General features: G+C 48.8%; 6 protein-coding genes across 12 annotated transcripts in view; 4 read left to right on the top strand and 2 right to left on the bottom strand.

Moving 5' to 3' along the window:
• Positions 1-3,616, top strand: part of LOC132807121 (zinc finger protein 835-like) — a 4,443-nt gene extending 827 nt beyond the window's left edge. Inside the window, exons 2-3 of one of the 4 annotated variants that reach the window (XM_060821429.1) lie at positions 705-866; positions 2,424-3,616. In XM_060821429.1, the coding sequence (XP_060677412.1) occupies positions 2,485-3,528 (1,044 nt within the window). In that variant the 5' untranslated portion in view covers positions 705-866; positions 2,424-2,484 and the 3' untranslated portion in view covers positions 3,529-3,616. Of the gene's footprint in view, positions 1-704; positions 867-2,380 lie in introns of all 4 variants that reach the window. The other 3 variants (XM_060821427.1, XM_060821428.1, XM_060821426.1) reach the window with 3 other exon arrangements.
• Positions 3,617-28,447: 24,831 nt separating this feature from the next.
• Positions 28,448-44,404, bottom strand: LOC132807126 (gastrula zinc finger protein XlCGF7.1-like). 2 transcript variants are annotated; one of them, XM_060821434.1, is made up of 3 exons: positions 44,288-44,404; positions 42,075-42,548; positions 28,448-30,285 (listed from the first exon to the last, which is right to left on the bottom strand). In XM_060821434.1, the coding sequence occupies exon 3, from the start codon at positions 29,954-29,956 to the stop codon at positions 29,282-29,284; it is 675 nt and encodes a 224-aa protein (XP_060677417.1). In that variant the 5' UTR covers positions 29,957-30,285; positions 42,075-42,548; positions 44,288-44,404; the 3' UTR covers positions 28,448-29,281. The 2 variants fall into 2 exon arrangements, with proteins under 2 accessions (XP_060677417.1, XP_060677418.1); XM_060821435.1 differs by lacking the exons at positions 42,075-42,548; positions 44,288-44,404 and adding an exon at positions 31,539-31,568.
• Positions 44,405-47,559: 3,155 nt separating this feature from the next.
• LOC132807131 (zinc finger protein 239-like) lies at positions 47,560-75,411 on the top strand. Of its 2 annotated transcripts, XM_060821445.1 has the most exons (3): positions 47,560-47,667; positions 47,796-47,908; positions 74,010-75,411. In XM_060821445.1, exon 3 carries the CDS (start codon positions 74,617-74,619, stop codon positions 75,319-75,321), a length of 705 nt encoding a protein of 234 aa, XP_060677428.1. In that variant the 5' UTR covers positions 47,560-47,667; positions 47,796-47,908; positions 74,010-74,616; the 3' UTR covers positions 75,322-75,411. The 2 variants fall into 2 exon arrangements, with proteins under 2 accessions (XP_060677428.1, XP_060677427.1); XM_060821444.1 differs by lacking the exons at positions 47,560-47,667; positions 47,796-47,908 and adding an exon at positions 55,965-56,059.
• Positions 75,412-80,248: 4,837 nt separating this feature from the next.
• LOC132807050 (zinc finger protein 271-like) lies at positions 80,249-105,217 on the top strand. The gene is made up of 4 exons (XM_060821353.1): positions 80,249-80,293; positions 88,082-89,206; positions 96,463-96,519; positions 99,122-105,217. Exons 2-4 carry the CDS (start codon positions 88,283-88,285, stop codon positions 100,010-100,012), a joined length of 1,872 nt encoding a protein of 623 aa, XP_060677336.1. The 5' UTR covers positions 80,249-80,293; positions 88,082-88,282; the 3' UTR covers positions 100,013-105,217.
• Positions 105,218-113,088: 7,871 nt separating this feature from the next.
• On the bottom strand, positions 113,089-120,626 carry LOC132807034 (zinc finger protein 501-like). Its single transcript, XM_060821341.1, has 2 exons — positions 120,547-120,626; positions 113,089-115,676 (listed from the first exon to the last, which is right to left on the bottom strand). Exons 1-2 carry the CDS (start codon positions 120,580-120,582, stop codon positions 114,402-114,404), a joined length of 1,311 nt encoding a protein of 436 aa, XP_060677324.1. The 5' UTR covers positions 120,583-120,626; the 3' UTR covers positions 113,089-114,401.
• An 8,994-nt stretch (positions 120,627-129,620) lies between these two features.
• On the top strand, positions 129,621-134,791 carry LOC132807011 (gastrula zinc finger protein XlCGF7.1-like). 2 transcript variants are annotated; one of them, XR_009641910.1, is made up of 2 exons: positions 129,621-132,372; positions 134,706-134,791. XR_009641910.1 is itself a non-coding variant. In XM_060821291.1 (2 exons), the coding sequence occupies exon 1, from the start codon at positions 130,356-130,358 to the stop codon at positions 131,115-131,117; it is 762 nt and encodes a 253-aa protein (XP_060677274.1). In that variant the 5' UTR covers positions 129,621-130,355; the 3' UTR covers positions 131,118-131,124; positions 132,126-133,924. The 2 variants fall into 2 exon arrangements, 1 of the variants encoding a protein (XP_060677274.1); XM_060821291.1 differs by lacking the exon at positions 134,706-134,791 and having other exon boundaries at positions 129,621-131,124; positions 132,126-133,924.
• The last annotated feature ends 7,034 nt before the right edge of the window (positions 134,792-141,825 follow it).

Below are 141,825 nucleotides of genomic sequence, written 5' to 3'. Positions count from 1 at the left end.
AGGAATATGGGGGGAATATTGGGGGAGAGGAATATTGGGGGAGAAGAATATTTGGGGGGGAGAGGAATATGGGGGGAATATTGGGGGAGAGGAATATTGGGGGAGAAGAATATTTGGGGGGGAGAGGAATATGGGGGGAATATTGGGGGAGAGGAATATGGGGGGAATATTGGGGGAGAGGAATATGGGGGAATATTGGGGGAGAGGAATATGGGGGAATATTGGGGGAGAGGAATATGGGGGAATATTGGGGGAGAAGAATATTTGGGGGGGAGAGGAATATGGGGGGAATATTGGGGGAGGGGGATATGGGGGATGGTGAAGAGGAGGGGAGGTGTGGGGGAAGGGGAGGGGAGAGGGGAAAAAGAGGGGGGAAGGGGAGGGGGGTGTGGGGGGGAAGGAGAGGGGGGAGGGGGGAAGGGGGGAGGGATGAGGAAGAACATTAGTCATTGGCGACTCCATAGTTAGGGGGAACGGGTGGGTGATTCTGTGGGCCCATGGTTGGTGTGTTGCCTCCCAGGTGCTGTGGTATCTCGGATTGCGTTTTCAGCGCAGAAGTTATATCTGGGGGGGAAAGCAATTATGATGCCTTTAGGTGGGATTTTAGGATGGGGAAACTGCAGGGGGCGAGCCCAAATGAAATGCGGAGCTTGTTCGAGGAACAGCTACTGCGTGTCCTTGCTAAGTAGGTACCTGTTCGGCAGGGAGGAAAGGGCCAAGCAAGGGAACGCTGGCTTACGAAAGAAGTTGAACCTCTCGTCAGGAGGAAGGAGGAGGCTTCGGTGACGATAAGACATGACGGCTCAGTTAGGGGGCTAGGAAGGACCTAAGAGCAGCCAGGAGGGGACATGAGACATCTTTGGCAGGTAGGTTCAAGGAAAACCCTCAAGCTTTGTACAGGGATGTCAGGAATAAAAGAATGATGAGAGTAAGATTAGGGCCAGTCAGGGAAAGTAGTGGGAAGTTGTGCGTGGAGTCCAAAGAGACAGGAGAGGTGCTAAATGAATTATTTTTTGTCAGTTTTAACAGTGGAAAAAGATAATGTTGTTGCGGAGAATACTGAGGTACAGGCTATTAGACGAGACTAGGGATTGAGGTCCATAAGGAGGGGGGTGTTGACAATTCTAGAAAGTGTGAAAATAGATAAATCCCTTGGCCCAGGTGGGATTTAGGAGGAAGTGAGGACTGCAAATGATGGAGGTACAAGTCACAAAGCGTGGGGCTCTCCTGCTCTTCGGATGCTGCCTGACCGGCTGAGCTTTTCCAGCTAATTTCTGCTTTGGTTTGCGCACACACGCATTGCTATCCTTCCCTCCTGACAGCACCTCCACCCCCGACGACTGGGGCGAAAAACAAGGGAGCCCAGCCACCACCGTCCCCAGGGGCGTGCGACAAATCTTGGAAGACTCAAGACCAGTCTCCTCCAGTGGAGGATCGGGAATGGTCAGACCTTCCGCATCTGGAGAGAAACCTCTCTTCCCACATCCGCGCTGGCCACGTGACCGCTGGAAGGGACCACCTCGTGACCTTCCAGATGTATGGCTCCCCCTCCCAGCCGAAGCTGCTCCTTAGAAAGATGGGGCTGGCGCGCACGCGCTTTGTTGGAACTTCACCCCCTTAGGAAGATGGCGTCGGCAGAGGAAAGCCGGGATGGATTCGGATGCACGTAAACAAAGAGTGGTCAGTGGTAACTGTCGGTCGGTAGGAAGAGCAGGCGACACGGGGGATGGGCGCCGCAGGTCCTTCAACCAGTCGGAGGTCGGCGCGGCTGGAGGACAGTGTGGGAGGAGCCTCATCCTCCAGCCAATCGGAGTGAACGGATCAGAGAACATTACGCCCTGACTACTCCTGAGTACAGAAACCTTTTGGAGGATCTGAGCTACAGGGAAGAGGCTGAACAGGCTGGGGCTGTTTTCCCCTGGAGCGTCAGAGGCTGAGGGGAGGCCTCATAGGGGTTTACGAAATTATGAGGGACATGGATAAGAAATAGACCAAGGTCTTTTCCCTGGGATGAGGGGGTCCAGAACTAGAGGGTGTAGGTTTAGGGTGAGAGGAGAAAGATATAAAAGGGACCTAAGGGGCAACGTTTTCACGCAGAGGGTGGTACGTGTATGGAATGAGCTGCCAGAGGATGGGGTGGGGGCTGGTACAATTGCAATTTAAGAGGCATTTGGATGGGTTTGGAGGGATATGGGCCGGGTGCTGGCAGGTGGGACTAAACTGGGTTGGGATATCTGGGTCGGCATGGACGGGTTGGGCCGAAGGGTCTGTTTCCGTGCTGTACATCTCCGTGACTGGGTCTCTGTGTGACGCCGTGAAATCGGATCGGGATTACCGACTCGTTTCGACTGAATTTCACAACCCGGCCTTTCTGTCGCAGGTTTTCTGCCTCGTCCATTTTTTGTTTTGCTTTGGTTTTGAAGTAACGCTCGAACCAGCCGGCACCAAGTCTGGATCTACTGCCCACTGAACGTGCTGCGTGACATGGAAGGAGGGAAATCCCACACCTGCCTGGAGTGCGGCCGCAGCTACAAGCACTCCTCCGGCCTACGGAAACACAGGCGCACCCACAGCGGGGAGAGCGCCTGGAAGTGCGGCGACTGCGGGAAGGCCTTCCCCCACCAGTTCCGGCTGGAGATCCACCGTTCCGTGCACACCGGGGAGCGGCCGTTCGTCTGCTCCGACTGCGGGAAGGGCTTCGTTGTGTCAGCCCAGCTCCTGAGGCACCAGCAGGTGCACACCGGGGAGCGGCCGTTCGTCTGCTCCGAGTGCGGCAAGGCCTTCACCCAGCGCTCCTGCCTGCAGAAGCACGGGCGGCTGCACGCCCGGGGCGCCCCGTTCGAGTGCCCCGACTGCGGGCGGCGCTTCGCCAGCCCCGGCAAGCTGGCGCGGCACCGGCCCGTCCACAGCCGGGAGAGGGCGTACGGCTGCCCCGACTGCAGGGCGCGGTTCAAGACGGCGTCGGGCTTCGCCGCCCACCGGCGCCTCCACGCTGGGCAGAGCCCGTTCACCTGCGCCGTCTGCGGGAAGGCATACAGTGCGTCGACCTACCTGCTGAAACATCAGCGCCGTCACAGAGCCACTCAGTCCCTGCCCGGCGAGCTGCGGAGCGGCCCTTCGCCCGAGAGCGAGGAGCGGCCCTTCGCCTGCTCCCAGTGCGGCCTGGCGTTCCGGAAGTCCTCCCACCTCGCCGTGCACCGGCGCCTGCACACCGGCGAGCGGCCCTTCAGCTGCCCGGAGTGCCGGAGCGCCTTCAAGTGCTCCGGGGAGCTGCTGTCCCACCAGCGGGTGCACACCGACGAGTGGCCCTTCCCCTGTCCCCAGTGCGGCCTGCGGTTCAGGCGGGAGTCCAACCTGGCCGCCCACCACCGGGTGCACACAGGCGAGCGGCCCTTCGCCTGCCCCCAGTGCGGGAAGGCCTTCACCAGCTCGTCCAACCTGCACACCCACCGGCGGGTCCACGCCAGGGAGAGCCCTTCCCCTGCCCTGAGTGCGGGAGGGCACTCTCCCAGACTGCCCACCTGCTGAGACACCCAGCGAGCTGGGACAACTCGGGACTGAAAGCGTCCCTTGCAGTGGACCAGGCCAGAGTCCTTCGAAACATTTCGAGAAGGTAGCCAGAACTTTCTAAGATCAGCAGCTTCTTGGAGGGGGGGGGTGGCTAAAACACTGAAATCAAACTCTAACAAGTCCTGAATTTGCTGTTCCCCTTTCACTGTACACGTGATTGTTGTAAAAGAAAAGCTACAAACCCTTTTCCCTGATTGCAGCCTAATGCAGTAAATGTTAACCATTAACCAAGTCTCTCAGTCAGACAAATTGGAGCCTCTGCTTTTGTAACCCCTCTGGGGGGGAAAACAAGGACAACTTAAACTTGCTAAAGGAGCAGCCGGATTTTATTTTGTTGTCATGAACTCGACATCCCTTTTGTTTACTCGTCGTAGCTTCATTTTACTTGAATCTCCTCTCGTACAGTTTAAAGATAACGTTACCTATATTTTGGGCTTTCTTGTGAATTGTCCAGATGGTAAGATTAACAAGATAAAAGACTACATAACAAGGTTTGACAAAAAGTGTCTTTATTTTCAGCACAACCTGAGTTCTGTCCTACCTAACAACTATGAATAAAGCGTAGAACGACTGATTAAACTATGCTATTACTGAAAGACACTGACTCATACTGTAGACACTTTCATGTTGCAATAAACCTTACTTAAAACATGTCTTATCCCAATGCAAGGAATATAATTAATCTCAATTGATACAATTAATGTCCAGAAGGCGCTATTGGAGCAGTGGTAGTGTCCCTATCTCTGAGACCGATTCAATTCCCATCTGCTCCTGAGCTGTGCATTAACCTACCTGAACAAGCTACAGAGGAACCTCGATTATCCGAAAACCAATTATCTGAAAATCGGATTATCCGAAGGAGATCTCAAGGTCCCGATAGAAACATTACATCGAAGACGTGTTTCCATCAGTGATCGCATCTTTTGTTTACAGCGATTAAGCAGGCAAAGTCTCCAAATGTCTCTCTCTCTCTCCACACTTGCCGTGGAGTTCTACAGAAAGGTGTACCCTAAACCCTGCCCCCCCCCCCAACAATTTCTCCAACGTTGTCCTGTACAGGGTGGAATCTGTCAAAAAGTTGCAGTAAAAAGTGGGTGCGCGCTATTTGGAGACTTACCCCACAAAGGCACCTGCATCAGCAGCAATCTACCCTGGGAGAGGGGGTGGGAGCGGTGCTGGACAGGGGTGGGTGGGCGGAGACCATGCTGGATGGGGTCGGGAGGCGATGTTGGACGGGGCTGGGGGTGGTCTCACGCTGTGTGCTGGGACGGGGGGAGGGTGGTGGTGGTGGTGGAACTGGTTTGGGAGGCCGGGGGGGTGGTGGGCTGTGTTGGAGGCAGGGTCCCGCACGCTGTGTGCTGCTGCTCGTCTCCTGAACGAGGAGCAGACTTTAAAGACTTCGAGCCCCAGAGGAAAGGCGTTTAGTCGATTATCCGAAGGAAATAGTGCCCGGCCATCTTGTTCGGACAACCGAGGTTTCCCTGTAATTGGAAAACATCTACGGGTAACGTCAGGGCTGCTCCCGCGGTGGTAACGTAAGTCCCTCTGGACCAGGGTAGCTGGGTCCAAGTCCACAGGTGTGTCATATGGCAACTTCCTGCGCTCACAAGAAACTCCAGAAAGTCAGGAATCATAGCCCAGTCCATCACACAAACCAGTTTTCCATCCACCGACCCCCATCTATATGTCCCACTGCCTCGAGAAAGTAAATAGGCCCATCCCAGAGTACTTACGGACGTGGCTCTAGAAATGGCGGATACATTGGTGGTCATCTTCCAGGAGTCTATGGACTCTGGAACAGTCCCTGCCGATTGGAGGGTAGCTAATGTCACTCCGATATTCAAAAAGGGAGGTGGGGAGTAAGCAGGGAATTGTGGATCAGTAAGGAAAATTCCCGAATCAGTTATCAACAATTTTACAGTGCAGCATTTCGAAAGCAGTGGCAGAATTAGAGTCAGAGAGATGTACAGCACGGAAACAGATCCTTGGGTCCAACCCGTCCGTGCCGACCAGATATCCCAACCCAATCTAGGCCCACCTTCCAACACCCGGCCCATATCCCTCCAAACCCTTCCTATTCATATACCCACCCAAATGCCTCTTAAATGTTGCAATTGTACCAGTCTCCACCACTTCCTCTGGCAGCTCATTCCATACACATACCACCCTCTGCGTGAAAAAGTTCTCCCTTAGCTCCCTTTTATATTTTTCCCCTCTCACCCTAAACTTATGCCCCTCTAGTTCTGGATTCCCCAACCCCAGGGAAAAGACTTTGTCTATTTATCCTATCCATGCCCCTCATAATTTTGTACACCTCTATCAGGTCACCCCTCTCAGCCTCCGACGCTCCAGGGAAAACAGCCCCAGCCTGTGCAGCCTCTCCCTGCAGCTCAAATCCTCCAACCCTGGCAACATCCTTGTAAATCTTTTCTGAACCCTTTCAAGTTTCACAACATCTTTCCAATAGGAGGGAGACCAGAATTGCACGCAATATCCCAACAGTGGCCCTAACCAATGTCCTGTCCAGCCGCAACATGACCTCCCAACTCCTGTACTCAATACTCTGACCAATAAAGGAAAGCATACCAAACGCCTCCTTCACTATCCTGTCTACCTGCAGAGTCAGCATGGATTAATAAAGGGGAAGTCATGTTTGACAAATCTGTTGGGAATTCTATGAAAACGTAACTAGTTGAGTTGACAAGGGGAAGCCAGTCGATGTGGTGTATTTGGACTTTCAGAAAGCATTTGACAGAATCCCACCGAAGAGTTTATTGTGTAAGTTTAAAGCACATGGGACTGGGGGAAGTGTATTGAGATGGGATAGAAAACTGGTAGGCAGAGAGCAAACAAAGAGTAGGAATTAATAAGTCCTTTTCAAATTGGCGGGCAGTAACTAGTGGGGTGCCACAGGGATCAGTGCTGGGACCCCCCCAGCTATTCACAATACATATTAATGGTTTGATTGAGGGAACAAAATGTAACACCTCAAATTTGCAGATGATACCGAGTTGGGTGGTATCTGTCGAAAGCAAGGACTGCAGATGCTGGGGATCATCGTCAAGAGTGCGGGGCGGGAAACCGAAGCACCCGGAGGAAACCCACGCCGACGCGGGGGAAAACATGCAAACTCCGTGTAGCCAGTTGCCCGAGGCGGGAATCACACCCGGGTCCCCGGCGCTGTGAGACAGCAGTGCTAACCCACTGAGTCACCGCCAGGTTGGCCGAGTGGGCACCTCGATGGCAGGTGCAGGAGAATTTGGATAAAAGCGAGGCTTGGAGACAAAAACAAGGCGGCAGATGGCTGTAAATTGGGAGAGAGGTGGGTTAATGCAAATTTCGCTCTTTGCAGCTGTAAAGCTGTATTCTGTTCTGCCCCACCCCCTCCTCCCCCTCACCTCCTCCCCTCCTCCTTCCCCCTTCACCCCCTCTCCTCCCCCTCCCCTTCCCCCTTCATCCCCTCCCATTCCCCTCCCCTTCACCCCCTCCACTTCACCCCCTCCCCTTCACCCCTCCCCTTCCCCCCTAACCACCCCCCTTTTCCCCCTCCCTTCTCTCCCCTCCCCCTCCCCTTTCCCCTTCTCTCCCCTCCCCCTCCCCCTTCCCCTCCCTCCCCTTCACCGCTTCACCCCCTTCTCCCCCTTCCCCTCCCTCCCCTTCACTCCCATCCCCTTCCCCCCTCCCCTTCACCCCTTGCTGGGACCTTATCTGGTCCGATCTTCCTGTATAAGTATAGCTTGCAAAACAACACTTTTCACTGTATCTCGGGACAACAGTAACTCGAATCAAATCACGACGTGACTGAACCCGTTGATAAAAATAATTACGAAATGAGGCCGGAGCAGCTAAAAGCGCTTAAATTCCGACTGCCTGCCCCTCTTCCGCGGTTACGTTAGGGCCCGGGTGTCTTTGGACAAGGAGCAGGTGGTGTCCACCAACACCCTGGAGTTGTTCAGGGAGAGGTGGGCGCCGCAGGGAGTGGAGTGCATCATTTTCCCCCTCCAACTCTATTTGGATTTAGTCCCTGCCCACCCCTTCACTGTTTTGATCACACAGCATTGGCCCTTTGATGTGAAGGGCCCTGCTTGTCACAGGCCACCCGGGTGTTTTCCTATTTTCCTGGTGGTGGAAATTGAATAAAGATTTGTGCACTTTGTGTCTCACACACACACACCATGGGTGCTGGGGGGGAAAATAAGCACTGCCCGCAGTTAGGCGGTAGTGTGGGGGTTAAATTAAAGAAAATAAAGCGCTTAAATTGTTGAACTTGCAATGGCTCAGTTGAGCTCTTCTGGTGTGCAGAGCAGAACCAACGGTGTCTCTCTCTCTCTCTCTCTCCCTTGTGGGGCCTTTCTTCAGGCTGCATGAAGCGACAGATTCCTTTCCCGGGCTCAGCTCCTTGGAGTAGACCCGCTGGTGCAGTTGCAGCTGTTTCCAAGACTTGGGTGGACATTGAACCTTTTGCCCAGGACAACATTACAACACAGGGTGCGTCAAAAGGAGGAGTGGGAGGGTCAAAACACCAGAGTGAGAAAATGTAAGAGATTGGACACACATTTGAGGAAATAAAATGGGAAGATGGAGTTGACATCAATTTTGAAAGTGTTCACAGCAGCTAAAAGCTAAAACAAACCTTGAAGGTGCTTGTATCGAGGAGTAAAGGGATATCGGTGTAACGTTGAAGAACGAGATGTCATGGCGTTGGAAAGAGGAAGACTAGACCAATGATGAACACCCAGTGAGTGACTGAGTGAGGTGGACTGTGATTGAGAACAGGCGTTAACCAGATAAAGGGCCAAAAGTAAAGAGATCCTCCCGAGGAACAGCAAAGAAGAAGCAGAATCCATATCTGACCATTCAGGATATCATTCCAGACTGGGAATTGCTGAGGGTATATGCCCTGGGTAGACCAGACCTGGAGAAGTGTCTTCAGTCTAGCTACCACACCCTGGGGGAGGGGCAGGGCTTAGAAAGTGGACAGCGCGGGCTGACCCGAATGATACCTGCGCTCCAAGGACTAAGGTCCGTGGAGAGGTGAATCAGTGAGTAAAATCGTCACTGTAGTTGGGCATAGGTAGAGGATAGATTCACAGGTCGGGAACAGCGAGCGGGCACAATATCCGTTAATAACTTTGGGAGGAAGAAAGCGAACTTGCTGTTACCAGCTTTTCAGATATGAAGGTAGGTGTGAGAGAGAGAGAGAGAGAGAGGAGCAGTTGACAGAGAGATGTTGCTAGGTTAAATGGAGTGGACATACGTGAAAATGTGAAGTTGTTGATTTTGGAAGGGAGAGCGGCCTGTCATGTAACTGCAGAAAGCTGCGACACAAAAAGGGACTTGCTCAGCAAACCAGCACACAGGGGTGGCAGGTACTATCGAAGGCTCATGGGACGCTGGCCCATATTCCAGGGGAGTTAGAGTATAAGGGTAGGTGGGTCTTCATGCAACTGGATAAGGTGCTGGGGTCACCATAGGTGGAATACCATGCGCAGTTTTAGTTCCTTTTTATTTAAGGAAAGGTAGCACTTCATTGGAGGCGTTTCAGGGAAGTTTCGCTCGGACGATCCCTGGTCTGGAGGGACTGTCTTCTGAGCAAAGGCTAGACGGGGTTGGGACTGTGTCCTCACGGGAGGTGATCTCCCTGAAACGTATACAACTCTTTATGGGCTTGACAGGGTAAACGTTTCCCCTCCTCATGGGAGAGTCTAAGGATGAAACAGCATAATTTCACAATGAAAGAGCGCTTTAAGATTAAGATGAAGAAGACTTTATTCCGAGGGTTGAGCGTCTTTGGAGCTCCCTTGTCACAGGACTAGATTCCTTGCGCATATTTAAGGCTGAGGTATACACTTGATCGGTCAGTATCAAAGGTTATGGGGGGAGAAATGCTGCAGAATGGATGTGAGGATTTTCAGATCCTACCCTACAGAGTGGCAGTGCAGGCTGACATTCCTGTCCCTATTACTTACCGTCCTGTGGTCAGAGCCACAGAAGGAGGCTGTTCAGCCCAGCAAGTCTGTGCTGGCTCTGTGTAGATCAACCCAGTCTTTTTTTTTACTTTGTCCTCAAAGTGACCATTCCGATTCCCTTCGGCTGTTCCTCCTCCCGACCAGACCGCGTCTGCTGATCAGTTGCTGGAGAGCAGAGCACAGTTTTTGGAGAGAGAGAGATAGGGGGAGGGTGTGTGTGTGTGTGTGTGTCTGTCTCTCCTCGGATTTCACCATGAGGGTCCAACGAGCCCAGGACTGTGGGTTTTCAGGCAAGTCATGGTCGGGAAATCCGACCAGCCGGGGAGGCGGTGGCGTGTGCGCCGAATGGGTTTTCCGCTAATGTAGTGGGGGCTTGTTACTCAGGAAGGTGGGGAGGGGGCTTTTGAGTCTCATACTGGATTAAAAGCCCCAGAGAGATTTTTAGAAACGCAATCAGACATTGCTGGAGGAACCCGACTGGTCTGGCAGAGAAATCCGAGTGAAAAGTTTCGGGACGGGTCAACCCTTTGTCAGAACTGCTTTCCCTGCAAGTGCTGTTTTTATTTTTGCTTTATTTTTGAGCATCTCTCGGCGTGCGGGGTGGACAGACAGAGGTATGTGAGTTAGAAGCGTGGGCAGGATCAGTGGGGATCACAACAGGCCAGCAATGGGGATTGACCCGTTACAAGACGTGCACTGGACGTTAGACGGTAATTTTGGACTTTCTAGGATTTAACCAGAGGACGTTTTGATTTGTTAAGGTCCAGTTGGTAGAAAGATCAGAGACTCTGAGGGGAACTCAGTGATAATTTCCATGTACACTGCCTCCCCAGTCCCTGTCTCTCTCTCTTTCTGTCTCCATACTGTTCCCAAAGTGACCAGATTCCCTTCAGCTCAGCATCAGAACCTCTGTTGACATGGCTTCTCTCTCGCCTTATTCCCCTCCACCCACCCACCCCTTTTTTATATTTTTCTCTGTTTCTAAATCAGTTTCCCGGAGTATTAATAAGACTCAGGAAACACACACACACACACACAACGCCACATCAGGATCGGAAAGGGGGTCTCTCTGGGCACTTGGAGATGGCGCTGACCGTGGTGAGGAGCAACGCTACCTGTGCTCGGTGTGTTGGCAGGTCTAAGGACAAATAAACCTCTGCAACATCCCCCACCCTCTACAACATCACATCTAGACTCTTCATTGCTGACTGGGTTCAGGGAATCAGTCCCAACTTGCTGTCCATCACCAAATTCACACGGGGGAGGAGAGTGAGCCTGTGGGCGGAGGAAGTTACCAATCTCTCCAACCTGTTATGAGACACCCACAAATTTGCCAGAACCTATTCCGAGAGGATTCTGCTGTCAATCACAAATAGGACCGAGCCGTGTTTTTTTCTTCTATTTGTCGACTTGTTTCTGCGGATGGTTTGTGGTGCAGAATCATGATTTAAAAGTCAAATAAGTCAGCTCTGTTTTAAACTGGGCGGTGGGTCTTTGAAATGTTTGCCAAGGTCCGTTTCCTTTCCAAGGGCTCCCCATCCCTGTGCCATCCTCCCCTCCGACTAAAGGGACAAGTCAGGGAATACTCCCCACTTGCTCCAGGTGGGGGGGGTCAGCTCTGACAACACTTGAGAAGCTCTACACCCTCCAGGGGCAAAGCAGCGCCCCCCCCCACTCTATTGGCACCGCATCCACAAGTATCCATCCCTCCACCAGCTACGCTCAGTTGCAGCAGTGTGTACCGTCTACAAGATGCACTGTAAAAAGCTTAGACAGCACCTTCCCAAACCCACTCCCTTTACCATCGCAGCAGAGACATAGGAAGAGTGCCACCTGAAACTCCCCCACCCCACCCACCCCAACACCACCCCCCTCCAAGCCCCTCTCCATCCTGACTTGGAAATAGATCCCTGTTCCTTCATGGTTGCTGTGCCAGAATCCTGGAATTTCCTCCCTCAGGGCATTGTGGGTGAAACCACAGCAGGTGGACTGCAGTCGTTCAAGGACACAGCTCACCCTCACCTTCTCTGGGACAAGTAGGGACGGGCGATAAACGCTGGGCAGCCAGCAACACCCACATCCCACAAATGAATAAATGTTTTTTTTAAAAAAAACAAGCATTAAGAGGTCATGGAGCCTGTTTCTGAATGAGTTTGAGATGATTTGATTATCTACCTGTGCTGCTTCCCACTCCTTCTGCTAGCTTACCTAGTGGGACTACCTGTAGCATTTTACCTTGCTCCTTGCCCTGAGCTCTTCATTTTCTTCAGTTTGCCTCCCCGTCCTGTCCCATGCCCTTCCACAGCTCCCTTTTCGTCCACTCGGTGCACACTCTCTGCTGCCTCAGCCCCCCGTTCGCATTACACGTCTGACCAACTGACTTCCTGTGGGAGCTGATGTTACTCAGGTCATTTTCTGTCAGTTCTTGACACCGGGAGGAGGTTGTCAACCAGAGAGTGGGGGTGAGACTGGGGGGGCGGGGGGGGGGGTTGGGATTCTCTACCCACGCACAGCGGTCGAGCCAGAATGTTGGATGTTTTCAAGGAGGATGTTTTCAAGGTCCTGGGCCTCCTCCACCGCCCGCTCCCTCACCACCCGACGCCTGGATGAAGAACGCCTCATCTTCCGCCTTGGAACACTTTAACCCCAGGGCATCAATGTGGATTTCACTAGTTTCCTCATTTCCCCCTTCCCCCACCTCACCCCAGCTCCAGCCTTCCAGCTCAGCACCACCCTCATGACCTATCCTACCTGCCTATCTTCCTTTCCACCTATCCACTCCACCCTCCTGTCTGACCTACCACCTCCACCCCCACCCCCACTCACCCACTGTACTCTATGCTAATTTCTCCCCACCCCCCTCTCATTTATCTCTCCACTCTGCAGGCATCCTGCCTCTATTCCTGATGAAGGGCTTTTGCCCGAAACGTCGATTTTCCTGCTCCTCGGATGCTGCCTGACCTGCTGTGCTTTTCCAGCACCACTCTAATCTAGACTCTGGTTTCCAGCATCTGCAGCCCTTCTGTTTACCTAGATAAGAATCTGGCCTGCAAGGGAGAGAGGGGAAGAGTTAAAGGAGGAGGAGTTTTTACATTTCTACAGCCCATAATGGAACCTCCCGAACCCGCAGCCTGCACTTTACAGACGGACCGGGGCCGTGTGTGTATGTGAATGTCATCCCCATCAAACGCCATCCTACCTTATCCAACATCCACGAGTGAACAATGCACAATCTCCTTCATATTGGGAAGACTAAAGTCCATTGTAGGAACCCCCAAGTGAAAGCATCTTCGCGAGAATTAGCTTTAAGATGTAGTTAGAAATGGATAGTTCCAATTTTCTCCATGTTTCAGTGGAGGACATTTCTGCTCATCCAGTAGCAGACAAGCCTGGACAGTGTATGGCGTGGCAGGGTACTTGGAGGGGATGGGTATGGATCTGGTCCTTCTAGGCTGTGGAGATTAAGGATTTTGAAGATTCTTTCAAAGTTCTGATCGAGTTGCAGGTAAAGTAAAATCATTTACCTTCCCTCTTGTCTATCCTACCAGCCTCTCTCTTGCACAGTCACACTCACTCCCTTCCTAGGTCTGGGTGCAGCAGAGCTGCCCTATTTGCTGCTATTAACACTTCATCTTTACATCTCTGTCGCTCCTCACTACTTTTAGCGCTACCTTTGCCTATTGCTCGGGACACCTTCACCATGTGTTCCGCTCACTTCTCCTCTCTCTTTGCCTAGAGCGTAAAAAAAAATCAACATTTTCCCAGTTCTGAGGAAGGGCCACTCCACCCAAATTCTGATTTCTCTTCGCGGATACTGCAGGACGCACTGAGCTTTTCCAGCAACTTCTGTTCCTGATTTACAGCATCCGCAGTTTGTTTGGGTTTCTGTTTTCCCAGAGACTCCAGTTCAGCCGGACTTGAAACGTTAACTCAGTTTCTCTCTCCTCGGACGCTGACAGACCTGCTGAGTTTCTCCAGCATGTTCCTATTTCAGATTTCCAGCAGCTGCACTGTCTCGTTTTTATCAGGACGTTCTTAAACACAGCTGCCAATTCAAATACAACAAACATGCCGTCTTCACATTGGACAGTTGGAAAAGTAGAGGCTCCATCAAAAAAGTATTTTTCATGGCACCACCATCGAATCCCTGCAACCTGATGGGAAGCCATTCACTCCTCATTGTAGCAACTTGAGAGCTGTCAGCCGTTTTGAATCTAGATATTATGTTGAGATTGTATGGAAAAGTGGAGAGGCCTTTTCTGGAATCCCGCATGCAGTTCTGGTCACTCTTTGATAGGAAGGATATTATTAGACTGAAGAGGGGTTCAGAAAATATTACCAGGATGTTGCCGGGAATGGAGTTGTTAAAAGTGGGCTCGGACTTTTTTCACTGGAGTGTAGGAGGTTTATAACATAAATGACAAGGGTATTTTCCCCTCAGGTGGGGAGTTCTGAGCTAGGTGGCATATTTTTAAGGTGAGAGGAGAAAGGTTTAAAAAGAACAGGAAGGGCAACTTGTTTTACACACGAGAGTGACTTGTGTGTGGAATGACCTGCCAGAGGAAGTGGTGGATGTGGGTACAGTTACAGCGTTTAAAAGATATTTGGAGAGGTACATGAATGAGAAATGTTTGGAGGGATATGGGCCAAGCCCAGGCAGGTGGGAGCAGCTCAGTTTGGGATTACGGTCTACATGGACTGGTTGGACTGAAAGGTCTGTTTCCATGCTATATGACTCTATGACTGGATAACTGTGATCAGCTCGTCTGCCCATCACACAAGTGGGTGATGTAGTATTGCATTTTCAGTGCTGGGTTTGAAGGCCGCCCATCCAAAGTCTGGTCAAATCATATCAAAGACCGCTGGCTGGGAACTGGCCAGACATAAGCAGACTGTGCTTGCAGAACTCAAAACAACGCCTCTCCTCCCTCGAGACTCTTAAAGAGATTCAGGATGTCCATAAAGAGTCTCACTAACTTTTACAGATGCACCACAGAAAGCATTCTGTCCAGATGCATCATGGCTTGGTGTGGCAACTGCTGTGCCCAGGACTGTAAGAAACCGCAGCGCGTTGTGAACACAGCCCAGTCCATCATGCTGACCAACTTTCCATCCATTGACTCCATCTACATGTCTCATTGCTGCAGAGGCAGCCAACATCATCAAAGACCCCTCCCACCCCGGTTATCATCTCTTCTGACCTCTCCCATTGAGGAGAAGACACCAACGCTTAAACCCGAATACGGACGGATTCAAAAACATCTTCCCCGCTTCTGAACGGACCTCGCAAATTTCAAATCTAATGTTGATTTACCTCCTTTTTGCAGCTGTAACTTTGTATCCTTCGTTCTGTTCAAACCCCGTTATGATCTTTGTGACTCGGTATGTTATGATCTGCTGACTGCAAGCAAAACAAAACTTTTCACTGTTCTTTGGTACTTGTGGCATTAATAAATCAAATCAAATCAGTGTCCAGCAAGAGGTGTAATCCTGCAAGTTGACCTCATTTGCTAACTAAAGTATTGTTAAGAATTACGCACACAACAATTTAGAATTGTCCGTCCAGTTTGCAAATAGTGTAGCATATGTTCTGGAAGTGACATATATGAACATACTGGGGCCAATTCTTTGCATGTACATGTAGAATGCCAACTTCAACTCAACAAAATAGCAGCCAGTTGCTGGTTCATTTCTCACTAACCAATGAGAGAGAGAAAGAGAGAGAGTGAGTGTATGTGTACAGTATCATAGGGTCATTGAGATGCACAGCATGGAAACAGACCCTTTAGTCCAACTCATCCATGCCGACATAATCCTCACCTAATCTAGTCCCATGTGCCAGCACTTGGCCCCTATCCTTCTAAACTCTTCCTATTCATATACCCATCCAGATGCCTTTTAAATGTTGTAATTGTACCAGCCTCCACCACTTCCTCTGGCAGCTCATTCCATACACGCATCACCCTCTGTGTGAAAAAGTTGCCCCTTAGGTCCCTTTTAAATTTTTCCGCTTCCAGTCTAAACCTATACCCTCGACTTCTGAACGCCCCCACCCCAGGGAAAAACTACCTTGTCTATTAACCCTCTCCATGCCTCTCATGGGTTTATACATCTCTATAAGGTCACCCCTCAGTCTCTTCACTCCAGGGTAAACAGCCCCAGCCAATTCAGCCTCTCCTTGGAGCTCAAATTCTCCAACCCTGGCAACATCCTTGTAAATCTTTTCTGAACCCTTTCAGGTTTTACAACATCCTTCTGATAGAAAAGAGACCAGGATTCCATACAATATTCCAAAAATGGCCTAATCAATGTAGCCGCAACATGACCGTACACTCAATACTCTGTCCAATACTGAAAGCATACCAAATGCCTTCTTCACCATCGTATCTAGCTACGACTCCACTTTCAATGAACGATGCACCTGAAATCCAAGGTCTTTTTGTCCAGCAACACTCCCCAGGACTTTACCTTTAAGTGTATAAGTCCTGTTCTGATTTGCCTCTCCAAAATGCAGCAGCTCACATTTATCTGACTTGAACTCCATCTGCCACTCCTCAGCCCATATGATCAAGATCCTGTCGTACTCTGAGCTAATCTTCTTTGCCGTCCACTATGCCCCAATTTTGGTGTCATCTGCAAACGCGCTAACTGCTCCTCCTGTGTTCACATCCAGATCATTTATTATAAATGACGAAAGGTAGTGGACCCAGCACTGACCACACCACTGGTCACAGGGGTCCAGTCTGAAAAGCAACCTTCCACCACCACCCTCCACCTTCATGGAGTCATAGAACCCCTAAAGTGTGGAAGCAGGTCATTTGGCCCATTGAGTCCATGCTGACCCTGCAAATAGCATCCTACCCATACCCAGCCACCCCCAACACTATGCACTCTCCATGACTAGCCTGCACATCCCTGGACGTTATGGGTGAGTTAGCAAGACCAATCCACCCTAACCTGCATGTCTTTGGATGATGGGACTGCCTGGGGTTAAACCTTAACCAGTGCTGTTGAAAGGTTTGCTGCAGCCCTGCAGCCCTCCAACTGTTTGAAGCTACAGCAGGGAAAGGCTCGAAAGTTGCATACAACCCAGGTATGCAAATGAGACCGAGTTTCAGCCCGTCCCGTCATTCGGTCGGATTGGCTGGAGAACCTGCTGTGCCCACTTGGTCCTCCAGTTCCGCCCAATCACACACGTCGGCTGTGATTGGTTGAAGTACCAACCCACCGCCTGGTCCTCCAGCACCGCCCCCTGCTCCTATTGGTTCAATGCTGCCATCAATCTGCAGCCGCCAACTTTGAGATCTGGAGCATGAGTAGAGTGGGTCAGTGCAGGGAAGGTTGTGTCTGGATTGAATTTTCTGTCTTGCAATTGGCAGCTCCCATTTAGACTTGAACAATTAATCCAGTGTCCATTGTCATTTGTGAAACCTCTGCTACTCTGTGTGTAGATGTGCCTCCTAATGTTTGAACAGTTTGGACCGAATTCTGCAACCCCAACCAAGGGAAATAGTTTATCTTTTCCAGGTAAGCATGCAGGTACAGCAGGTAGTGAAGAAGGCTAATAGCATGCTGGCCTTCATAACAAGAGGGATTGAGTATAGAAGCAAAGAGGTGCTTCTGCAGCTGTACAGGGCCCTGGTGAGACCACACCTGGAGTACTGTGTGCAGTTCTGGTCTCCAAATTTGAGGAAAGACATTCTGGCTATTGAGGGAGTGCAGCGTAGGTTCACAAGGTCAATTCCTGGAATGCCGGGATTACCTTACACTGAAAGACTGGAGCGACCCGGCTTGTATACCCTTGAGTTTAGAAGACTGAGAGGGGATCTGATTGAGACATATAAGAGTATTAAAGGATTGGACATCCTGGAGGCAGGAAACATGTTTCCGCTGATGGGTGAGTGCCGAACCAGAGGACGCAGCTTTAAAATACGGGGTAGACCACTTAGGACAGAGATGTGGAGAAACCTCTTCACCCAGAGAGTGGTGGCTGTGTGGAATGCTTTGCCCCAGAGGGCAGTGGAGGCCCATTCTCTGGATTCATTTCAGAAAGAGTTGGATAGAGCTCTGAAGGATCAAGGGTTATGGAGACAAGGCAGGAACAGGATACTGATTAGGATGATCAGCCATGATCATATTGAATGGTGGTGCAGGCTCGAAGGGCAGAATGGCCTACTCCTGCACCTATTGTCTATTGTTAATATCTTAAAGACTTTAGTCAGACCACCCCTTCACCTTCTAAATTCTAGGAAAAAAAGGCCTCATTTGTTGCACTGAATGGATTCTCAGAACGGGAGCTGGAGACAGGCAGAGGCAAGAGAGGAAGAAAACTGGGATGGGGGGAGGGGGGACACTTTGACCTGCCCGAAACCTGTTGGTCTTCCAGAGCAAGGAGTTGACATTGACCGAGTGCTGCAGACTGGCACATTCCAAGGTCCAGGACTACCTGCTGAGAGATGCACTCAAGCTCGGGGTAGCTGCTGCCAAGGTGCAGTAGGGAAAGGCCACCATCTGAGATCTTTCTGACAAAGTTAAATGGGGGCCCTTTCGGATATTGGATCCTCCCCGTGCCTCAAGTACGTGTCAATAATATCTTGCACAAGTCAGAAATTCCTGATGAATAGTTTTTGCCCGAAACATTGATTCTCCTGCTCCTCGAATGCTGCCTGACCCGCTGTGCCACACTCTTCGACTAAGAAATGCCTTGGGCTGTTTGGAACTATTAGGAATTCCAATATTTGTTTAATCTTGGTGTGCTACTGCTGTACAGTACTGCTCCAGTGATTATGTATGCAAAGAGTTTGATGAATGAAATATATTTTTGAAATGGATCAAAAGAAGGAAAGAGACATGAGAGTGGTGTAATTTCCCAGATCAGCAAGGGTTTCAGAGGCAGTTTGTTCCAGGGGGAGGGAGAGAAAGCGGAGTAGGCAATTCGACTGGATTGTTTTGATCTTAGTGTCAAAACTGTTCTGTGAGCCCCTCGCACGTGCTTTTGGCGGGAAGGATGGATGCGACAGGACGGAAAAGGAGTGCTGTGCTAGGCTAGTGACATTGCATTGGACACAAATCTGATTTGTTTTCACTTTTATCTAAAAGAGTAAACACCAATGAGTGGGCCGGACCTTACTCACATCCATTGAATGTGGCTGCATCCTGGATGGAAATAACAGAACAATCCAACGCCTGCAGTCACTTGAAAGTGGCGTCACAGGTCAATAGGGAGGTGAAGAAGACACTTGGCACACTTGCCTTCATCATTGAGCACAGGAGATGGTATGTCAGTGTTGTGGCTGTGCAAGACATTGGTAAGGCCACATATGGAACACTGTGAATCATTCTGGATGCCCTGTTAGAGGAAGGATCTTACTAAACTGGAAATGTTGCAAAAAACAATATGTTTCCGAGACTGGAAGGTTTGAGCTACAAGGAGAGGCTGGGGCTGTGTTCCCTGGAGCGTCGAAAAGCTGAGGGGTGACCTCATCGAGGTTTATAAAGTCCTGAGGGACATGAATCGGGTGAATGACCAAGGTCCTTTCCTCCAGGGCGGGTGAGGCCAAAGCGAGAGGGCATAGGTTCAAGGGGGCAAAGATTTAAAAGGGAACTCGAGGGGTGACCTTTTCAGGCAGAGGGTGTGTGGAACGAGCTGCCAGAGAAAGTGGTGGAGGCGGGTACAATTACAACATTTAAAAGGCCAGCTACGTGGATAGGAAGGCTTTAGAGGGATATGGGCCAAGTGCTGGCAAATGGGACCAGGTCAGTTTAGGATGTCTGGTTGGCATGGACGAGTTGGGCCGAAGGGTCTGTTTCCGCGTTATGACTCGTGATTTTGCCGGTGACTTGGAACCGAGTGAATCCTTCCCCCACACACACGCAACATGGGGAGCGGCCTCTCCCTGGTGTGGACCCGCTGGTGGGCAGTGAGGGTGAGGTGACCACATCGAGTGGGCCCTGCGGCGAGAGCACCGGAAGCAGGCCCCGATGGCTGGCACACTCCCCGCAGCCTTAAAGCCCTTCCCGCGACGTGGGCGTTGAAAGGCCTCTCCCTCGGCGTGAACCAGCCCCGTGGGCTTCCAGCTCCCTGGGGACGTTTGAAACATTTCCCACAGTCCGAGCGTCCGTGCGGTCTCACCGCGTTGTGGACCCCATTGGTGCCTCGGGTGGTGTGAGGGCTGAGCGAAGCCCTTCCCGCAATTGGAGCAGGCGAACGGCCTCTCCCCGGTGCGGGCGTGCCTCTGGACCTGAGCTCGGACGGGTAGTCGAAGCCGTCCACACAGTTCCACCGTCTCTCACGGTGTTTGCGTTCCAACAGGCCGGACGGATGGTCAAAGCCCCCGCCAAATGATGATTATATCACTTACAGTGTGGAAACGGGCCCTTCGGCCCATCAAGTCCACACCGACCCGCCGAAGCGTACACCACCCAGACCCATACCCCTACATTTACCCCTTACCTAACACTACGGGCAATTTAGCATGGCCAATTCACCCTGACCTGCACATTTTTGGATTGTGGGAGGAAACCGGAGCACCCGGAGGGAACCCACGCAGACACAGGGAGAATGTGCAAACTCCACACAGAGAGTCGCCTGAGTCGGGAATTGAACCCGGGTCTCTGGCGCTGTGAGGCAGCAGTGCTAACCACTGGGCCAGCGTGCCGCCCATCAAAAACAGAATGAGCGATTGGGAAAGACAGAGAGCCCATTAACACCCAAAGGCGGATTGGGGGACTGGGTTCGCCTCAGTTTGGCCCTTGAGGAAGCGAACCCCCGGAAAAAGTGACCAGGGTGGTGGGTGTTTGGAACGCGTTGCCGGCAGAGGTGGTAGAAGCAGGCACGGTCGATTCATTTAAGATGGGTCTGGACAGATGCAGAGTAGGTGGGGAGCAGAGGGATACAGATGCTTAGGGATTGACACGTTTAGACAATACAGTTGGATCGGCTCGGGCTTGGAGCGCCGAGGGAGAAAGTGAGGACTGCAGATGCTGGAGACCAGAGTTGAAAAACGTGTTGCTGGAAAAACACAGCAGGCCAGGCAGCATCTGAGGAGCAGGAGCATCAGCCCTTCTTCAGGAATGAGCGGGCTGAGATAAAAGGTGGGGTGGGGGGGGGAGGGAATTTGGGGGAGGGGCGCAGGGAATACGATAGGTGGAACGAGGTGAGGGTGATAGGCCAGAGAGGGGGGGGGGGCGGAGAGGTCGGGAAGAAGATTGCAGGTCAAGAGGGCGGTGCTGAATCCAGGGGGGGTTGGGGCTGAGATAAAGTGGGGGGAGGGGGAGGGGGAGGGCCTGTTCCTGGACTGTCAATTTTCTTGGTTCTCTTCGTTCATTATTCTGTCACAGTCCTCCAACTGAGAAGGAAACTTGCCATCCAGCCTGGCCTCTTGAGGAGGAGAAGGAAGAGAGAGGGAGAGGGGGCAAGAGAGAGAGAGAGAGAGAGAGAGAGATTGGAGAACGTGACGATGGGACAGGGCGAAAGATGAGAGCGGCTGGGATGGAAGAAGAGGCTTTTCTAAAGAAAAATACAGAAATTATCTTTTAGTAGTACAGAATTTGTTGAAAAAGATTAAGTAGAAACTAAGGCTTGCACAGTGGCTCAGTAGTTAGCACTGCTGCCTCACACCATGTAGGTTAGGTGAATTGGCTATGGGAAATGCAGGGTTATAGGGTGGGAGTGGTTGTGTCTGTGTGAGATGCTCTTCAGAGGGTCGGTGTGGGCCGAATGGCCCACTTTCACCATGTCCCCGGACTCTATAAGTGTCTTCACCCAGAGGGCTGACAGTATTGAGAATTCTCTGTCCGTCGTGGCGATCAGCTGAAGGAAATCTGCTATCCTAACCCTGCTGACCTGTGCATCACTCCAGGCCTATAGAAAGGTGGTTGACCCTTGACCTTCCCTCTGTAAGCATGCAGGAAGGCACTCACTTGTACCAGACAGAGATGGGCTGTGGTGGTTCAAGATGGTGGGCTCACCAACCACCTGAACCAGAACAGAGGTGGATAACGCTGGTATCCTCTGGAAAAGTTGCCTTAAAAACCCTTATTCTGATTGGCAGCCATTCTCTCAACCTCTGTGACTAAACCAAATCCTGAATGTGCAACATTGTCCCCTTTTGTAACATGATCATGCACTTGCTCAGTTTCCAAGATGGTGGCAGTGGAGTAGTTAGCATCCTGAGGCTGAGACTTGTCCACTCTGTGGCTCTTTTCTTCCTCTTTTCTCCTTCTCCTTTTTTCGTTTAGATCATAAGACATAGGAGTGGAAGTAAGGCCATTCGGCCCATCGAGTCCACTCTGCCATTCAATCATGGCTGATAGGCATTTCAACTCCACTTACCCGTGTTCTCCCCGTAGCCCTTAATTCCTCGTGACATCGGGAATCTATCAATCTCTGCCTTGAAGACATTTAGTGTCCCGGCCTCCACTGCACTCTGCGGCAATGAATTCCACAGGCCCACCACTCTCTGGCTGAAGAAATGTCTCCGCATTTCTGTTTAGCTTAGATTACTTACAGTGTGGAAACAGGCCCTTCAGCCCAACAAGTCCACACCGACCCGCCGAAGCGCAACCCACCCATACCCCTACATTTACCCCTTACCTAACACTACGGGCAATTTAGCATGGCCAATTCACCCTAACCTGCACATCCCTGGGCACTATGGGTAATTTAGCACAGCCAATTCACCTGACCCGCACATCTTTGGACTGTGGGAGGAAACCGGAGCACGTGGAGAACGTGCAAACTCCACACAGTCAGTCGCCTGAGTCGGGAATTGACCCGGGTCTCTGGCGCTGTGAGGTCAATGTTCTGAACTGACCCCCTCTAATTCTAAGGCTGTGTCCATGGGTCCTAGTCTCTTTGCCTAACGGAAACAATTTCTTAGCGTCCACCCTTTCCAAGCCATGTATTGTCTTGTAAGTTTCTATTAATTCTCCCCTTAATCTTCTAAACTCCAATGAATACAATCCCAGGATCCTCAGCCGTTCCTCGTATGTTAGACCTACCATTCCAGGGATCATCCGTGTGAATCTCCGCTGGACACGCTCCAGCGCCAGTATGTCCCTTCCTGAGGTGTAAGTTTTGGCCCTACTTACCATCTGAGGAGAGCTCGATCGATAGGAAGGCCATTTCGACGGGGGCCTGGAGCAGTGGCAGCTCCAGAGAAGGCTGTAACGTGTGTAGGCCCAATCCTGGCAACAACATGGCTGCAGAGTTGGCCAGCTAGTGAGCCAGGATCGTGACTCTGGCGGCAATATGAGGGAGGTGGCTATCGACAACGTTGGACTCCCTTGAAGTTTGCCGTGTGGGGAGACTCACACTGACCGACTTTGGACAACTTTCTTAGCAATCTAAAATATTACAATAGCGGAAGGGAAAGTTAACAATTAAAGAGTATTCTGAACATTGTATAAATCTGAAAGAACTATGCCATAACAAACTTTATTATGTATACAAAAATAAGAAACACGATACACACTACAGCCTTAACATTACAGAATATATATCTAGATCAGTACCTACAGTGTGGAAACAGGCCATTCGGCCCAACAAGTCCACACTGACCCTCTGAAGGGTAACCCACCCAGACCCATTTCCCTCTAACTAATGCACCTAACGCTACAGGCAATTTAGCATGGCCACCTGACCTGCGCATCTTTGTGACTGTGGGAGGAAACCCACACAGACACGGGGAGAATACGCAAACTCCACACAGATAATCGAACCCGGGACTCCTGGTGCTGTGAGGCAGCAGTGCTAACCACTGAGCCACCCAGTGCCGCCCCGACATATGGTCTGAATCCAGTTTCACATGTCTCCCCACCCCAGGAGTTCATCCTTACAAAATCTTGAAGGTTTATCCACCTTTTTCTTTTAGGATTCAGGCAAAGTTACGCCACAGCCCTCTGGAATTCATCCTGATTTTGCCTCTGTTTTCAACTTAAGACATCCAGAGCTCCTCCCTCTGTGAAGATTTCACTATCTTTATAGATTCACACAGCACAGAAACAGACAAACTGAACTAGTCCCACCTGCCTGCGCTTGGCCCATATCCCTCCAAATATTTCTCATTCAAGTACTTATCCAAATGTCTTTTAAACATTACAAAATGTACCAGCTGAAAATGTGTTGCTGGTTAAAGCACAGCAGGTTAGGCAGCATCCAAGGGATAGGAAATTCGACGTTTCGGGCATAAGCCCTTCATCAGGAATGAGGAGAGTGTGCCAGGCAGGCTAAGATAAAAGGTAGGGAGGAGGGACTTGGGGGAGGGGCGATGGAGATGTGATAGGTGGAAGGAGGTCAAGGTGAGGGTGATAGGCCGGAGTGGGGTGGGGGCGGAGAGGTCAGGAAGAAGATTGCAGGTTAGGAGGGCGGTGCTGAGTTGAGGGAACCGACTGAGACAAGGTGGGGGGAGGGGAAATGACGAAACTAGAGAAATCTGAGTTCATCCCTTGTGGTTGGAGGGTTCCCAGGCGGAAGATGAGGCGCTCTTCCTCCAACCGTCGTGTTGTTATGTTTTGCTGGTGGAGGAGTCCAAGGACCTGCATGTCCTCGGTGGAGTGGGAGGGAGAGTTAAAGTGTTGAGCCACGGGGTGGTTGGGTTGGTTGGTCCGGGCGTCCCTGAGGTGTTCTCTGAAGCATTCCGCAAGTAAGCGGCCCGTCTCCCCAATGTAGAGGAGGCCACATCGGGTGCAGCGGATGCAATAGATGATGTGTGTGGAGGTACAGGTGAACTTGTGGCGGATATGGAAGGATCCCTTGGGGCCTTGGAGGGAAGTGAGGGAGGAGGTGTGGGCGCAAGTTTTACATTTCCTGCGGTTGCAGGGGAAGGTGCCGGGAGTGGAAGTTGGGTTGGTGGGGGGTGTGGACCTGACGAGGGAGTCACGAAGTGAGTGGTCTTTGCGGAACGCTGATAGGGGAGGGGAGGGAAATACATCCCTGGTGGTGGGGTCCGTTTGGAGGTGGCGGAAATGACGGCGGATGATACGCTGTATACGGAGGTTGGTGGGGTGGTAGGTGAGAACCAGTGGGGTTCTGTCCTGGTGGCGGTTGGAGGGGCGGGGCTCAAGGGCGGAGGAGCGGGAAGTGGAGGAGATGCGGTGGAGTTGGTGGCGGTTGGAGATTCATTCCACACACAAACCACTCTCTGTGTAAAAAAAAATGCCCCTCTTGCCTGTTTTAAATCTTTCTCCTCTCACCTTAAAAATGCCCCCTAGACTTGAGATCCCCAACCTTACTGAAAAGACATCTCATTTACCCTTCAAGGTTTTATAAACTTTGATAAGGTCACCCCTCAACTTCCTAAGCTCCAGTGAAAAAAGGTCCAGCCTCTCTCTTTGTAACTCAAACCCTCCATTCCTGGTAACATCCCAGTAAATCTTTTCTGAACCCTCCTCCAGCTTATGAATATCCTTCCGATAACAGGGTGACCAGAACTGGACACAGTACTGCCGAAGAGGCCTTAGCAACATCCTGTACAACCTGAACATTACGTCCCAACTCCGATACTCAAAGGTGAGAGTAATGAAAGCAAGTGTATTAAATGCCTTTTCCTCTGGGAAGCTAGGGAGGAGATAGCGGAGCCATTGGCCTTGATTTTTATGTCGTCGTTGTCTACGGGAATAGTGCCAGAAGACTGGAGGATAGCGAACGTGGTCCCCTTGTTCAAGAAGGGGAGTAGGGATAACCCTAGTAACTATAGGCCAGTGAGTCTCACTTCTGTTGTGGGCAAAGTCTTAGAGAGAATTGTAAGGGATAGGATTTATGAACATCTGGATAGGAATAATGTGATCAAGGATAGTCAGCGTGGTTTTGTGAAGGGCAGGTCATGCCTCACAAACCTTATTGAGTTCTTTGAGAAGGTGACCAAGGAAGTGGACGAGGGTAAAGCAGTAGATGTGGTGTATATGGATTTTAGCAAGGCGTTCGATAAGGTTCCCCATGGTAGGCTAATGCAAAAACTACGGAGGTATGGCATTGAGGGTGCATTAGAGGTTTGGATTAGGAATTGGCTGGCTGGAAGGAGACAGAGGGTAGTAGTTGATGGTATAGGTTCATCTTGGAGTGCAGTTACTAGCGGTGTTCCACAAGGATCTGTTTTGGGACCATTGCTGTTTGTCATTTTTATAAATGACCTAGAGGAGGGGCTTGAAAGCTGGGTGAGCAAGTTTGCAGATGACACGAAAGTCGGTGGAGTTGTGGACAGCAAAGGATGTGGCAGGTTTCAGAGGGATATAGATAAGTTGCAGAGCTGGGCAGAAAGGTGGCAAATGGAGTTCAATGTAGCTAAGTGTGAAGTCATTCACTTTGGTAGGAGTAACAAGAAGATGGATTACTGGGCAAATGGTAGGCTACTTGGTAGTGTGGATGAGCAGAGGGATCTTGGTGTCCATGTACACAGATCTCTGAAAGTTGCCACCCAGGTAAATAGTGCTGTGAAGAAGGCATATGGTGTACTGGGCTTTATTGGTAGAGGAATTGAGTTCCGGAGTCCTGAGGTCATGTTGCAGTTGTATAAGACTCTGGTGCGGCCCCATCTGGAGTATTGTGTGCAGTTTTGGTTGCCATACTATAGGAAGGATGTGGAGGCACTGGAACGGGTGCAGAGGAGGTTTACCAGGATGTTGCCTGGAATGGTAGGAAGATCGTATGAGGAAAGGCCGAGGCAATTGGGGCTGTTCTCATTGGAAAAAAGAAGGTTTAGGGGAGATTTGATAGAGGTGTACAAGATGGTTAGGGGTTTAGATAGGGTTGACAGTGAGAACCTTTTTCTGTTAATGGAGTCAGCTGTTACTAGGGGACACAGCTTTAAATTAAGGGGTGGTAGGTATAGGACAGATGTTAGGGGTAGATTCTTTACTCAGCGGGTTGTGATTCATGGAATGCCCTGCCAGTAGCAGTGGTGGACTCTCCCTCTTTATGGGCATTTAAGCGGGCATTGGATAAGCATATGGAGGTTATTGGGCTAGTGTAGGTTAGGTAGGGCTTCGGTCGGCGCAACATCGAGGGCCGAAGGGCCTGTACTGCGCTGTATTTTTCTATGTTCTATGTTAATCACCCTATCTACATGCAATGCAAACTTTAAAACATTACCATATATACTCGAGTAATACTCACACTTTTTTGGCTAATTTTTAAGGATAAATTTATGGGGTCGACTATTACACGGATACAATTTTCGAGGGGCTGAAATTCATGCCCATCAAAATGCATCCAGCATCATTAGCAGAAGCCCACGAACTGTGGTCATTCTGAAAACCCGGGGTGGAGCGGAACAGCCAGCAGACTGGAAGACCGAGGGCGGAGCGGAACAACCGGCAGACTGGAATACTGGAGTGGGACGTGAAGACTGGCACACTGACACATAAACGTTGATCTGTCATCCGTGAAGAACCAGGGTCGACTTTTACATGAGAGGTATGGAAAATTCTGGATTATTTGGCCAAAAATAGGGGGTTGACTTTTACATGAGATCGACTATTACTCGAGTAAATACGATTTGGGGACGCCGGTGTTGGACTGGAGTGTACAAAGTTAAAAAAAAATCACACAACACCAGGTTATAGTCCAACAGGTTTAATTGGAAGCACACTAGCTTTCGGAGCGACGCTCCTTCATCAGGTGACAGTCACCTGATGAAGGAGCGTTGCTCCGAAAGCTAGTGTGCTTCCAATTAAACCTGTTGGACTATAACCTGGTGTTGTGTGATTTTTAACTCATGTAAATACAGTATGTCCCTGAACCGCTAGGTCTCTCTCTGTTCTACAACACTAACCAAGGCCCTGCTTTTAGTTGTATAAGTCCTGCCCTTGTTGGTTTTGGCGAAGTTCAATATCCCCCATTTACCCAAATTAAACTCCATCTGCCACTCTTGAGCCTATTGACTCTATCGATCAAGATGTCTTTGTCAATCTTGTCTTACAATTGTCTACTCCACAGCCACCTGATGGAGGAGCGTCGCTCCGAAAGCTAGTGCTTCCAATTCAACCTGTTGGACTATAACCTGGTGTTGTGTGATTTTTAACTTTGTCCAAAATCGGCATCTCCAAATCACTTGTAATCTTTGATAACCTTGATTTGGAGATGTTGGTGTTGGACTGGGGTGGACAAAGTTTTAAAAAAAAATCACACAACACCAGGTTTTAGCCCACCTGATTGAAGGAGCAGTACTTGGAAAACTAGTGATTCCAAATAAACCCCTTGGACTATAACCTGGTGTCATGTGATTTTTAACTTTGATAACTTTCTTCACTGTCCACTATACTGCCAATCCTGGTGTCATCTACAAACTTAGATTCGATTAAATTCCTTACGGTGTGGAAACAGGCCCTTCGGCCCAACCAGTCCACACCGACCCTCCGAAAAGTAACCCACCCGGAACCCATTTCCCTCCTAACACTAACACTAGTGGGCCATTGAGCATGGCTAACCATGCTTTCTGTATTCAGAAATGGCGAACAGAAGTGGACCCCGCACCAATCCCTGAGGAACACCGCTGGTCACGGGTCTCCAGTCCGAAAAACAACCCTCCGCTCTCTGTCTCCTGCAGTCAAGCCAATTATGCATCCAATTGGTAAGCTCAACTCTGAATCCCATGTGATCTAACTTTACTAAACAGTCTTGTGCTAACTGTGAACACAGCATTTTGTTCCAGTGACTGGCAACAGCAGCTCTTTCCAAACTGACTGCCTTCTTCCACATGGCTCCTTGGGGACTGCTCGAGATTTCTTCCTGTAAACTCAGGCTTGGCAGACGTCGTAGAAATTTGCCCAATAGGTTAGAGATCACAAAGCACAGTTTGAAGTGAAATTGACAAACAGTTTATTGCAAGCAATATCACTGGAAGAGAAATTGACCCAGGCTGACACAGAGCTGACAGTCTGCACAGACAGATCAGATTTCTCTCCCTGGAGCTGAGGACGAGACCAGTTTTATAGTAATGCTGCACAATGACACACTGATTAAGAAATGGGAAACTCCAATGTTTCTGGACATGGAGTAATTTAGTTGCAAGGATGCTAATTGGAAAACGATTTATTGGATGAATGTCCTGTCCCTCCACACAGTGCAATATCCGGACATTGTCATGGTATAATTCATCTTCACAGGAAAGTGTTAAAGTCTTTTCTGAAATGGTGAGGTGCTTCCATCTGTCTTCTGTCTGTCCTGCTCTTTGTGTGGCTTTGGTATTGCTGGGTTGTGAAACTGCCCACAGGGCTTTGAGATCTCTGTCGTGTCCATAGGAGCTTAAAGCATAGTCCGTTGTCCGCGTTGCTGTCTGACCCGGTTTGTGAGCTGCTCGGGAATTCCGGGGGTCCCGGTCCAATTTGGCCAATTTGCTTTTGTGAGTCTATCGTGGGTTAGCAAATCTTTTCCCACAGCAGGTCATCTCCCTGACATATAGTCGCCACGCAAGGTATGGAGCTGACTTCTGGGAGAGAGATGAAGCTTCTAAACCCCCGCAGCCCATCTCCATGGCAGTGCAGCATGCTTTGGGACGATTCAAATAGAAATACATACCGAATATTACTTTACTTTCCAAACACACAATGATTTTTAAACCAAGTGAAGTACAAAACTTATATTTTTACCGCAAGACTCAAACATCACTGGAAGCAAAGTCATGATTCTGGGCAGTCCGGTTGCAAGGAAGTCTTCCACTTTTCCATTTCACCATTCTCAGAAAAAAAACATGGTTCCTGAACACGGTTAGGGGTGGTAATAATATCAGAATCCAACCCCGTGATCACTTGTGAATGCGCTGGTGCTTCTGCAGGCTGCACAACTGAGTGAAGCCCTTCCCGCACGCAGAGCAGGTGAACGGCCTCTCCCCTGTGTGAACCCGCCGGTGGGTCAGCAAGTTGGATAACTGGGTGAAGTCCTTCCCGCAGACAGAGCAGGGGAACGGCCTCTCGCCAGTGTGGACCCGCTGGTGCGTCAGCAGATGGGATGAGTCACCGAATCCCTTGCCGCACCTGGAGCAGGTGAAGGGCCGCTCCCCGGTGTGAATTCGCCGGTGCTTCCACAGGTTGGAGGAGTCGGTGAAGCCCTGCCCGCACTCCGAGCAAACAAACAGCCTCTCCCCGGTGTGCACCCGCTGGTGGGTCTGCAGGCTGCACAAGCGACTGAAGGCTTTCCCGCACTCGCAGCAGGTGAACGGCCTCTCCCCGCTGTGGACCCGCCGGTGGGTCTGTAAGTTCCACGAGTGAGTGAAGCCCCTCCCGCACTCGGAGCAGACGAAAGGCCGCTCTCCGGTGTGGACCCGCTGGTGGGTCTGCAGGGTGGATGACTTGCTGAATCCCTTCCCACACACGGAGCAGGTGAAGGGTCTCTCCCCGGTGTGACTGCGCCGATGGGCTTCCAGTTCAGACGGGGAACGGAATTCCTTCGCACAGTCCCCGCATTTCCACGGCTTCACCATGGTGCCTTTACAGTTATCTTGGGTGAATAGACAAAGAGTACAGTCCCCCTCCACCGTCAATGGTGTGACGTTTATTCGAACTGTGAAATAAAGTAAAGCTATGGAACACACTCACCTGGATAGGGGGAGGTATGTGAGTGTCTTGGTGCTGATCCCCTCACATTGGTATTGAAATTCTTTCAAAGATGACTGACAGACAAATATTTCTCCTTCAAAAGTCAAAGGCCAAAGGCATTCAGGTCCCCATGAAGCAAGTGGCTCTTTCAAATCTGGAAAGGATGTCCAATTTGAGATTTCTTTCTGCAATTTCGTCCCCAAATTCCAATATCCTGTAGACGGAGATTACAAAAGTTGTTACTGTCAGTACAGTATCGAAATTCAGAATTCTAGTTTCTGTGGAACATGCTTTCCTCTCTCTTTCTCCAAGATGTGTCAATCTCCATCCCACAGATTCACCTTCCAATCTCTCACTCTGCTGTCCCTAGTGTACCTCCTCCCCATTCTCGTAAAATTGTTGATTTACAGTGATTAACTAATTCAAACTCACCTCTTCCTGTCCTGGACACACAGATATCACATGATCATCAGAAATAGGAGCAGGATTAGTTCATGCAATAAAGAGAATATACCCAGATTTCTCCCTCAGACCCAGAGCCCCACAAATCTCTGTAATTCTGAGAAGTAAGTGTTTTCGCTGACACATGTTGCACGAATGAGAATTTAGTAAATGTGGAACTAGAAAGAAACCCTGTGCTGTTTCGGATAAGATTGTGCGACTTGGAAGAACGGGAGTAGGCCAATCAGCTTGTCAAGCCTGCTCTGACATTTAATACAGAGGTGTAGAGCACGGAAACAAACCCAACTCACTCACGCTGAGCAGATATCCTAATCTGATTTATTACCATTTGCCAGCATTTGGCCCATATCCCTCTAAACCCTTCCTATTCATGTACCCAGCCTATTAAATGCTGTAATTGTACCAGTCTCCACCACCTCCATCGCCCCTCCCCCTAGTCCCTCCTCCCTACCTTTTATCTTAGCCTGCTTGGCTCTCTCTCTCTTATTCCTGATGAAGGGCTTATGCTCGAAACGTCGAATTCTCTATTCCTGAGATGCTGCCTGGCCTGCTGTGCTTTGACCAGCAACACATTTGCAGCTTGTTCCATACATGCACTACATTGTTGCCCTGTTAAATCTTTTCCTTCTCCTTTAGTTTTGGACTCCCCTACCATGGGGAGGGGAAAGACCTTGGCTATGCACCCTATTCGCGCCTCTCATGATTCTATGCACCTCTAAGAGCACAACCGATTGAATAATTCAATGATTTTGTTTTAAATCCACATATCTGATTTGCAGCATTGCTAATCAGATACCTGTCAATATCTACTCAATGCACTGTGCAACCATAGCCCCCTGTCATTGAAAACTTCAAAGATTTAGAGGAGAAAAAAAGATCTGCATCTTTCTTTTTCTACCTACATCTACATACCTACCTACCCACACCTACTCTGTCTACCCTTCAAGTGGTTTTAATGAGATCATCTCTGCATACAAGGGAAGAAGATTTTGCAAGGTGCCATACCCCCTCCAATCCGGTAGGTGGGGATAATCAGCGCGCAGCCGCAGTCGCGGGTCCAGCGGTCCGGAGCAGGCGCAGTGCCGCCAGCCCGACCTTTTGGAGCGCGGCAGTCCCTGAAGTGAAGGGGGCGGGGGGGTGGGGCTTCTCGCGCCCGGCCTGAGCCGGTTGCCCTGGAAACCCAGGGCACCAATGGGGGTGGGCGCGGGACGAGAGGGAGGGTGGAGCCCGTGCGTCTGCGAGCTCTGGAACCCGCCGCCGCGCGCCTTCTGGCTGCTTCTCACCCCGCCCACTCATGGCGACTGGCCCAATGAGAGGTCTCGGAGGACCGGAGGCGCCCCGGTCCTCCAACCAATCAGGACCGCCCTGTGGCCTTGCAGGCAGCCCTTGGACCTTCTGCAAGCTGCTCATCTCTCTCTTTGAATGAAGGGTTGAGTTTCAGTCCAGACTGAAGCCTCCTCCTCTGCCCCCCATCTGAGAGCACAACTGTTCTTCTTCTCTCCACTCTCTGTTTTCATTCTGTGATTAAGTTGTTGACTGAAAGGGAAAGAAGAGGGTGCAAATTCTGGGAACATTAATGTCAGAAACAAAGCCCACTCACTTCAATAATTTCAGTCCGAGACAAGATCTGAATCAGTCGTGCCCTTTATTTCACACTTACAAGTGGGTGAGGTCCACAAGGCAGGGACAAAACACACTGAATTCAACAAATACTCGATATTTATATAATTTGGTTCCTACATATTTTTTTATTTCATTGTTTCCCCCCCTGTTTACATCCTCCCCTTCCCTAAGACCGGTACCCATTACTCCTGTTTATCTCGTGTCTTATCCGGTCTTGTCTGTGACAAAATGCTTATTCCTGTTCTCAAGGACATTTGACCTCATCCTGCGGTGGGCACATCCTTGCCTTACCATTATTTACTCCCTCCATCTGTGCTGCCCCTTCACAGCATCTTATCATTAAGACTCTTTTAATTGGGGTTTGTTCCTGTGTTTCTGTAAAAGTGGGAAACAGATGTTTATACCTATTGTTTATACAGGCATATTTAGTTTAACTGCCTGTCTTCACTGCATCTTATCATTGTTTTACAGTCCCATTTGTTTCTTGCATACATTTTTAGCTAATAAAAAATCATGCATCTCCTCCACACAGCCCCCACCCCTGCCGAAACAACCACACACCGATGTGAGTTCATTCACCTTGTACCAGAAACTTTAATTGCAGAATTGCAGAAGTAACACCAATCCACCTGTATCCCACATTAACTCAGGACGTTGGCATCCTTTCCTTCCTTAAGTAGTCCTGAGCAAAGAGCAAGATCTGGGCTAGTTCAAAAGCAAAACACTGTGGATGCTAGAAAGCTGACAGAGAACAGTGCTGGAGAACCCGTTGTGTCTGTCAGAAGTTATGGAGACCCCAGACGAACCCCAAACGAACATTGCACCTGCATGTGGAGCGCCACTTTCTTGCATGGTCGAAACTAGGGCTCTGTTTCTGGTTCAACACCCCCCCCGATACTCATCTCCCTAGTCTGACACTCTGGCCGTGCTGCCCAACCCCCACCCTCATCAGCACTCCGGCCCTGTCCAGCAGAGAGTCAGACCGAGTGCTGCTGGCCTGTCTGCAGCTCCTGGTTGGGGCCACAACCAGCCAGAGCACTCTTCCAGCTTATCGAGATAGAGGTTTGCTCTCTCTAACACATTCTATCTCGAGACAAATGAAGGGGGGGGGGATCTGGTTGGCATGGACGGGTTGGACCGAAGGGTCTGTTTCCTTGCTGTAAACCTCTATGACTCTAGGAATGTTCCAAGAGTTGGCCGATCACTCAGCTTGAAGCAAGCCAGAATTTATCTTGCCCCACCCCCACCCCACAAACCAAAGAGGCCAGAGTATGACTCTATCTTCTTCTGACAAGACTGCAAGAGAGGGAACTCAAGATTAGTGAAGCTGGCATAGCAGGAGAGACAATCTATGTGATTTAGGGAGGGCTTATGCCCGAAATGTCAATTCTCCTGCTCCTCGGATACAGCCTGTCCTGCTGTGCTTTTCCAGCGTCACACATTTCAGCCATGAGATGTATGGAGCAAGAGAAAGAGAGCCTATGATTGGTGGATAAGGAAAACAGGGATAAATGTATATTAGGGACAGCAGAGAGAGACTCTATGGGATGGGGGTTTACAACATTTGATTCTAGAAAATCCTCCTCGCTCAGTCATCTCAATCGCAATGAGTGTAGTCCCAGTCTACTCAATCTCTCCTCATAGGGCAAACCTTCTCAAGTCTGGAATCATCGTAGTATGCATCCCCAGTGCCAAAACCGCCTTTCTCAAGTAAGGAGACCGAAACTGAACACAGTACTCCAGGTGTGGCCTCACCAGCCCTCTGTACAGTTGCAGCCTAACCTCCCTACTTTTAAAACTCCATCCCTGTTTCAATGAAGGGCAGTATTCCACTTGCCTTCCCAATTGCCTGCAACTCAACTTTTTGTGATTCCTACATGGTACGTGTGGGATGGAGAGAGTAACATAAGGTTCAGAAGGCCAAGTGCAGGAAAATGGGACTAGTTTAGTTTGGGAAACCTGGAGGGGTTGGACTAACGGGTCTGTTTCCTGGCAGCGGTTCTAGAAGGCAGCTCACCAGCACTTTCTCAAAGGGAATTTAATGCTCAAAACCCGTGAATAAATGAATAATTTCCGTTTGTGTATGACTCCATGGTGTGCATTAAATGTATGTTTCTTTTTCACTGTTCAGTAATAACGTACATGTAGTGGTTAGCACTGCTGCCTCACAGCGCTGGGGACTTGGGTTCGTTTCCACTCTCGGGCAACTGTGTAGAGTTTGCATGTTCTCTGTCATGACTTGGAGATGCCGGTGTTGGACTGGGGTGTACAAAGTTAAAAAAATCACACAACCCCCCTCAAACTGTCACATCTATCAAGGAAAAGTACGGGTATTTTGACTCATGATCATAAAAGGATTAACGCAATCTCTAGAAAATTTTATTCTGATTTATATAAATCGCAGGTTTGTGAAGGCAGGAGTAGGAGGATGCAATCGGTTTTTTAAAAAATTTGACCTTTCCGGACCTAACTCTGGAACAGGTATCGGTCTTAAATGCTCCTCTAACAGTCCAAGAAATACTTGACGCAACTTCAGAGTGGTAAGGCACCTGGCCCAGATGGCTTTCAAGCTGAATTCTACAAAGAATTTACAGGAATATTGGCTGGTCCACTTATGGACATGTATAACTTAGCATACAGTCAGGGCTGTCTCCCACCTTCGCTGAAAGAGGCAAATATCTCTCTTATCCTTAAAAAAGGAAAGGACCCAGAAGACTGTACATCATACAGACCAATATCCTTGCTAAATGTAGATTTTACAATCCTTTCTAAAACGTTAGCATGGAGACTAGAAAGGGTACTGCCACATATTATAAAGGAGGATCAGACAGGGTTTATTAAGGGCCATAGATCATCCAATAATATTAGAAGGGTTTTGAACATGATCCAAGCCTGCCATCAGGGAAAGATACCAGGAGTAGTAGTCTCATTAGACGCGGAAAAGGCGTCGAAAGGGTTGAATGGTCATATTTATGTTACACATTGGAAAGGTTTGGTGTTGGAAAGGTGTTTACCAAATGGGTCTCAACATTGTATAGTGATCCCAAAGCAGTTGTGGTTACCAATGGATTAGGCTCGGATAGCTTCAGTGTGGATAGGGGCTGCCATCAAGGATGTCCTCTCTCGCCATTGCTATTTACGCTAATAATTGAACTACTAACAGAAGCTATACGGGCTGACCCTAATATAACGGCCCCGAGGATTGGTACAGGTAAACATAAAATTACCCTGTATGCAGATGATGTTCTTCTATTCCTCAGTAATCCTCTGATGTCCGTGCCTCGCTTAATCCAAGTTATTAATACATTTAGTGCATTCTCAGGCTATAAAATTAATTATGTCCAGGTGGATTGGCTGTGCTACATTACCCATAGTGCACACGGATGTGTAATTTAGGGTGGATTGGCTATGCTAAATTACCCCATTGTGCCCAGGGATGTGCAGGTTAGGGTGGATTGACCATGCTAAATTACCCATAGTGCTAAGGGATTTGCAGGTTAGGGTGGATTGGCTGTGCTAAATTACCCATAGTGCCCAAGGATGTGCAGGTTAGGGTGGATTGGCTGTGCTAAATTACCCATAGTGCCCAGGGATGTGCAGGTTAGGGTAGACTGGCTATGCTAATTTACACATAGTGCCCAGGGATATGCAGGTTAGGGTGGATTGGCTATGCTAAATTACCCCATAGTGTCCAGGGATGTGCAGGTTTGAGTAATTTAGCACGGCCAATCCACTCTAACCTGCACATCCCTGGGCACTATGGGGTAATTTAGCACGGCTAATCCACCCTTAGTGCCCAGGGATGTGCAGGTTAGGGTGGATTGGCCGTGCTAAATTACCCCAGATGCCCAGGGATGTGGAGGTTAGGGTGGATTGGCCATGCTAAATTACCCCAGATGCCGAGGGATGTGCAGTTTAGGGTGGATTTGGGGCGCTAAATTGACCCATAGTGCCCAGGGATGTGTAGGTTAGGGTGGATTGACTGTGCTAAATTCCCCATAGTGCCCAGGGATGTGCAGGTTAGGGTGGATTTGGGGTGCTAAATTGAGCCAAAGTGTTCAGGGATGTGCAGGTTGGGGTGGATTGGCCATATTAAATTACCTATAGTGCCCAGGGATGTGCAGGTTAGGGTGGATTGACCACGGTAAATTACCATTAGTGCCCAGGGATGTGCAGGTTTGGGTGGATGAGCCATGCTAAATTTCCCAGACTGCCCAGGGACGTGCAGGTTAGGGTGGATTGGCCATACAAAATTAACACTCGTACCCAGGGATGTGCAGGTTAGGGTGGATTGGCCGTGCTAAATTACCCATAGTGCCCAGGGACATGCAGGTTAGGGTGGATTGGCCGTGCTAAATTACCCATAGTGACCAGGGACGTGCAGGTTAGAGTGGATGAGCCATGCTAAATTACCCATAGTGACCAGGGATGTGCAGTTTAGGGTGGAATGGCCATGCTAAATTTCCCATAGTGACCAGGGATGTGCAGTTTAGGGTGGATTGGCCATGTTAAATTACCCATAGTGCCCAGGGATGTGCAAGTAAGGAGATTGGCCATGCTAAATTACCCATAGTGCTCAGAGATGTGCAGGTTAGGGTGGATTGGCCATGCGAAATTACCCCATAGTGCCCACAGGATGTGCAGGTTTGGATAATTTAGCATGGCCAATCCACCCTAACCTGCACATCTCTGAGCACTATGGGTAATTTAGCATGGCCAATCCACCCTTAGTGTTCAGGGATGTGCAGGTTAGGGTGGATTGATCACGGTAAATTACCCATAGTGCCCAGGGATGTGTAGGTTAGGGTGGATTTGGGGTGCTAAATTGACCCATAATTGCCATGGGATGTGGGGGTTAGGGCTGATTGACTGTGCTAAATTATCCTTTAGTGCCCAGGGATGTGCAGGTGAGGGTGGACAGGCCATGGTAAATTTCCCATAGTGCCCAGGGATGTGCAGGTTAGGGTGGATTGGCCGTGCTAAATTACCCATAGTGCCCAGGGATATGCAGGTAAGGGTGGATTGACCATGGTAAATTACCCATAGTGCCCAGGGATGTGCAGGTGAGGGTGGATTTGGGGTGCTAAATTGACCCATATTGCCCAGGGATGTGTAGGTTAGGGCGGATTGGCCATGCTAAATTACCCATAGTGTTCAGGGATGTGCAGGTTAGGGTGGATTAGCCATGCTAAATTACGAAAAGTGAGGTCTGCAGATGCTGGAGATGAGAGCTGAAAATGTGTTGCTGGTTAAAGCGCAGCAGGTCAGGCAGCATCCAAGGAACAGGAAATTCAACGTTTCGGGCACAAGCCCTTCACATTCCTGATGAAGGGCTTGTGCCCGAAACGTCAAATTTCCTGTTCCTTGGATGCTGCCTGACCTGCTGCGCTTTAACCAGCAACACATTTTCAGCCATGCTAAATTACCCCATAGTGTCCAGCGATGTGCAGGTTAGGGTGAATTGGCCGTGCTAAATTACCCATAGTGCCCAGGGATGTGCAGGTTAAGGTGGATTTGGGGTGCTAAATTACCCCATAGTGCCCAGGGATGTGCAAGTGAGGGTGGATTGGCCGTGCTAAATTACCCCATAGTGTCCAGGGATGTGCAGGTTAGGGTGGATTTGGGGTGCTAAATTGACCCATATTGCCCAGTGATGTGCAGGTTGGGGGAGGGATTGGCCGTGCTAAATTACCCCATAGTGCCCAGGGATGTGCAGGTTGGGGGAGGGATTGGCCGTGCTAAATTACCCCATAGTGCCGAGGGATGTGCAGTTTAGGGTGGATTGGCCATGCTAAATTACCCATAGTGCCCAGGGACGTGCAGGTTAGGGTGGATTTGCCATGCTAAATTACCCATAGCGTTCAGGGATGTGTAGGTTAGGGTGGATTAGCCATGCTAAATTACCCATAGTGCCCAGGGATGTGCAAGTAATGGGGACTGGCCATGCTACATTACCCATAGTGCCCAGGGATGTGTAGGTTGGGTAATTTAGCACAGCCAATCCACCCTAACCTGCACATCGCTGGACACAATGGGGTAATTTAGCATGGTCAATCCACCCTAACCTGCACATCCCTGGGCACTATGGGTAATTTAGCATGGCTAATCCACCCGAACCTGCACATCCCTAGGCACTATGAGGTAATTTAGCACGGCCAATTCACCCTGAGTGCTCAGAGATGTGCAGGTTCGGGTGGATTAGCCATGCTAAATTACCCCATTGTGTCCAGGGATGTGCAGGTCAGGGTGGATTGGCCGTGCTAAATTACCCATAGTGCCCAGGGATGTGCAGATTAAGGATGAGGATTGGCCGTGCTAAATTCCCCATTGTGCCCAGGGATGTGCAGGTTAGTTTGGATTAGCTGTGCTCAATTTCCCATAGTGTCTAGGGATGTGTAGGTTTGGGTGGATCGGCCATGCTAATTTTCCGATAGAGTCCAGGCAAAAGATTAAAAAAACAAAATCGAATCGAAGTTGAATTTTACTGTTTGGGAGTGACTTCAAACCAATGAAATGATCAGATGTTTTGGGGTACATTTTGAACAGTTTGGGGAAGAAACGCCAAGTAAAGCAAAGTTAGAGATGCTAGCCCAATAGCTGCCTGAACGGTAACTGTTCACATGAACGATCTGTGAGGCAGCATACTGAAGAAACGACGACAGAGGAAGATACAAAGAGAAGATTCAACAGCTGGCTGGTTTTGAAATTTGAATTTTTTTTTTGGAAATCTTGATCGGGTTTTTAAATCGAACCTGGATTGCAGAATGGGAGGGAAAGGATAGGTTTAAGCGAAAGGAGTTGTTTAACGTTCTCTTATGGACTGAAAGAATAAAATTGTTAATTTTCAATTTAAATAGTGACCTCTGGGAGAGTTCTTTGCCTCTCTAAATTTAACAGATTACGGCACGGGGGCTGAGCTTCTCTGTGTGTCGGGGTTAAATTAGCAGAGGGGTTTACACCGTGTCATAATAGTAGTGTGGCACGGTGGCTAGCACTGCTGCCTCACAGCGCCCGAGACCCGGGTTCAATTCCCGACTCAGGCGACTGACTGTGTGGAGTTTGCACGTTCTCCCCGTGTCTGCGCGGTTTTCCTCCGGGTGCTCCGGTTTCCTCCCACAGTCCAAAGATGTGCGGGTCAGGTGAATTGGCCATGCTAAATTGCCCGTAGTGTTAGGTAAGGGGTAAACGTATGGGTGGGTTGCGCTTCGGCGGGTCGGTGTGGACTTGTTGGGCCGAAGGGCCTGTTTCCACACTGTAAGTCATCTAAATCTAGTGTCTTTCCCCCTGGAGCAGGAGGCCTGGGTTCGAGTCCCACCAGCTCTAGAGATGAGTTGGGTGCATTAGTCAGGGTAAATATGGGGATTGGGTCTGGGGGGGGTTACTCTTCGGTGTGGGCCGAAGGGCCTGTTTCCATACTCTAGGGAATCTAATCTAATCTTAAAACAGCTTGATGAAACAAAAAGGTTTAACAAAACAAAATGTCATTGGCCCTATTGCGGTGCAGCAGTATTGTCCCCTCCACCCAGGGTTGAACCCAGGGTTCAAATCCCACCTGCTCCACAATAAAAGTCAAGCAGACCCATGGCCCTCTTGGTGTGCAGTGGTAGTGTCCCCATCCTCTTGGCATACATCTCTGAACAGAGAAAAATAGGTTTAAAAAAAAAGTCATTGGCCCCCTTGTGGTACAGCAAAAAGAAAAAAAAAACGTCTTTACCCTTTTCTGGTGCAGCAGTAATGTCTCTACCCCAGATCAGGAGGTCCAGGTTCAAATCCCCCTTACTCCAGAGATCTGTAATAATATCTCTGAGCAGGTTGATGGAAAAAAAAAGGTTTAATATAAAAAAAAACGTCATTGGCCCTATTGCGGTGCAGTGGTGATGACCCTATACCTGGACCAGGATTCAGGGCTGACCTGTTCCAGAGATATGTAATGACATCTCCAATCAGGTGAACAAAATAAAGTTAAGTGAGAAAAAAAGAGGGAAAAAAAAGAGAAATGAAAAGAAAGAAAAGGAAAAAAAAAAGAAAAAAAAACAAAACAAAGAAAAAAGGGAAAAAAACAAAAAAAAACCGTAGAAAAGTAGGGAAGAAAATGTCTTTGGCTATCTTGTGGTGCAGCAGTAGTGTCTCTACCCCAGACCAGGAGGTTCAGGTTCAAGTCCCACGTACTCCAGAGATGCGTAATAACATCTATGAACAGGTTGACGAGAAAAAAATAATTAAATTAGAAAAAAAAGAAATTAAAAAGAGAAAAGGTCATTGGCCCTCCAGCAGTAGTGTCTCTACCCTGGACCAGGAGGTCCGGGCTCAAGTCCCACCTGCTCCAGAGGTGAAAAAAAAAGAACAGGAAACCCAGTCATTGGAGAAACCGAAGCACAAATTCACAAGTTTAAATACCAAAACGGAGAGCACTGAGACCAAGAAAGGTTAGACACTTTTCTTTGAAAACAAATTCTGGAAAGAGGGAATGGTAATGTGCTCCGAAGTTTTTAAATTTTGTGAATAGCAAAGGTTGATGAGAAACCTTTTTCGCCAGCCAGTGGTGAGGATGTGGAACTCGCTCCCACAGTGAGCAGGAATATATTTAAGTAGAACAGGGGGGACATACAAAAGGGGCAAAGGAACAGAAAGCCGGTGGACATGAAAAAGTGAGGGTGGAGTATAAATACTGAGAGTCCAATTGAGCCAACTGGGCTGATCCTGTGTTGCAGACTCAAGTGTGGAACAAGGCCAAACGTATTTATTTCACATCTACCTGTGGCAATAAGAAGAGCACTGTTGACGACCCAGGGTAAAATAAATGCCCTTCAACAGCTTCCGTGGGAATGCACAGTCCCTCGCTCAAAGAGCATCAGCCTCACTGGAAGCAAAGTGGGTGAGAGCGGCCTGTTCCCACTTCACCCACTGCCAGAACAAATGTGGCCCAGTCCGAGAGTCATACAATCCCAAGAGCGGAGGGCACACTGACCCTCCAAAGAGCATCCCTCACAGACACACCCCTGACACTATCCACCAAGACTGCACATCTTGGAACACTACGGGAAGACTTAGGGTGGCCAATCTAGCTGACCTGGCATCGCTGGTCACTATGGCCATGCTCATTGTCCCACAGTGCCGAGGGATGTGCAGGTGAGGGTGGATTGACCATGCTAAATTGTCCTACAGTACGCAGGGATGTGTAGATTCGAGTGGATTGGCCATGCTAAAATTGTTCCAATCCACCTGACCTACACATCCCTGGACACGAGGGGACAATGTAGCACTGCAAATCCACCCGAATATACACATTACATGGATAATTGAGCCTGGCCAATCCACCCTAACCTGCACATCCCTCAGCACTATGGGTAATTTTACACGGCCAATTCCCCCCTAACCTGCACATCCCTGGGCACTATGGGTAATTTAGCACGGCCAATCCACCCTAACCTGCACATCCCTCAGCACTATGGGTAATTTTACACGGCCAATTCCCCCCTAACCTGCACATCCCTGGGCACTATGGGTAATTTAGCACGGCCAATCCACCCTAACCTGCACATTCCTGGGTATTATGGGTAATTCAGCATGGCCAATCCACCCTAACCTGCACATCCTTGGGCACTATGGGTAATTTAGCACAGCCAATCCACCCTAACCTGCACATCCTTGGGCACTATGGGTAATTTAATATGGCCAATCCACCCTAATCTATACATCCCTGGGCTGTGGGAGGAAACCGGAGCACCCGGAGTTAGTCCCACACAGACACGGGGTGGGGGGAGAGTATGTGCAAACTCCACACAGACGATGGCCCAAGGATGCTACCCCGCCCCAGGAGTGGGCGAGAAGAGGGAACCGAAGCCCCGCGATGGCTGGTGGCCAAGGAGGATGGAGAACCGAGTGAACCCCTTCCCGCAGGCGGAGCAGGTGACTGACCTCTCCCCGGTGTGTGGACCCGCCTGGAGGGGGTCTGCAGGTTGAACAGCCGGCTGGATCCCATCCCGCACTCCGAGCAGTCAAACGGCCTCTCCCCAGTGTGACTCCAGCGATGCCTCTCCAGCTGGGATGGGCTGTACTAAAAATGTAAGTACAGTCGCCATAGCTTCCACAGCTTCTCCATGGCGTCGCTCAGGCTCATTCCTGTATTTTACATCGAATGCACGTGACAACAAAAATATACTCATTTGGATTCCAGCATCTGGCCAGCGCGAACCGTTCCAAAATATTTTCCAGGCTGCCTGGCGGAATAACGATCTTTCCATGACAGTGCAGTGAAGCACTCTCCCTGGTGCCTTTTCCAGTGAGATTTTTAAGTTTTCACCGAAAAGAAAAGCACAGATCTCCAAAAGAATCAATCTAGGCCTCAACGCAGTGTTCAGTTCGAGATTTCTGCCCTCCTCGTCTGATGTCCTACAAAAGACAGAAGACGTTACAACAGGCCTGACTGGATAGAAATTTAAAACAAAGTTTGCAGATGCTTCGACACCACTCTCGGTAGCATCATCAGTGCTCCTCCTGTGAAGCGCAGCTATTTGTTCTGTACATTAACGACTTCGATGTGGACATAGAACTCACAATTAGTAAGTCTGCCCATGACACTAGAATTAGGGGTGTTGTTGCTAGTGAGGAGGAAGGTCTCAGGCTACGTGGAAGGCAATCTTGCTCCAACTTTGTAAAACACTGGTCAAGCTGCCGATGGAACACTAGGCGCAGTTCTGGTGGCCAAAGGGAAGGACGTGATTCCACTGGAGAGGGTGTCGGGGAGATTCACCGGGATGTTGCCTGGGATGGCATGAGGAGAGACTGGATTAGGCTGAATTTGTTTCCCCCTGGAGCGGAGGAGGCAGAGTGGGGATCTGATTGAGACAGAATTATGAGGGGCACAGACAGAGCAGATCATGACAACCGGAAGGCATTAGTTTAAAGTGAGGAGTGTATGGTTTAGAGGAAATTTGCGAAAAAAAACTTTCTTTGATCCAGAGTAGGGTAGACACTCTTGAGGCAGGTACTTTCACAACATTTAAGGTGAGTACTTAAAATGTTGGGGAGCATAGCAGGCTACAGACCAAGTATAGGTAACTGGGATTAGTATAACTTGGTGCTTGTTGGTTGGTGTAGACACAATGGGCCGATGGGCCTGTTTCTATACTGTACGACCCCTAATGCAAATATGACCATAAAAATGTAAGACACAGGAGTATATCTCATGACTGATCCACAGGGGAAAGTGAGGATGGACATCATTTCATTGGTGAATTTTTAAATTCTGGAGTGGCTGCCTGTAAGGAAGTGGAACAGTCCATAACTTCAAACTTAGGTCGGATAGACACGTGGGACAAGTAATTTTAGCAGAGTTCCCGAAATAGAGAGCCGTTGGCTCTGCAGAGAGTTAGGAGAAAATGAGGACCGCAGATGTGGGAGAGTCAGAGCTGATAAAGTGTGGCACTGGAAAAAAAGCACAGCAGGCCATGCAGCATCCAAAAGAGAGAGCGAGAGAGTGTGTGTCGATGCTTCAGGCAACTGAAGAAGGGTCCTGTCCGAAACGTTGACTCTCTTGCTCTTTCGGATGCTGCCCGGTCTGCTGTGCTTTTTCCAGCATTACGCTTTCGCATCTGTGCAGAAGTAACAGGGACTTCAGTTGCTAAATGGACTCCTGCAGTGTCAGCATTATTCTACGAGTGGAACTGTATAATTGATGTAAAGCATTGTTTTTACAGGCCGCACGGTGGCTCAGTGGTTAGCACTGCTGCCTCATAACGCCAGACACCCGGGTTCAATTCCCGCCTCGGGCAACCGTCTGTATGGAGTTTGCACATTCTCCCCGGGTCTGTGTGGGCTTCCTCCCACAGTCACAGAGATGTGCAGGTTGGGTGAATTTGCCATGCTAAATTGCCCGTAGTGTTAGATGCATTAGTCAGGGGTAAATGTAGGGGGATGGGTCTGGGTGGGTTGCTCTTGGGAGGGCCGGTGTTGTGGAATTGTTGGGCCTGTTTCCACACTGTAGGAAATCTAATCTAAAAAACTTGAGTTAGTTATAAATCAGAATTTGGTGACCATATAATACACTGAACATGTACAAGAAACATATCCATATTAAATTCCCATATTAAATTACAATCCCCACAAATGATAACAAGAGATATCAATACCTTTCACTAAAGATGGAGAAATGGGCCAAACCTTCCTGGATTCAGTTGCTTTACTCCCAGGATGAGAAGGGGAGAGACATTGCTCCCAGAAATTGCCCAGGGGCAGGAGTTTCACTCTGAAGCTCACTGGACTACTTCCGCATCGTGACGTCAACAATGCAGGGTGGAGCCAGCCTGCGGCAGCCGAGAAGGAATCACCGGGCTCGGCGATGACGTCCTCGGGATCCAGGCCCCGCCCCCCACCCATCGTTTCCCCGCCCCTTTCTCCAGGAGCAACAGTTTCCACGGGAACCGCAGCCCCGCGCTCGAAAGATCGAGCCGCGACTGCGCCTGCGCGTTGGGCTGCCTCAGTGGAAGAGAGTATAGAGTTTGCAAAATCTCTGCCTTTCATTTGCAGAGTTATAAATCCACACAACACCAGGTTACAATAGTGGGATTTATAACTCTGCAAATGAAAGACAGAGATTTTGCAAAGTCTCCTCCCCTCCAGGTTACAATTCCTGGTGTTGTGTGATTTTTTTTCTCTTTTCAACTTTGTGTCCACCCCAATCCAACACCAGCTCCTCCAGATCATTTCATTTGCAGATACATTCTATTTTGTTCAAAAAAGCACACAATCTGGAGGCAGCCGCAGGAATGCACAGCGCGGAAACAGACCCTTCGGTCCAACTCACCCATGCCGGCCAGATATCCTAACCTAAATCTAGTCCTATTTGCCAGCACTTGGCCCGTATCCCTCAAAACTCTTCTGATTCATGTTCCCCATCCAGATGCCTTTCAAATGTCGTACCGGTCTTCAACACTTCCTCTGCCAGCTCATTCCACACACACACACACCACCCTCTGCGTGAAAAAGTTGCCCCTCAAGTCCCGTTTAAACCTTTCCCTTCTCACCCCAAACCTATGCCCTCTAGTTCTCCCTCTCCTACCCTAGGGAAAAGACCATGTCTATTTATCCTATCCATACCCCTCATGATTTGTATAAACCTCTAGAAGGTCACCCCTCAGCCTCTGCGCTCCCAGGAAAACCCCACCTCACCCTAGTTTCAAACTTCCAGCTCAGCACTGTCCCCATGACTTGTCCGGACTTGTCCGACCTGCCTAGCTCCTTTTCCACCTATCCACTCCACCCTCTCCTCCCTGACCTATCACCTTCATCTCCTCCCCCACTCACCCATTGCACTCTATGCTACTTTCTCCCCACCCCCACCCTCCTCCAGCTTATCTCTCCACCCTTCAGGCTCACTGCCTTTATTCCTGATGAAGGGTTTTTGCCCGAAACGTCGATTTCCCTGCTCGTTGGATGCTGCCTGAACTGCTGTGCTCTTCCAGCACCACTGATCCAGAATCTGGTTTCTAGCATCTGCAGTCATTGTTTTTACCCCAATGGGACGGCCCAGCCTATTCAGCCTCCAAACCCCGGCAAGATCCTTGGAAATCTTTTCTAAAACTTTTCAGCTTTCACGAACTGATAAGAGGGAGACCAGAATTGCACACAGTATTCCAAGTGTGGCCTAAACAATGTCTTGTATGGCCGCAACATGACCTCTCAACTCCTGCACTCGATGCTAAAACCAATAAAGGAAAAGAAATACCTTCTTCACTAACCTATCAACCTGTGACTCCGCTTTGAGTAACTGTGAGCCGGCACTCCAAGACCTCTGTATTCAGCAACCCTCTCCAGAACCTTACCATTAAGTGTGTAAGTATTGCCATCAGACACTTTATAAATCTCTCCTTTGGATATAAAACTAGTCTGACTCCAGGTTATGATAAAGACAGACTCTAACCTTACACTTTAATGCATTGTCTGAGCTGAGATATCACTTTTTTTTATAGATTGATAAAACCTTAAGTTATGTCAGGGTTGTGATTTGAAAGAAATTCTGGGATTTACATATTAATTAATGGAAACCTGCATTCTAAATGATTAAAGGTGGAACAGCCATCTAGGTTTGTCTAATACATTGCACCAGTTGTAAAGCAATTTGATCTTTTACTTATAAATTCTGTGTCCTATGATCCTATCCCACTAGCTACCTGATGAAGGAGCAACGCTGTGAACGCTTGTACTTTCAAATAAACCTGTTGGACTATAACCTGGTGTTGTGTGATTTTTAACATTGTCCATCCCAGTTCAACACTCATCACCTCCATATCACATTTCACTCCAAGTCATGCAATCTGATTTCAAACAGCACAGCTTTTCAGCTTTAAGCTCACAAAAAAAACTTCATCCTCTGTCAGAGAACACTTTGATGTTTGCCGTTCAGCGACTCTGGAGCAGAAATTTGTGCCATACCATTGTATTAAATGTTTCACACACACACACACACTGGAATCCCCTCCCAACACATATGTGATAGGTTCCACATCAAAGCAACTTATTGTTACGAGCTGACAAGGGTCACCTCAGGGAGACGATTTGAAATCTTTTCACCATAACGACTGCAGACATTTTCAGGAGAGCAGGATAGCAATGCGTTGGAAACTTTCCCAGGTTAATGACTGGCAGGAGAAAAAAAACCAGGAGGAAGATTTAAAAAAGACAAGCTGTACAGGACATTGGTTAGGCCATGTCTGGAGTATTGCGTGCAATTTTGGTCACTTTCCTATTGGAAGAATGTTTCGAAGTATGAAAGGGTGCAGGAAAGATTTACAAGGATGGTGCCAGGGTTGGAGGGCTTGAGCTGTAGGGAGAGGCTGAACAGGCTGGGGCTGTTTTCCCTGGAGCGTCGGAGGCTGAGGGGTAACCTTATAGAGGTTTACAAAACCATGAGGGGCATGGATAGCGTAAATAGACAAGGTCTTTTCCCTGGGGTGGGGGAGTCCAGAACTAGAGGGGCGTAGGTTGAGGGTGAGAGGGGAAAGATATAAAAGAGGCCTAAGGGGCAATTTTTCCACCCAGAGGGTGGTACGTGTATGGAATGAGCTGCCAGAGGAAGTGGTGGAGGCTGGTACAATTGCAACACTTAAAAGACAACTGGATGAGTGTATGAATAGGAAGGGTTTGGAGAGATATGGGCCAGGTGCTGGCAAGTGGGTCCAGATTAGGTTGGGATATCTGGTCAGCATGAACGTGTTGGGCCGAAGGGTCTGTTTCCGTGCTGTACATCTCTACGACTCTATGGCATGAGCAGCGATTTTTATTTTACACAGAGGGCGGTTCTTGTGTGCAGAATGAACTTCCTGAGGAAGTGGGAGATGCAGAAACAGTTCCAACGTTTAAAAGACATCTAGATAAGTGCATGATTTTCAGAAATGTTTGGAGGGATATGGGCCGAGCGCAGACACGTCGGAGCATTACAGTTTGGGGTTACGATCAGCCCTGAAGACTCTGCGGTTTCTGACTCTCTGGTTTATGAAGAAATAACGGACAGGTCAGGCATGTGTCTGCTGAAGTTCAGGATTTGGAAAGGATTTTTCCCCTTGTGGGAGATTTTGGATCCAGAATTAAAAATAAGGGTCTACCCATTGAAGACAGAATTTGTTTTTCTCTCTCACACAGAGGCCCATGGATCTTTGGCACATCCTTATTGAAAAGGCAGTGGAAAACAGAGTTTTCAAACATTTTGAAGACATATTACGGACATGTAAAGGAGCTGAAGGTTAGCAGACTGGGTAAGCACCTGGAGTCATTAGATCAGCCGTGATCTTATTGCTTATTATTTAAATAGAGACAAGTTGCAACACCAAAAAGACAGAGAATCGCACACAAGGGCAACAGAATGTTGGCCCTTTTTTCGAGGGGGTTTGAGTATAAGAGTAGCGGAGTCTGTCCAAGGTGCTGGTGAGACCACACATGGAGTACTTGCCAGCAGTTTTGGTGCTTATATTGAAGGAAAGGTATCATTTCATTGGAGGCAGTTCAGGGAACGTTCACCAGGACGATCCCTGGCGATGGAGGGACTGTCTCGTGAGCAAAGCGGTTGACAGTGCGGAAACAGGCCTTTCGGCTCAACTTGAGCCGCCGCCCGGTTTTCACAATTTAAACTCGTCCCGTTTGGTCCGTCTCCCGCAGTAAGTGAGGACTGCAGATGCTGGAGATCAGAGTCGAGAGTGTGGCGCTGGAAAAGCGCAGCAGGTCAGGCAGCATCCGAAGGGCAGGAGAAGCGACGTTTCAGGGGTAAGCCCTTCCGCCCGAAACGTCGGTTCTCCTGCTCCTCAGAGGCTGCCTGACCTGCTGCGCTTTGCCAGTACTACACTCTCGACCGTGGTCCATATCCCTCCATCCCTGTCCCATCCACACATTGGTCCAAATGTTTCCTAAACGCCATAATTGTACTCGCCTCCACCCCTCCCTCTGGGCAGCCCGTTCCAGACACTCAGCACCCTCTGTGTGAAAAACAAATTGACCCCCAGGACCCTTTTATATCTCTCCCTGTCACCTTAAACCTACGCCCTGTAGTTTTAGACTCCCTACTGTGAGAAACAAAGCTCACTCACTTCAATAATTTCAGTCCGAGACAAGATCTGAATCAGCAGAGCTCTTTATTTCACACTTGCAAGTGGGTGTGATGTCCACAAGGCAGGGACAAAACACACCCAATTGAACAAATACTCGATATTTATATAATTTGGTTACCACATATTTTTTTCCTTATTTCATTGTTTCCCCCCCTGTTTACATCCTCCACTTCCCTGAGACCCTCCTGCTTATCTCGTGTCTTATCTGGTCTTGTCTGTGAAAAACATGCTCATTCCTATTCTCAGGGCTGCTTGCCCTTTGCCTGCTTCCCCAAACATGATTTACTCCTTCCATCGGTGCTGCTCCTCTCAGCATCTTATTATTAAGACTCATTTAATTGTGGTTTTGTTCCTCTTTCTGTAAAAGTGGGAAACAGATGTTTATACAGGCATATTGAGTTTAACTGTCTGTTTTCAAAGCATCTTATCATGAAACCCTACTAAATGGCTTTACCATTTGTTACATCCTTAGCAAACCAATTAGCATTTCCTCCACAGAGTTCACATTCTTGTTGACTCAGCTCCTGGCTGAAACAATTGCACACTGATGGAGTTCAGTTATTTTTTATATAATGAATTTTAGAATTGCAGAAGAAACATAAATTTCCTATATCCCACAACAAGTACCTACCTTATATAGGACTCACCACTCCCGACCCCGGTGCCCATTACTATTGTTTATCTCTTGCCTTATCCGGCCTTGTGTATAACAAAGGACAAGTTTTACTCGGCCATTTCACCACATCCTGCTGTGGCCCACTGTTAGGTATATCCTCCTTCACTGTTACCTCCCTCCCCCACCTGTGACATTTCCTCCCTTTTCCCAAACCATATTGACCTTTTAATTGGGGTTTGTGTTTGCAGACGTGGGAAACAGATGCTTATAACTACTGCTTGTACAGGCATATCTGGCTTAACCTACATCCTCCCAGCACCTTATCTACTTGTCTACCATTGTTAGCAGGCACGTTTTATTCTTGCGTTCACATTTTAGCTAATACAAAAACAATTATATATTTCCTCCACATAGTTTTCATTCTTATTGATCCAGCTCTTGGTTGAAACAATTACACACTGGTGTGAGTGCAGTTACCTTGCATAAGTAATTATAATTGCAGAAGTAACACTACTTTACCTGTATCCCACACTACTGTGGGACAGAAGCTGTAGGCTATCTCTCTTATCTATGCCCCTCATGACTTTATAGGTTGGGAGTCTACTCACTGGAGTTTACAAGAATGACAGGTGATTCATTGAAGCACATAGGACGGTCAGGGTAAATGCTGAGAGAGTTTCCCTCATGGGAGAGTGGAGGGCCAGAAGACCTAGACCCTAGGGTCAAGAGGCACCAATTTAAGACCCAATTTGAGGAGGAATTTCTTCTCTCTCAGTGGGTGGAGAGTCTTTGGCACTCCTTACCACAGAGAGCTGAGGGAGCAGAGTCATAGAGATGGACAGCATGGAAACAGACCCTTCGGTCCAACCCGCCCATGCCGAGTCCTCGTGTAGGTTTAAGACTGAGATTTGACGGGACGTTTCCAGCATTCACTGTTGCTCTTCCTGGCTCCAAACAGAGACGTAAAGGGGGCCTACTGTTCCACAGAAGGATTCTGAACCATGCAAAATACAATTGGCTTGAGACCGTCCTCAGGATTAACCGAGTCCTGGATGCAATTAACAGTAGTGTCAGAATGCAACACTTGCTGTCGAGTCATAGAGATGTACAGCACAGAAGTAGATCCTTTGGTCCGACTTGTCCATGCCGACCAGATATCTGAAATTAATCTAGTCCCGTTTGCCAGCATTTGGGCCATATCCCTCTAAACCCTTTCTACTCATGTATCCATCCAGATGCCTTTTCAATGTTGTCATTGTACCAGCCTCCACCACATCCTCTGGCAGCTCATTCCATACACGTACCACCCTCTGCATGAAAAAGCTCCCCCTCAGGTCCCTTTTAAATCTGTTCCCTTTCACCGAAAACCTATGCCCTTTAGTTCTGGACTCCCCCACCCCAGGGAAAAAGACCTTGTCTTTCATATTTCCCATGCCCCATAATTTTATAAACCTCTCTAAGGTCACCCCTCAGCCTCCGATCTTCAGAGGAAAACAGCGCCAGCCTTTTCAGCTGCTCCCCGTAGCTCAAACCCTCCAACCCCGGCAACCTTCTTGTAAATCTTTTCTGTACCCTTTCAGGTTGCGCGACATGACTCTGATAGGAGGGAGACCAGAATTAAGTCTTTGTGGAAGCTCATGTTAAAATCTGTTTTCTTGTGTCGTCTCATCTCTGGGGAAAAAGTGAGGACTGCAGATGCTGGAGATCAGAGCTGAAAATGTGTTGCTGGAAAAGCGCAGCAGGTCAGGCAGCAGGAGAATCGACGTTTCGGGCATGAGCCCTTCTTCAGGAAAGTCTCATCTCTCCCTAAGGAGAGTCGGCGTTTCTCCTGCTCCTCGGTTGCTGCCTGACCTGCCGTGCTTTTCCAGTGCCACACCTTTCATCTCCGGCAACTGCAGTCCCCACTTTCTCCTTAGAACAAGGCAGGCAACTCTGATCAGAAGGTTTGCCCCAGGTACCTCACAATTCCAAAGTGGTCAAATCGCTCTGAACACAATCTGGCACCAATGCAAAGCAGTGCCAACTTCATTGGGAAGAGAGTTACAATAACCTTTAATACTAAACAATACTGTCTCTCATCCTGTTTGGCCCCAAAGGTGACAATAATTCTTGAGTCTTTTGTAGGTTTACGCAGTCACTCTCTCTCTCTCTGGCTGTGTTGCTTACTCCCTCTGTCTCTCTCTCTCTCCTTCTCTGAAGGGTCATCTGGTTCTCTGCCTCTTGCCTTGCTGGTCTCCCCAGAAGATTCCAAGAGGCCAGTCTGCAGGAGAACCCTGTCTTTATCCCTTTTTAGATGGCTTTCTGGACCTTTCTGTAGTCCAGGCCAATCAGGGTAGTTTCAAACATCGGATGGCTTGCTAATGTTCGTTTCCTTGTGTAGCAGGACCAGGTGCCTTTCTGCCTGGCCCTACTTTGTTTGGTGGACCACGTTGTTGGGAATACGTCCGTCTTTTTGCCTTTTACATTATGCCAATGTCATTAGGCCCTGGCTGCACTACGTCCGGTGTGTGGGTTTTGTGATTTCAATGTTTGAATTGGCCGAAGTAACCAGCATTCCTTGCTGCTTGGCCAAATTAGTGTTCTATTTGTGTTTTAGCAGCCAGGAGGGCTGCTATACCCGTCACACAGGTGGTAAGTGTGGTTGAGGGATATGATCCCGAATGTGGGATATCCTGCAGTTTTGGTGCTATTTTGAGCTTTCTTAGAACCAGTGTGACTCCCAGCCAGTGGCACGCTGAGTAATTGTGAATTGTAATGCTAAAATTTTAAGTTTAAAACTCTGAACTCTCCAGATTGATCTTAAATCTGTGTTCAGCTGATTACAGTTAGAGACACTACAGTTTATCCAAGGCCTCTGGGTTGTCCAGGGGCATGTCCATAAGATGCATCATTCTTGATGGCTACCTGGTGATTACTGCATTCAGTGAAATAAAAGACATTCGGACAGGTATATGAATAGGAAAGATTTAGAGGGATGTGGGCCAACTGCAGGCAATGGGAATAGTTCAGTCTGGGAAACTTGGCACGGACACATTGGGTTGAAGGATGTGTTTCTGTGCTGTATGACTCTTTGAGTCATTGTCTACCTGGTGTCTTTGAGATGAGTGCATGTACGTAACACACACACACACACACTTCTCCACTGTACGAACTTGCTAGTGCTATGGCAGAGAGAATAACCCAGTGAAACCTTTTCTCATACACCGTGGCCTCTACCCAGCGTGAGATGGCTGGTGTTTCAGCAGGTCGGATGAACAAGCCAATCCCTTTCCCCCACAAGGAGCAGGTGACCTGCCTCTCCCTGGTGTGAACGTGCTGGTGATTTTGCAGGCCACTGCTGCTTTTAAAGCTCTTCCCGCAGCCGGGACTTTTAAGTGGTCCTCACGTCGGACTGGACGAGGCTGGTGTCTCAGGTTAGACTACGGGAAAGTCCTGTCCCTGCACTCAGTGCAGATGGACCAGTCTCTGCCTGGTTATGAGCCCGCTGATGAACTTCTAATTGGATCCCTTTCCACAGAACACTTGTTTCCAATGTTTCTCTGTGGTGGGAGGGTCTTTGTGTCTTTCCAGGTTGGATGATCAGTTGACAGCAGGGACATATTTCTCCACTGTTTTTCAGCGCGTATAACTAGTTAAGGCCCCTTCCACAGTCCGTTTACTTGACTACTCTCACTTGGGAGTCTAACTGGTTAAAGCGCTTTTCATTTCACTGAAACACAATCACTCAGGTGTTTGTGCATCTTGGTGCTTTGCCGGTCAGAACGACGTCTGAAATCTTCTCCCGTAGAGAGCACGGAGAAACATTTCTCCTTTCACGTCCAATGACACATAATGTTCACCTGAAGAATCGAGTCAGATCTCGGATGCAACCTTTGTCTTAAATATCTTCTCTGCAAATTAAATCCTTCCAATCCCCTGCAAAATAAGTTGACAGTGTCAGCGTCGTGATAAACCCAGGTCAGAAATTCGGAACGGATAATTCTTATTTCTGCATTCTCTCCTCATTTGTTCCCGAAAGTTGTGATCCAATCAAACTGCAATCAAGCAACAAAGTCTCGAATTAAGTAACTGAGGACATTTCTAAATAAATCAAAAAGATGCGTCTTGTTAAAAATGTATTCATGGAATGACGGCGCTGCTGGCTAGGCCAGTATTTATTGCTCATGCCCAGTTAAGTGTCAACCACACTGCTGTGGGACTGGAGTCACATGCCGGCCCAGACCAGGTAAGGATTGCTGTTAAATCTGCAGCCAATTCAGCCATAATCTTAATGAATTACAGGCTCAATGGTGTACTCTTGCCCATAATTACAGTTCTCAACTATTGTGACTTATCCATGGAAAATCCCTCTGCACAGCACACTGGGGTCTGGTTCAACAAATCACTCCTGATTTAACCAAGAGCAGGCCCTGGAGGAAGTCCTCTGGTTCAGATCCCTTGCCTCCATCCCCCATCCATTGTCACCATTGCCAAAATACACACTTATGCACCGGGGCATGGAGTTATGGAGTCATAGAGTCATACAGCACGGAAACAGACCCTTCAGTCCAACCAGTCCATGCCGATCATAATCCTAAACTATAACACTCCTACTTGCCTGCACTTGGCCCATATGCCTACAATCATTTCTCATTCGTGTACTTATCCAAATGTCTTTAAAATGTTGTCACTGTACCCACGTCCACCACTTCCTCTTGAAGTTCATTCCAGACATGAACCACTCTGTGTAAAAACATGTCCCCTCGTGTTTTTTTTTTACATCTTTCCCTTTTCACTTTTAAAGTTTGTCCCCAAGACTTGAAACCTTCCACCTTCAGGAAAGGAGATCTGACATTCACCTTATCTGTGTGGAATGCTCTGCCCCAGAGGGCAGTGGAGGCCCAGTCTCTGGATTCATTTAAGAAAGAGTTGGATAGAGCTCTCAAAGATAGTGGGATCAAGGGTTATGGAGGCAAGGCAGGAAGAGGATACAAATTAGGAATGATCAGCCATGATCATATTGAATGGCGGTGCAGGCTCGAAGGGCTGAATGGCCTACTCCTGCACCTATTGTCTATCTATACACCTCATAATTTTCTAAACCTCTGTAAGGTCGCCCCTTCAACGTTCTACCCTCTGGTGAAAAAAGTCCCAGCTTTACCTTACAACATAAACCCTCATTCCCAGTAAATCTTTTCTGAACCCTCTTCAGTTTAATAATATCCTTACGTCACCTTGAGTCAAAATGAACATCTTTTGCAGGGTTTGCAATCTCTGACACAGAATGAATGCTTTGATCCTTGTCACTGCAAACCTGCAGCCTGGTTGAAGGAAGAAAGCACCTGATATGCTTTCCTTTATTGGTCACGTGCATTAAGAATGGGACTTGGGAGTCATGCTGTGGCTGTACAGGACACTGGCTACGCCCACTTTTGGAATATTGAGTGCAAATCTAGTCTCCCTGCTATAGGAAGGTTGTGAAACTTGAAAGGATTCCGAAAAGGTTTGCAAGGATGCTGCCCAGGGTTGGAGGGTGGAGTGTTTGAGTTACAGGGAGAGGCTGAATGGGCTGGGGCGGTTTTCCCTGGAGTGTCGGAGGCTGAGGAGTGACTTTAGATTAGATTAAATTACTTACAGTGTGGAGGCCCTTCCGCCCAACAAGTCCACACCGACCCGCCGAAGCGCAACCCACCCAGACCCATTCCCCTACATTTACCCCTTCACCTAACACTACGGGCAATTTAGCATGGCCAATTCACCTAACCTGCACATTTATGGACTGTGGGAGTATAGAGGTTTATAAAATCATGATGGGCATGGATAGGGATGGATAAATGGAGAAAGTGAGGACTGCAGATCAGAGCTGAAAATGTGTTGCTGGAAAGGCGCAGCAGGTCAGGCAGCACCCAAGGAGCAGGAGAATCGACGCTGCGGGCACGAACCCTTCTTCAGGACTTTGGGCTTATGCCCGAAACATCGATTCTCCTGCTCCTTGGATGCTGCCTGACCTGCTGCGCCTTTCCAGCAACACATTTTCAGCTAGGGTACGTGAGAAACATGAGTTCAGTGTGTTTTGTCCCTGCCTTGTGGACGTCACCCCCGCTTGCAAGTGTGAAATAAAGGGCGCGACTGATTCAGATCTTGCCTCGGACTGAAATTATTGAAGTGAGGGAGCTTTGTTTCTGACAGGTAAATGGACAATGACTTTTCCCCGGGACGGTGGGAGTCCAAAACTAGAGGTTTAAGGTGAGAGGGGGAAAGATTCAAAAGGGGACCCAAGGGGCAACGTGTTCGTGCAGAGGGTGGTACGTGCGTGGAAATGAGCTGCCAGGGGAAGTGGTGGAGGCTGGTACAGTTACAACATTCAAAAGGCATCTCAATGGGGACAGGGATAGGAAGGGTTTAGAGGGATAGGGGCCAAATGCTCACAAATAGGGCTAGATGAGGTCAGGGTGTCTGCTTGGACAAGTTGGACCAAAGGGGCTGTTTCTATGTTGCTGTGTTGAGCAACCTGGGGGCGAGGCCCCGCCCACACCATGACGTCATCACGCCAGCCACGCCCCTGCGCGCGAGGGCCCGCCCGCACCCTTGACGTCATCGCGCCAGCCACGCCTCTCCCAGCGATCCAAGATGGCGGCGGCTGACCAGAACCGTCTCCCCGGTAACGGCCGCCCTGCCGCAGAACCGGTACCCGCGGGTCGTTGACCGAGGTTTGAGGCGTTTCATGAGCGTTTGCGAACCTTCGCGGCCCACCCCCAACCCCGGCTCCGGCGCTCCCTCTTCGCAACCCATCACCTCTCCGCCCGCCCGCAGAAGGAGACCAGCGTCCCTGCCATCACCGTCACTGCGCATGCTCCAGCGCCTCGGGGCTGCACCGCGCCTGCGCACTGCGTTCCTGAGTCCTGGATGGGGGCGGGCCATCAGCGCCGCATGGGATGATGGGTAAAGAGCAGACCATTGCACATTGGTCCCTTTGTGTAACATGGCTGTGTGGGGCAAGCAAGAATTTAGGAGAAAGATTATAGTGTGAGTGTAAAGGACAGAACTGAGTGCATTCTGGCTAAGTTTGCAGACGGTACAAAGATGGGTAGTGGGAAAGGTAGCTTTCAGGAGGCTGCAAAGGATTTGGACAAGGCAGGAGAGTGGGCAAATGAGTGGCAGATGGAGCACAACATGGGAAAGTGTGAGGTCATGCACCTTGGTAGGAAGAATAGGGTCTAAATGGGGAGATAATTCAGAAGTTCAAAATGCAGAGAGACCCGGGAGCTCTAGACCAGGATTCGCTCAAGGTTGAGTCGTTAATTAGGAACGCAAATGCACTGATGGAGCTTATTTTGAGAGGACTTGAGTATAAAAGCGTGGATGTACTTCTGAGGCTATATAAGGCTCTGGTCAGACCACGGTTTGGAGTATTGTGCGCAGTTTTGAGCCCGGTCTCTCAGGAAGGATGGACTGGTCCTGGAGCATGTTCAGATGGAGGTTCACGAGAGTAGTCCCAGAACTGAAAAGCTATGAGGAAGGTTTGAGGACTCTGGGTCTATACTCAATGGAGTTTAGAGGGATGAGGGAGGAAATAATTGAAATGTACAGAATATCAAATGCCTGGACAGAGTAGATTTTGGGAACATCTTTCCATTGGTAGAAGAGACTCGGACCTGAGGGCACAGCCTCAGAGCAAAGGGAGGACCTTTTAGAGCGGCGATAAAGGAGAGACCCTTTAAGCCAGAGAGTGGTGAACCTATGGAATTCATTGCCACAGAAGGCTGTGGGGACCAGGTCATTGAATATATTTAAGACTGAGTTAGATGGGTTTTTTTTAGTATCAAGGAGATCAAGGGTTACAGGGAGAGTGGGGTTGAGAAACTAATCAGCCATGATTGAATGGCAGAGCAGACTCGATGGGCTGAATGGCCTCATTTCTGCTCCTATGTCTTATGGACAATGAAGTGCAAGCGTTCGAAAGGGGCCCGATGGTGTTATTCCTGGACTGTTATTTCCAGAGACCCTGGCTATGATCTGGGGACTGGGTTTGAAGGCAAATGTTGGAGTTTGAATTCGATAAGTATCTGGAATTGAGAATTCAATGGTGACCATGAATCCATTGTGGATTGTCCCGAAAAGCCTATCTGGTTCAGTAATGTCGTTCAGGGAAGGAAACTGCTATCTTTATCAAGTCTGGCCCTGTTCGTGACTCCACACCCACAACAATATGATTGACTCTTAACTGCTCCCTAGACAATTAGGAATGGGCAATAAAAGCTGGTCTAGCCAATGACACCTTCATGCTGTGAATTAATTTTTTAAAAAAATTAAAAATGAGATTGAAAATTGTCGAGGCACTGACCATAAGTTTTCAAGAGAGACTGAGGTGGTGCTAGAGGTCGAGAGAATGGCAGATGCTATAACCTTGTTCAAAAAAGTGTGTAAAGCTAAGTTTTCAGTTTGACTTCAATAGTGGGAAAACTTTTGGAAACACTAATTCAGGGCTAAATTAATAAGACAGAAGTATAAATACAGATCAATCACTGAAAGCCATCCTAGATCTCTCAAAGGGAAATCTTGGGTCATAATTTATTGAAAGTTACCAGAGAGCATTGATGTGAGGAATTCTGTTGAGGTAGTGCAGGTGGATTTCCAATAGGCAGGTCATACAGTTTCACACAACTGACTTGTGAGAAAACTTAACAGCTCATGAACTTAAAGGGTTTGGAGCAACTTGAATTCTCAGTTGCCTGAGTGACAGGACACAAAAAGTGTTCTGTTAACAAGTCGGTCCAAAGATAGTGGATGTTATAGAGTCATAGAGATATACAGCATGGAAACAGACCCTTCGGCCCAACCCGTCCATGCCGACCAGATATCCCAACCCAATCTAGTCCCAGCTGGCCCATATCCCTCCAAGCCCTTCCTATTCATATACCCATCCAAATGCCTCTTAAATATTGCAATTGTACCAGCCTCCACCACTTCCTCTGGCGGTTCATTCCATACACATACCACCCTCTGGGTGAAAAAGTTGCCCCTTAGGTCTCTTTTATATCTTTCCCCTCTCACCCTAAACCTATACCCTCCATTCTGGACTCCCTGACCCCAGGGAAAAGACTTTGCCTATTTACCCTATCCATGCCCCTCATGATTTTGTAAACCTCTATAAGGTCATCCCTCAGCCTCCGCCGTTCCAGGGAAAACAGCCCCAGGCTGTTCAACCTCTCCCTATAGCTCAAATCCTCCAATCCTGGCAACATCCTTGTAAATCTTTTCTGAACCCTTGCAAGTTACACAACATCTTTTTGATAGAAAGGAGACCAGAATTGCACGCAATATTCCAACAGTGGCCCTAACCAATGTCCTGTACAGCCGCAACATGACCTCCCAACTCCTGTACTCAATACTCTGACCAATAAAAGAAAGCATACCAAACGCCACCTTCACTATCCTTATCTACCTGTGAATCCACTTTCAAGGAGCTATGAACCTGCACTCCAAGGTCTCTTTGTTCAGCAACACTCCCTGGGACCTTACCATAAAGTGTATAAGTCCTGATAAGATTTGGTTTCCCAAAATGCAGCACCTCGCATTTATCTGAATTAAACTCCATCTGTCACTTCTCAGCCCATTGGCCCATTTGGTCAAGATCCTGTTGTAATCTGAGGTAACCTTCTTCACTGTCCACTATACCTCCAATTTTGGTGTCATCTGCAAACTTACTAACTGCATCTCTTCTGCTCGCATCCAAATCATTTATGTAAATGACAAAAAGTAGAGGACCCAGCACCGATCCTTGTGGCACTCCACCGGTCACAGGCCTCCAGTCTGAAAAACAATCCTCCACCACCACCCTCTGTCTTCTGCCTTTGAGCCAGTTCTATATCCAAATGGCTAGTTCTCCCTGTATTCCATGAGATCTAACCTTGCTAATCAGCCTCCCATGGGGAACCTTGTCGAATGCCTTACTAAAGTCCATTTGGATCACATCTACCGCTCTGCCCTCATCAGTCCTCTTTGTTACTTCTTTAAAAAACTCAATCAAGTTTGTGAGACATCATTTCCCAACCACAAAGTCATGTTGACTACTCCTAATCAGTCCTTCTCTTTACAAATACTTGTATACCCTGTCCCTCAGGATACCCTCCAACAACTTGCCCACCACCGAGGTCAGGCTCACTGGTCTATAGTTCCCTGGCTTGTCGTTACCACCCTTAAACTGTGGCACCACATTTGCCAACCTCCAGTCTTCCGGCACCTCACCTGTGACTATCGATGATACAAATATCTCAGCAAGAGGCCCAGCAATCACTTCTCTAGCTTCCCACAGAGTTCTTGGGTACATCTGATCAGGTCCATGGGATTTATTCACTGTTACCCATTTCAAGACATCCAGCACTTCCTCCTCAGTAATCTGGACATTTTGCAAGATGTCACCATCTATTTCTGTACAGTCTTTATCTTCTATATCCTTTTCCACAGTAAATACTGATGCAAAATATTCAATTAGTATCTCCCCCATTTTCTGCGGCTCCACACAAAGGCCGCCTTGCTGATCTTTGAGGGGCCCTGTTCTCTCCCTAGTTACCCTTTTGTCCTTAATGTAATTGTAAAAACCCTTTGGATTCTCCTTAATTCTGTTTGCCAAAGCTATCTTGTGTCCCCTTTTTGCCCTCCTGATTTCCCTCTTAAGTATACTCCTACTTCCTTTATACTCTTCTAAGGATTCACTCGATCTATCCTGTCTATACCTGATATATGCTTCCTTCTTTTTCTTAACCAAACCCTCAATTTCTTTAGTCATCCAGCATTCCCTATACCTACCAGCCTTCCCTTTCACCCTGACAGGAATATACTTTCTCTGGATTCTTGTTATCTCATTTCTGAAGGCTTCCCATTTTCCAGCTGTCCCTTTACCTGCGAACATCTGCCCCCGATCAGCTTTCGAAAGTTCTTGCCTAATACTGTCAAAACTGGCCTTTCTCCAATTTAGAACCTCAACTTTTAGATCTGGTTTATCCTTTTCCATCACTATTTTAAATCTAGTAGAATTATGATCACTGGCCCCAAAGTGCTCCCCCACTGACACCTCAGTCACCTGCCCTGCCTTATTTCCCAAGAGTTGGTCAAGTTTTGCACCTTCTCTAGTAGGTACATTCACATACTGAATCAGAAAATGGTCTTGTACACACTTAACAAATTCCTCTCCATCTAAAATTTAACACTGTGGCAGACCCAGTCTATGTTTGGAAAGTTAAAATCCCCTACTATAACCACCCTATTATTCTTACAGATAGCTGAGATCTCCTGACAAGTTTGTTTCTCAGTTTCCCTCTGACTATTAGAAGATCTAGAAAACAATCCCAATAAGGTGATCATCCCTTTCTTATTTCTCAGTTCCACCCAAATAACTTCCCTGGATGTATTTCCGGGAATATCCTCCCTCGGCACAGCTGTAATGCTGTCCCTTTCTTCAGGCTGGCGGAAGATTTATAGTGGAGATACCCAGGGGTCAGTGTGTCGATGCTTGTATTTCCTGATATAAGTTGATGGCTGAGACCTTGGGGGTCACCATTTCAAAGCTCGTAGACAAAAACAAATCGGGGTGAGCTGGCAAGATGGATACAGAACTGGCTTAGTCAGTGGAGACAGAGGGGAGCGGTGGAAGGACGCTTTTCAGAATGGAGGGGCTGTGACTAATGGTGTTCCGTCGGGATCAGTTCTGGGACCTCCGCTGCTCGTGATCTGCTCGTGAAAATGTAGCCGGTCGAATCTGTAAGTTTGTGGAAGACCCAAAGATTCGTGGAGTTGTAGGTAGTGAGGAGGATTGTCAGCAGATACAGCAGAATATAGCTTACTTGGAGGGCGTGGGCAGAAAAATGGCAGGTGGAGTTTAATCCGGGTAAATGTGAGGCGATGGATTTTGGAAGGCCAACTACAGTTGGAGATTATACAGTGAATGGCAGAACCTTTAATTGATATGCGGAGGGATCTGGGTGTGCCACTGCACAGATCACTGAAGGTGGTAGCACAAGCAGAGTAAGGTTGTAAAAAAGACCTGTGGCATACTTATCTTCATTGGAAGGGGTATTGAGTAGAAGGATAGAGAAGTTACGCTGCAGTTGGATGGAACTGGGCCACACATGGAGTATTGCGTAGAGTTCTGGCCTCATTACCAGAAGGATGTGGATGCTTTTGAAGAGGCATCAGAAAAGGTTTACCAGGACGTTGCCTGGTAGGGGGGAGTTTAGCATGTGAAGAAAGGTTGGCTAGACTGGGTTGGTTTTCACGGGAATGCAGAAGGTTGAGGGGTGAGTGGCGTTTATAAGATTTTGAATGGCATTGATAGAGTGCCCTCATCCTGAAGGGATGAGGCTTTTTCCCAGGTTTGGAAGAGTCAGTTACTAGCGGACACGGATGCAAGGTGCGAGGGGAAGTTTGAAAGGGATGTGCGAGGTAATTGTTTCACACAAAGGGTGGTGAGTGCTTTGGAACACGTTGCCAGAGGAGGTGGAGGAAGCAGACACGATTGCAATATTCAAGAAGCATTTCGACGAATAAATGAATCGGAAAGGATTAGAGGGACACGCATCTTGGCAGTGAGGTATGGAAGGGCAAAATGTGACAGCATGGGTTTGGAGGTCCGAAGGGCCTGTTCCTGTGCTGTACTCTTATGTTCATTGTTCTAAATCCTGGATGCTTCATAAATTGTAAGGAAGATAGTATTGAACTTCAAAAAGATGTAGACGAGGGTCGGAGTGAGTGGATTCAAGGCAGATGATGTTCAGTACAGAGAATTGTGCAGGATTTCATTTGGTAGGAAGAACATGCACTTAGCACGCTTGCCTTCATTGCTCAGACCTTTGAGTATCAGCGTTGGAACGTTATTTTGAGGTTTTATGGGACATTAGTGAGGCCTCTTCTGAAGTACTGTGTCCAGTTCTGGTCTACCTGTTGTAGGAAGGATATTATTAATTTGGAGGGGGTACAGAAGAGATTTACCAGGATGTTGTTGGGAAGTCGAGTTACAGGGAGAGGCTGGATTGGCTGGGACTTTGTTCACTGGAGTGTAGGAGGTTGAGAGGTGACCTTATGGAGGTTTATAAAATCACGAGGGGTATAAATAAGGTGAATGGCAGGTATATTTTGTCTGGGGTGGGGGTGGGGTTTCAAGACTAGGGGGCATATTTCTAACGGTGAGAGGAGAAAGACTTAAAAAAGACATGAGGGGCATTTCTTTTTACACAGTGAGTGGTTGGTTCGTGTGTGGAATGAACTTTCCCAGGAAGTGGTGGATGTGGGCACAGTTACAACGTTTAAAAGACATTTGGATAAGCACATGAATAAGAGGTATTTGGACAGGTATGAGCCAAGTGTAGGCAAGTGGGGCCAGTTTAGTTTGGGATTATGGTCAGCATGGATTGGTGGACTGAACAGACTGTTTCTGTGCTTATGACTAAAGTAAAGGGTCCAACTCTAAAGAGGGTGAAGGAGTGCGGCCTGGATTTTTGTGTGTGTAACTTACTGAAGGTGGCAGAAGTTATGGAAGGAGCAGTTATTAAAGGAGCATACAGTGTCCTGGCCTTTATTAATGGGGTTGTAAAGTCAGTGAGCTGAAGTAATTTATGGTAGTAGTTAGATCTCACCTGGAGTATTGTGTACAGTTCTTTAAGATAGATGTGAAGGCATTGGTAAGGTAAATACCAAAGGGTCTTTTTCCGAGGATGGGAGTGTTCAAATTTCATATTTTTGAGGTAAGAGAAACAAGATTTAAAAGGGACCTGAGAGACAACCTTTTCACACAGAAAGTGGTGCATGCGTTGAATGACGTGCCAGAGGAAGTTGTAGATGCAGGTACAGTTGCAACATTCGATATGCGTTGGGATATGGGCCCGATGCAGACATGTGGGACCAGTTCAGTTTGGTATTATGGATGAGTTGGGCCGAGGGGTCTGTTTCCATGCTGTATGACTCTCTGGTCTTTGTTAATGTGAATGGGTCCAGAGGCGAGGATCTTCATTTGGAGAAGATCCTGCTGCTTCTCAAGGGGAAGTGCAGGCTGAGAGGCGACGTGATCAAGGTGTTCGCAATCATGAGGTGTCCGGACAGAGAAACCGTTCCCGCGTGTAAATGAGTCAAGAACGAGAAGACAGAGATTGAAAATAATTGGCAGGACCAAGCAATATGAGACAAAACCTTTTTCATGTAGCGAGGAGTGAATGTCCGAAAATGCATTGACCCAAGTGTGTGATGAGGTCAGGTAGAATTGAGGCATTTAATAGGGAAAGGAATGTTCCCTATTGAACAGGAAGAATGTTCAGCGTTGAGCGGAGGAAGTAGGAGAAAGGTTGAAGGGTGATCGTCATCTAGAGGGCTGGTGCAGACCCAGTGGCTGAAACTACCCCATCCTGTCTTGTAACAATTCCGAGGTTCCGTGTAAATTTGACACCCGAATCACACAAGGCGACATCAAGAGTGGTGACTGATGGTCAAAGAGGTTGGTTTGTAGGAGTATCTTAAAGGAGGAGAGTGAGCTGCAGAGATGGGAGGAAATTTCAGCGCTTATTGTTTCACGTGACCAGCAACACCGGAGCAGTTCAAAACGGGGTGTCCCAGAGGGCAGAATTAGAGGAGCATGGAGACTTTGGAGGCTTATGGGACCAGGGGTTATTGTCGAGACAGGGTGGGGCATGGCCAAGGAGAGAGTTATAAAACAGGGTTGAAAACAAGGTGGTCGAGTGGTTAGTACTGCTACCTCACGACACCAGGGATCAGCATTTGATCTCACCCTCAGGCGGCTGTGAGCAAAAAGGGAATATGAGTTGGCCTCGGCAAATAGGGTTAAGGAGAATCCAAAGGGATTTTATAAATACATTAAGGACAAAGGGTAACGAGGGAGAGAATAGGACCCCTCAAAGATCAGCAAGGCAGCCTATGTGTGGAGCCACAGGAGGTGGGTGAGATACTAAACGAGTATTTTGCATCTGTGTTTACTATGGAGAAGGACATGGAAGATACAGAATGAGGGGAAATAGATGGTGACATCTTGAAAAAATGTCCATATTCCAGGGGAGTAGGTGTTGGATGTCTTAAAATGCATAAAGATGGATAAATATCCACAACCTGATCAGGTGTAAACTAGAACTCTGTGGGAAGCTAGGCAAGTGATTGCTGGGCCTCTTGCTGAGATATTTGTATCATCAATAGTCACAGGTGAGGTGCTGCAAGACTGGAGGTTGGCTAACGTGGTGCCACTGTTTAAGAAAGGTGGCTAGGAAAAGCCAGAGAACTATAGACCCGTGAGCCTGACATTGGGGGTGGGCAAGTTGTTGGAGGGAATCCTGAGGGACAGGATACACATACGTTTGGAAAGGCAAGGCCCGATTAGGGGTGGTGAACAAGGCTTTGTGCGTGGGAAATCATGTCTCACTAATTTGGTTAATGTTTTAAAGAAGTAACAAAGAGGTTTGATGAGGGCAGAGCAGTGGACTTCAATAAGGCGTTCGACAAGGTTCCTCACGGTCGACTGCTTAGCAAGGTTAGATTACATGGAATACAGGGAGAACTAGCCATTTGGATATTGAAGTTAGAAGACAGACAGCGGTAGTGGAGGATTGCTTTTCAGACTGGAGGCCTGTGACCAGTGGTGTGCCACAAGGATCGGTGTTGGGTCCACTGCTTTTCGTCATTTATATAAATGATTTGGATATGAACATAGGAGGTATAGTTAGTAAGTTTGCCGATGATACCAAAATTGGAGGTGTAGTGGACAGCGAGGAAGGTTACCTCAGAGTACAATGGGATCTTGATCAGATGGGCCAATGGGCTGAGAAGTGGCAGATGGGGTTCAATTTACATAAATGTGAGGTGCTACATTTTGGAGAGGCAAATCAGGGCAGGACTTATACATTTAATGGTAAGGTCCTGGGGAGTGTTGCTGAACAGAGACCTTTGAGTGCAGGTTCATAGCTCCTTGAAAGGGGAGTTGCAGGTAGATAGGATAGTGAAGGAGGCGTTTGGTATGCTTTCCTTTATTGGTCAGAGCATTGAGTATAAGAGTTGGGAGGTCATGTTGTGGCTGTACAGGACATTGGTTAGGCCAGTTTTGGAATATTCTGTGTAATTCGGGTCTTCCTGCTATAGGAAGGGTAGTGTGAAACTTGAAAGGGTTCAGAAAAGATTTGCAAGAATGTTGCCAGGGTTGGAGGGTTTGTAGCTGTAGGGAGAGGCTGAACAGGCTGGAGTAAAAAATGAGGTCTGCAGATGCTGGAGATCACAGCTGCAAATGTGTTGCTGGTCAAAGCACAGCAGGCCAGGCAACATCTCAGGAATAGAGAATTCGACGTTTCGAGCATAAGCCCTTCATCAGCTGAACAGGCTGGGGCTGTTTTCCCTGGAGCGTCAGAGGCTGAGGGGTGACATCACAAAGATTTATAAAGTCATGAGGGGGCATGGATAGGGGTAAATAGACAAGGTCTTTTCCCTGGGGAGGGTGAGTCCAGAACTAGAGGGCATAGGTTTAGGGTGAGAGGGGAAAAATTTAAAAGGAACCTAAAGGGCAACTCATTCATACAAAGGGCGGTGCGTGTGTGAAATGAGCTGCCAGAGGAAGTGGTGGAGGTGGGTACAATTACATTTACAAGGCATTAAGGGTGTGTTCATGAATAGGAAGGGTTTAGAGGGACATGGTGCAAACGCTGGCAAATGGGACTAGATTAATTTAGGATACCTAGTTGGCATGGATGAGTCAGACCGAAGTGTCTGTTTTCATGCTGTACATCTCTATGACTGTCTGTGTGTGGAGTTTGCATGTTTTCTGCTGTGTCTGTGTGGTTTTCTTTGAAGTGTTCTGGTTTCTTCCCACAGTCCGAAGATGTGCACTTAGATGGTTTGGCTGTGTTAAATTGCCAATAGTGTCCAGGGATTTGCAGGCCAGGGGAGATTAGCCATGTAAATGCAGAGTTATCGCGATAGGATGGGATGGTCCTCAGACGGTCGCTGTGGATTTGACGGACTGAATGGCCTGCTTCCCACATTGCAGGGCTTCTGTATTTTAAAATGGAGAAATGGACACAGGAGCAAGGGCTGACTAAGACTCTGTGAGAGTAAGTAGGCAGGCTTTTAGATGCTCTCAGATTGACAGGGTTGGTGGGGGGGTGTATGGTTTGAATGTGGGAGTCAACACAGAAGGGCATCAGAACATCCAGATTTCGAGGTGATGACATGGTCAGAAGCTCAGCTGGAGGTGAAATATGACACTTGAGATTGTGACCAGTCTTCTGTGGCCTCAAAGGCAGGGGATGGAGTCTGATATGAAGGAGCAGAGTTTCAGGCAAGGCCCGAAGACAATGGCTTTGGTCTTCTCTGTTTAAGTAGAGGTGCTTCTCCGGTGCTGGGGAGTCAGGCAGGCAAAGGGAATCGGTGCCGGCACAGGCCTTTAATCCCCTGAAAGCCTGCTCCACTACTCAACCGGATTGTGGCCGATCTGCCCCAGGTCTCAACTTCTCCTTGTGTCAGCTGTTCCCGGTCCAAAGCTTCCCGGTATTTCAAAGATCCATCCACCTCTTCTTTGATCCGCGCCTCCAAGATTCCCCAGGGGAGAGAATTCCAGACATTCCTGAAATCTCTGAGAAAAGAAATTCTCAGCATTAAATGAGTGTGCCTTCGTCTGTAAGGGTGTCTGTGAGTTTGAGTCACTGAGTCATACAGCAAGGAAACAGATTCTTCGATCCAACTAGTCCAAACTGACCTTGTTCCCACTTCCGTCCAAGCCTTTCCTTTTCATGGACCTACCCAAATGTCTTTCAAATGTTGTAACTGTATCCGTATCCACCACTTCCTTTGGATGTTCATACACTCTGTGTGTTAAAAAAAAAGTTGCCCCTCGTGTCCTTTTTAAAACTTGCAGAGGCATGGGATTGGGAGTGATTTAACGGTTTGGATCAGAAAATGGCTAGCTGTAAGAAGACACGGTGGTAGTTGATAGGAACGTTCATCCCGGAGTTCAGTTCCTAGTGGTGTATACCGCAAGGGTCTGTTTCGGGGCCACTGCTGTTTGTCATTTATATAAATGACCTGAATGAGGGCGTAGAAGGATGGGTTAGTACACTTGCAGATGACACTAAAGCCAATAGAGTTGTGGACACTACGGAAGGATGTTGCAGGTCACAGAGGGACATAGATAAGCTGCAGAGCTGGGCTGAGAGGTGACAAATGGAGTTTCATGCCGGAAAGTGTGAAGTAGTTTACTTTGGAAGGAGTAACAGGAATGCAGAGTACTGGGCCAAAGATTCTTGGTGGTGTGAATGAGCAGAGAGGTCTTGGTGTTCAAGTGCATAGATCCCTGAAAGTTGCCACCCAGGTTGATGGGGTTGCTCAGAAGGCAACATGGTATGTTAGCTTTTATTAGTCGGCAGATTTAAGTTTCGGAACCATGAGGTCATGTTGCAGCTGTACAAAACTCCGGTGCGGCCAACACTTGGAGTATTGCGTACAGCTCTGGTCACCGCATTACAGCAAGGATGTGGAAGCTTTGGAAAGGGTTCAGAGGAGATTTACCAGGAAGTTGCCTGGTATAGAGGGAAGGGTTTAGGAGGAAAGGCTGAGGGACTTGAGGCTGTTTTCGTTGGAGAGAAGAAGGTTGAGAGGTGACTTAACAGAGACATACAAGATAGTCAGAGGATTAGTTAGGGTGGACAGTGAGAGCCATTTTCTAGCACGAGGGGACATAGTTTTAAATTGAGGGATGATAGATATCGGACAATGTCAGAGATAGTTTCTTTACTGAAAGTAGTAGTAAAGGCATGGAACGCCCTGCCTGCAACAGTAGTGGACTCGCCAACGTTAAGGGGATTTAAATGGTCATTGGATAAACATATGTATGATAATGGAATAATGTAGGTTAGATGGGCTTCAGATTGGTTTCACAGGTCGGCGTAACATTGAGGGCCGAAGGGCCTGTCCTGTGCTGTTATGTTCTATGTTCTCCTCTCAGCTTAAAACAGTACACCTGCTGAAAATGTGTTGCTGGGAAAGTGCAGCAGGTCAGGCAGCATCCAAGGAGCAGGAGAATCGACGTTTCAGGCATGAGCCCTTCTTCAGGAATGAGGAGAGTGTGCCAAGCGGGCTAAGATAAAAGGTAGGGAGGAGGAACTTGGGGGAGGGGCGTTGGAAATGCGATAGGTGGAAGGAGGTTAAGGTGAGGGTGATAGGCCGGAGAGGGGGGTGGGGGTGGGAGCGGAGAGGTCAGGAAGAAGATTGCAGGTTAGGAAAGTGGTGCTGAGTTCGAGGGTTGGGACTGAGACAAGGTGGGGGGAGGGGAAATGAGGAAACTGGAGAAATCTGAGTTCATCCTTTGTGGTTGGAGGGTTCCTAGGCAGAAGATGAGGCGCTCTTCCTCCAGCCATCGTGTTGCTATGGTCTGGCGATGGAGGAGTCCAAGAACCTGCATGTCCTTGGTGGAGTGGGAGGGGGAGTTGAAGTGTTGAGCCACGGGGTGGTTGGGTTGGTTGGTCTGGGTGTCCCAGAGATCTTCTCTGAAACGTTCCATAAGTAGGCGGCCTGTCTCCCCAATATAGAGGAGGCCACATCGAGTGCAGCGGATGCAGTAAATGATGTGTGTGGAGGTGCAGGTGAATTTGTGGTGGATATGGAAGGATCCCTTGGGGCCTTGGAGGGAAGTAAGGGGAGAGGTGTGGGCGCAAGTTTTGCATTTCTTGCGGTTGCCAGGGAAGGTGCTGGGAATGGAGGTTGGGTTGGTGGGGGGGTATGGACCTGACAAGGGAGTCACAGAGGGAGTGGTTTTTTCGGAACGCTGATGGGGAGGGGAGGGAAATATATCCCTGGTGGTGGGGTGGCAGAAATGACAATGGATGATCCGATGTATCTGGAGGTTGGTGGGGTGGTAGGTGAGGACCAGTGGGGTTCTGTCCTGGTGGCGATTGGAGAGGCGGGGCTCAAGGGCGGAGGAGCGGGAAGTGGAGGAGAAGCGGTGGAGGGCATCGTCAATCACGTCTGGGGGAAAATTGTGGTCTTTGAAGAAGGAGGCCATCTGGGCTGTACGGTATTGGAACTGGTCCTCCTGGGAGCAGATGCAGCAGAGACGAAGGAATTGAGAATATGGGATAGCGTTTTTATAGGGGGCAGGGTGGGAGGTGGTGTAGTCTAGGTAGCTGTAGGAGTCGGTCGGTTTATAGTAAATGTCCGTGTTGATTCGGTCGTCCGAGATAGAAATGGAGAGGTCTAGGAAGGGGAGGGAGGAGTCTGAGATGGTCCAGGTAAATTTGAGGTCGGGGTAGAAGGTGTTGGTAAAGTGGATGAACTGTTCAACCTCCTCATGGGAGCACGAGGCAGCACCAATACAGTCATCGATGTAGCGGAGGAAAAGGTGGGGGGGGTAGTGCCAGTGTAGCTGCGGAAGATGGACTGTTCCACATATCCTACAAGGAGGCAGGCATAGCTGGGGCCCATGCGGGTGCCCATGGCTACTCCTTTGGTTTGGAGGAAGTGGGAGGATTGGAAATAGAAGTTGTTCAGTGTGAGGACCAGTTCAGTCAGTCGAAGGAGGGTGTCAGTGGAAGGGTACTGGTTGGTGCGGCGGGAAAGGAAGAAGCGGAGGGCTTTGAGTCCTTTGTGATGGGGGATGGAGGTGTACAGGGACTGGATGTCCATGGTGAAGATAAGGCATTGGGGACTGGGAAAGCGAGAATCATGGAGGAGGTGGAGGGCGTGGGTGGTGTCCCGAACGTAGGTGGGGAGTTCTTGGACTAAGGGGACAGGACCGTGTCGAGGTACGCGGAGATGAGTTCGGTGGGGCAGGAGCAGGCTGAGACAATGGGTCGGCCGGGGCAGGCAGGTTTGTGGATTTTGGGCAGGAGGTAGAAGTGGGCGGTGTGGGGTTGAGGGACTATGAGGTTGGAGGCAGTGGATGGGAGATCCCCTGAGGTGATGAGGTTATGGATGGTCTGGGAGATGATGGTTTGGTGGTGGGAGGTTGGGCATGGTCAAGGGGGCAGTAGGAGGAGGTGTCTGCGAGCTGGCGTTTATCCTCAGCGGTGTAAAGATCGGTGCGCCAAACTACTACCGCGCTTCCCTTGTCTGCCAGTTTGATAGTGAGGTTGGGATTGGAACGGAGGGAGTGGAGTGCTGCACGTTCCGAGGGTGAGAGGTTGGAGTGGGTGTAAGGGCTGGAGAGGTTGAGGCGGTCAATGTCACGGCAGCAGTTGGCTATGAAGAGATCGAGGGCGGGTAAGAGGCCAGCACGGGGTGTCCAGGTGGATGGGGTGTGTTGGAGGGGGGAGAAGGGGTCGTCAGAGGGTGGGTGAGAATCCTGGTTGAAGAAGTAGGCACGGAGGCGAAGGCGGCGGAAGAATTGTTCGATGTCTCGCCGCGTGTTGAACTCATTAATCCGAGAGCGTAGAGGAATGAAGGTGAGGCCTCTGCTGAAGACTGATCTTTTATCCTCAGAGAGGGGGTGGTCTGGAGGGATGGTGAAAACACGGCAGGGCTGGGAGCTAGGACCTGGTGTGGGGCTGGAGCTGGGAGTGGGGGCGGGGGTAGTGTTTGGCTTGGGGGGCGGGGTTAGGCATGGTGACGGAGATCGGCGTGGGGGCGGAGACGCATGCGGCCTGGTCGTTGTGCTGCGCTTTTCCAGCAACGCATTTTCAGCTCTGATCTCCAGCATCTGTAGTCCTCACTTTCTCCTTCAAACAATGCACCCCCTAGTTTGAACTTCCCTACTCTGAGGAAAAGATACTTGCTATTCTCCTTATCTCTGCCCTTCGTGATTATATAAACCTCAACAGGTCATCCCTCAACCTCCATTGGAAAAGGGCTCAGCCTGTCATTATAACTCAAACCCTCCACTCCCAGCAACATCCTGGTAAATCTTTTCTGAACCCTCACTGATTTTAATGGTATCCTTCCTATAAGAGGGCACCCAGAACTGCACACGGTACTCACCAACATCCTGCACAACCTCAATATGACGTCCCAACTCCGATACTCGAAGGTCTGATCAGTGAAGGCAAGCGTGCTAAACGCCTTCTTAACCACTCTGTCGATCTGTGATGCAAATTTCAAAGAATCGGTCTCCCTGTTCTACGAGACTCCCCAAGCCCCGACCATCAATTGGATAAGTCCTACCCTTGTTTATTTTACCAGAATGCAATACCTCGCGTTTATCCAAAGTAAACTACCATCTGCCACTCCCCAGCCCATTGACCAAGGTCTGTTCTTAGTCTTAGATAGCTTTCTTCACTGTCCACTACACCACCGATTTTAGTGTCATCCGCAAACTTCCTATATTGTCCCAAACCTCCTACGTTCTCATCCAAATCATTTACATAAGTGACAAACAAAAGTGGACCCAGTAGTGATGCTTGAGGCGCACCGCTGGTCACAGGCCTCCAGTCTGATAAAACAAGCCTCCACTGCTACCCTCTGCCAAGCCAATGATGTCTCCAGTTGGCAAGCTTACCCTGAATCCCACGTGATCTCACTTTTACTGACTCGTCGACCCATGCCGAGCCTTCTCAAAGGCTTGACTGAGGTCCAAGTAAACAGCGTCTGCTGTTCTGCCCTCATCAGTCTTTTGGGCAACTTCCTCAAAAAACCGAATCAAGTTTGGGCGACACGATTTCCCTCGCACAAAACCATGCCGTCCCAAACCAAGGCTTGTCTCTCCAAATGCATGTAAACCCTACTTTTCAGAATCACCTCCGACAACGTGCCCACCACCGATGTCAGGCTCACCGGCCTCCAGTTCCCAGGCTTCTCCTCAGGCCCGAAACATCAATTCCCCCTGCTCCTTGGATGCTGCCTGACCTGCTGCGCTTTTCCAGCAACACATTTTCAGCTCCTTCTTCCTATCCCCCCGCATCCTCTGAACGTCGACCCTGACAGGCACCCTCAGAATTTTGGAGGTTTCAGTACGATCTCCATCATTTCTCCAAACGCGGGGCCTAAACTGTCCAGCCAGTCTGGGGGGTGAGGGTTTGGGAGATTCGGGGCCAGTCGTAAGGGTCTGAATTGTGGATGTCTGGAATCCCTTTTCCCTTCAGCATCCTCTGACGGCCCCGGCTTTTCACGCCTGCCCTCCCTGCGGAACGGGTGACCAACAGGTTCATGATCCTGATGAGCTGAGTCTTTTATTTTTTGGGTTAAAAAGTTCACACAACACCAGGTTATAGTCCAACAGGTTTAATTGGAAGCACACTAGCTTACCCAGCGACGCTCCTTCATCAGGTGATTGTCACCTCAAGTAAATACAGTATGTCCCAGAACCTAGGTCTCTCTCTGTTCTACAACACTAACCAAGGCCCTGCTTTTAGTTGTATAAGTCCTGCCCTTGTTGGTTTCGGCAAAGTTCAATATCCCCCATTTACTCAAATTAAACTCCATCTGCCACTCTTGGGCCCATTGACTCTATCGATCAAGATGTCTTTGTCAATCTTGTCTTACAATTGTCTACTCCACAACCACCTGATGGAGGAGCGTCGCTCCGAAAGCTAGTGCTTCCAATTCAACCTGTTGGACTATAACCTGGTGTTGTGTGATTTTTAACTTTGTCCAAAACCAGCATCTCCAAATCATTTGTAATCTTTGATAACCTTGATTTGGAGATGTTGGTGTTGGACTGGGGTGGACAAAGTTTTTAAAAAAATCACACGACACCAGGTTTTAGCCCACCTGATTGAAGGAGCAGTACTTGGAAAGCTAGTGATTCCAAATAAACCCAATTGGAATATAACCTGGTGTTGTGTGAATATTTTAAAAAAAACTTTGTACACCCCAGTTCAACACCGGCATCTCCAAATCATTGATTTTGGTGTGTGTGTGAGAGAGAGACAATTCAGCAACTTTCGGTGGCCACTTTCGCTCGCAGATGAGCAGGTTCGTTCCCCGACCTGTCTTTATATGCGTGTTTTGTGTGTGTGTTTTTGTGTCTGTGTGTGTGTCTGTGTGTTTTGTGTGTGTGTTTCTGTGTCTGTGTGTTTTGTGTGTGTGTTTTTGTGTGTGTGTGTGTGTGTTTTTGTGTGTGTGAGTGTGTGTTTGTGTCTGTGTGTGTTTTTGTGTTTGTGAGTGTGTGTTTGTGTCTGTGTGTGTGTGTTTTTGTGTTTGTGAGTGTGTGTTTGTGTCTGTGTGTTTTTGTGTGTGTGTTTTGTGTGTGTGTGTTTTTGTGTGTGTGTTTTGTGTGTGTGTGTGTGTTTTTGTGTGTGTGTGTGTGTGTGTTTTTGTGCCTGTGTGTTTTGTGTGTGTGTTTGTGTCTGTGTGTGTGTGTTTCTGTGCCTGTGTGTTTTGTGTGTGTGTTTGTGTCTGTGTGTGTGTGTGTTTTTGTGTTTGTGAGTGTGTGTTTGTGTCTGTGTGTTTTGTGTGTGTGTTTTTGTGTGTGTTTTGTGTGTGTGTCTGTGTGTGTGTGTGTTTGTGTGTGTGTGTGTTTTTGTGCCTGTGTGTTTTGTGTGTGTGTTTGTGTCTGTGTGTGTGTGTGTTTCTGTGCCTGTGTGTTTTGTGTGTGTGTTTGTGTCTGTGTGTGTGTGTGTGTGTTTCTGTGCCTGTGTGTTTTGTGTGTGTGTTTGTGTCTGTGTGTGTGTGTGTTTTTGTGTTTGTGAGTGTGCGTGTGTTTTCGTGTGTTCGTTGTTTTGACGCGGGGCTTCTCTCCTTCCTGTTCCAACTCAGCTTTCCTGAAGAGGAGGAGGAGAGGGATTTGCAGCCTGGAGAGACGAGTCCAAAGCTCTCGCCCACCCCCCCTAACACCGCGGTGCGGGAAGAGAAGGAGGAAGAGGAAGGGGGAGAGGGATTTGCAGTCTGGAAAGTCGACCCCAAACCTCTAGCCCACCCCCCCACGGCGGTGCGGGAGGAGAAGGAGAAGCAGGAGGAGGAGGAGAGGGATTTGCAGCCTGGAAAGTCGACCCCAAACCTCTAGCCCACCCCACGGCGGTGCGGGAGGAGGAGGAGAGGGATTTGCAGCCTGGAAAGTCGACCCCAAACCTCTAGCCCACCCCACGGCGGTGCGGGAGGAGAAGGAGGAGGAGGAGAGGGATTTGCAGCCTGGAAAGTCGACCCCAAACCTCTAGCCCACCCCCCCCCACGGCGGTGCGGGAGGAGAAGGAGGAGGAGGAGGAGGAGAGGGATTTGCAGCCTGGAAAGTCGACCCCAAACCTCTAGCCCACCCCACGGCGGTGCGGGAGGAGGTGGAGAGGGATTTGCAGCCTGGAAAGTCGACCCCAAACCTCTCGCCCACCCCCCCACCCCCCCACCGCGGAGTAGCCGGAGCCCCGTGAGCATGGAGGGGGCCGGCGCCGCTGACACCGAGGAGAAGCCCTCCTTCGCCTGCCCGGTGTGCGGGCGGGGCTTCGGCCGCCCGTCCGCCCTGTCCCGGCACCGGCGGAGCCACGCCGGCGAGCGGCCGTGGAGGTGCGGCGACTGCGGCCGGGGCTTCAGCTACCCGGTGGAGCTGGAGTCGCACCGGCGGGCGCACACCGGCGAGCGGCCGTTCCGCTGCCCGGACTGCGGCCGGGGCTTCTCGCTGTCCTGCAACCTGCTGGCCCACCGGCGGGTGCACTCCGACGAGCGGCCGTTCCGCTGCCCCGAGTGCGGCAGGCGCTTCAAGAGCGCCGGCGAGCTGATGCGCCACCAGCGGGCGCACACCGACGAGCGGCCGTTCCGCTGCCCGGACTGCGGCGCCGGCTTCAGGCAGCCGTCCGACCTGGGCGTGCACCGGCGGGTGCACACCGGCGAGCGGCCGTTCCGCTGCCCGGACTGCGGCCGGGGGTTCAGCCAGCTGGCCAACCTGCTGACCCACCGGCGGGTGCACACCGGCGAGCGGCCGTTCCGCTGCCCGGACTGCGGCCGGGGCTTCACCACCCTGTCCAACCAGCTGGAGCACCGGCGGGTGCACACCGGCGAGCGGCCGTTCACCTGCCCCGAGTGCGGCAAGGGCTTCGCTCACTCGTCCACCCTGCTCCGGCACCAGCGGGTTCACCGGTGAGAGCCGCCGGGATTAACTCCTTAAGCGGGGGCCGGGCTTCCGCAGTACTCTGGATAAAAGTCGAAATAAATCCTCTCAAAACATTTTAAAGGGATGCATGTCAAGTCTTTTTTTGATTGCATTGGCTTTGGAGTTGTGCCTCTCTCTCTTCTGTGTCACCTCTGCCCTTGCTTCCAATGTGTGGTCCTGCAGGAGGGTCTTGTGGAGTACTTAATCCCTGATGAAGGGCTTGTGCTCGAAACGTCGAATTCTCTATTCCTGAGATGCTGCCTGGCCTGCTGTGCTTTAACCAGCAACACATTTTCAGCCCTCAACCATCCCTCCAATCAGCTGTCCCCAACCCACTGGGCCGAACCCCCTCCAAATCTTCCCCCCCCCCCCTTTTTCACCAGGCCCTGAAATTTTGCATCTTATCTTCTCTCCCCTCTCCTTCTCTCAGCAACTATGTTGTCCTGCGGGAGCCAGCTGACCACTCAATCCCATTTCCCATGAGTGCACAGCAGAATGAGGGATGCGAAGAAGGGAGAAATTCTCCCAGCCCTGCACCCGGTGGGGGGGAGCTACCAGTCCTGAATCCCGTGTCCCGAGGCGCCACACGGTGCTGCAGAAGCTCCCGTGGGGCCGGTGACTGGCTCCATCCCACCCTCCTGGCTGTAGACGTGACAAACAGGTGGCCGTGGAAGGGATGGCCGGCACTGCGGGTGGCCCACATGGACACACGCAAAGACAGGACAGCACTGCACACATGCACTGGTCTGCCCACTGCTGGCTGTGCTCTGACCACGCTCAGGACCAAAACTGAACGTGGAGCGAAGAGATGTGGTAGGTGTGTTGAGATTTCAGCCCAGGGAGGAGGGAATAGCGTGTTGTGTAGAACAGGGAATTTACAGCTTTGGGGAAACAAGACATGGTGTGTGTGGGGGGTGAAGAAAATGTTCCGTGGAAACCGGAATTGCCTGAATTTCTATCCTGCACTGACTCTGTTGAGTTTTGTCCTTTTGCAGGTCAGTAAAGACTCAAACCAAACATCGCGACAGGATCTGACAGAGTCGGTCAGTTGGTCAGAACCTGAATATCGTCCGCCTCGGAAGGTGAAGTGCTTCTCTGTTCTTGAGCATTTGGCCAGACTGGAAAAGCGTGCATGCACCCAAATGAAAGCGCTCCAGTGAAGCCACTGTAGAGAGAGCTACAACGGCCTGAGAAACATCAAAACATTCACATGGTTGGGGGGGGGAGCTGTCGGTGTGTTTTGTCTATGCATGGGACCCAACTGGTTATTACCCCTGGGAACCAGAACCATGGAGAAACCGCGGCAATGCGTGGACTGTGGGAAAGGATTTAATTACCCGTCCCGGTTGGAAATCCACCAACTCACTCACGCCGAGGAGAGGCCTTTCACCTGCTCTTCCTGTGGTCAGAGTTTCAGGTGTTCGTCCACTCTCCTTGCTCACCAGCGCGTTCACACCGGAGAGAGAGAGACCGTTCACCTGCACCTCTGTGGGAAAGCATTCACCAGGTCCTCCAACCTGTTGGCTCATATGCGTGATAATAAGTGCTGGAGACAGGGAATTCTGTTGGTGCTGTGAATCACATCCAGGAGTTAAGAGTCTGACAAATACTGGGTTTGCTTCTTCTGATGTTAACAACCGGAATTTAATTTCTGGACACCCCACTGGGTTTACACGGTTCCAATATCGCCCCCTCCTTTTTAACAAACATTGCCACATGCAATCTTTTCCCTTAGTTCAAGAAACCTCGTCCAGAATAAATCTTCCAACTTCTACTGCGATCTTAAATCGACCTTTGGTACAAAATCTTCAACTCGGTGTCTCAAAGGTTCCACTGAGGAATGTCTCCAGTTGGTTAGTTGATTATCCCTTCGCCAGTTCTTGCACATTCCGTCACTGTGGCACCTCGATCTCAAGGTTATATTGTCAAGGAACATGAAACAGGACAGCGAAATATTTTACTGGCACGTCAATAAATGCTGCATCAGTCGACATTGATATTGTAGACGTTGATGAGTTCAATTAGTCCAACCAAACTGCCCCAAGCAGTTGGGCGGCACGGTGGCTCAGTGGTTAGCACTGCTGCCTCACAGCACCAGGGTCCCAGGTTCAATTCTAGCCTCAGGCAGACTCTGCAAAGGTCAGGTGGATTGGCCATACTAAATCGCTCATAGCGTTAGATTGCATTCGTCAGAGGGGAAATGGGTCTGGGTAGGTTACTCTTCAGAGGATCGGTGTGGACTTGTTGGCCGAAAGGGGCTTGTTTCCACACTGTATGGAATCTAATCTAGCACAGAAACTCCCTCCCAGCATGACCTCCTGCATCTTCAAGATGGATGTTGGGTGCCCCTCAGTTTGAAAGGTGATGTCTGAATTCCAAACTACACATCTTTAAGCGAACAGCGCTGGATCTTAATGACCCCTGTACCCCCAAAGCTCATGTTTTGTTTCCCTCCCGTACCTGTAACATGTTTATCTTCGCTGTCAGTGCCAGGAAAATAGGCTACGGGACACCCTTCACCTCTGATTCCACTGAATAACACCCCACTGGAAGTGGTCAGCAAATTGTGCAGAGCGAGCTGCGACCATGATTAGCTGATCCTCAAATTGTGAGTCCTTGTCAGCCAGTGCCGACTGCTCTAGCTCAAGCATTGAGCCCATTTGCAGGACGGAGTGTGGTCACGTTCCCAGGATTTTCTGTGTGGGGAGGCTGTAGGATCAACAACATGTCTAAAACCCTGCCCCAAGGATGCTTGCGAGGCTGATGTGAAGGCCCAAAGTATCGACCTTCACACCTTGGAGACACTGACTGACAACAGAGGAAAGTGGCAAAATCACCTGTGAGGCATGTGTGTGTCTCCATGTCAGTCAGTGGCCTAAGCAAACATGCGCCGATACCAAAAGCAACATCTTCCTACAATGACATCTGGAAACGATTCCACACGTGGCAGAACCTGTCTCTTGCAGATTGGCCTCTTTCGACATGAACAAAAGCATTGCAGGTGTCTCATTTTACGGGAATGAAAATATGATCGGCAGAATATCGCCATCATGTGGTATAGACACGTTGCTGTGATCTGTCTGCTGACTTGCCCCACTATCTCATTCTGCCTTATCATTTTCAGCCCTGTAAAATATCCGTAGCTTTCAAACAGAAATTTCTTAATTCTGAGCTCAAATTTTGGTCAGGCCACATTTAGAGTATTGCATTCAATTCTGTTCACCACAAGACAGGAGGATGTGGAAGCTTTGGAGAGGATGCAGAAGAGGTTTACTCGGATGTTGCCTGAATGAGAGGGTATGAACAATATGCAGAGGCTAGAAAAAACATGTTTTTTTTTCTCTGGAGCGACAGAGGCTGGAGATAGACTTGATAAGCGTCTGTAAAATTATGAGATGCAGAGATAGGGTTGACAGAGCCTTTCTTCCGGGGTTGAAATGTCTAATCTTAGGGGACATGCATTTAAGGTGCAGGGGGAGGTGGGGGGGGGGGGGGAGGGGAGTGTTTCACGTAGAGTGATAGGAGTCTGGAACGCACTGTTGGGGTGATGGTGCAGGCAGATGCAATAGGAGCATTTAAGGAACTTTTAGATAAGCACATGAATATGCAAGGTATGGGGGGATGTCAACCAAGGGTAGGCAAAAGGGATTAGTTTCATTTGGCATTACATTTAGCACAGCATCATGGGCCTTTCTTGTGCTGTACTGTTCTATGTATTCTAAATCAATTCTGTCCTTGCATTTTCACTAATATCCTTTCTATTGAACAAGACAATATCTCTTTTAACCAGCACTGCCACCCATATTCTTTCTTTTCTGAACACTCGATATCCTAGAAAAGTCATTACTCAGTCGTCCTATTTTGTCTTTTCCCTTTTGATAATGCTGCAGACAGCCATATTCCCACCTCGCTATTTATGCTTGTAGCTTCTAACCCTACTTTATGTACTTGTGTTCGGGTATTTTGAGGGGTGAGACCTGGCAAAGGCATAATGAACTGATCGACTTCCTTTGTGTTAGAAAAGTTTGACCCACTCACTGAGTCTTTTCTCAACCATCTCTTTGACTTTGACATCCTTCCTGCTGTATGATACCATAAACCTGGAACAATATTCTTACCACAGCCAATGGTTTACCAGTTTGCTTCACAAGTGTAGGGTAATGGGTCCAAACACTATTTTAAACTTATAAACAACCCCACAGATCCGTGAATGCTGGAGATCTGAAACAAAATCGGAAATTGCTGGAAAAACTCTGCAGCATCTGTTAAAGGGCAAGTGGAGTTAACATTGTGGGTGAATTCCTGATTTTAAATATTTTAATATCTGCCGAAATAACATAGTTCTGAAGAAGGGTCACTGGACCCGAAGCGTTCACCCTGCTTTCTCTCCACAGATGCTGTCAGACTTGCTGAGCTTCTCGAGCAATTTCTGATTTTTGTCCAACATTTTAAACTTGTCCTGCAAGCTGAAGTCTTTGCGTGTGTAAAACCCTGGTAACGTGGCTAAAATAAATCGAGAGAAAGTGTCTGATACGTTGTGTATGATGCTCATTGCACACACATTCCACCTATAAATCTGGACGCTGCAAGCCTCTCATTTTGTTCCTCAGACTGTGCTACTGGGTGTAATCTCCTCCTCCAAACTTTTTAGCGTCCCCACAGCGGAAAGCAAAGCTTCCCGGACACCGAGTGCGGGTGTGAGACACAGGGAGCCGCGTTTACCCTCGTTGACAGCACAGAGAGAGAGAGACATACGAAAGGATGATCAAAAATGGAGGCGGAAGCGTGAAATGGCGGGCGTATTACCCGTCGTGCCCCGCGGCGGGGAAAGCCCTGTATGCGCGGCAGCGGGTGCCCGTACGCATGCGCGACGCCGAGAGTGAGGGGGCGGAGAAGGTGTTGCCGGGCATGCGCAGACCGGGCGATGGCGATGGCGAGTCGTTTGTTCGTGTCTCTGCGGCTGGTGAGTGGCAGCGGCGCCGAATAACCGGCCGGTCCGGAGGGGGAGGAGGGGGAAAGGGTCCGTTAACACCCGGTGCAGGCTTCAAGCGCCGAATATTAGATCCGCGGTGCTCCCCTCTGCCTTTCCGAGAGGATTTGTTTTTCTGTCTTCTCCCGTCCCCTCCCCGCCGCTGCCCGCCTCCATATTCCCGGTGACCGGATCCGGCGGTTACCGGCGCCATTTTGTTGCAGCGCGCGGGGGCGGGGGAGGGGGATGAGTGCGTATGCGTCACAGTCTGGGGCAGTGACGTCAAGCGACGAGAGGAGACCATTCAGCCCCTCGAGCCTGCCCCACCATTCAACCCTGGTTAGATTTGTGTTGTGCTTATATTCTCCTGCTTTTATATATATATATATATAATTTATATATAATATATATTGCATATAAATAATATATAAGATATATATATTTTATATATATCTTATTTATATGTATTATATATAATATATGTTTATTTATATATAATATATTTTATATATAAAATGTATATACCCATTATTTATATATAATATATAAATTACATATAAATAATATATAAGATATATATAATATATCTTATTTATATGTATTATATATAATATATGTTTATTTATATATATAATATATTTTATATGTAAAATGTATATACCCATTATTTATATATAATATATATATTACATATAAATAATATATATATATTTTATATATATATATAAAATATGTGTGTGTGTATATATACATATATAAAAGCAGGAGAATCTATAATATTTTCCCCAGCGCCCACGTTGTGTGCGTGCAGGTGTAAGACGCAGTTAAAGACAAGAGGTCTACAAATCTTTATTCAGTAGAGGGAGTCCAAAACTTAGAGGGCTAGGGTTTAAGGTCAGAGGAGAACGATTTAAAAGGGGCAACCTTTTCACCTGGAGGGTGGTGCGTGTGTGGGGGGTAGGTGGTGGAGGCTGGTACAATTGCAGCATTTGTGGGGGGCTTCTGGATGGGGGTATGAGTGGGAGGGATGGAGCGGGATGTGGGCCAGGTGCGGGCAGCTGAACCTAGTCGGCATGGACGAGTTGGACCGAACGGTCTGTTTCCATGCTGTACATCTCTATAACTCTATAAAGTTTCCACCACCACCCAGAAAGCAAACACCCAAGTGGCCTGTGTTTAAATCAGAGTAGGTGCTGGAAAAGCACAGCAGGTCAGGCAGCATCCGAGGAGCAGGCGAATCGATATTTCGGGCAAAAGCCCTTCGTCAAGTGGCCAGTGACAAGCAATGCCCTTCCCATCAAAGGGAAATGCTGTGTGATCAAAAAAAGTGAAGGGAAGGGCAGGGATTGAACCCTAATAGAGTTGGAGGGGGAAATAAATGACTCCGTTTCCTGTGGTGCCCAACCATTCAATACAGTCATGGCTCAACTCATCTCACCCTCAACGCCCGCTTTCCATAAACCCACCAACCTGTTGCTGATTAAAAGTCTCTCCACCTCCTCGTAGAATTCCCACCGTGTGGATGGAGGCAAGCCATTTGGCCCATCGAGCCCACCCCAACGCTCCGAACAGCATCCTACTGCCCACACTCCACCTAATGCTTGCCGAGCCTGCACAATGGCCAATGCATCCTTACGTGCGTGTCTTTGGATCTTGGGAGGAAACTGGAGCACCTGGAGGAAACCCACACAAACACGTCGGTGGGTGGGGGTGGAGGGAAGAATGTGCAAACTCCACACAGACTCATAGAGGCAGAAAGATGTACAGCATGGAAACAGACCCTTCGGTCCAATCCGTCCATTCCGGACAGATATCCAAACCTAATCGAGTCCCATTTGCCAGCACTTGGCCCATATCCCCTAAACCCTTCCTATTCATATACCCATCCAATTGTACCAGCTTCCACCACTTCCTCTGGCAGCTCATTCCATACACTGTCTGTGTGAAAATGTTGTCCCTGAGGTCCCTTTTATATCTTTCTCTTCTCACTCTAAACCTATGTTGTGTCCTTCTGGATGCCCCCACTCCAGGGAAAAGACTTTGTCTATTTACCCTATCCATGTCCCTCATGACTTTATAAACTACTATAATGTCACCCTTCAGTCTCCGATGCTTCAGGGAAAACAGCCCCAGCCTATTCAGCTTCTCCCTATCGCTCAAACCCTCCAACCCTGGCAACATCCTTGTAAATCTTTTCTGAGCCCTTTCAAGTTTCACAACATCCTTCCAATCCAAAGGCGACCAGAATTGCAAATGGTTCAGTCCATGAGGCAACATGACCTCCCAACTCCTATACTCAATACTCCGACCAATAAAGGACAACAAAACCAAAAGCCGCCTTCACTATTGTATCTATCCCTGAGTCTACTTTCAAGGAGCTATGAGCCCACACTCCAAAGTCTTTTTGTTCAGCAACACTCCTCAGGACCTTGTCATTAACTGTATAAGTCCTGCTCTGCTATGCTTTTCCATAACACAGCACCTCACATTTGTCTAAATTAAACTCAGTCTCCCATTCCTCAACCCATTGGCCCATCTGATCAAGATCCCATTGTACACTGAGGTAACCTCCAACTTTGGTGTCATCTGCAAGCTTATTAACTATACCTCCTCTGTTCACATCCAAATCATATATAAATGACAAAAAGTGATGGACCCAGTACCGATCCTTGCGGCACTCCACTGGTCACCGGCCTCCGGTCTGGAAAACAACCCTCCACCACCACCCTCTGTCTTCCATCTTCGAGCCAGTTCTGTAACCAAATGGCTTGTTCCCCTTGAGATCTAACTGCCCACCCCCAAACCCCATCCAATACCTCCCGCCTGCCCCAGCTGCCAACAGCTGTCTGCTCGCCTATCCTCCAGCCCCGGCCCCTAACTGCTCCCCTACTCGCCCTTCCGCTCCTCCCCACCCCGGCCCCCTCTCTGGGGCAGCCGGACTGTACACCAACAACAAGACTGCTGCTGCTGCTGCTGCAGCTGCCTTTGTGGGGTCAGTATCCAAATAGCGCGCGCGCACACACACACACACACACACACACACACACAGCCACAGCCACAGCCACACACACAACATTTTACTGCAACCTTTTGACAGGTTCCACCTCTGCCCTGGACGGGACAATTTTAGAGAGATTATCTGGAGACAGGGGGGTTTAGGTACACCCCTCTGTAGAACTCCAGGGAAAGTATGTGGAAAGAGAGAGGGCATGAGGTTAGTCATTTGGAGACTTTGCCTGTTTAATCACTTTAAACAAAAGGTGCGATCACTGCTGGAAACACGTCTTTGATGTAATGTTTCTATCGGGATCTCGAGATCTCCTTCGGATCATCTGGTTTTCGGATCATTCGTATTCAGACAATTGAGGTTCCTCTGTACATCCACATATTGAATCAGAAAATTTTCTTGTACACACTGAACAAATTCCTTTCCATCTAAACCCTTAACACTATGACAGTCCCAGTCTATATTTGGGAAGTTAAAATCCCCTACCCTAACCACCCTATTATTCTTACAGATGACTGAAATCTCCTTACAAATTTGTTTCCCAATTTCCCACTGACTATTAGGCTGTCTATAATGCAATCCCAATAAGTTGATCAACACTTTCTTATTTCTCGGTTCCACCCAAATAACATCCCTGGATGGACTCCCAGGAATATCCTCCCGAATTACAGCAATAATGTTATCCCTTATCAAAACGCCACTCTCCCTCCTCTCTTGTCCCCCTTTCTATCCTTCCTATAGCATTTGTAAATGGAACATGAAGCTGCCGATCCTGTCCATCCCTGAGCCATGCTTCTGTAATTGCTATGATATCCCAGTCTGATATTCCTAACCATGCCCTGAGTTCATTTGTCTTCCTTTTAGGCCTCTTGCATTGAAGTATATGCAGTTTAATTTATTAGTCCTACCTTGTTCTCTGCTTTGTCCCTGCTTGCCCTGAGTGTTTGAGTGGCTCCCTTTCCCAACGATACCAGTTTCAGATTAATCTCTTTCCTCAGTGTCTCCCTGGGTTCTCTCTCTCCACCCCCCCCACCCCCACCCCCACCCCCCGGCCCCCAACCCACCTTAGCAGTTTAAATTCTCCCGAGCAGCTCTAGCAAATCTCCCTTTTAGTATATTAGTCGCTTCCAATTTAAGTGCAATCCATCCTTGTACAGGTCATTTCTACCCCAGAAGAGATTCCAATGATCCAAAAATATGAACCCTTCTCCCATGCACCAGCTCCTCAGCCATGCATTCATTTGCTCTATCCTCCTATTCCTACCTTCACTAGCTCGTAGCACTGTGAGTAATTCAGATATTACTATCTTCAAGGAACTCCTTTTTAATTTCCTGCCTAACTTTCTACATTCTCCCGTCAGAATCTCATCCTTTTCCCTTCCTATGTTGTTGGTTCCAATGTATACAATAACCTCCTGCTGGTCCCTCTCCCCTTTGAGAACATTCTGTACGCTCTCTGAGACATCCTTGATCCTGGCACCAGGGAGGCCTCATGCTATTCTGATTTTTCGCTGCTGGCCACAGAAACGACTGTCTGTGCCTCTGACTAGACAGTCCCCCAACACAATTGATTGCTTGGAACCTGAGGTACCCCTCATTACATTAAAGCCTGTCTCAATACCAGAACCTTGACTGTTCATGCTATATTCCCCGAGAGTCCTTCACCCCTAAATATTTCAAAACAGCATACTTGTTTTAAATGGAGATAGCCACAGAAGACTCCTGCACTACCTACCTACCTCTCCTACCTTTCCTGGAGTCAACCCATCTATCGGATTGTATCTGCGGCTTTTGTCCCTTCCTATAACTGCCATCCATCACATCCCCTGGATCTTGTAAATTCCTCATTGCCTCTAACTGTTGCTCCAACTGATCCATTCAATCTGATAGGATTCACAACCAAAGACAGTTCCTGCAGACATAATCCTCAGTAACATGTAAACTCTTCCTAAACTCCCACATCTGACAAGAAGAGCATATCACTCTACTAAAAGCCATCTTTGCCTCTTCACAATCTACAGACCCAGAAAATAGCAGCATCTTATTGCTCCCAAAAAAACAGTGCTCAAGGCTAGCTTAGTTCTTATGGTTTATAATTTTAAAATTTAGTCAGATTTCAATAAAACATATAATCAAGAAAGAACCCACTCGACTCACTGCTGGAGACTTACGGCAAGGTTAAGAGGCAGGAATCGAACCCTGCTTCCTGGCGCTGTGAGGAGGCAGTGCTAACCACTGAGCCACCATGCCTGGAATTTACTCAATGTCCCAGCATCCACTGCACTCCTTGGGAGTCAGTTCCACAGATTCACTCACCTTTTGGTAGTACACACAAGGACAGGACTGATACAGTTAAATGTCGGGTTTTGGGTAGTGCTGTACAATAGAGAGACCTAGGGGTTCGGATATATCATTCTTTGAGGTTTGCATCATCAGTGGACATGTTGGCTATAAAGGCATTGAGCACGCTGACCCTCATTGCTCAGACCTTTGAGAATAGGTGTTGGGACATTAGTGAGGCCTCTTCTGGAGTACTGTGTCCAGTTCTCATTACCCGCTGTAGGAAGGATGCTGTTAAATTGGAAAGGGTTCAGAAAGAAATTACCAGGATGTTGCAGGGAATGGAGGGTTTGAGTTCTAAGCAGAGGCTGAATAGCTGTGGCCTTTTTTTCACCGGAGAGCAAGAGGCTGAGTGGCGACCTTACAGAGGTTTTTCAAATCATGAGGCGTGTCGATAAGGTGAATGGCTGGTGTCTTATCCCACCGGTGAGGGATTTCAAGACGAGGGGGGCATATTTTTAAGCTGAGAGGGGAAAGGTTTGAAAAGGACCTGAGGCGCAACTGATTTTACACAGAGTGTGTGGAAGTGGTGGGTGCAGGTACAGTTACAGAGTTTAAAAGACATTTGGATAAGAATAAGAAATGTTTGGAGGGATATGGGCCAAGCGCACATAGGTAGGACTTGTTTAGTTTAGGGGCGTGGACTAGTTGGACAGAAGAGTCTGTTTCCGTGCTGTAAGACTCTGTTTTAAGAATGCCTCCCCTTCTGCTAAATCTGGGATATCTCATTCCAGATTGCCCCACATAATGAAATGTCCGTGCTACGTTAAGTTTGTCAATCCCTCTTAGCATCCTGTGTGCCTCAATTAGGTCTCCCCTCATCCTTCTAAATTCCAGAGTGTATCGGCCTAAACTCTTCAGAAGACAAACCCCTCATGGCTGGAATCAACCCTGGTGAACTGCCTCCAATACAACTACATCCCTCCTCAAGTAAGCTGACTAACATTGTACGCGATACTCCAGGTGCTGTCTCACTAATGCCTTGTATGGTTGCAGCAACACTTCCCTACTTTTATATTCCATTTCTTTACCAGTAGATGCCAAAATTTCGTTTGCCTCTGTCGTCCCGTTTCCCGATCCCCATATCAGTCGAAGCAAACACTCAGGGACAGTCTGGCTTTACCTCCTTCATCGATATTCTGGGCCCTGGAGAGACAGAACGATTGCCCATGTACACAGAGACATGAGTTCTTGGTCTTCTCTCGAACAGCAGATTTGTAACGAATCATATAGTCACTTACAGAGAGCACCATCTGAATAATGCAACATCTATATTGACCGTTACAATCAGATGCACATCAACAGTAAAGATTAAGCCTTCTGGCATTACACAATGGATGTTAACTGGCAATACATAATGGATGCTTTTCACCTTGTTAACCCACTACCCTTGCCTCATTGTTAATTGCAAGTTCTTATCTGGTCCAACTCATGCCAGCTGAGTCTTTTGTCAAGTAACCCTAAACAATGGGCAGCATGGTAGCTCTGTGGTTAACACTGCAGCCTCACAGCACCAGGGACCTGGGCTACTGTCTGTGTGGGGTTTGCACGTTCTCCCTGTGTCAGCATGGGTTTCCTCCCACAGTCCAAACATGTGCAGGTTAGGTGAATTGTCCATGCTGCATTGTGGCTCAGTGGTTAGCACTGCTGCCTCACAGCACCAGGGTCCCAGGTTTGATTCCAGTCTTGGGCAACTGATTGCGTGGAGTTTGCACATTCTTCCTGTGTCTGCATGGGTTTCCCCCGGGTGCTCCGGTTTCCTCCCACAGTTCAAAGATGCGCAGGTCAGGTTAATTGGCCATGCTAAATTGCCCGTAGTGTTAGGTGCATTAGTCAGAGGGAAATGGGCCTCGGTGGGTTACTCTTTGGAGGGACGGTGTGGACCTGTTGAGCCTGTGTCCACACTGTAGGGATTCTAATCTAATCATGTTAACTCTTTCGCTACCTACTGATAACTGTATACACTTTCTCAGCTTCCTTCTTACCCACTCTACCTGCAGCACTGCTGTGACACAGTAGAGAGGCTCCAGGCTCCTATGAGCAGGAGAGAAAATGATTGACTGATTGACATTGAGGTGCTGGGTGAAGTGAACGTAGCAGAGAGAGAGAGAGGAGCAAAACTGGGACTGAAGGAAGAGCTGGTGCACTATACTTGGATTTCAGCCCGAGAGAAGAGGAGAGTTTGTGGGACAGGGAATGACAGATTTAGGAAGCAGGAGAGAAAGGAATGTTCCTTAGAAGTGAGCACTGTCTACCCTGAATTTCTCTCCTACTGTTGCAGTCTCCATTTACAGGAAAATACAAGGGGAGGATTTGCAGAAGGGTAACTTAAAGTAAGCATCACGTTAAGATCTGGCAGTGATTCAAATCGTTAACACGGAATATCACCCGCCTTTGAATATGGAGGAAAATATGTTTGTCTGTTCTGTCTGTAGGAAACGTCAGTGTTACTGGGAAAGCACCGAGTCACACACACAGCAAAGTGATCGTGTTTCAGTGCACTGACAGTGGAAAGAGACTTAACCAGTTACACAGCCTGAATAAAAATTCCACTGTTCACAGAGGGGGAAACTGCACCTCTGTCCTGTCTGTGGACGAGGCTTCAACAACCTGAAACAAGAAAAGACACTCTTATCATGGAGAAACCGTGGAAATGCGGAGACTGTGAGAAGACGTTCCCATGCCCGTCGAAGCTGGAAATTCATCGACGTACTCACACCGGAGAGAGACCCTTCACCTGCTCCGTGTGTGGGAAGGGATTCACTCAGTCCTCCAACCTGGAATTACACCAGCGCGCTCACACAGGGGAGAGGCCCTTCATCTGCTCGGTGTGCGGGAAGGGCTTCATTTATTCGTCCAACCTGTTGACGCACCAACGAGTTCACACTGAGGAGAAGCCCTTCAGCTGCGTCTCCTGTGAGATGAGCTTCCGGTTCCCGTCCAGCCTGCTGATCCACCAGCGGATTCACACCGAGGAGAAGCCCTTCCGCTGCGCCGACTGCGGGAAGAGGTTCCGGCACTCCGACAGCCTCGTCGTGCACCAGCGCATCCACACCGGCGAGAGGCCGTTCACCTGCTCCGAGTGCGGCAAGGGCTTTATTGATTCGTGCCACCTGCTCCGGCACCAGCAGGTTCACACCGGGGAGAGGCCGTTCACCTGCTCCGAGTGCGGGAAGGGATTCACCCAGTCTTCCACCCTGCTCAGGCACCAGCGGATTCACACCGGGGAGAGGCCGTTCACCTGCACTGAATGTGGGAAGGGGTTCACCAGCTCATTCCACCTGCTGAGACACCGGCGGGTTCATACCGGGGAGAGGCCGTTCACTTGCTCCCAGTGTGGCAAGGGATTCACTACTTCATCGCACCTACTGAGACACCAGCGAGTTCACACGGGGGAGAGACCGTTCTGCTGTTCCCAGTGCGGGAAGGGATTCACGACTTCATCCCACCTATTGAGACACCGGCAAATACACACCGTGGAGAGACCGATCAAAAGCCCAGACAGCGGGAAGTGCATTCAAAGCTCTGAGGAACTGGAGTCCCATCTGTTGTACAAGGAAGTTAGTACCTAAGGTGCTAAACTAACACGGGACAGGCTGAACGTTCTAAACCCCGAACAGCTCAACCAACTGCATCCGCAAACCGAAACAAAATCCCACAACAGGCTTCAAGCAAATCATTGAAATCAGAGAAGCAGCAGCAGTTAAATATGGGGACAATTGAGAAATATTTTACAGTTCCAAGCAAATTTAAGATCGTAAGTACCACAGAATCAGAATTGAACTGGATTATGTGAGCGAAACAATGCATCGGTATGAAATTAGTTCCACATGACAGAAGAAGCCCAGAGAAGAACAAGTGAACACATTTCTTTACTGGGTAGGTCCAATAGCAGATCGTATCGTAAAACTACAGAATTTAAAAGAAGAGACACAATGTTTCAAAACGACCTAAGAGCATTCGACAAATACTTTGCATAAAGTGTCATAAACAGCAAGATGTCATAGAAGAAAACAATCTGTTGATTAATCGTCATTATAGGTTGTAAGAACTTTGTGATTATGGATACATACCACCAGAACTAAACTGAAACAGAATTGTCACTGGAATTTCCGATCAATTTCTGTTGCAATCAGTAGATCTCACATTGGAAAGAGCTGACCAGGTAATGGTGGAATCCACATGCAGCACGAGAGAACAGAGAGCCGATCCATTTGAAGAAGTTTGTCAGACTTGGATAAGTTCCTAGGGAACAAAAATACCAAGTTCATCACAAGGACCAAGTCAGACATTTTCAAGCCCTTTGATGCTAGAACTCACTGTTCCAGATATGGAATTACCGAAACTGTATAAACTGAAGCAGGACCCAGCTTTATCGAGTCAACGCAACTATTGTATGTGAGTGGGACATTCACAGAGCATGTAAAATGTCAAATACTACCTTTCACCCACAGTACTAGTAAAGCACAAAGTGCTGAACACCTTACTGCAAGCCCCTGTAGGGAGTTAAAAAAAAGACAGAAGACCAGGACTTCCCCTCATTGGAGCATATATCTCCACAGGATGAGATGCCATCTTTGGAAGTGACAACTAAACCCTTCCTGGGGGTGATAGATGACTCATCTGAACCAGATATGACATGGATAATGCAGACCATCCAATCCCTAGAGCCCGATAATCGCCGTCCGGTTTCTGAAGGGAAGTGGCTCGAAATATAGCGGAAGCATTGGTGGTCATCTTCCAACTTTCAACTTTGGAACCCTTCCTTCAGCTTTGAGAGTATCTAATGTAGCCCTACTGTTTAAAAAGGCAGGAGGAGAGAAAACAGGGAATTTTAGGCTAGTGAGTCTGACACCGGTAATGGGGAAGATTGCAGAGTCTGTTATCAAGGATTTTAGAGGACTAAGGATAGAATCAGACACAGCATGGATTTACAAAAGGGAAATCATGCTCGACAAATCTACTGGAATTCTTCGAGGATGTAATTAGCAGAGTTAATGGATGTGGTGTATTTGGACATGGAGAAGGCACTCAACGAAGTTCCACATGGAGGGTAGTGCATTGATAGAACGTTAGTTAGCAGGGCATGAAACAAAGAGTAGGGATGAATGGGCCCTTTTCTGAATGGCAGGCAGTGACTAGTAAGAGTACCACAGGGGATCAGTCCAAGGACTCCCAGCTATTCATAGTACTGTATTTGTTCATGATTTCGATAAAATGTAATATCTCAAAATGTGCAAATGTCACAAAGCTGGGTGGATGGGTGAGCAGGATGCAGAGATGTTGCTTGTGATTGTGGGCAAATGTGTGGCAAATTCAGGATTATGTGGATAAATATGAGGTTATCGACTTTGGTAGCAAGAAATAGGAAGGTAGATTATTACTTGAATGGTTGTGATTTGCGATGGGGATTTTCAACAAGACTTGGGTGTCCTTGTGCACCAGTCATTGAAAGTAAGCATGCAAGTGTGGCAGGCAGTGAAGAACTGTATGTTGGTACTCACAGCGAGAAGATTCGAGTGAAGGAACAAGGATGTCTTGCTACAGTTACAGAGGGCTTTAATGAGGCCAAACCTGGAATTTTGTGTGTAGTTTTTGGTTTCCTTATCTGAGGAAGGATGTTCTTGTTGTGGGGGGGGTGTGTGGTGAAATTGGTTCCTGCAATGGCAGGATGGACTTATGAGGACAAATTTCATCGGTTAGGATTGTATTCCCTGAAGTTTAGATGAATAAGGTGGCGGGGGGTTGGGGGGGGGGGGAAATCCCATAGCAATGCATAAAATTCTAACAGGACCGGACAGGATAGATGCAGGAAGGGTGTTCCTGATGGTGGAGAAGTCCAGAACCTGGGGTTATAGTTTAAGGATTAAGGGTAAATAGGAAGGGTTTAGATGGATATGGTCCAAATGCTGGCAAATGGGACTAGATCAGCTTAAGATGTCTGGTCATGTGGATAAGTTAGACCAAAGGGTCTGTTTCCATGCTGTATAACTATGACTCTAAAAGGAGAAATTGATTCACCCAGAGAGTGGTGAGCCTGTGGAATTCACTATCACAGAAAGTAGTTGAGGCCAAAACATTGTGCTTTCAAGAAGAAATGAGATCTAGCTCTTTCGGCTGAAGGGAACAAGGGATACTGGGGGGGGAGGCATGAGGGTTTGCAGGCCCACTTCTGCTTCCGTGTTTCTAAACTTGACGTGGTGGGGGTGGCAAGTCTTAGTGTTTTCCTTGAAATGAAAACTTGGCTCAAGAGAGTGCAATTACAACCATCGGATAAAGAACCCTATGGCAGGGCAGAACTCGACTCAAAGCTGAAGGAATACTGAGCGCAGTCTTAAAATACACGGACCGAAGCCATGTGGAAGAGATGCACGTGATCAGAAACCAAACCTTCTCACTTCTGAGCATGCCTCACTCTTGTAAGCCAGAGAAGCTCAACCAGCTCAGGGGAGATGACGGCCTGGTGGTATTGTCACTGAACTGTTCATCCAGAGACCGAGGTGATGTTCTGGGGACTCGGGTTCGAACCCTAGAACGGCAGATGGTAGAACTTGAATTCGATAAATATCTGGAATTAACTATGAATCCATTGCTAATTATCGTAAAAACCCATCTAGCATGCCCTTTAGGGAAGGAAACTGCCGTCCTGATCTAGTCTGTCCTACACGTGACTCCAGACTGGCAGCAACGTGCTTGACTCTTATCTGCCCTCTGGGCAAATAAAGAAAAATACCAAATAATGGTCAACATAATATTACTCAACAAAGGAAGACTTCATAGCTGTTGGAAGAATGTCCACTCGAATGAAGAGGAAATATGCATTCTTGAAGATTAACCACGTTGGTGTCCATCACACTTTATGACCGAGAGGTCAGCTGATGCCACAGACTTCATGGGTTTTGTGCAATGATTCAATTTTATTCCAACTGCACACACATCTTCGAAACCTGTTCAGCAGACATCCTTGACACCATAAGGACCAGGAACTTGTGGTGGTCTCAATTCAGCTGTTTGGAAGGGGTCTAAAATGGCAGACACTCTCATTGAATCCGACGAAATGACTATTTTATTCAAAAGACTGGATGGATCACATATATCTTGCTTTCAGAGACATAGTTCTGGTCTCTGATATAACTTGAGGATCCTCCAACGGCAACATCAACGTCAGGGTATGTTCCCTAGAAAAAAAAGCATCCAGGAATTCAAAGATCTGCCAACTTTCCAGTCCACCAGTGACCCTTCACCTGAATGTTTGATCCTCAAGTCGCAATCATCGGAGCGGAAGAAGGCCGCTTAGCCCATCACCACTGCTTCGCCACTCAATGAGATTGTGGCTGATCTGATGACCCTTAACTCCGACGTTCCTGCCTTTGCCCCATAGCTGTCGAAACCCTTGCTGGTTAGAAGTAGCTCGGCCTTAATGTCCTAGCCTCTACTACCCTCTGCAGTAAAGAATGCCAGAAATTCACTCCCCTCTGAAAACAATCCCTCCTCATCTCTGTCTTAAATGGGCGACCTACCTAGTCACTGACCAGTTGGAAAGTGGGGTTTGGGGGGATGTGGGTGGTGATAAAGCAATTTTACTTCCTTGTAATAGTCATATACATAATGTAATAAACCAGAGATGTTGTAAAATGCAATTGGTGCCAGAAAATGTTATCTGACAGCATTTAGTAAGCTCCACCTACCAGCTCTTCCTGGGAAGAGCTCACCAGTGAGTTGTTTGGCTTGTTAATTGTTTCTAAGCAGAATATTTCAATCGCAGTAATGTGTACTCGCTTTTGCATACATCCTAAAGTCTCATAAATGATTGTCATGTTTCTCAGCTGTCATGTAACTAGCCATTAAGTACTATGTAATAAACCTACTCTCCTCATTAAGACTGACTTTGTGTGGGCATCCTTCCCCAACTGCTATCAGAAACTCAGTCCACTGCTAAGAAGGATTTGAGGCAACGTATCTACCCATGGTATCACAGGTGGTTCTGGTGGGCACAACCTGAACATACCATTGGGAAGACAGACATAACCTGGTGGAGGTCAACAAAATCAAGCAAGGCATAAATGGGGTGGATAGCCAGAGGCTTTTTCCTCGGGTGGACAGGTCAGCTTGGGCACAGGTTCAAGGTGAGAGGGGGAAACATTTTCTCACAGAGGCTGGGTGCCAGGAACACACTGCCAGTGGAGGAGGTGGTCAAAGTTGAAAAAAAATCACACAACACCAAATTCTAGTCCAACAGGTTTTATTTGAAACTACAAGCTTTTGGAGCACTGCACCTTCATCAGGTCGCTAGTGGAGATGGTGGAAACAGGCATATCAGCGAGGTTTAAGGTGTATCTCGATAGACGCATGAATGGAAGGCGATCAGAGGGATAGAAGCTGCGCAACAGGTAGCAGGTCTAAGTAAGGGTTAAGATTTGGCGCAGACTTGTTGGGTGGAAGGGTCTGTTTCTGTGATGTGTATTGAATCGTGCTGCATTGCATACAGCACCATTTACACGTTCATATTCAGCTAAGACTGACCAGGTTCTCTCACGGCAGGACTGGGTCCAAGCCATGAGGTGGCTCACTTTACACCAGTGAATCCACACTGGGGAGAGGCTGTTCAGCGTCTGTGTGTGGGGGAAAGGATTCATTAGCTCATTTAACGTAATGTCAAGGCAACAGGAGCAGGAGATGGCAGTGGTTTGGTTTCATTGTTTTTGTCACTGTTAAATCAGATATGGGAATAGTCCAAGTTCGTTCTAGCAGTTCCTCATTCCTGCCTGGATGTTGATAATTCCTGTAACTGGTCCAGAGTTTAATATCATCCAGAGGAGATGGTAATATCAGTGGGCTAGAAATTCAGAGACTAGGCTCAACTGTGTGGACACGAGCTCAAATTCAATACATTAAAATAACAAAACTGGAATTGAAGGCTAATCTCAGCCATGAAATCCCGATAGGTTGTTGTAGAAATTCATTTTTTGGGAAGGAAATCTGCAGTTCTCAGATATTCTGGTGCATATGTGGCTCTGGATCATCAGTGATGCGGTTGATCTCTGAAACGGCCGACGAATCTGGTCAGTGGGGATACCCATGTCCTGTGAAAAGATTGTGATCCGGGGGTCGCAGTGTGCCTTCAGCAGCTCCTGTCTGTGATCGTAGACCACAATTCAGGAGGTCTCACCCTAGTTTACGACAAGATTGCGAACACTGACTTCACTCCTGAATTGATCTCTGCCAGCAGCCCTGCAATTCATTGTCTGAAAGGTTCCGTTCATCGACATCTCCAATTACAAAGCGCTGATTAATCTTTGACAATTGCATTTTTTTAATATTGTGGACTGGGGTGTCACTAGTGATGTTTGACTCGCTGGGCCATTTCAGAGTGCAATTAAGGGAGACTCACGTGTCCCACACTCCTGGCACCCAATGAGGGAAGGAGCAGACAACGTCTGTGGGACTTTTTGTAGCTTTGCTCCTGGACCTGGCCAAGATGGCTGTTTCCAGGTCCACGCACTGGTTTAAAGAAGGCCTCGTTGCTCCTGATGGTCTGCCTCTCTTTCGCGGCTCCGTCCGTGCCCGGCTGTCCCAGGAGAGGAAGCACATAGTGGTCACCAGGACTTTCGAGGCGTTTTGAGACCGCCGGTAGCTGAGAGGGCTGAGGTGCTTTGTCGGCCTGGATAATGATATTTTGATATGGTTAACTCTTTCTGCAGTATAGGTTTCCGTTTTGGCTTTTGAGTTTGTGTTTGTTTTCAGTTTTGGTGCTCTGGGAAGAGGGCTGTTTTATTTTCCCTTTGTTCTGATTTTGAATCCCTTGAAGAGACAAAGGGTTTTTTTATTTTTGACCCATACTGTCCCTGTCCCAGATTGGGGGGGGAGGGGGGGGGTCAGTGCTTGATGGGACTGGTGTGAGAGGAGTCTTATTTTTAGTTGAAATGAACTGGGGAATTTCCTCTGGATTTTAAACTATTGTTGTCCCTGTCCTGCGAGCGTTCGATGGAGACAAAGCAGAGATAATTTATTATTTACTTGTTTGTTTCCATTGATTTTGTGTTTATTTTTAGTTTAGCACCTATCAGCTCCTTGTCCAAAAGTGCTGGGTGGGAATAACGTCAAGGGAGAACCATTTATTGTTGATTGTTTATTTATTTTTGTTTCTTCCTAGTGTAAAAGGGCCTTAATTTTCATTTTAACAAAGTCAAGGAAGCTTTAGTTTCTGTTTTGAAAGAAGAGAGTGGACTTTGCACTGTATTTCACAGTGCTGTCCCGAGAGTGTCTGACGGAGACAGGGCTGAAGGGGGGAGGTGGCTCTTGGGTTTTTCTGTTTACATCTTTCATTTGAAAGAGTAGAGTCATATATCGGCTAAATTTGGAAAAGGGCCTTAGTGAATCCAGATGGGCTCCGCACTTATTAACTGAATTTAAAGTGCAGGATTCGAACCTGCGTCCCCAGAGCATTAGCCTGGGCCGTCGGATTACTACTCCACAGCTAGTACCACTATGCCACCATCTCAACCCACAGTGACACCCCCCGTTACCTATCCAAGCACAGAACGTAAGAATTAGCAGCAGAAACAGCACATTCAGTCCCTCAGATTTGCACTACCATTCAACAAGACCATGATGGCTCTTCAGCCTTGACACACGTTTTCCTGCACTGTCCCCCTATCCCTTGATCTTTAATGTCTGGAAACTAATTGATCTGTTGTTAGCTAGAGGATACCAAATATTCGCCAGCCTCTGGGTGAAGAAGTTCTCTTCGTCTCAGTCCTAAATGCTTTGCCCAGCACCCCCTGCTTTATTCTGAGACTCTGTCCCTTGGTTCCAGATCTGCCAGCCAAGGGAAACATCCTACACCTACCCAATTGAGCTCTTTAAGGTTATTGTAAGCAACAAAGCGCTCACTTTTCATTCTTTTCATACTCTAGAGAATGCAGCTCCAATCTGTCCAATTTCTGTGCAGTTAATGTGTCAGGATTAACCAGTGGATCTTTAAGTTTACTCTGTGAACAACTTTCAATTGTATGTGTCTTTAAAAGAAGTTAATGCATTTTCATAATCAACCTATTCAGAGATGTTATTACACACATTCTAGAGCAAGTGGGACTTGAACACAAGTATCCGGGGTAGAGATGCTACCAGTGCACCACAAGGAGATACAGTGAGAGGTTTTAAGAAACAAGTCACGTTATGTTCAGAGCATCCCCTGCTTAGATACAACAATCGATCGATAGTTCTTAGAATGGACTCCAAACTGAATGGCCCCAGGGAGGTGGTCTGACCACCAGACTTGTTATACAAGCTGGTAACAGGTGCCCCATTGGTCAAGAGTTGTAAATATTAAAGAGGTGATGATTCTGTTAGCAAGATGCACAATATTGTTTAAAATGCTGCAAATTTACATTGAGAGAGCTTACAAGAAAAAAAAGGCATAGTACTGATTGTGGCAATATCTTTTCCTGGATTTTTTTTGTGGTCAGAGGTTGTAAAACAGAGGCGCTGAGCAGTGTACCGGTTGAGAAAACAGCTTGGGAGGCTTTGTTCAACAGCCTGAATAGGTGTGGCCAATCTCACAACTCAGGGTTTCTGGATTTTGATTTTTCAGTAACACCAGAAGCTGTTGGGACCTCAACAGAGTTGGACGCTTTAGTAAATGTCTCCTGGACGCTCCGCGCTCTGAATTTGCTCTTGATGATTTTCCCTTCTGGACTGGAGTACTGCGTGTGAGAATCTGTGTGTCTGAAGTTTCCTTTTTGCCAAAGTGGTGTGTTTAGGGGATGTTGCTACATTAGAATAGTTATTTAGTAATAGTTACTGTGTCTATTATTGTGTTAAGTTTTCCAATAGAGTTAAGTTGTTCTAAGCTTTATTATGTTTATATTTTAACTATAATGTTGAAATAAATTGTGTTTTGCTTAATGTTTGACCAGTCAAATCACATCCGGAACACAGCAGTTCATATATTTGCCTTTGAAGTAAGAGAAAATTAGAGTAGAGGCTACCTTTTTGAAGTATTTTGAGTGGGTCTGGTCTGGTCCAAAACACTGAGACCTTTCAATTAGCCAAGGGCGAGAAATTCTGGAGAACTGAATTTGGGATTGAAAGGAGATGGGAAACTAGAAGTCAAGAGGTTGCTAAAGATTTGATTTGATTTAGGTTTATTGTCACGTGTACTCAAGTACAGGGTACAAGAGTACAATGAAAGTGTACAAGTCGCCATTCTCAGTGCCATCTTAGTTACAAAGGTACCTGAGTGCAAAGTCTATGGTACAGATATAGAAAACCAAAGAAATAGGTTGTAAAATGTTAGAAAATAAATAAATTGAAAAGTCAAACATTACATACGTTCGGCAGCATTCGTGGAGAGAAATCAGAGTTAATAAGACCATAAGACATAAGAGTGGAAGTAAGGCCATTCGGCCCATCGAGTCCACTCCGCCATTCAATCATGGCTGATGGGCATTTCAATTCCACTTACCCGCATTCTCCCCGTAGCCCTTAATTCCTCGAGACATCAAGAATCTATCAATCTCTGCCTTGAAGACCTTTAGCGTCCCTGCCTCCACTGCACTCCGTGGCAATGAATTCCACAGGCCCACCTCTCTCTGGCTGAAGAAATGTCTCCGCATTTCTGTTCTGAATTGACCCTCTCTAAATTTAAGGCTGTGTCTCCTCGCCTAACGGAAAAAGTTTCCTCGCGTCCACCCTTTCCAAGCCATGTATTATCTTGTAAGTTTCTATTAAGTCTGAGCCTTACCGGTAATTTCTGAATTACAGCCTCCGGAATTCTTTTTGTTCTTATGACAGGTGTTAGCCCTGGTTAGATTCTCTTCCGCAGTCCTCCCACAGTTTGTGAAATTCACTTGCTGTCAGCAATCCAACCTCTCACTCACTGCCTCTCCCGGGACATCGCACGACGTGTGCATATGGAAGTGGTGGAGGCTGGTACAATCACAGCATTTAAAAGGCATCTGGATGGGCATATGAATAGGAAGGGGTTGAGAGGGATATGGGCCAAGTGCTGGCAAATGGGATTAGATTAGGTTAGTGTGGGATATGGTAAATTAATGTGACTTCTGCAATTCTCAATTATAATTTCTGATACAAGGGCACTACTGATTCAGATCTTGTCTCGGACTGAAATTATTGCAGTGAGTGAGCTTTGTTTCTCACATTAGGATACCTGGTCGAGTTGGACTGAAGGGTTTGTTTCTGTGCTGTACGTCTCTATGACTCTAATATCTGGTCAGCGTGGATAAGTTGGCCCGAAGGATCTGTTTCCGTGCTGTATGACTCGATGTGCAGAGCCTGTATATTGAAAGGAACACTCTCTCTCTCTCTCGTTGTCATTTAACAAGACAGAGATATCATGAGAGAGATTGATTTCATCCGAGTGAACAGGAACGGAGAGGCAGAAACTCTGAATTTCACCGGCGCTTTTATTACATGAATGATCAAGATGAACTTGTTTTTTATGTCTTTCCCAGGGAGAGGATTCACAGATGGGAAACCCAGACTTGACCTCACATCAGGCCGAGAGCCACCCAATTCAGCAGGACCTGATCTTCATCGGTGAGGTGGAAGGGAAACGCAGCCTCCCCGGTGCGGAGAAGCCGTTCACGTGCTCCGGGTGCGGCCGGGGATTCAGCCGGTCCTGTGACCTGGGGAGGCACAAGTGCAACCGGGCCAGGGCGCGGCCGTGCAAGTGCTGGGACTGCGGCAAGGGGTTCAGCTACCCCTCCGAGCTGGAGGCGCACCGCCGCAGCCACACCGGGGAGCGGCCATTCACCTGCCCCGCCTGCGGCAAGGGCTTCACCCGGTCGTGCAACCTGCTGACCCACCAGCAAGTGCACAGCGGGAGCCGGCCGTTCACCTGCTCGGTGTGCGGCAATGGGTTCGTCCGGATCTCCCACCTGCTGCAGCACCAGCGCATCCACACCGGCGAGCGGCCGTACACCTGCTCCGAGTGCGGCAAGGGCTTCACCCAGTCCTCCGACCTGCTGAAACACCAGCGGGTCCACACCGGCGAGCGGCCGTTCACCTGCTCCGAGTGCGGCGAGCGGTTCACCCAGATCTCCCACCTGCTGAGGCACCAGCGGGCTCACACCGGCGAGCGGCCGTTCGAGTGCCCCATCTGCGAGAAGCGGTTCACCCAGGCGTCCAGCCTGCTGAGGCACCAGCGAGCCCACGCCGGGGAGAAGCCCTTCATCTGCTCACTGTGCGAGAAGGGCTTCGCCGAGTCCTCGATGCTGCTGAGGCACCAGCGGGTGCACACGGGCAAGTGGTCGTTCACCTGCTCCGTGTGTGGACGGGTTCACACCTCGCTGCAGTGCTCCGATTCTGCAGTTATTGCCTCTGTCCGTCAGATTCACGACTGACCCCCTGCTCGCCTTGACTCTGCGGCGCTTTCTGGTCTGGGACACGACAGAATTTACATTCAGTTTACTGGACGTCTTCTGTGCGCCTCCATGATCAGCGATGTGACAATGACCGACTGGGTCCTGTCTCTCAAAGGTGAAATGTTAGCAGCAAGAAGCTGGGAGAGCTCTCCTGTTGGCCTTAAATCTCAGGCAGATCTTCCACATGGCTTCGGGGGGCAGGAATGGAATCTTGGATGGTAGCATCCTTAGTAACCCTTTGTGGGACTCCTGCAAAGCACCTTGAGGTTTTTTTTTGTAATGCATGACAGTAACTTGATGAATATAACGTAGGTATAGATAGACTGGAGCTGCAGTATACAGATGCTGCTTGGATGCATTTTCACTAAGAAACTCAGCCTGTTCCCCTGAGAGACAATGGGCCTTCCATCTATCGTCTGGAAAAAAACAAAAGAGAGTTAGAGTTAGGTTTTCAGGTCTTTTTCCAGCCCATTCCCACAGCAAAATCCCACCTTCCCAGTCGATTAACAGCTGGACCATATCTCGTATCTTGGGAGCCACCTCTCAACAAAGGTAACCATACAGATGATGGAAATTCGTCACCGACCCCAAACTGTGGCCAACCAGTTGGGCATTTGTAGGCCAGGATCTCCGAGCTGAGACTAAGGTCATGGTTTACTGGGCAGCAGTGCTGCTATGTACTGTGTAACTCGGACCGCCAACAGCCGTCACGTCAAGGCACCCAGAGAAACAGGGGGGCTTTTTGCATGAGAGTGATAGGAATATGCTGTTGGATAGAGAGGGGAGTGATCAGGACTGGAGGGTGAGAGTGATGAAGTAACAATTGTGACATGGAATTAAAGGCAGAGGCAAACAACTTTGGTCCAAAGTGTTAATGTCAGAGAGTGAAGGTCATAAGCCTGTCCGGTCCATCTCTTTTTGAGTTTCAGTGAACCTTTGAAGTCGGCTTGTATACTGGTTAGTTCATTTTACTGCTGGTGTTCATCATGACCGAGAAAAGAACTGGGAAACCTTTTCCATTCACCTCTTTCAGGTAGAATGCCCTTCTTGTATTGAATTGTATCAGTTTTATTGTCACAAACTCACGTGAGTGCAGTGCAAAGTTGAAGTCGCCTCTTCCAGTGCCATCTTCCATTCCAAGATTAGTTACGGTGTAATAGTGTCACCAACACACAGCACCACCTTCGGTACAGAGGACCTAGGTACAATCCTTAGTTACAGAATAGAGAAATCATTGCAGCACCATCATAGGTCAGAGGAAACAAGAAGTTACAAAGACACTGTCTCTCTTCAAGAGCCCTGCACAGGGGACCTCCATGTGGTCCAACTGCTGGCTGTTATTTATGCTGCCTGTCCTTTAGAGGTTGGGAGTGAAAGGCCAGGGCTGAGTCTTCGAGGCTGAGGGAAGGGCGAGGAGGGCAGACAAGGGGGATAAATGAAGGAAATGAACAAGCAGAGTGGGGGAGCGCTGGATGGAGCGTCCTACTTTACTGCCATTACTGAAGCATAACATTCTTACTTCTACATGCAATTTCCGTTGTCACAAAAGATAGCATTCCATTAGCCTTCCCAATTCCATGCTGTACCTGCACATTAACTTTTTGTGACTCATTCTAGAATACCTAAATCCCTCCGCACCTTAGACTTCCACAGTTATCCTCTGTACTCTGCTTTTTCAACTTCACGTTACATTTAAATCTGCCAGAATAAATCTCCTGACAGGGGCAGGCAATGGCCGAGTGGTGTTATCACTAGACTGTTAATCCAGAGGCCCCTGGTAATGTTCTGGGGCCCTGGGTTCAAATACCTCCACGGCAGATGGTGCAAGTTGAATTCAATAAAAATTTGGAATTAAGTGTCCGATGACCGTCACAAAACCATTGTTGGGAATACCTATTTTGTTCACTCATGTCCTTTCGGGAAGGAAACTGCCATCCTTACCTGGTCTGGCCGACATGTGGCTTCAAACCCACCGCAATGCGGTTGACTCTTAACTGCCCTCTGGGCACTTAGGGATGAGCAATAAACACGTGCCAAGCTAGTGACACTCAGATCCCATGAATGAATTTTTAAAAAATTAATTTTGGGGGCGTGGACTGGTTGCACAGAAGAGTCTGTTTCCATGCTTATGACCATATACATTCCTCTGACAGTGCTAGCAGGGCTGTGGGAATTAATTGGATAGACTTCCAAAGAGCGAGTCCAGGCGTGACGGCCTGAAGGTTTTCTGATCTGTCCTGTATGGATCTGTACGACAACGGATATTCATTACAGAATGTACGAGAGAAGGAACGGCTAATGTGCAATTGAACACAATCAGAGTCAGCACTTACAGGGGTGGAGAGAGGGAGAGAGACACACCAATGGGAAATCTTTAAATGCTCAGCATATTTCCATGGAAGACTAGTGGTTGCATTCACTTTTAAGACCTGAATCATTGTGGATCCTAACTTCATTAGGATCCAAGTGTACTTTTAAAATTCATAGTATCACTAGTGTGGAAGCAAGGCACGCAGCCCACCCAGTCCACATCACCCCTCCAAAGAACATCCAACCCAAACCCACCCCCCCCTCCTATCCTAACCCTGTAACCCTGCATTTCCCATGAGTAATCCCCCTGGCCTGGCCTGCATATCCCTGGCCACTACGGGGCAATTTAGCATAGCCAATCCACCTAACCTGCACATCTTTAGACTGTGGGAGGAAACCGTAGGGAACCCGTGCGGATAGGGGGAGAGCGTGCTAACTCCACACAAACAGTCGCCTGAGATGGGAATCAAACCTGGGTTCCTGGCACTGAGAGGCAGCCGTGCTAACCTGTGTGCTTCCCCATTCATTTATCTCAATTGAGTATCAAGGAAAGAGGGGAGGACTTACAGGTGGGGTGGGGCGGATGGGTGATGTAGTTTGTTTTTCACTGAGGCCATGGTGGGAATCTGAAAGAGTGGGAGAGGCAGGAACCCTCATAACATTTAAGAGGGACTTAGAACCCAAAGGCTGTGGGACAAATGTTGGAAGAATGGGCTGAGAATAATTAGGTGCTGGTTTTTGACTCAGTGGGCTGAATGGCCTTTTTTGGTGTTGTGGATCTCTCTGACTCTGTTTGATGCCCCAGTGGTGCAACTATTACCCAGCATTCCCCTTGGAGCATGAAGACCCTCAAACACAAATTGCAGGAGAAACTCAGCAGGCCTAGCAGCACCTGTGCAGCAAAAGGCAACAGACATGCTTCGATAACAATGACCCTTCTTCACAACTGATGGTAGCTCGGAAAAGGTGGGATACATGCCACAGATGGGGAGGGGTGTTGTGGAGAAGTGAGGAAGTGGGCAGAAAGGGAGTACGGATTGAGTGAGACAGAGACAGATCGACAGGCAACAGGATGGATGATAGGATGCTGAGGAGACAGAAAAGCCAATGACAGGGGAAACCATAAGAAAGTAAAAACAGGCTGGGAGAAGTCCATGCCTTTGATTGGGCCTGGGATGTAGATAAAAGGTGAAAGGAGGTGTTTGTGATGTAAAGTTAGTGAACTCAGTCTTGAGTTCTGAAGGCTGCAGGGACCCCCAAGTTGGAAAGGTGAGGATCTGTGAAATTTTACAGGACAGGAGGCCATCAGCTCATCGTGTCTGCACTGGCTCACGAAAGAGCTACCCAGTTCCTCCCACTCTCCAGCCCTGTCTCTGTAACCCTCTTGAATTTGGCATTTTCAAATGTATATCCAGCTCTTTTGAAACACTTCAATGGAACTCACCAACACCCCGCTCTCCCAAGCAACGCACCGAAAATCCTAACAACACTCTCAGGAAAGAGGTTTCTCCTCATCTCACTTTTGCTGACGAAAGGGAAATCGTGAACCTTCTACCCCCACTAGTTACTGACATACCAACTAGAGTCATCCAGCATGGAAACACAGCATTGAGAGAAATCAGTTCGCGCTGGCTATACTCCCAAACTTAACTAGCCCACCTGCCTGAGTTTGGCCCGTATTTGTATTCTTCACTGTGTTCACTCACACTATGATCTTTGTATGTTATGATCTGCCTGTACTGCACACAAAACAAAACTTCTCACTGTACTTAGGTATAGTGACAATGACAGGTCAACCCAAATCAATATTCCTCCAAATATTTCTGATTCATGTACTTACCCAAATGTCTTGCAAACATTATAACTCTGATTGTAGAATCCCTACAGTGTGGAAACAGGCATCCACCGCTTCCTCTAGAAATCCACTCCACACACTAACCACCCACTGTGCAAATCAGAATGCCCCATGTCTTTACCAAAATCTTGCTCCTTTCACCTTAAAAAATATGCTCTCTAGGCTTGAAATCCCCCACCCAAGGGAAAAGACACCTGCCGTTCACCTTGCCTATACCGCTCCTGATTTTATTAACAGAATATAGAAATTGTATTCTATTTATAAAATCTGGAGTGACATGGTGGCTCAGTGGTTAGCACTGCTGCCTCACAGCACCAGGGACCCCAGGTTCAATGCCTGCGGCACAGGGCAACTGTCTGTGTGGAGTTTGCATGTTCTCCCTGTGTCTGTGTGGGTTTGCTCTGGTTTCCTCCCACAGTCACAAAAATATGCAGATTAGGTGAATTGGCCATGCTATAATGTTAGGGGGTAAATGTAGGGGAATGTGAATGGGTGGGTTGCTCTTTGGAGGGTCGGTGTGGACTTGTTGAAGAGCCTATTTAATTATAGAAATGATACATCCTTCAAAAGCCTGTCAAAATTCTGAACACAGCAGTTCCGGTGGGTCATCTTTTCATCTCTGCTGCAATTTCTGTTTCTCTAATCCTGCCCTGTATCTGAAATTCCCCGTTCCCACTATCACTGCGAGTCAATCTCCTGTGCAGATCTGCGAGATGCTGATTTTGTGTGTGTGTGTGTGTGTTTTTCCCCCGAAAGAGTCAGGGGACCTGAAAAGTTGACCTGTGTCTTCTCTGCCAGACTTGGGCGCTGCATCTGCAGCCAATTCCTGCTTCTGTTGCTCATTCTTGTTCCCAAGGTTCGCTCCACAGGCGGGAGTGGAGCCCAGCACGAGCCGAACATGCTCAGTGCCGCCTTTTTTCAGAACCAAGCAAGAAGAGGAGCCGCTTCTGCATCCCAGTGAGTGAGAAAGTGAGAGACGGAGGGAGAGAGAGAGAAGGAAGGAAAGGGGCAGAGACGTAGAGAAGGAAGGAAGGGAGGAGAGAGGGTGGGGGGATTGAGAAGGAGGGAGGAAGGACAGAGGGGTGGATGGAGAGGGAGGGAGGAAAGCGAGGAAGGAAGGGGTAGAGAGAGAGGGAGGAAAGCGAGGGGGGAGAGGGAGAGAGGAAAGCGGGGAGGGAGGAAAGTGGTGGGGGAGAGAGAAGAAAGCGGGGGAGGGAGGGAGGAAAGTGGGGGAGAGGGAGGGAGGAAAGTGGGGGAGAGGGAGGGAGGAAAGTGGGGGAGAGGGAGGGAGGAAAGTAGGGGTGGAGGAAGGGAGGAAAGTGGGGGGAGAGGGAGGAATGTGGAGGGAGAGGGAGGAAAGTGGGGGAGAGGGAGGAAAGTGGGGGGAGAGCGAGGGAGGGGGAGGAAAGTGGGGGGGAGGGCGGGAGGACCATGAGGGGAGGGAGGAGGAAAGCGGGGGGGGGGGGGGGAGAGGGAGGTAGGAAAGTGGTGCGAGGAGAGGGAGGAAAGGGAGAAAAGTGGGGGGGAGAGGGAGGGAGGAAAGTGGAGGAAAGAGGGAGGGAGGAAAGTGGAGGAAAGAGGGAGGGAGGAAAGTGGGGAAGGAGAGGGAGGGAGGAAAGCAGGGGGAGAGGGAGGGAGAAAAGTGGGAGGGGGAGGGAGGAAAGCGGGGGGAGAGGGAGGAGAGGAAAGGAGGGAGGAGAGAGAGAGGGTGGGGTGAAAAGGGAAAGAGAGGGAGGGGGAGAGAGGTGGGAGGTGAGAAGGAGGGAAGGAAGGAAGGAGAGAGGGGAAGGGAAGGAGAGAGTGAGGGAAGGAGAGACAGGAAGGGAGAAGGTGAGGATGGGGGAGAGTTTGGAAGATTGGAGGAGGTAGAGAGAGGGAGGGAAGGGGAGAGGGTGGGGAAGAGAGACAGGGAGGTGTGGAGAGAGAAAGGAGGGTTGGGGAGGGGTGACGGAGGGAGAAATAGGAACTGGAGGGGAGAGAGGAGTAGAAGGGGAGAGAGAAAGGGGAGGGAGGGAGCGAAGTGGGGAGAGTGGGAGAAATGGGAATGGGGAGATGGGGAGGACAATAGGGAGGGGGTTGAGAGAGAAGGAGAGTGAGGGAGAGAAGGGAATTGAGGCAGTTTTAGATGTGAAGCTGTTTCCCAGAATCAATCTAAACATCAGGTCATAGACAGAGAACACAGGGGGGCTAACACCTTCAACATATTGTCCAGCTATCACCATTGTTAACAGCTAACCCGAGAATGCAACTTAAAAAAAAGTTTTGTGATTTACACATGAAAGAGGTGAAACTATCACTGTATTCTAACAAATGAAAGGCTTAACAGACAATCAATTTTTCAATGTATAATTTCAGTTACATCACACTGTAAATTTTTGCTATAAACTCTGTTATGATCGAGCTCTCCACAATCACCTGATGAAGGAGCGTCGCTCCGAAAGCTAGTGTGCTTCCAGTTAAACCTGTTGGACTATAACCTGGTGTTGTGTGATTTTTAACTTTGTACACCCCAGTCTAACACCGGCATCTCCAAATCATGACTATTTCTCATTGGCATACTGCCACTAGTGGACGTCAACCAGAGAGCAGTCTGTTAGTTTTCACGTTTTCGCTGTAAATGTCTTCAGAGCACTCCTACACTTCTCCTTACCTCTGTCACCACCTCCACTTTGTATACCCCTCCCTATCCCTGTAATCTGTTTCCAGTCCTGACATGTCTCCCTATCTCAGTATCGTCCTCTTGCAGCTACAACCCTCCCTATACGTGACAACACTGTCACCTTCTCCAGCTTGGATATCCCTCCCTATCCCTGTAATCTGTTTCCAGTCCTGACATGTCTCCCTATCTCAGTATTGTCTTCCTGCAGCTACAACCCTCCGTATACGTGAAAACACTGCCACAATCTCCATCACTTAATATCTCTGTAACGCCGTGCATCCTCAACACCACTCTCTATCTCTGTCACCCCCTCCAGCCCATACAGCCTTCCCTATCTCTGTAACCTGCTCCAGCTCTAACAATCCCTTAATCTACATAATGTTTTCCAGCCCTTCCCTATCTTTGTAATGTCCTCCAGCAACTACAAACCTCCCTTTTTTGGTACGTTCTTCCTTGTCTCTGTAAACTCCTCGAGTCCCTACATTCCTTCCTATCTCTGCCACCTCCTCCAGTCCCCACATTCTTCCCTATCCCTGTATCATCCTCCCATAGCTAAATCTCTCCCTTTATGTGAAACTGCCTCCGCCATCTACCTCACTCAATATCTCTGTAACATCTTCCATCTCCTACACCACTCTATAGCTCAGTCACCCCATCCAGTCCATATAGCTCTCCATATTGCTGTAACATCCTCTATTCCCCACACAGCTCCATAACTCTGTAACCTCTTCTAACAGCTGCACCTACCCCTATCTATGGAACCTACTAACCTTCCTATCTCCATAAACTCTTGCAGCCCCTACATTCCTCCCCATCTGTGTCATCTCCTCCAGCCCCATCAGCCCTCTGTAACCTCTTCCCACTCCGCACCACAGATCAGTGGCTTAACGGTTAGCACTGCTGCCTCTCAGCTCGAGGGACCTGGGTTTGATTCCTTGGGTGTCTGTGTGGAGTTTGCACATTCGTGTGCGTGATTGGGCACCCACTGGGTGCTCCAGTCTCCTCCAAAGATGTATTGGTTAGGTAGGTTGGCCGAGCTAAATTGCCCAGTGTCCAGGCATGTGCAGGCTAGATGTGTTAGCCATGGGAAATGCAGGGATAAGATAAGAGTCGTGGATCTGTTTGGGATGATGTTTGGATCAGTGTGGACTCAATGGGCCGAATGGCCTGATTCCAAACTGTGGGCATTCTTCATTCACTGACAAGTGCCAGTTTCACCTCACTACCTTCCCTCCCCACTCCTTTACAATCATGAATCCAGAAGACCTTTGACAAGGTGCTGGATAGGAGGCTGTTAAATAAGAGCTCATGGCATTAGGAACAAGGGAGTAGCATGGATAGAGGATTGGCTGAATGGCCGGAACTAGAGACTGGGGAAAAAAAGGGTCTTTTTCAGGATGGCACCCAGTATCTAGTGTAGTTCCACAAGAATCAATGCTGAGACCACAATGATTCACGTTATACCTTAACAAACTGGATGAATGAACTGAGGGCATTGTTGCTAAGTTTGTAGATGACACAAAGGTAGGCAGAGGGACAGGGAGTGTGGAGGCAGCAGGGAGGTTGCAGAAGGACTTGGACAGACTAGAAGAGTAGACAAAGTGGGCAGATGGAATACAATGAGGGACATTGTGAGGTGAGGCACTCTGCTAGGCAGAATAGGCTATTTTCTAAAGGGGGGGATGCTTCAGAACTCTGAAGCACAAAGGGACTTGGGAGACCAAGTTCAGGATTCTCATCAAGGTCAGCGGTCACATGATACCAGGTTACAGTCCAAAGGTTTGATTTCAAATAAACCTGTTGGACGAAAACCGGGTTCTTAGATTAGAATCCCTACAGTATGGAAACAGGCCTTTGGCCCAACAAGTCCACACTGACCTTCTGAAAAGTAACCCACCCAGACCCATTCCCCCAACCCTATATTTACCCCTCACTAATGCATCTAGCACTCTGGGCAATTTAGGACGGTCAATTCACCCTAACCTTTATACTTTTGGATTGTGGGACGAAACCGGAGCAGACATGGAGAGAATGTGCAAACGCTACACAGACAGTCACTGGAATCGAACCCAAGACCCTAGTGCTGTGAGGCAGCAGTGCTAACCACTGAGTCACCATGCTGCCCTTGTCGAGTGACTTCTGACCTTATCCATCCCGGTCTAACACTGGCACCTCCACATCAAGGATTGTCTTCAGGTTAAGATGCAGGTTTAGTTGACAAGTTAGGAAACTAAATGCAATATTAGTATTCATTTCAAGAGGGTTAGAATGCAACAGCAGAGACATACTGCTGAGGCTGTATAAGGCTCTGGTCAGACCACATTTGAAACATTGTGAGCAGTTTTGGACTTTGTATCTCAGGATATACTGGCATTGGAGGGCGTCCGGAGGATGTTCACAAAAATAATCCCAGGGATGAAGGGCTGGTCACATGAGATGTGGATGAGGACTCTGGGTCTGGACTTGATCAAATTTAGAAGGATGGCGGGGGTGGGGGTTGGTGGGGGAGGAGGGTACCACTGAAACGTGTAGGATACTGAGAGGCCTGGATTAAGTGGCTTTACAGAAGGCGATTCCACTAGTAGGAGACACTAAGACCTGAGGGCACAGCCTCAAAGTGATGGAACAGGCCTTTAGAAGTGAGGCGAGAGGGACTTTCTTCAGCCAGAGGGCGGTGAATCTGGGGTGAACTCATCACCGCAGAGGAGGGCCAAGTCGTTGAGCATATTTAAGGCAGAGATCGATAAGCTCTTGATTTGTAAGGGGATCAAGAGTAACGGGGAAAAGCCAGGAGAATGGGGTTGAGAATCATAACAGCCATGATTGAATAGTGGAGCAGACTGGGTGGGCCCAATGGCTTAATTCGGCTCCTATACCTTACTGTGAGGCTGAACCACGCTGTTCGTAATTTCACTCACAGATCGAACCTCAAGATAAATTTCCAGCCACAAAACACTACCTCTGACCCTGGATGTTTCAATCTCGATAATGTCAGCCATCTCAACCCCAGCTCATTTGTTGATGAAACTCTCGTCTTTGAACCTGACAGTCCCAGTGCATTCCTGATGAGTTTTCACATTCACCCAGGCCCCATCCAGAAACGTGGAATCACCCAAACCTCTGTTGTCCAGTTCCTATTTAATATTCCCTTTGAGCTGTGTGTGTGCAGGACTTGGGAGGTCTGCACAGCTGGAATGAAAATTAGAGGGGATGCTGGTCCTGTTCACCCATCACCTTCTTTGCTCCCTGACAGCAATCCTGCTCATTTCCTTTTAGGGCAACACTATAGCTTTATGAGTTCCATTTTGTCTTGGTTTTCAAAAGAAAAAGTTTTAAGACAAGAGGTATCTATTAAAAACCCATAACTCGTGAGGCCTTGGGGGTTTTGTTTTTGAAACAATAGATGCAGCCTGGGTGGGTGTGGGTCCAGCTCTCACAGAGCCAGAGATTTTCAATTTCTTAGTTTTTCAGTAGCAGTTCTTGTTGCAGTATATCTCTCCCAGTTTCACTCTCTCTGAGTTCTCTTGATGCTTTTTCTCCTGGGCTGCTGGAGGATGCCAGTCCATGGTTTCTGAATTTGACTTTCACTAGGGGTGTGTTTATTAGATTTTACTACACTGGAAGTTGATTAGTAACAGCTACTGTATTTATTATTCTCTTAAGTTTTCCAATAGAGTTGTTATTTTAACTATGGTGGAAGAATAAAACATGTTTTCCTTTGAATCCAGTAGTCTGACCAGTTGAATTGAACAGGAATGCAACATTTACCTTTAAAATAAGAAAAAGAAAAGGCTACCTTCTTAAAATAACTTTGAGGTGGTTTGATCTGGCCCATAACACTTTCCCGTGCAGAACTCTGATGTCTGTTTGTGGGAGTCATTGATGATCACAGAAACTTGGGAGTTTCATCGGGTCATTTTCACCTCTCCTTCCACTGAATCTGTAAATCTGAGCCCCACACATCCTAGTTCTTCCCTCAGCAGAAAAGCGAGTGCTTAGTGCGTTTAATAAATTGCATTCTTCCACTCCCAAACTCTTTCCACTCTCTATCCTGTCTGGGTTCAATTCTCCATGCCTTGTGTGCGGACTGAGGCCAAAATCAATGAGGTCAGAACTGCCTCTCATATTCATGGGAATCTTGCAAAATGAGGAATAGGTGAATGATTGCTCATGTGCATAACGTTTGGACACCCTTTCTCCAGCTGAAAATGCTGATCATGCAAGTAATCCTTTGAACTTTCAAAGTTTGCAAAGTTTGGAAGAAGGGAAATTGAATAATTCCTTTTGCAGTCTCAACTACAGCCTGTCTCCTGTTTGTGCTATTCAGTCGGGAAGTGGGGATGACCAAGCGAATCCCTTTCCACAATTAGCTAGTGATTATTCTCTCCCAGTCGTGATTACACCCACGATAAGTAATAACTGTTGTTAAACTCGAAAGTATTCAGAAAAAAAATTTACAAGGATGTTGCCAGGGTTGGGGGGTTTGAGCTATACTGAGAGGTGACATTATAAAATCATGAGGGGCAAGGATAGGGTGAATAGATAAAGGTCTCTTTTATTGCAGGTGAGGGGAATCCAAAAGTAGGAAACATAGGTTTAAGGTGAGGGAAAAATCTGAAAGGGACCTAAGGAGCATCTTTTTCACACAGAGAGTGGTGTGGATATGGAATCAGCTGCCAGAGGAAGTGGTGGAGGCTGGTATAATTACAGCATTTAAAGGCATCTGGTTCGATATATGAATAGAAAGGGGTTAGAGCAACATGGGCCAAATGTGGGCAAATGGGACTAGATTAATTTAGGATAGCGATTTTTGAAAAGATTTGTAGCTCAGATTGATGATACATCTCTAAGTTAGTTCGTTGAGCTTGAAGGTTTGTTTTCAGACGTTTCATCACCATACATCATCAGTGAGAGTGAGAGTCCTGCCTCTCCATTTATAGGTTTTGGTTTCTTAAGTTGGGTGACGTCATTTCCAGTTCTTTTTCTCAAGGGAAGGTAGATAGGATCTAAGTCAATGTGCTTATCGACTGAGTTCTGGTTAGAGTGCCTGTCTGAGGATGTGTGTGTTACCCCAATCAAAGTGGTGTTCTTCTTTGTCTATATGTACGGAAACTAATGAGCGTGGGTCACATCTTTTGGTGGCCAGTTGGTGTTCATGTGTCCAATGGCAAGTTTCCTGCTAGTTTGTCCGATGTAGTGTGTTTAACTTATGGTTTTGCATAAAAAAGTGGAAACTTAGGTGATCCCAGATACCCAAGGGACTGTTGCCAGAAGAATGTCACCTCAGAATCACTGAGCTGGAAGCTGAAATACATCAGGGAGAAAGTTAGCTGCACGGTTAGTTGACAGTCACACCTCGTGATGTACGGTCTTCTTAGTTGGTCCACATTCAAGGGATGTGAAAATATGACTCCAAATGAGTAGGGTTTGGGGACATGTTTATGTTCCTAAGAATGGCATTTTAAATCTAAATATAAGTACGTATGAAGGCAGAGCTGAATAAAGCCTCACAGTGCCAGGGTGTGGAGTTTGTGCATTCCCCCCTGCCCCCCCAACCCCAGAGTCTGCGTGGGTTTCCTCCCACAGTCTAAAAGTGCGCAGATTAAGTGGATTGGCCATGCTAAATTGCCCAGAGTGTCCCGGCTGGATGGATCTAGCCCTGGGAAATGCAGGGCTGGAAGGATTGAGTGGGATGCTGTTCAGAGGGTCGGTGTGGAATCCATGGGCTGAATGGCCGCTTTCCACACTTGAGGGATTCTGTGAACACTTGACTATATTGGACGGTCAGTTTACAGGTCAGAAGGGTGGACACGCTTTCGGGGACCAGCAAAGAATGACAATCCAAAAAACGTTAGAGGGCATGAAAGCTTACTAGACAATAATAAGAAAACAGTAGCACCATTTATGAGTATTGATGTAACACATTTGAGGAAATGCAGTGATTCTCAAGCTTCACTACTCCCTGGGTCACCACAAATATAAATGATCGAATCAAAGTAAATAAAAATCCCTGATTTTTTTGCTTTTATTCACTCATGGGTGTTGCTGGCTGGCCAGCATTTATTGCTTGTCCCTAGTTGCCCTTTGAGAAGGCAGTGATGACCTGACTTCTTGAACCGCTGCAGTCCATGTGCTGTAGGTAAACTCACAAAGCCCACAATGGAGGGAATTCAATATCGCTGTCTACTGGAATCAAGCGAACAGAGAGAAAAAAAAACCCAGGTCTGCACCGCATAAGGACTTCTGTTTATTACAAATAAATACTTTATAATCACCAGTAAAACAGCTACGAATTATCAACATGTGGCTTCACTGTTTTAAACCCCTAAACACACACAGACAAACAAAACATTGCTTTTTTTTGGATGGAGAGGGAAAAGAAAACTGGGAAACACAATTCACCAGTTCATATGGTTCACTAAGATAATTTCTGTTAGTCATTTTTTTCCCTCCAGGTTCTTTCGCTTCTTTACAGGAGGCACACGGTAATTGGTATCCTAACCGCCAAGTCTCTTAGGCATTGATTAAAGGTAACAGCTTACAGCAATTGTGGGTGGAAATAATTGGTTTTCTTCAGGCTTCGGGTATTTTTGGTGCAGGGAGAGACGCACACACACACACAAACTGCCCTTCCAGATGTTCGAAGGCTTCCCAACATATCGTCCACGCCCACAAGCTGTTCAGCCACCCAGGAACCATTCAGAGAGTTGTCCTCATGATGACTTTGGCCGTCCACAATTAGTCACATTTTCACCAACCAGTCAGCTACTTGTTGCCGGACGATTCTCACCCTGCATTTGCTCCCTGGTGTCAGGCCACTGACAAAATAGCCTCTCCTCTCTGTTTGAACAAAGCAGCTGTGCAAACACCATACACAATGAGCTTCAGTGACTGGCTTTTGAAAGCACAATTCCTTCCACAATAAAAATATGGAATTAAGTCCATTAATGACATGAATCCATTGTTGGTTGTCAGTTAAAGAAAAACCCACCTTCATTAACATCCTTTAGGGAGGGAAACGGCCATCCTTACTTCGTCTGGCCTGCAAGTAACTCCTGACCCACAGAATTTTGGTTAGCTCATGTCACGGGGCAGCACGGTAGCTCAGTGGTAAGCACTGCTGCCTCGCGCCAGTGACCTGGATTCCATTCCAGCTTCTGGCGACTGTCTATGTGGAGTTTGCACATTCTCCCCATGTCTGAGCGGGGTTTCCTCCAGCTGTTCCGGCTCCTTCCCACCGTCCAAACATGCGCAGGCTAGATAGATCGGGCCGTGGGAAATGCAGGGTTACAGGGAGTGGCTCCACTTGGGATGTGTGGGTGGTGGTTTGGACTCGATGGGCTGGCAAGGCCTGTTTCCACTCTGTAGGGATTCTGAGTCTAAGAGGGAACCATTCACAGGGGTAAAGGATTGGATGCTATCAAAAAAGCAGGAGTAAACCACAACTTTATAGAAAACGATGCTTTTGAATCAGATCGTAAAGTGTTGGTGATGTAATCACTTCCTGTATTTATTTTTAAAGTTTTAGGATCAGCGTTGCCGAATCATTTATCATGACACAGCGAATTCGCGTTGAACGAAATGTGTTGTGAATGGTCTGGCTGAGATTTTAAGGGAATGGGGGCTGGTTTTTCGGTCAGGGGTGAGGAGCTTGTGGAGACGGGGAGGGGCTGAACGGTCACCCTCCGCGCCCGGAGTGACTTGTGCACCCTCTGGTGCCTCAGCAGGGTGGACGACTGGGTGAAGCCCCTGCCGCACTCCGCGCAGGCGAACGGCCGCTCCCCGGTGTGCGTCCGCCGGTGCTCGGCCAGGTCGGACGATCGCCGGAAGCCGGAGCCGCAGTGGGAGCAGCGGAAGGGCCGCTCCTCGGTGTGGACCCGCTGGTGCAGCAGGAGCTCCCCGGAGCTCTTGAAGCGCTTGCCGCAGTCCGGGCAGCCGAAGGGCCGCTCCTCGGTGTGGACCCGCCGGTGGATCTGCAGGTGGGAGGACTGGGTGAAGCGCTTGCCGCAGCGGGGGCAGGCGAAGGGCCGCTCGCCGGTGTGCACCCGCCGGTGGACGGTGAGCTGCGAGGACTGCCTGAAGCCGGCCCCGCAGCGGGGGCAGGTGTACGGCCGCTCGCCGGTGTGCGTCCGCCGGTGCTTGGCCAGCGCTGATGATGCCTTGAAGCCGGCCCCGCACCCGCAGCAGCGAAACGGCCGCTCGCCAGTGTGCACCCGCCGGTGGGACAGCAGGTCCCGGGCGCTCTTCCAGCGCTTGGCGCAGTCCGGACAGGCGAAGGGCCGCTCCTCCTCAGTGTGGACCCGCCGCCGGTGCGAGAGCAGCGCGGGCGTGTCGGCGAAGCCCCTGCCGCACTCGGGGCAGGCGAACGGCCGCTCCCCGCGGTGCGCTCTCCGGTGCCGCCGCAGGCTCGACGGCTCGGTGAAGCCCCTGCCGCACTCAGGGCAGGCGAACGGCCGCTCCCCGGTGTGGACCCGCCGGTGCCTCAGCAGGTGCGAGGACTCGGCGAAGCCCTTGCCACACGCCGAGCAGGTGAACCGCCGCTCGCCGGTGTGCGCCCGCCGGTGCTTCTGCAGACCGGCCGCCCGGGCGAAGCCCTTGCCGCAGTCCGGGCAGGCGTGCTGCCGCTCCCCGGTGTGGCTGCGCCGTTGCGATTCCAGGCGGCACGGGCAAGGGAAGCTCTGGCCGCAGTCCCCGCATTCCCGAGGCTGCTCCCCGGCACGCCCGGAGCTCTCCCCTTCCATGTCCGACCCCCGGGCCGCGGCGGCATCGGTGAGGTTTACTTTCGGCTTCCCGACTGGCGGTCCTCCCTTTCTAATCACCTGGAAAGTTCATCGAAACAGGGCAGAAAGAGAGAAAAACAGGGTAGTGAGAGTGAACCCCAGAAATTGAGTGGATTGACGACACCTTATCCCCACCAACCTCAACCTCCTCTTGCTCCAAGTGAAAAACGCTTAACTTAGAACTCAAACCCTCCATTCCTGGCTGCACCCTGGTCAATCTTTTTCTGAACCCTCTCGAGTTTAATAAGGTCCTGAAGCTTGTATACCTTTGAGCTTAGAAGACTGAGAGGGGATCTGATAGAGACATATAAGATTATGAAAGGATTGGACACCCTGGCGGCAGGAAACATGTTTCCGCTGATGGATGAGTGCCGAACCAGAGGACACAGCTTAAAAATACGGGGTAGACCATTTAGGACAGAGATGAGGAGGAACTTGTTCACCCAGAGAGTGGTGGCGGTGTGGAATGCTCTGCCCCAGAGGGCAGTGGAGGCCCAGTCTCTGGATTCATTTAAGAAAGAGTTGGATAGAGCTCTCAAAGATAGTGGAATCAAGGGTTATGGAGATAAGGCAGGAAGCGGATACTGATTAGGAATGATCAGCCATGATCATATTGAATGGCGGTGCAGGCTCGAAGGGCTGAATGGCCTACTCCTGCACCTATTGTCTATAAGAGGGAATGGGGAGAGGATGGCCCGGTAGTATTATTGCTGGAGTCTTCAGCCGGAGAGAAAGTGAGGACTGCAGATGCTGGAGATCAGAGCCTGAAAATGGTGTCGCTGGAAAAGCGCAGCAGGTCAGGCAGCATCCAAGGAGCAGGGGAGTCGACGTTTCGGGGACGTTTCCTGCAGAAGGGCTCATGCCCGAAACGCCGACTCTCCTGCTCCTTGGATGCTGCCTGACCTGCCGCGCTTTTCCAGCGACACATTTTTCAGCTCTTAAGCCAGAGATGAAGGCAGGCTGCTGGCAAACCACTTCCAAACCACTGTAGTGGTTAAAATGCTGAAGTCCATTTTGCAACAGTACTAGACTCACCACCTTTAAGGGCATTTAAATGGTCATTGAATAGGCATATAGACAAGAATGGAGTAGTAGAGGTTAAATGGGCTTCAGATTGGTTTGAAAATGTGTTGCTGGAAAAGCGCAGCAGGTCAGGCAGCATCCAAAGAGCAGGAGAATCAACGTTTCGGGCATAAGCCCTTCTTCAGGAAAGATAGCTGAAAGATCTGCTCCTTTCAGATTGGTTTCACACGTCGTCGCAACATCGAGGACGAAAGGGTCTGTACCGTGTGGTAACGTTCTATGTTCATTCTAAAAGATTTAACTTTGATAAAAAGAGCAGGAGAGGACAGAGACAGCAGGGAAAAGGAAAAGGAAATCATAGTTGACAATTCTACTGCAATATCTTGGGGATGTAACTAGTCGAGTTGATAAAGGGGGAACCAATTGATGTGGCTTGCTTGGATTTTCAGAATAAGGTCACACATTAAGGGATCAGCACATGGGAAGTATACTGACATGGACAGAGAGCAGAAACAAACAGTAGGAATAAACAGGTCATTTTTCGAGTAGCAACTAGTGACTAGTGAAGTATCACAGGTATCTACTTGAATAGTATATATTTTGATGATTAAGATTAGATTAGTTACAGTGTGGAAACAGGCCCTTCGGCCCAACAAGTCCACACCAACCCACCGAAGCGCAAACCATCCAGACCCATTCCCCTACATTTACTCCTTCACCTAACACTACGGGCAATTTAGCATGGCCAATCCACCCTGACCTGCAGATTTTTGGACTTCAGGAGGAAACCGGAGCACCCGGAGGAAACCCACGCAGACACGGGGAGAATGTGCAAACTCCACGCAAACAGTCGCCTGAGGTGGGAATTGAACCCGGGTCTCTGGCGCTGTAAGGCAGCAGTGCTAACCACTGTGCCGCCCATGTGAGGGAACATATCTCCCATGTTTTCAGATGACACTAAGCTGGGCGGGAGGGTGAGCTTTGAGGAAGATGCTGAGATGCTTCAGAGTGATTTGTACAGGCTGAATGAGTGGGCAAATGCATGGCAGATGAAGCACAATGCGGTCAAATATGAGGATATCCATTTTGGTAGCAAAAACAGGAAGGGAGATTAACTGAACAGTGACAGATTGGGAAATGGGATAGTACAATGAGACCTGGGAGTCCTTGTACACCAGCCACTGAAAGTATGCATGTGAACAACGCAAAAGGTTTATTGGTTTTCATAGTGAAAGGATTCGAGTACAGAAACAGGGATGCCTTGTTGCAATTGTTCAGGGGCCTTGGTAAGACAATACCTGGAGTATTATGTGCAACTCTGGTCTCCTTCACTAAGGAATGGTGTCCTGGCTGTAGATAGGTGTTTTTTTTCCCCTATGTTGGGGAATTTCAAAACTAGGGGGCACATTTTTAAGATGAGAGGAGAAAGATTTTAAAAAGACACAAGGGGCAAATTTTGTTTTTACACGGTATGTGTGTGGAATGAACTTCCACAGGAAGTGGTGGATGTGGGTACAGTTGCAATGTTGAAAACGCATTCAGGGAAGTACATAAATAAGAAAAGTTTGGAGGGATATGGGCCAAGCGCAGGTAGGTGGGAGCAGTTTAGTCTGGGATTATGGCCAGCATGGACTACTTTTGCTGAAGGGTCTGTTTCTGTGTTGTGTGACTCTATGGCTATGGAGGGATTGCAACAAATGGGAGGATGCACGGGAGGAGTCATTTGGCTGGGTATATGAATAGGAAGGGTTTGGAGGGATATGGGCCGGGTGCTGGCAGCTGGGACTAAATTGGATTGGAATATCTGGTCGGCATGGACCGAAGGGGCTGTTACCATACTGTACATCTCTATGACTATGACTCTATGACAGGACTGACACATGAAGTGAGACTGGGTCAGTTAGGAGTAGATTCACTGGAGTTTAGGAAAACGAGTGGGCCAATTCGGACAGGACTAGACAGGGAAAAGGAGAAAGTGGGGACTGCATTTCAGAGTGGAAAAGTGGCACTGGAAAAGCACAGCAGAGATCAGGCAGCATCTGAGAAGCAGGAGATGCGATGTTTCAGGCATAAGCCCTTCATCAGGATTAAGGAGGTGGGGGAGGGGGAAGGTTGGCAGAGGGCTGAGAGATGAACAGGAGAGGGTGTGGGGCTGGGGAGAAGGTAACTGGGAAGGCGATAGGTGGATGCAGAGCAGTGATGGTGGGGAGGGGAGGTGGAGCAGATAGAGGGGAAGGAAGACGGACAGGTGGGACAGGTCAAGAGGGCGGTACCGATTTGGAGGCATCTGGCATGAGTTAGGAGGGGAGGGGAGAGAAAGATATTGTGAAACTTGAAAGGGTTCAGAAAAGATTTACAAGGATGTTGTCAGGGTTGGAGGATTTGAGCTACAGGGAGAGGCTGAACAGGCTGGGGCTGTTTTCCCTGGAGCTTTGGAGGCTGACAGGTGACCTTATAGAGGTTTACAAAATTATGAGGGGCATGGATACGGTAAATAGGCTTTTCCCTGGGGTCGGGGAGTTCAGAACTAGAGGGCATAGGTTTAGGGTGAGAGGGGAAAGATATAAAAGAGACCTAAGGGACAACTTTTTCATGCAGAGGGTGATGCGTGTATGGAATGAGCTGCCAGAGGAAGTGGTGCAGGCTGGTACAATTGCAACATTTAAGAGGCATTTGGATGGGTATATGAAAAGGAAGGGTTTGGAGGGATATCGTGCAGGTGGGACTAGATTGGTTTGGGATATCTGGTTGGCATGGACGGGTGTGACCGAAGGGTCTGTTTCCATGCTGTACATCTCTACGATTCTATAAGGACACCAGTGAAATTGACGCTGATGTTGTGTGTTTGGAGGGTCCCAAGGCAGACCATGAGGGTGTTCTTCCTCCAGGAGTCAGGTGGCTCGGATTTAATGGTGGACGAGGCCCAGGACTCACATGTCCTCATCAGGTTGGGAGGGGGAGTTGAACATAGACACAGAAAACCGTGGGCGGCACGGTGGCACAGTGGTTAGCACTGCTGCCTCACAGCGCCTGAGACCCGGGTTCAATTCCCGACTCAGGCGACTGACTGTGTGGAGTTTGCACGTTCTCCCTGTGTCTGCGTGGGTTTCCTCCGGGTGCTCCGGTTTCCTCCCACAGTCCAAAGATGTGCGGGTCAGGTGAATTGGCCATGCTAAATTGCCCGTAGTGTTAGGTAAGGGGTAAATGTAGGGGTATGGGTGGGTTGCGCTTCGGCGGGTCGGTGTGGACTTGTTGGGCCGAAGGGCCTGTTTCCACACTGTAAGTCTAATTTAATCTAAAGGAAGGATGACCCAATGACACGGGGAGTCCAGAACCAGGGGCCTACAGTCGTACGATACTGGATAGGACAAAGCTGAGGAGATTTCTTCACCCAGAGAGTGGGCGAACCGGTGGTCATCTCTGTCACAGAAAGTGGAAGAAGCCAAAACATTAAATGATTTCAAAAAAGGAGTTAGGTAGAGTTCTTCGGGTTACTGGGATCCAAGGGCACGGGGGTGTGGGAAGGTGAGGAACAGGGGGCTGACTTGGATGATCTGCCATGAATTGAAAGGTGGGACAGGCTCCTGCTTCCAATGTCCCCATGCACTTGCCAATCTGATGGAGGTCCCTCCCAGTCTCACTCCAAAGATGTTCCCCTACAAAGATGGCCGCCGACCGCGCTCCCTTACAAAGATGGCGGCGGCGCACGCGCTCTCTCTCTGCCCGGTTCCCAACAAGATGGCGGCCGTGAGCCGAGCGCCGGAAGCTCCGGGCGGAGGGAACGATCCCGTCAATTCTTCTCAAAGCCTGCCCTTCACACCCGGTTATTTTCCGCAGACTTCCCCACACCCCCCCCCTTCCCCGGCTCCCACGGCCTCAGTCTCACCGGGCTTTGGGAATCCGAGCGAGAGCCGTCCGCCATGGCGGGCTCCTATCCCCGCGCATGCGCCATGCCCGCCCCGCCCTGCGCCTGCGCACTGCCCTTGCCCTGGTCTCTGCCTGGGCAACATTCCACCCCCTTTGCAGGCAATGATTCAGGCCAGAGGGGAATCCACCTGAAACGCTCTGCACTTCAATTCCATCTGCTGTGGGATTCATGCAACATGCAGAACAAAAACTGAAATTCAGCACAAGAGGCAGACAGGGTCTTGCCCCCCCCCCCCAGGATAGGAGAGTGCAAGACAAGAGGCCACAGCTTGAAGGTGAGAGGGGAAGGATTGTAAAGGGACCTGAGGGGCAACTGTTTCACAAAGAGGGTGATGCATATGTGGAATGAGCTGCTAGAGGCGGGTAGAATTACAACATTTAAAAGATATTTGGAAGGTTTAGAGGGATATGGCAAAACCCGAAACACTGATTTTCCTGCTCCTCGGATGCTGCCTGACCTGCTGTGCTTTTCCAGCGCCACTCTAATCTAGACTTAGAGGGAAGTGGGCAAAACGTTGGAAAACAGGACCAGCTCACTTGGAAAACCTGGTCGGTGCGGATGAGTCGGGCTTTAGGTCTGGCAGCGTCTGTGGTGAGAAAGGGAGTCTGGTCACTTTTCATCAGAACTGTTGGCAGCTCGGAAAGAAAAGCCGTGCTTATGGCTAAAGACGAGTCTGGGTGGTGGGGGAGAGGTGAGCGGATAGGTGATGTTGGAGCCCGCCGGGGGGAATATGCAAAAGGGTGGGAGATAGATTATGTGATAACAAGAGCTAGGAATAGGCGCGAATGGATGAGATTAGATTAGATTACTTACAGTGTGGAAACAGGCCCTTCGGCCCAACAAGTCCACACCGACCCGCCGAAGCGCAACCCACCCATACCCCTACATTACCCCTTACCTAATACTACGGGCAATTTAGCATGGCCAATTCACCTGACCCGCACATCTTTGGACTGTGGGAGGAAACCCATGCAGACACGGGGAGAATGTGCAAACTCCACACAGTCAGTCGCCTGAGTCGGGAATTGAACCCGGGTCTCAGGCGCTGTGAGACAGCAATGCTAACCACTGTGCCACCGTGCCGCCCGTGAGCTATACTAAAATCAACACATGTAATGTGATGATTCCAGAGAACCTAGTCTTGAAGAAGGGTTAACACCTGAAATATTTACTTCACCACCTGATGCTGCCTGGCTTGCTGTGTTCTCCCCGCCTCCTGTGTGTCTACTAATGTGATACCAGCATAGGAGAGAATGGATGTCTGTGCTAAACAAAAACACTGTGGTTAGCACTGCTGACACACAGCGCTGTGGACCCGGGTTCAATTCTAGCCTTGGGTGACTGTCTGTGTGGAGTTTGCACATTGTCCCCATGTCTGCATGGGTTTCCTCCCACAGTCTAAAGATGTACTGGTTAGGGTGGATTGGCCATGCTAAATTGCCCATAGTGTTCAGGGATGTGTATGTTAGGTACATCAGGCAGGGGTAAATGTAGGAGAAATGGGTCTGGGTGGGTGACTCTTCAGAAGGTCGGTGTGGACTTGTTGGGGCGAAGATCCTGTTTCCCCATTGTCGGGATTCTAGAACAACCGATGTCATAATGAGACAGGTGTGAGGTGGGTAAAAAGAACATGGAAGGGTGTAATATGACAGTATCAACAGTGACAGAGCTCCGACTGCAAATCAATCTTTGGTGTTCAGACTCTGAAGTTATTGAACTATTTAGTCCTAGAGGCTGTGGGGACATGTAGCAGAAATTGGCTACAGCAGGCCAGCGACCGAAATGTTGGTCTGGGAACATGGTGGAGTGTCGAAGTGGCAGGCAGCGAGAAGCTTGGGGTCACTTTTGGAGTCAGAACATAGGTGTTTTGCAAAGCAGTCGCTCAGTCAGTATTTTGTCACTCCGAGGTAGAGGAGACCATATTGTGAACAGTAGACTAGATTGAATGAAGTGCAGATGAATCACCTAGAAGGTACGCCATAGAGTCACACAGCACAGAAACAGACCGTTCGGCCCAACCAGTCTATGCCGACCATAATCCCAAACTAAACTAGTCCCATTTGCCTGCACTTGGCCCATATCGCTCCAAACTTTTCTTATTCATTTACTTATCTAACTGCCTTTTCAATATTGCAGCTGTGCCCACATCAACCACTTTTTCTGAAAGTTCATTCCACACACAGGGTTCATTCTACACATTGTCTGTGTAAAAACAAAATTTGCCCCTTGTGTCTTTCGGAGCGAGGAGGTGACTAGGAAGGTATTGCATGGGACGGTGCTGTGGGAGCTTGAGGAGATGTTGGGAATGGAGGTGGAGTGGACCAGAGTGTCCCAGAGAAATGGTCCATGTGGAATGCTTACAAAGCAGGGGGAGGGGAATGGTCATGGCAACTTGTTGGGAGTGTCAGGAATGGCAGCTTCCAATCCGTTGGACGTCGAGGTGGGTAGGTGAGGAACTGGGGGGTCCTGTCATTGTTGTGGGAGGGAGATGAAGGAGGGAGAGCGGATATGTGGGAACACAGCTAAGGGCCCTGTTATCCACGCCATGAAGAAGAATCTGCAGTGAGTTTCTAAGAATTTCCAGTTGATTAATGGTTCTTTCTGAGATACCTGTCATTAAAAACCCAAAAGGCATGGTTAATAAATTTGCGGATGACATCAAAATTGATAGTATACTGGACACTGAGGAAGGACATTGAAGATTACAAAGACATTTTGATCAATTGAGTCAATGGGCTGACGGGTGATAGATGGAGTTTAATCGAGATAAATATGATTTATTGTATTTTGGTAAAACAAACAAGGACTTGGGTAGTGTTGTCGAACAGAGAGACCTGGGGTTCAGGTACATAATTCTTTGAAGTTTGCATTAGATATAGACAGAATGGTTAAGGAGGCATCTAGCATACTTGCCTTCATTGCTCAGGCGTTTGGGGAGACGGGTTAGGACATCATGTTGAGATTGTACAGGATTTTCTTTTTATTCATTCACAGGATGAGGATGTCGCTGGCTGGGCCAGTAATTTATTGCCCAGAGAGCAATTGAGCATCAACTATATTACTATAGGTCTGGAATCAAATGTAGGCCAGACCAGGTCAGGATGGAAGATTTCCTTCCCTATGGGGCATTAGTGAACCAGATGGTTTTTTTTACTGATAATTGGCAATGGATTTGTTGTAGTCATTACGGGCAGCATGGTGGCACGGTGGTTAGCGCTGTTGCCTCACAGCGCCTGAGCCCTGGGTTCACTTCCTGCCTCAGCCAGCTATCTGTGTGGAGTCTGCACATTCACCCCGTGTCTGCATGGGTTTCCTCCGGGTGCTCTGGTTTCCTCCCACAGTCCAAAACAAATGTGTAGGTTAGGTGAATTGGCCATGCTAAATTGCCCATAGTGTTGTTAGGTGAAGGGGTAAATGTAGAGGGATGGGTCTGGGTGGGTTGCTCTTCAGAGGGTCGGTGTGGACTTGTTGGGCCGAAGGGCCTGTTTCCACACTGTAAGTAATCTAATCTAATCTAATTAATTTCAGATAATTATTGAATTCAAATTCCACCATCTGCCATGGTGGGATTCGAACCCAGGTCCCTAGAACGTTATCTGGATCTCTGGATTAACATTGAAGAGTGTGGTGCTGGAAAAGCACAACGATTAGACAGCATCCAAGGAGCAGGAGAATCGACGTTTCGAGAATAAGCCCTTCATCAGGAAGGAGGCTTGTGGCCCAAGGGGGCTGGGAGTTAAATGGGAGTGGGGTAAGGTAACTGGGAATGCGATTGGTAGATGAAGGTGGGGATAAAGGTGAAGCCCTGATGAAGGGCTTATGCTCGGAACATCGATTCTCCTGCTCCTCGGATGCTGCCTGACTGGGCTGTGCTTTTCCAACATTACACTCTTCGGCTCCGATTTCCAGCATCCGCAGTCCTCACTTCCTCCACTATGGATCAACAGCTGAGCGATAATATCACTGGACCTTCATCTCCTTGTGTGGTGAGGCCTCTTCTGGAGTACTGTGTCCAGTTCTGGTTGCCCTGTTATAGGAAGGATATTATTAAGTTGGAGAGTATTCAGAAAAACTTTGCCAGAATGTGGCCAGGAATGGAAGGCTCGAGTTACAAGGAGAGGCTGGGCCTTTTTTCACAGTTGAGCGGTGAACTTAGAGGTTCATAAAATCGTGAGGGGTGAATGGCAGGGTGACACAGTGAATGGCAGGTGTCTTTTCTCTAGGCGAGGGATTTCAAGACCCAGGGGCACATTGTTAAGGTGAAAAGGGCAAAATTTTAAAAAAGACATGAGGGAAAGTCTTTTTACACAGAGATTAGTTCGCATGTGCATTGAACCTCCAGAGGAAGCGGTGGATGTGGGTACAGTTACAACATTTAAAAGACATTTGGGTAAGTGCATGAATAGGCAAGGTTTGTAAGGGTATGGACCAAACGCAGGCAGATGGGGCTACTTTAGTTTGGAATTATGGTCGCCATGGACTGGTTGGACCATAAGGTCTGTTTCTGTGCTGCATGACTGTGACAGTGATGGAGAAACTCAAGTGTCGCAGTACCTGTGGAGAGAGAGGAACAGAATTGACATTTTGAGTCCAATTTTTTTTTATTATAAACACTGCACTCTTTTTGTGCTTTGACTGTGCAGACATTGACTCAAGCCTCATCCACTTTCCCTGTTGTAATCCGAGGTAACCTTCAATGCTATCCACTATATCTACAATTTTGGTATCATCTGCAAACTTACTAACTATACCTTCTATGTTCGTACCAAATCATTTATATAAATGACGAAAAGTAATGGACCCAGCACCAATCCTGGTGGCATTCCACTGGTCACAGGCCTCCAGTCTGAAAAGCAACCTTCCACCATCACCCTCTGTGTTCTACCTTTGAGCCAGTTCTGTATCCAAATGGCTAGTTCTCCCTGTATTCCATGAGATCTAACCTTGCTAACCAGTCTCCCATGGGGAACCTTGTCGAACGCCTTACTGAAGTCCTATGGATCGCATCCACTGCTCTGTCCTCATCAATCCTCTTTGTTACTTCGTAAGAAAACTTAGTCAAATCAGTGAGACATGATTTCCCACGCACAAAGTCAATAACCTCCTGCTGGTCCCTCTCCTCTTTGAGATCATTCTGCACCTTTTCTGAGACATCCTTGATCCTGGCACCAGGCATGTAACATACCATTTTTATTTTTTGCTGCTGGCCACAGAAACATGTGTTTGTGCTTCTGACTAGACAGCCTCCTAACACAGCTGCAAATGTGTTGCTGGTCAAAGCACAGCAGGCCAGGCAGCATCTCAGGAATAGAGAATTCGACGTTTCGAGCATAAGCCCTTCATCAGGAATGAGAGAGAGTAGCTAAGCAGACTAAGATAAAAGGTAGGGAGGAGGGACTTGGGGGAGGGGCGATGGAGGTGGGATAGGTGGAAGGAGGTCAAGGTGAGGGTGATAGGCCGGAGTGGGGTGGGGGGCGGAGAGGTCAGGAAGAGGATTGCAGGTTAGGAGGGCGGTGCTGAGTTGAGGGAACCGACTGAGACAAGGTGGGGGGAGGGGAAATGAGGAAACTGGAGAAATCTGAATTCATACCTTGTGGTTGGAGGGTTCCCAGGCGGAAGATGAGGCGCTCCTCCTCCAGCCGTCGTGTTGTTATGTTCTGCCGGTGGAGGAGTCCAAGGACCTGCATGTCCTCGGTGGAGTGGGAGGGAGAGTTAAAGTGTTGAGCCACGGGGTGATTGGGTTGGTTGTTCCGGGCGGCCCGGAGGTGTTCTCTGAAGCGTTCCGCAAGTAAGCGGCCTGTCTCACCAATATAGAGGAGGCCACATCGGGTGCAGCGGATGCAATAGATGATGTGTGTGGAGGTACAGGTGAACTTGTGGCGGATATGGAAGGATCCCTTGGGGCCTTGGAGGGAAGTGAGTATGGAGGTGTGGGCGCAAGTTTTACATTTCCTGCAGTTGCAGGGGAAGGTGCCGGGGGTGGAGGTTGGGTTGGTGGGGGGTGTGGATCTGACGAGGGAGTCACGAAGGGAGTGGTCCTTGCGGAACGCTGATAGGGGAGGGGAGGGAAATATATCCTTGGTGGTGGGGTCCGTTTGGAGGTGGCGGAAATGGCGGCGGATGATACGTTGTATGCGGAGGTTGGTGGGGTGGTAGGTGAGAACCAGTGGGGTTCTGTCTTGGTGGCGGTTGGAGGAGCGGGGCTCAAGGGCGGAGGAGCGGGAAGTGGAGGAGATGCGGTGGAGGGCATCGTCGATCACGTCTGGGGGGAATCTGCGGTCCTTGAAGAAGGAGGCCATCTGGGCTGTGCGGTGTTGGAACTGGTCCTCCTGGGAGCAGATGCGGCGGAGATGAAGGAATTGGGAATATGGGATGGCGTTTTTACAGGGGGCAGGGTGGGAGGAGGTGTAGTCCAGGTAGCTGTGGGAGTCAGTCGGTTTATAATAGATGTCTGTGTTGAGTCGGTCGCCCGAGATAGAGATGGAAAGGTCTAGGAAGGGGAGGGAGGAGTCTGAGACAGTCCAGGTGAATTTCAGGTCGGGATGGAAGGTGTTAGTAAAGTTGATGAACTGTTCAACCTCCTCGTGGGAGCACGAGGCAGCGCCGATACAGTCATCGATGTAGCGGAGGAAAAGGTGGGGGGTGGTGCCATTGTAGTTGCGGAAGATGGACTGTTCCACATATCCTACGTACCCTTCCACTGACACCCTCCTTCGACTGACTGAACTGGTCCTCACCCTGAATAACTTCTCTTTTCAATCCTCCCACTTCCTCCAAACTAAAGGAGTTGCCATGGGCACCCGCGTGGGCCCCAGCTATGCCTGCCTCTTTGTAGGATATGTGGGTTCTGTTGGCCGCTAGGGTCTGTCTTATTTTGAGGAACACAGCCCAGATGGCCTCCTTCTTCAAGGACCGCAGATTCCCCCCAGACGTGATCGACGATGCCCTCCACCGCATCTCCTCCACTTCCCACTCCTCCGCCCTTGAGGCCCGCTCCTCCAACCGCCACCAAGACAGAACCCCACTGGTTCTCACCTACCACCTCACCAACCTCCGCATACAACGTATCATCCGCCGCCATTTCCGCCACCTCCAAACGGACCCCACCACCAAGGATATATTTCCCTCCCCTCCCCTATCAGCGTTCCGCAAGGACCACTCCCTTCGTGACTCCCTCATCAGATCCACACCCCCCATCAACCCAACCTCCATCCCCGGCACCTTCCCCTGCAACCGCAGGAAATGTAAAACTTGCGCCCACACTTCCACACTCACTTCCCTCCAAGGCCCCAAGGGATCCTTCCATATCCGCCACAAGTTCACCTGTACCTCCACACACATCATCTATTGCATCCGCTGCACCCGATGTGGCCTCCTCTATATTGGTGAGACAGGCCGCTTACTTGCAGAACGCTTCAGAGAACACCTCCGGGCCGCCCGGACCAACCAACCCAATCACCCCGTGGCTCAACACTTTAACTCTCCCTCCCACTCCACCGAGGACATGCAGGTCCTTGGACTCCTCCACCGGCAGAACATAACAACACGACGGCTGGAGGAGGAGCGCCTCATCTTCCGCCTGGGAACCCTCCAACCACAAGGAATGAATTCAGATTTCTCCAGTTTCCTCATTTCCCCTCCCCCCACCTTGTCTCAGTCGGTTCCCTCAACTCAGCACCGCCCTCCTAACCTGCAATCCTCTTCCTGACCTCTCCGCCCCCACCCCACTCCGGCCTATCACCCTCACCTTGACCTCCTTCCACCTATCCCACCTCCATCGCCCCTCCCCCAAGTCCCTCCTCCCTACCTTTTATCTTAGCCTGCTTGGCTACTCTCTCTCATTCCTGATGAAGGGCTTATGCTCGAAACGTCGAATTCTCTATTCCTGAGATGCTGCCTGGCCTGCTGTGCTTTGACCAGCAACACATTTGCAGCTGTGATCTCCAGCATCTGCAGACCTCATTTTTTAGCCTCCTAACACAATCGATCACTTGGAATCTGACATACCCCTCATTCCACTCAAGCCTGTCTTGATACCAGAAACTTGGCTGTTCATGCTACATTCCCCTGAGTGTCCATCACCCGCTAAAACTTCGAAACATGTTTGAAATGGGGATAGCCACAAAAGACTCCTGCACTACCTGACTACCTCTCCCATCTTACCTGGAGTTAAGTCATCCACCTGACTGTATCTGCAGCTTTTCTCCTTTCCTATGACTGCCATCCATCACGTCCCCTTGCTCTTGCAAGTTCCTCATTGCCTCTAACTGTTGCTCCAACTGATCCACTCAATCTGATAGGATTCACAATCAAAGTCATTTATTGCAGACATAATCCTCAGTAACGCGTAACCTCTCTCTAACTTCCCACGCCCAACGAGAAGACCATATCACTCTACTGAAGGCTGGTTTGTGTTCCTTCACAATCTATGGACTGAGGAAATAGCACCGTCTTATTGCTCAAAAAACACTACCCCAGGCTAATTTAATAATTATTGTTCACATTGTTACAGTTTAATCAAGAGAGAGATCTCAATAGAACATATAATCAGGAAAGAACCCACTCTTACTCACTGTTGTGTAGAAACATTAACAGATAAGTTTAAAAATTCCTTCAGTGTTGTTGGATCAAAGTGCATTGACCTGCAGCATATGGACCACACCACCTCATGGACAATAAGAAATAGGCAATAAATGGTGGCACGATTTGCGCATGCTCCAGGTCTCAGTGGGTGCCGGGGTGGGGTCCGATTGATTGACGGCACGTCCTGGCCAATAGGAAGAGAGGACGACGCTCTAACTCCGCCCTCCACGTTCGAGTGTGATCCTCTAACCAATCGGAGCGAGGGGGCCGTACCAGGTTGACTGACTGCAGCTGCGGGCCAATAGAGAGCAGGGGACGCGGCTGGAGGACCAACCTCCCGGTCCTCTCTAACCAATGGGAACGTATGGAGGGGGCGGGACCTGGCGTGTGCACGTGACCCGGACCTGGCGCACGCGCAGTATCGCGGTGACCACGCAGCGCTGGGGGAGTGCGGCTGCTGAAGGAGAAAAGGGGGACGGCGGGCGGCGAGCCGAGGGTCGACTGGAACGTGACCGCGAACCGTGCGGGTTTCGTAAACGGTTTGAGGCAGTCGTGTAGATGTGGGTCAGGGGCTCACTTTCCCCTGTTCGGACCCTCCCGGTGGACCGGCTGCGCGGGCCTTGAGCGGGGCTGGGCCCGGGCTGAGCGTCGCCATCTTTGTCGGGGGCGCTGGTCAACGAAGCGTTTGCTGGGGCAGCCATCTTTGTTGGGGGCAAAGTGCGTTGGGGGCGGGTGGATTCCCAAAGAGCCAACTCAAGTGAGAGCAAATGTTCAAAGGTGGACTGTCTTTGGGACCAATTTGCGGATGTTTGCGAGCAAGTGAACAAAAAAAAACCTTGTTGCTTCTGAACTAAAATGCTCAAGTGTTATTATTCCTGGACAGACGACTTTTGTAAAAAAAACCCTTATTTTGTTGATTTTTGAAAAGGAACATCTTATACATGGAAAATTCAACTCGAACTTTGCATCTCAGACCGACATTCACCTGGACCCAATAATCTTGGAACTTTCTGGAAGTAGAAATATCCTTCTGGCTCTTCTTAGAGGAAACCAGCGCACCAGGCGAATCGTCAAGACTCTCACACCCAGCACTGACGGTGAAAAGAACTTTCATCAACTGATGAAAATCATCACAGCGGAAGAACTGCTGCATTGTAGACGAGTGTTCAATTCGATTATCTAACATGGAAAGGCAAAAGGACACGGGCGCTACAGAGAAGCCGTGGAAATGTGGGGACTGCGGGAAGGGATTCAGTTACCCGTCCAAGCTGGAGGCTCACCGACGTAGTCACACCGGGGAGAGGCCGTTCACCTGCTCCGACTGCGGGAAGGGGTTCACTCAGCTCTCCACTCTGCTGTCACATCAGCGGGTTCACACTGGGGCTCGACCGTTCACCTGCTCTGTGTGTGGGAAGGGTTTCGCCAAGTCATCCACCCTCACTGAGCACCAGCGAGTCCACACCGGGGAGAGGCCGTTCAGTTGCTCTCACTGCGGGAAGAGATTCGGACGGTCGTCCAACCTCACTGAGCATCTCCGCATTCACACAGGGGACCGGCCGTTCACCTGCCCTGTGTGCGGCAAAGGATTCACTTGTTTAACCAACCTGACGTCACACCAACTTATTCACACCAATAAGCGACCCTTTCAATGTTCCGACTGTGACTCCAGCTTTAAAAGCACCAGGGACCTGCTGACTCACCAACGCAGTCACACTGGGGAGAAGCCCTTCATCTGCTCCGAGTGTGGGAAGGGATTCACTCACACGTCCAACCTGCTGGCTCACCAGCGACGCCACACTGGAGAGAGGCCGTTCAGCTGCTCCAAGTGCGAAAAGCGGTTTCGCCGCTCGTCTGATGTGCTGAGTCACCAGCGAGCTCACATGGGCAGGATGCGCTCCGCTGCTCTGTTTGTGGGAGGGGAGTCGCTGAGTCAGCCCACCTCCTGACCTACCCGTGAGTTGGAAAGCTATTAGCCTGCTCCGTGCGTGGGAACGGATCCACTGATTCATCCAACCCACCAGAGTATTCACACTGGGCTCCTGCTCTGAATGTGGGAGAGAATTTACTTAATTGATGCACCAGCGAGCTCACACTGAAGAGAGACGCTTCACTTGCTCATTGTTTTGGATGGGATTCACTCAGTCATCACATCTGAGACACTAGCACGCTCACGATAAAAAAGACAAACAGCGATTTGCACTTTGCTCTTAGTCACATCCAGGACTGAATTATCTTAGAATCCCAACAGTGTGCAAGCAGGCCATTTAGCCCATACTGACCGTCCAAAGAGCATCCCACCAGACCCATCCCCTAAATCTAACCCTGCATTTACTGTGGGTAATCCACCCTAACCTGCACATCCCTGGGTACTGTGGGCAATTTAGCCTGGCCAATTCACCCTAACCTGCACATCCCTTGGCACAATGGGCAATTTAGCACGGCCAGTCCACCCTAATCTGCACATCCCTGGGTACTATGGGCAATTTAGCACAGCCAGTCCACCCTAACCTGCACATCCCTGGGTACTATGCGCAATTTAGCCTGGCCAATCCACCCTAATCTGCACATCTCTGGGCATTATGGGTAATTTAGCGTAGCCAATCCACCCTAACCTGCACATCCCTGGGCACTATAGCATAGCCAATCCACCTTAATCCGCACATCTATGGACTGTGGGAGGAAACCCGCGCAGACATGGGGGGACGTGCAAACTGCACACAGACAGTCGCCCGAGACTGGAGTCGAACCTGGGTCTCTAGCGTCGTGAGGCAGCGGTGCTAATCACTGAGCCAATGTGCTGCCCAATTGAGCCACATGCTGTGAATTATGTTATTGGGGTTTATTTCTGCTGTTTTGAAGGAACTCCAGCCCCAGGTGCGGGTGTTCGTTTTCTGGATCACGTTTCCTCTCATCAGTTTTGTGTTAAATACAGTGTGCCTATTCTTTTTCCTAAGGTCTCTAAAAGCTGTCCATATCCAAATGCAGACAATATCTCTGCTTGGGATGATAAGTGACAAGTAACATTTGTGCCACATAAATGCCTGGCAGTGACCATCTACGACAAGAGACAATCTGAACATTGCGTGCAAAGACTTGCTGAATTCCCCCACTGTTGCGATGTCAGGAATTACCATTGACCAGACATTAAAAATGGACTTGCCCTAGATGTATGGGAGCTGGCCAGAGGCTGGGAATCCTGCAGTGAGTAACTTACTGGTTCTCCACAGCTTGTCCGCGATCTACAAGGCGTATTTCAGGAGTGTAATGGAATACTCTTCACTTTTCTGCGTGTACGCAGCTCCACCAACACTGAAGAGGCTTGTACCATGTAGGACAAAATGTCTTGCTTGATTGGCACCACGTCCCATTCACTCCACTGGCGCACCAACAGCAGCAGTGTGTGCAAGATGCACTACCTAAATTTCCCCCAGGCTCCTTAAACAGCACCTTCCAAACCCACGGTGACGATTACCTGGAAGGACGCGGTCATCCAGTACGCCACACCTGCAAGTTCCCCATCCAAGCCGCTCCCCATGCTTCAGTGTCGCTGGGTCAAAGTCCTGGAGCTCCTCCCTGATGAGCATTATGGGTTAATACACACTCCAGAATTGACTACGACAGGTCAAAAAGACAGCTCACCGTCGTTTTCTGACGAGCAATAAATGGACCTTTCGAAATTTCAATTTAATGTTGATCTCACTGCGCACCTTCACTGCAGTCATGGCATTGTATTCCTTACCGTGCTCTATGACTCTAATGCATTTTGTACGGTGCAGTCTACCTGTCCTGCACACAAAACAAAGCTCTTCACTGTACCAAGGTACATGTGACAACAATAAATCGAACAAAAACAAATGCTGACCCAGCCAATGAAGCCCATATAACAATGAGTGAATTTTTAAACAAAAAAGTTGTTGAATCAATTGAAATGGGAAAGATTAGATTACTTACAGTGTGGAAACAGGCCCTTCGGCCCAACAAGTCCACACCGACCCGCCGAAGCGCAACCCACCCACACATACCCCTTACCGAACACTACTGGCAATTTAGCATGGCTAATTCCCCTGACCCACACATCTTTGGACTGTGGGAGGAAACCCACGCAGACACGGGGAGAACGTGCAAACTCCACACAGTCAGTCACCTGAGGCGGGAATTGAACCCAGGTCCCTGGCGCTGTGAGACAGCAGTGCTAACCACTGTGCCACCGTGCTGCCCGCTGAGGAAGCTTTAAGAAAAGTCTGGAGGTAACTAAAGAGACTGAGTTGCTGCTTTTCCAAGATAACTGGTCGACTGTGTGTGCCCATCCAGCCTGACCTAAGCAGATTCTGCAGAGGTGTGCTGTTATGGTGCCACCCACGCAACTCCGATCGGATTTGTGCCGTTGTTGGCCGGAGGTCAGGCCGGTTCCGAGAAGAAGAGGAGCTTAAATTTCTACTGGGGTCAGAGAGACAGACAGCCCAGGAACAGACCCTTGGGTCCAACTCGTCCATGCCAACCAGATATCCTGAATTAATCTAGCCAGCATTTGGTCCATATCCCTTTAGATCCTGAGGAAGACACCATTTCAAGGACCTTGTGACTGAGAATGCTCACTAAAATCTGAATGGACCGTTGGGCCAATACATTGACTCTGTTGTATCTGCCATTCAATGGGTAACTTAGTTTGTAACTGACCACGATTTGCCTGTTAATGTGTTTACCAGATGCTAATTCTTAGTGTTTTTTTTAATTATTGAGGGATATTTAGTGTTTGCCTTATTGGTTCTTGTGTATAGTTAAAAAGAAACACATTGGTTTAAACCCATGGAATCTTGTAGCTGCTTTATCATATTTAATAGTAAATTTCATGTTTGTCTGTGTTAAAAGATGCTATTGATATTTACCAGGATCGTAATGCTGTGTAAGAATTGAAAGGACTGGATGATGCTGCTGCCAATCGGGAACCAGCACAAATTGCAGGAAAGTTCAGCATCAGAAATCAGAGTTTATGTTAAGTCCGTTTCTGAGGAGGGGTCACTGGACCAGAGACCTTAACTCTGCTTTCTCTCCCCAAATGCTGCCAGATCAGCTGAGCTTTTCCAGTAATTTCTGTGTTTATTCATAATACTGCCTAATTGCTTAGCGCAGTAAGTGCACTGGGACACATTTTCTTAGGTTTGTGTCCGTATCAACTTAACGGCCCGGTGGCTCAGTGGTTAGCACTGCTGCCTCACAGCGCCGGGACCCAGGTTCGATTCCAGCCTCGGGTGACCGTGGCCGTTTGCACGTTCTCATAGTGTCTGCGTGGGTTTCCTCCGGGTGCTCCGGTTTCCCCCCGATCAATCACAATGATGTGCAGGTCAGGTGAATTGGCCGTGCTAAATTGCCCCTGGTGTGAGGTGCATTAGTCAGAAGGTAAATGGGTCTGTGTGGGTTACTCTTCGGAGGGTCGGTGTGGACTTGTTGGGCCGAAGGGCCTGTTTCCACACTGTAGGCAATCTAACCTTATCTGTTGTTCCCTTCGCATTGAGGTGTAAAATCTTTTCTTTCAGATGGAACAGAAAATCATTCTCCAAATAACTCTGTCAGATTTTGACATGACCTTTGGTTTGGATTTTGGATAGTAAAAGCACAATGAAAGTTGCCAATGACTGGGAATCCAGACCAGGTAAAAAGTTTAAGGATACAAGGCGTCGGCTGTTTGGGACAGCGATGAGAGGAAATTTAGGGTCACCGAGATGTACAACACGGAAACAGACGCTTCGGTCCGAATCGTCCATGCCAACCACTTATCCGAAAATAATCTTGTCCCGTTTGCCAGCATTTGGCCCATATCCCGCTAAATCCTACCCGTTCATGTATGCCTTCTAAATGTTCTAATTGTATCAGCCTCGATCACCTCCTCTTGTAGTTTGTTCCATACACAGCAGCAGCTTCTGCGTGAAAAAGTTGCCACTTAACTCCCTTTTCAAATCTTTCCCCTCTCGCCTGAAACCTATGCCCTCTAGTTTTGGACTCCCCTACCCTGGGGAAAAAAAGACCTTGGTTACTCACCCTATATATGCCTCTCGTGAGCCTCAATAAGGTCGGCATGATGGCTCATTCGCTAGCACAGCTGCCTCACAGCACCAGGGACCCAGGTTCGATTCCAGCCTCGGGCTACTGTCTGTGAGGAGTTTGCACATTCTCCCCGTGTCTGCGTGGGTTTCCCCCGGGTGCTCCGGTTTCCTCCTGCAGTTAGGTTTGGTGAATTGGCCACGCTAAATTGCCCATTAGGTGCATTAGTCAGAGGGTAAATGGGTCTGGGTGGGTTCCTCTTCAGAGAGTCATTGTGGACCTGCTGCGCCACATGGCCTGTTTCCACACTGTAGGGAATCTAATCTAAAGGTCACCCCTCAGCCTCCGATGCTCCAGTGAAAATAGCCTCAGCCCTTTAGCTTTTCCCTCTCTCTCAACCTCTCCAACCCTGGCAACACCATTGTAAATCTTTTTTGAACCCTTTCAAGTTTCACAACATTTTCTCTACAGCAGGAAGACCAGAATTGAATGCAGTGTTCGAAACGTGGCCTAAACAGTGTCTTCTGTAGCTGCAGCATGACCTCCTAACTCCTATTCTCACCCCTCATCCCAATATACCCCTGGGTCAACGAATTTTCTATGCATTGTGACATTGAACTTTTTTTCCTCCACCTCTGTCAGGCTTCCACCCACCCTCTGAAGACCCCTTCTCCCACCTCCAACATACTCCATCCATGCTGGCCTCTTACCTTTCTTGACCTCTCTGTCTCCAACTGCCATTGTGACATTGACTGCCTCAACCTGTCTACCCCGCTCACTCACTGCAACCTTTCACATGCAGCCCTCCACTCCTTCTGCTCCAACCCCGACTTCACTATCAAACCAGCAGAAAAGGGGGGGAGAGGGCGCTGTGGTAGTTTGGCACACCAACCCACAGGCACCTCCTCCTACTGCTCCCTCAACCACGACCCTACCTCTCATCACCAAATTCACAACCTCGTCACGTCAGGGGATTTCCCATCCACAGCCTCCAACCTCCCCAACCCTGCACTGCCCTGTTTTTACCTCTTAGCCAAAATCCACAAACCTGACTTCCCCGGTCGACCTATTGTCTCCCTCTGCTCCTGCCCCAATGAACTCATCTCCTTATAGTTCGACTCCATCCTGTCTCCCTTGGTCCAGCACGTCCCCACATATGTTCGGGACACCACCCACATGCTCCATGACTTTAGATTCTCCGGTCCTCATCTTCACCATGGATATCCATGTCCGATACATGTCCAACCACCATGACGAAGACCTCCAAGCCCTCTGGCTTGGCAGGAGAGGAAGAAACAATCAGTACCCCTCCACCGATATACTCATTCAATTGGCGGAACTGGTCCTCCCCCTCAACAGCTTCTCCTTCAAATCCTCCCACTTCCTTCAGACCAAAGAGGCAACCATGGGCACCTGTGAGGGACCCAGCTACGCCTGCCTCTTCTACAGTTACTTTGGCAGCATCCTCCGCCTTTTCCTTGGCTGCATCGATGACTGTGTTGGCACCGCTTCGTGCTCCCACAAGGAGGTTGAACAGATCATCAACTTCACCAACACCTTCCACTCTGACCTTGAGTTCACCGTGGTCCATTTCAGAGATCTCCCTCCCCTTCCTGGACATCTCCGGTCACCGACTCAACATGGACATCGATTTCAAACCCGCTGACTCCCACAGTCACCTTGACTACACCTCCTTCCACCCTCCCCCCTTCTGTAAAAATGTGATTCCTTATTCCCAATTCCTCTGCTTCCATTGGAATTCCACTCTAGGACATTCCAGATGTCCTGCTAATTCAGGGACCGAAGTTTCCCTCCTACATGATCCCTCCAATACCCGCCAGTAGCATATCTCCTTCACTTCCCGCAACTCTGCCCTCGAACTCCCCCAGCCAACCACAACTAGGATAGAACCCTCCACCTTCCACCCCACTCTTCTCTGTATACAGCACATTCTTGTCCACCATTTCCACCACCTAGAATCAGATGCCACCACCAAGGATATATTTCCCTCCCCACCGTTATTTGCATTCCTCAGAGACCGTTTTCCCGGCAACTCCCCTTGTTAGGTTCACACCCCTCCATCAAACCACCCTCCACACTCAGCACCTAACTGCCACGCAAGGTGTAAAACCTGCGCCCACATCCTAGGCCCCAAATGATCTTTTCACATCCAGTAGAGATTTTCCTGCACATACATCCATCTCATCTACTGTGTCTGTAGCTCTCGATGTGGTCTCCTTTACATCAGGGAGACAGGGCGCCAACTCGCGGAATGTTTCAGGGAACACCTTTGGGACACAAACACCAAACAACCCCACCTGTGGCCAACAACGTCAACTCCCCCCTCCCACTCTGCCAAGGGCATGCAAGCCCTGGGCCGCCTCCACCGTCAAATCAAAGCCACCTGCCAACTGGAGGAAAAACGCCTCATCTTCCGCCTTAGGATCCTCCAACCACAAGGCATCAGCATCGATCGACCTCACCAGTTTCCAAATCTCGCCCCCCCCCCCCCCCCCCCCCCCCCCACCACTTCCCGGATCCAACCCTGCAACTTGGCACCGCCCCCTTGGCCTGTCCTACCTGTCGATCTTCCTTCCCACCTATCCACTTCACCCTCCCCACTGACTTATCGCAGTTAACTCCCACCTGCATTCACCTATCGCCTTCCCACCTACCTTACCCCCCACCCTCTTATTTATCTCTCAGCTCCTTCACCCTCCACATTCCTGATGAAGGGGTGATGCAGGAAATGTCGACTCTCCTGCTCCTTGGATGCTGCCTGACCTGTTACGCTTTTCCAGCACCACCCTTTTTGACTCTGCCTCGCCAGCATCTGCAGTCCTCATTTTCTCTTGTACTGAGTGCGCTGATCAGTAAAGGCAAGCATTCCAAATGCCTCCTTCACTACCCTGTCTAACAATGGCTCCACTTTCAAGGAACAATGAACCTGCACCCCAAGGTCTCTTTGTTCAGCAACACTCCCAAAAACCTTCCCATTAAGTTTATAAGTCCTGCCCTGATTTGTCTTTCCAAAGTGCAACACCTCACATTTATCTAAATTAAACTCTAACTGCCAATCCTCGGCCCATTTGCCCATATGATTGAGATCTCATTGTACTCTGAGGTAACCATCTTCTCTGTCCACTACACCTCCCAAGTTTGGTGTAATCTGCAAACTTACTAACCATACCTCCTATAGTTCTTGACACAGCAAGTGATTAGCCTATGGAGTTTCTGTCGCAGGAAGCGGTTGAGTCCAAAATATTGAATGTTTTCCGGAGGTGTTAATTATAGATCTTAGTGTTAACGAGATCAAAAGTCATAGGAAGAAAACAAGAATGCTGTACTCATATGGGTGATCAGCTATGACCATCTTGAATGGCTTAGTTCTACAGTGAAAGTAGTATACAGAGCTTACTCCTTTGGAATGGTGTCCTGCAAAGTGCAGACTGGGACCCCAATTGTGATTGTGTGCTCCAAGGCAGCATTAACCACGATGGAGGTTGGAGCCAGCTCCCGAACAACTGAGCTGAGATGGACAGGCACAGAGGCTGCCACCTCCACCGCTATCCATGTACCTTTCATCACTTTTTCAACGGACTGGAAGCACCCTCCTTATCTTCTGGTTTTTTCCCCCCTCCAGTTCTCGAGCTGAAAAAGCTTCAGTTTCACAGTCCTGCATTGCTGTCATCAATATGTCAGCCAGGCTCATCCTTTATGACTGGAGTTAACAAACTCTGTTGTCAAGTGCGGCATCCCTCACACTCCAATCCAGTGATTACTTGTCCTTTTTTTATCTTTACTACCCCCATACTACTATCTAACTGCGGTAGTGCTTATAGTTTCCCCAGCACCCCTGTTGTGTGTATGTGTGTGTGTGTGTGTGCAGGTGTGAGACACAGTGAAAGACAACAGGTGTACAAATATTTATTCAATATCTACCACCTCGAAGAAAGGCAACACTCAAGTGGCCAGTGACGAGCAGTGCCCTTCACAGAGGGGCAGTGCTGCGTGATTAAACAGTGAAGGGGAGGGCAGGGATTAAATCAAAATAGAGTTGGAGGGGGAAGTAATATTTTTTCTTTTTTTTCTTCTTTTTTCTTTTTTTTCCTTTTTTTTTACCCCCACACTACCGCCTAACTGCGGTAGTGCTTATTTTCCCCAGCACCCATGGTGTGTGTGTGTAGTTTGTGAGACACAGTGAGAGATGCAAAGTGCACAAATCTTTATTCAATATCCACCACCAGGAAAAGTAGGAAAACACCCGAGTGGCCTGTGACAAGCAGTGCCCTTCACATCAAAGGGCAATGCTGTGTGAACAAACAGTGAAGGGGAGGGCAGGGACTAAATCAAAATAGAGTTGGAGGGGGAAGTAATACGCTCTAATACAGAAGTCCTTTATTGGGTGACTACGTTTCCAATTTTCGTCCTTGAGTCGTGACCTGTTGGACTGGAATCCAGTGCCGTGTGATTTTTGAGTGTGTGTGTGTGTGTGTGTGTGTGTCACCTCTTGCATAATATGGCCGTAGCACCCACAAGACACCGCGCCAGTGAAACCGCTCTATGCGCCACCCAGGCGGTGGCCCGGAATTGCGCATGTCGAAGTGGGGGGTGAGCGCGCCGCGTTTTCTCAGCTGACGAGATGCATCGCTGCCCAATAGGGAACCTTGGAGGACCGGAAGCAAGCTGGTCCTCCAGCCAATCAGAATGTTGCTATTGTCTGAATGCGGACATGGGATGCTGAGTTACTGAAGGTGGTTTTGTTGCTGCTCTGTGACTGGAAGAAGATTGAGCTTCACCCAGACTGCAAATTCTTCCTTTGTCCATCATCTGTGAGCATTAACATTATTTTCTTTTTCTACTCCTCATTTTTTTTACTCATTAAATTGTTTATTTGCAAGAATTGAAGAGTAGGAAAATGAACCCAGAGAGGGTGCAGACTCTGAAAGGTTTGGCCCAAATCTCCCGTTCTGGAGAAGACCTCCTTTAGCTTGACACGTTTGTTTGTCTGGCTAACAGAATGGTGTCTTTTTCTTAATGTTCACAATTAAAAGGAGTGGTTTCCCAGAAACGAGATGACATGTAATGAGGCGTTATAGGAAAATGACATTAATCATTGTACTATATTGTACGCATTTGATATCATTCAGTTATAACATTCGTGTTATTGTTTCTACTCTTGAATGAGAATTGTTTCGAAATTCCCTATTTTAATGATGGACTTGTTATGGCACTAGAATCCATGCTGACTCTTAAGCTAGCCAGTCACTCTTATTCCCTCTCTCTATATCCCCTCTCACCCTGCACGTTCATGTCCCTCAACTGCTCGTCAAACTTTATTTTGAAGTCATTGTTGAATTTTTCAAAATTTTGAATCAATTGTTTGCAATAATTGCCAATTCTACCAACCTCATGTCGATTGGTAATCACGGAGGCATACAGCATGGAAACAGTCCCGTTCATCTAATCCGTCCATTGTGAACATAATCCCAAAGTAAAGTGGTCTCACCTGCCTTCTCCTGGCCCCTATCCCTCCATGTATTCCTATTCATGTACTTTATCTTTTAAACATTATCACTTGGTCCACATCGCTTCCACAGGAAGTTCACTCTATATGTGAACCATCCTCTGTGTGAAAAAAAAGCCCCATGTATTTTTTTAAAAATCTCTCTCCTCTCACTTTAAAAATGCACATCCTGGTCTTGATATCTCTCATCCTAGGGAAAAGACACTTACTAGGGTTACCCCCTTAGGATTTTACAAACCTCGATGCGGTCGCTCCTCAACCTCCTCCAGTCCAGTGAAAAATGTCCCAGTCTATCCAAGTCTTTCTTTAAAACTCAGACCTTCCATACCCAGCAATAGCCTGGTAAATCTATTCTGAACCTTTTCCAGCTTAATAATATCCTTTCTGTGACAGGGTGATCAGAACTGGATACAGTACTCCAGAAGAGGCCTCACCAATGTCATGTAAAACCTCAACATGATGTGCCATGTTTCTTATACTCAAAGGGATGGAGCAATGAAGGCAAGTGTGCTAAAGCACCCGGTCTATATGTGTTGCAAACTGGTGTGGTGTCTTGTGTGTGCGACAACCATATTGTACATGTGAAGGCAAGCATGGCAAATACCTTTTTAACCACCCTGTCTATATGTGATGCAAACTTTAAAGAATTATGCATTTGTACCCCTTGGTCCTTCTGTTATACAACAATACTCAAGGCCCTACCATTAATCAAATAAGTCCTACCCATTTTTCTTGTAACAAAATCCAATAGCTCGCATTTATCAAAATTGAAGCCATCTGCCGTTTTTCAGCCCAATAAACCTTTGAGCAAGATCCCGTTGTCATCTTAGAAAATCGTTTTCACTATGTAATGTGTTCCAATTGATGCCTAAACTTCTCCCTGATGTCCCACCAGCTCGGTTTTCCCTGGAGCGTCGGAGGATGAGGGATGACTTTATCGAGGTTTACAAAAATATGAGGGGCATGGATAGGGTAAATAGGCAAAGTCTTTTCCCTGGGGTCAGGGAGTCCAGAACTAGAGGGCAAAGGTTTAGGGTGAGAGGGGAAAGATATAAAAGAGACCTATGGGGCAACTTTTTCACCCAGAG

This window comes from Hemiscyllium ocellatum (assembly GCF_020745735.1).
Source record: "Hemiscyllium ocellatum isolate sHemOce1 chromosome 27 unlocalized genomic scaffold, sHemOce1.pat.X.cur. SUPER_27_unloc_1, whole genome shotgun sequence".
NCBI lineage: Eukaryota > Metazoa > Chordata > Chondrichthyes > Orectolobiformes > Hemiscylliidae > Hemiscyllium > Hemiscyllium ocellatum.
The sequence above is the reverse complement of the archived record's forward strand: the minus strand, read 5'-3'. Positions and strand labels throughout refer to the sequence as shown.

Coding starts and splice junctions, on each gene's coding strand:
- LOC132807131 (XM_060821445.1), top strand. CDS start 74,617: ATGGAGGGGGCCGGCGCCGCTGACACCGAGGAGAAGCCCTCCTTCGCC.
- LOC132807050 (XM_060821353.1), top strand. CDS start 88,283: ATGGAGAAACCGTGGAAATGCGGAGACTGTGAGAAGACGTTCCCATGC. Junction 89,207..96,462: donor CCCATCTGTTGTACAAGGAA/GTTAGTACCTAA, acceptor CCTTGGTTCCAG/ATCTGCCAGCCAAGGGAAAC. Junction 96,520..99,121: donor TTGAGCTCTTTAAGGTTATT/GTAAGCAACAAA, acceptor TGTCTTTCCCAG/GGAGAGGATTCACAGATGGG.
- LOC132807034 (XM_060821341.1), bottom strand. CDS start 120,582: ATGGCGGACGGCTCTCGCTCGGATTCCCAAAGCCCG. Junction 115,677..120,546: donor GCTCGGATTCCCAAAGCCCG/GTGAGACTGAGG, acceptor TGAACTTTCCAG/GTGATTAGAAAGGGAGGACC.
- LOC132807126 (XM_060821434.1), bottom strand. CDS start 29,956: ATGGTGAAGCCGTGGAAATGCGGGGACTGTGCGAAGGAATTCCGTTCC.
- LOC132807011 (XM_060821291.1), top strand. CDS start 130,356: ATGGAAAGGCAAAAGGACACGGGCGCTACAGAGAAGCCGTGGAAATGT.